At 38.6% G+C, this 125,402-nt stretch overlaps 1 protein-coding gene across 2 annotated transcripts; it reads right to left on the minus strand.

Annotated features, from left to right (window-relative positions):
* Positions 1-2,983: 2,983 nt before the first annotated feature.
* On the minus strand, positions 2,984-117,775 carry THADA (THADA armadillo repeat containing). Of its 2 annotated transcripts, XM_070734532.1 has the most exons (40): positions 117,636-117,733; positions 115,432-115,494; positions 112,914-113,010; positions 111,626-111,720; positions 110,446-110,576; positions 109,343-109,491; positions 109,219-109,251; positions 107,483-107,531; positions 106,871-107,061; positions 105,707-105,801; positions 104,742-104,962; positions 101,975-102,666; positions 101,154-101,305; positions 100,917-101,072; positions 100,302-100,424; positions 98,417-98,540; positions 96,294-96,445; positions 95,362-95,575; positions 94,295-94,424; positions 92,763-92,899; positions 88,703-88,849; positions 86,467-86,624; positions 82,379-82,488; positions 74,152-74,284; positions 71,910-72,023; positions 71,378-71,500; positions 69,849-69,940; positions 53,021-53,110; positions 52,008-52,139; positions 50,444-50,494; positions 42,107-42,275; positions 29,594-29,709; positions 27,961-28,046; positions 19,992-20,407; positions 19,620-19,741; positions 18,401-18,473; positions 16,491-16,635; positions 14,182-14,313; positions 5,957-6,123; positions 2,984-3,705 (listed from the first exon to the last, which is right to left on the minus strand). In XM_070734532.1, the coding sequence occupies exons 3-40, from the start codon at positions 112,987-112,989 to the stop codon at positions 3,379-3,381; spliced, it is 5,823 nt and encodes a 1,940-aa protein (XP_070590633.1). In that variant the 5' UTR covers positions 112,990-113,010; positions 115,432-115,494; positions 117,636-117,733; the 3' UTR covers positions 2,984-3,378. The 2 variants fall into 2 exon arrangements, with proteins under 2 accessions (XP_070590633.1, XP_070590634.1); XM_070734533.1 differs by lacking the exon at positions 50,444-50,494 and having other exon boundaries at positions 117,636-117,775.
* Between the last annotated feature and the right edge of the window lie 7,627 nt (positions 117,776-125,402).

Raw genomic sequence — 125,402 nt, forward strand, 5'->3', positions numbered from 1 at the left:
GGGAAGCCAAGGAGTCACCACAGCAAAGGAAAGGCGACGGCTACAAAGTGAGCAAGAGGAGAGGGGAGCCCTTCAGCATGGGAAGGAAGAGGCAGCAGCTAGCAGCAGTAGCAGCCAGTGTATAGGAGGGCAATGTATGGAAGGCAGCCTCGCGTCGGGTGTACTGGAGGTGCATGCTCCTCACCCCCTTTTTTTTAAGCCTTAAAGTTCTGGATTTTTTTGATTCCCCTCCCCTCACCTTCTTCCTTCGGCAGCGACTGTCCTCCTCTTCCTCCTCCCACCCAAATTCCGAGCTTTTATTTCTTTCCTAATGGGTTTGCACGCATTATTTGCTTTTACATTGATTCCTATGGGAAAAATTGCTTCTACTTAAGAACGTTTCTACTTAAGAACCTGGTCATGGAACAAATTAAATTCTTAAGTAGAGGTACCACTGTATTCATTGAGAATATTTCATTCATTCAGATCTAGGATGTGTTATTTGCGTGTTCCCTTTATTTTTTTGAGCAGTATAATTCTTTTCATTTTCTTGTAATAACACTGCAGCAGTTTTATTTTCTGTACCCACTTAGTGGTTATTCAACCGCAGTCCTTTGTTGTCTACTTTTATTTATTTGTTTGGTCAAGTATATATTGGTGGTATACAAAGATATAACAATATTTATATACATGATACTAGCAAGAGAGAAACATTAGGACAGGGGACGGAAGGCACACCGGTGCACTTATGCACGGCCCTTACTGACCTGTTAAGAATCGGGAGAGGTCAACCGTGGATAGTCTAAGGGTAAAGTTTTGGGGGTTAGGTGATGATACTACAAAGTCAGGTAGTGAGTTCCATGCATCAACTACTCAGTTACTAAAGTCGTATTTCTTGCAGTTGAGTTTAGAGTGGTTTACTTTAAGTTTATCTGTTGTGTGCTCATGTGTTGTTGTGGTTGAAGCTGAAGTTGTCGTTGACAGAAAGGACATAGTAGCAGATGACTTTATGGGCTATGCTTAGGTCTGTTTGACCTAAAAGGTTATGGAACTCAGCTGCATGCAATATACTTTATAAAATTATTCTTAACCCTGCTGTTGTGTTCGCATTTACTATACACTTGTACTGGTTTGGATGTAACAAAATGTAACAATCAGCATGTGGCAAAAAGTAAACAAAAAACCCCACACACTCATAGTAAGAACCCCTCAAATAAGGAAAAGTCAATTAATCACAAGTTTCAGATCCACATGGAAAATAATCTTCAGGGTCTCAAATTTCATTTCAGGTCATATAGACCCAAGCATAAAAACAAGGTTAAAAAGGGTTTTCCTAAAACATTTATTAAATCTATTTATCATATTTTTTGTGGATCTGGGGAGACAAAATAATTACATTCAAAGTTGTTAATTCTTATTAGGGAATGCCCCCTTCCCTTTTCAGTTTTAAGAATTGCAGCGAATAGACCTATAATCAACACTTGAACAACTGATATGGAAGATAAGACATTCTGAATAAATACTTCACACAGAAACCACTGAATAGACTTTTGTTCTTTTACAGCTGTTGTTTAAGGTTTAAAGGTTGAAAAGTTATACAGTAACTCATAGTATGATGAAATGCATATAGAATTGTGTACAATTATTTGCTATTCATAAACTAAAAGGATATTAGATGGTTTAAAACATACTTTAAATCCAGTGATAAGGATGGTTCTTAACATTATTTTTGTTTACTAATTAACCAAGACTTGAAGTTGCTAATGCTACTTAGGTTTGAACCATTGTGCTGTTTCCTGCTTTGTCAATATCTGCAATGCCAAGTGCATGCAGGGATTGCCAATTATATAAAAGTTTAAAGCTTAGAAAATTTACATTCAAGGAATCAAAGTTACATAAGTTAAATGTAATTGAAAAGTGTATGGTATCTGACAATGACTCACTATCTTTTAAATCCTATAAAAAAATCTGTGAATATACTTGGTTTCCCTTTTATTTTGTCTAAGCATATTTAATACAATATCTTTCCTTTTACTCCGATCATTGGAAACCAGCTGGAGATACTTGTTGTTAAACATAGTTAGAAAAGTCTGTAGGTCCATTACTCAAATGAGAACTAACTCTTAGGAAAATAGTACTGATGATTCAGATACGGCTATGAAGACTTGTTTTTGCCAGCAGGCCTGGGAAATCGAGTGGGATGGAGACTATCGAATGTCTTATTTAACTATGTGATGTCACGGGATGTATTGTTGTTGTTTTTTGATTCTGTGTTTTTATTGTTTGTAAGCTGCCTATAGTTGCTGTGAGCGAGTAAGTGGCTATATATTTTTTAAAATAAACAAATCTGTTTTCCACAAACCTGATTTATTAGCCATGATGTTGTGAGTCAGAAGAGTGTATGTGTAAAACAGTTGTTCAGTTTCATATTACTCCACTGAAGATGCATTAACTCGCATAATATTCCAGTTTTCCAGTATTATCTTGAACCTGAGGAAACAACTTCAAGTCTAGTCTATGGCTGTGTGGCAAAACAGTATTATAGCACCACCTAGTGGCCTATTTCAAGTATTTATATAAAACAAAATGCAGAAAGTTGTCATGTAGAAATGTCAATAATTTTTAAACAATCTAAAAAGAGTAAAGAACATTTTCAAAGTGAAGCTTGGGTTATTCTCTAAAGAAACCTTCTAACGCATACAGTTCCCGAAAAAGGGAAACATTAGTCTGCAAAGCAAACTGCTATAATAAATTAGAGCTGAATTATTCTGCAAAGTATGAAATTTACTAATTAATTGATTAAGAAAAACATAAAGTTATATTTTGAGAACTATAGGTGACTAGCATCCCTATGTTATGGTATATCATTCTAATACACCATTGCTTATATTCAGGTGGATGAAAATAAAGCATATTTGTCACTCTGTAATTATACCCACAAACACAAATCAATCTTAAAAATCAATCGTGATTAAAAACAAGTTTTAAAAAACCCTTAGTCTGCTTTGATACTGATAACATTCAGCTTTATTTTAGGATTCTTTTACAGCTCTGATGCAATTGTTAGTGCATAGACTGTGGTATACAATTAAAAGAAGTAATGCAATCTGACATATTTCTACACATAAAAAACAGGAAGAACAACTTAAAGAATAAAATCAGTTTCACAGGTGGCCAGCATCTGTGCAAAGTTAAATCATTTCACTCCTTGCAATAGCTATGAATATTTTCTTGCCCAAAATGAAAATTACATATTTTCACAAAATGTTTCCTTTCTGTTAATTTGAATGAAGACTTCAGAGGATTTATGTACAAGAAATATCTAACATTTCTACATAAAGTTCTTTCTATTTCTTTGACACAAAAATAACGTCGTCCAGTCTGTGTTTCAGATTTTTCCTAACTTTTGCAAATACCATTTCCAACTTCAAGCAAACTTAATATCTTAAGGCAAAGTGATATTCTTTCGTTCTGAATAGCCAACTTTGTAAATTCTACGGACTGAGAAAATTCTGGAGTTGGAGGCATTTCTTTAAGAAGCTGTGTCACAAGTTGGGCCTGATCAGATGCTAATCTTGCCAACAGATAGAGCTTTCTTTGCTCACATGAACTAACATGAGTCACTGGTATCAGCAGAAGGAGATGTTTACTGAGCTGACGTACCTCCGTTAACTTCTCAGCCCAAAAATTTGTTTGTCCTTTGTCAAATAGGTAGTCATTTCCCATCTTCAAGAAAAGAAAAAGAAAGTTTACAATTGCCTAGATCAAATAAACATGCAAGAATGAATGTCCATGATATATAAAGAAACAAAACAATGCTGCATGTACAGTACAATCAGTTTGTACATGTACACACTTTAGTCGAATCAATATAATTCACATCACGTTTGAACAACAGAATAACATCAAGCACCCTATTGTTCATGAAACCCAGAAAAGAATGATACCCATTTCTTGCCCTTATGAGCAACCACAGGGATTTTCTTTGTTTCCTTCCTTCCCTCCCCTACTATTCAGCCTGGCTGTCGCTCATCAAAGTAAGTAATTTACAGATTTTGCCAATCTTTTCCAGGCATGCAGTAAACTTAGCATATGAGGTGATTAAATGAATTAAAAATTGGAGAGCAGAGGTGGAGTTTAGTTTCAGCACCTAATGTGTGTGTATGGAGGGGGGGAGTTGTCAACCAATCCGAGGTTTGGAGAAAAAAAAGGCTTTCTAGATAGGGAGGGGGTGTTAAGGAAGGGAAAGTTTTTGGAAAACTCATCCTGAAACTTCCACCTTTGCATGTAGGTAAGCTACCTTCCCCAAAGCCTAACAAGAGCCAGGAAAGGCTTGCAGTTTTCAGATAGACTCTGATTGGGGCAGAGGCCTCTCCAGCATAGGAACACAGTGCTGGCCCTAATCTAGCTGGGCCCTTCTTCCTGCTAGACTGGTTTGGTTTTGCAAGCCTTTTTGCTGCTTATCTGTCTCCTTTATGGACTGAGTTGGGTGGCAGGCCCCACTTCTCCCCCAATGAGGTATCCTATGCTCATTTAAGGACCTATGCATTTAATTAATAGTGGCATCAGGGAAAGCAGGGGCTGGGGTCATTAAGCAAGGTTCTCTGATTTATAGGTTGTCACCACTTGTGTCCATAATGAGCAAGCTTCATTATGGTCATAGATCAAGGACTACTTTTGCATTCCTATAAACATATCAGAGTCATTGCAAAACCTAAAGCTACCAGCATTTATTTATTTATTTTGCTTAGTGTTATTGATGTAGTGGATTTGTAAAAACCCAGTTAATTAAAAAAAAATCTCTGGATTTTGACCAAACGTATTGAATATGACATACATACCCCTACTGAGTTAGTTTAATCCAATATCATTTGAAAAATCAGAATAGAAGAATCATCAACAGTTTAAGATTATAAACTTTGATTATCCAAATTTGGGTGCTAATTAAATTCATAGGTGAATTTACTATGGTAAATAGGTGAAATTACTAATTAACATTGTACAATGCTAATGATGAAAATGAATAAAGTTGTCATTGTTAATGATTCTAAACTGCTTTCAATGACAACTTAATTCTAAACCGCCTTCGTATTTTAAAATAACATATCTTGAATAATTTAGCCTAAATTTGATAAAACATCTGTGAACTACAGTGATCCCTCGAGTTTCGCGATCTCGATCTTTGCGAAACGCTATATCGCGATTTTTCCACCCGATGACGTCACTCCCTTCCTTTCTCATCTTTCTTTCTCTCTCTCTTTCTCTATCTTGCTTCTTCCTCTCTCACACTCTCTTCCTCCCACTCTCATCTCTTTCTTTCCTTCTCTCTCTTTCTCTATCTCTCCCCCTCTTGCTCTCGAGCGGCGGGCAGCACCCAGGGAAGGTTCCTTCGGCCGCCCAGCAGCTGATCTGCTCGGCAGCGCAGTAGCAGCGAGGAGCCGAAGATGGGGTTTCCCCTTTGCGTGGGCAACGGGGAAACCCCATCTTCGGCTCCTCGCTGCTACTGTGCTGCCGAGCAGATCAGCTGCGGCGGGCGGACAAGCGGACAAGCGGCGGAAAAGCGGCGGCCGGAAAAGCGGCGGCCGGAAAAGCGGTGGACAAGCAGCAGAAAAGCGGCGGGCGGACAAGCGGACAAGCGGCGGGCGGAAAAGCGGCGGGCGGACAAGCGGAAAAGCGGCGGACAAGCGGCGGGCGGAAAAGCGGCGGAAAAGCGGCGGCCGGACAAGCGGACAAGGGGCGGACAAGTGGGCAGGCAGGCGGCTCCTCAGCTGCTGGGTCTTCCCAGGTGCGGAAGTAAAAACACCATCTGCGCATGCGCGGCCATGGAAAAAGGGGCGCGCATGCGCAGATGGTGTTTTTACTTCCGCACCACTACATCCCGAAAAATCGATTATCGCGAGGGGTCTTGGAACGGAACCCTCGCGATAATAGAGGGATCACTGTATACAGTACAGAAATACTTGGTTGCCAGACTTACCACCATTGTAGATTTTAGATCTTTCAAGTCATCATCGTTTAGCAGCCACTCCAATAAGACTAAGACTCCAGCACCCGTCTGTCCCCAGAGCTGTAGCAGTTCACAAAGTAAGGAGAATGCTAAATCCAAAGCTAAGGCTGCATTTACCACATGGAAATCAAGTTCTCCTGAGGGAAATTAAAGATAAATTGTGAACTGTATGTTTTTTAAATAGTACAGTATAATTATTAAAATGCAAATGCAATAGACAATTTCACAAGTCTTAAAAGTTGCCAAGGTCAGATAACCCTGGCTTATATCATTAACATTTCCATAACATGTTTGTATCCAACTGATAAATGTCTGACTACCTACCTTGGCTCTTTTTATTATGTGAAGTCAATCCACGCAAATGTTGGTATTGTTTACAATACACCATCTGAATGCTAACTATATACATTATTATTATTTTTATTATTTTATTATTATTTATTAGATTTGTATGCCGCCCCTCTCCGTAGACTCGGGCCGGCATACATACATACATCTCAGAATTCATAGGTTAAAAATGCATGATCTATTTATCTATTTAACCTGGGGAATCAATTTCCTTCTTTGCATTAAATTTCCTGAACCCTTCAGAAATTGTGTACTCCCTGCATGCAATAGTGCTGTTTGTTTGCATAATCAGTGAAAAACCTAAGTTGTCATCTACACAGAGACATAAATTCAAAACAGGTAAAAAGGGGGGGGGGGAGTACCATTAAAATGTGTAATAGATTATTCAATATAATTATAAAATGTCCTCCTCATGTTTTCAAAATTGTAAAGAGTATGAAATCTCTTTACAATCCCAAGGAGGCAGTAGTGAGATCTACTTACGTTCCTTACCGGTTTGGAAGCGCACATTCTATGCCTACACCACTGTCACATGTGTATTTTCACCCTCTGCGCATGCAGAGAGGGTTAAAAAAGAGAAAATGATGATGTCTGGGCAGGTGGGCAAAGCCTCACGCTGCTGCCACTACTGGTTCTCCAAACTACAGGCGCCCGCTGTTACCAGTATGGCTGTACCGGGCCGAACCAGTAGCATTTCACTAGGACTGAAATTCAACAGGTTCCGATAGGTTCTGGAGAACTGGTAGCAGAAATTTTGAGAAGTTTGGAGAACCGGCAAATACCACCTCTGGCTGGCCCCAGAATGGGGAGGGAATGAACATTTTGCAATATTCTTCCTCTGCCATGCCCACCAGGTCACACCACAACCAACAAGTCATGCCCAGAGAACTGTAGTAAAAAAAAAATGATTTCACCACTGCATTTCACCCCTGCTTGAAGGTACATTTTGCTTCTGTAACCAGGAATTGCTGTAACCAGCATGCAATTGTATCATAGACCAGTGTTTTTCAACCAGTGTGCTGCGTCACACTAGTGTGCCTTGAGACATGCTCAGGTGTGCCATGGGGAAATTAAACATGGGTCCCCAAACTACGGCCTGCATGCTGGATATGGCCCGCAGAGGCCATTTATCCAGCCCGCTGCCAGACACCTCCATCCAAATATAAACATTCCCCTCACAATCCCTCCAGCTATCAGCGACAGGAAGAGTGGAGGCACAGGGAACACTCACTGACCAATCACCTTCTAGGATTTATCCCGACCACTAGTGATGAACCAATAGCAGGCTGCCTCTCATCCACACCCAGGAAGGTCCCCGCTCGGGCTGCCGTGCACTTGTCATTGTGTGGCCGCGGCGAGTAGTTGAAGTTGCTACTCCTCCCCATGGTCCTGATTTCTAATCTTGGTCAGGATTGGAGGTAAATGTTGCCACCACTAGATGAAGCATCAGCTGGTTATGTCTATCCTGATGGTGTATATAGATATTTGACTTTTTTCTTTTTATAAGAGGCCCCCACAGACTATATGTATAATATGTACTGTGTTAGAGTGTCATTTTGTGTCATTTTGGTTGGTGGTGTGCCCCAGGATTTTGTAAATGTAAAAAATGTGCCGTGGCTCAAAAAAGGTTGAAAACCACGGTCATAGACAGTGTAAGAACATACATTTTATGCTTACTAATATTAAAGATTATTACCGTATTCTTTTAAAATATTTTAAGTTTCAGGACAAGTGCTTTTTTTAAAAGATAGGAACTAATGTGTTCTGAGTCATTCTTTTTAATCCATTTACTGTGCATCTAGCCTCCCACACGTACTCATTTACAAGAAGGCCTTTAATGTACCAGATATAAATATTTCTCTTGTACACTATTGTACACAGATTTTTTTTTCTGTGACTGGTTATATATAAACATTAAAATACACAACCTGTAGTGCTATGAATGGGTATTATTAATGAAAAGAAAAACATTCTATATGGCAGATAAACTTTTGTTTGAATACTAAATTGAACTTAATGCAAAGGACAGTGTTCAGTGCTGATATTCTAAATTTAATGCAAGTATAAAATTAAAATTAAATTGTGAGCCGCCCTGAGTCGGCAGAGAAAGGCGGCATACAAATCTAATAAATGAATAAATTGAAATACAGTACTGTAATTTCTCCAAGTCTAGTTAGTTGTTCCATTATTTAAAAACCCTACTGAATTTGATGGTGAGAGGATAAAATATTTCCTCATTGAGATCTGGGGTCAGTAATCTAAGTAGCCTAAGCAGATTCAACATAAAGTTGTGCTGTGATTTAATTATGCAAGTTGGTGTCTGGAACCCAAGTTCAGGAAAGGAAAATTCTTCTTCTACGGCCTTCTCTTTATATAAATGAAAGTAATTGCTATTAACAAGTATTTAAGACTATCCAAGTTATCTAGAGTAGAATCTTACTAGATTCAAAACCTACAACTGATATTTTCAGTACTTGCACCATTATAGACATCTTAGGCATTTCACCATTTTCACTAACTCGCTGTTTTATGCTTTCCCAGAAATCTTGCTTACCAATGCTGTCCTCATTATAATAAAGTTTTCTGAGAAGCAATCAGCAACTTAGTTCTTTTCTTGAATGGCCCTGTTACTCATTACACTAAAGTCAGCAAAAAGTTCCAGACGATATGCTAAGGATATTTATCAGACACTTCTTTTATAACAGTATATAAAGTCTGCCTAGTTAGCAGAAGAAGAAAAATATTTCTTATATGTTTGACTAGCTGTTAAAATATTTATTAAATTTCACTAGAATGGAATTTCTTCAGATCATGTTTGTTCAACTTGATTCCTTCTGAAGTGTTCATTGAAAATTACATCAGAAGGAAGTACTTTACTATGGTTTGCTAATTCAAAGAAATGTTGAGCAACAATAATGTTTAAACGAAAAGAATACTGGAAAATACATAGGTCAAGAATTTAGTTATGCTCTTTAAGTGTGACTAAAAATATCAATGCAGATTTTCCAATCCTTGCTTTCATTTGTCCTCAGACTTTCTTATCTGAAGTACTCAACAGATCTTTTAACACGCCAATGTGACTTGACAACTATTTGTATTTTTATTTATTTATTTTTGTCAAGTACATATTGGTAATATACATAGATATAACATTGTTTATATACGTAAGATGGGTACTGATAAGAGGGAAGATTAGGACAGGGACAGTAGGCATGCTGGTGCGCTTATGCGTGCCCCTTATTGACTTCTTGGGAATCGGGTGAGGTCAACAGTGGTAAAGTTTTGGGGGTTAGGTGACAAAATCAGAGAGTCAGGTAGTGAGTTCCAGGCATTAACCACTCTTTCGCTAAAGTCGTATTTTCTACAGTTAAGTTTGGAGCAGTTCAGTTTGAGTTTGTATCTGTTATGTGCTCGTGTATTGTTGTTGATGAAGCTGAAAAAGTCATTGACAGGAAGGACGTTGTAGCAGATAATTTTATGAGCTATGCTTATGCTGAGGGTGACACAGTTCTAAGCTTTCTAAGCCCAGGATTCGACTCTGCTTGCGCATACTATTACGAGTAGAGGAGTGGAGGGCTCTTCTCATAAAGTTTCTCTGGATGCTTTCTAATGTATTTACAGGTACTGTATGTCTGATATGCGGTGTGGGTTCCAGACAGATGAGCTGTATTCAAAGATTGATCTAGCGCAGTGTTTTTCAACCAGTGTGCCGTGGCACACTAGTGTGCCGCAAGACATGGTCAGGTGTGCCGCGAAGCTCAGAGAGAAAGAAAGCAAGAGAGAAAGAAAGCAAGAGAGAGAGAGAAAGAAAGCAAGAGAGAAAGAGCGAGAGAGCGAGAAAAAGAACTAAAGAGAAAGAAAGCAATAGAGAGAGAAAGAACAAGAGAAAGAAAAAGAGAGGGAGAAAAAGAGAAAGAAAGCAAGAGAGAGAAAGAGAGGGAGGGAAGGAGAGAGAGAAAGACATAGAGGGACATAGGGAGGGAGAAAGAGAGCAAAAAAGAGAGGAAGGAAGAGAAAGAGGAAGGAAGGGAGAGAAAGAGGGAGGAAGGAAGAAATAGAGCGAAGGGGAGGAAGAGAGAGAATTTTTTTCTTCAAACTTTTTTTAGCCACCCCCCCCTCCCGCTCAATGTGCCCCAGGGTTTCGTAAATGTAAAAAATGTGCCGCGGCTCAAAAAAGGTTGAAAATCACTGATCTAGCGAATATTTTGTATGGTCTGGTTAGTAGTGTGATATTACCAGGAAAAATCTACATAAGATTAGGTTAACAACTCTTGAAGCCTGTTTGGTGATGTTGTTGAAGTGGGCTTTGGCACATAGGTCATTTGATATGAATATTCCAAGGTACTCTGACAGTGAGGTAGTCTGCAAGGTCTTGTCTATTCAGCTTAAATTTGGTGTTCTGATTCTTTTTACCAATGTGTAGGACAGAGAATTTGTTGGTTTAGATTTGGAGTTGCCAGATATTTGACCATTCTGACACAAAGTTAAGGTCTTTTTGGAGGGTAGCAATGTTGTCGGTGGTGTTGAAGATTTTTACATCATCAGCAAAGAGAATGCAGTTGCTTGTAATGTGGTCGCAAAGGTCATTTATATAGAGTATGAAGAGCGTTGGTCCTATTATTAACAGCAAAGTAACTCACAAAAATGCTGCTTCTAATTTGGTTGAGCAGAATCTACTATTAATTCCTCAATAGTTCCTCATAGCAAGGAAAGCTTATTTGGACAAGGATACAGGTTTACTGCCCATTGGTTAACCTTTGAAATACTTATTAGGGTATTCATGACATCTTGATTAGCACTGATGATGTTAATTAATTTCTTGATTAGGATACTGTTTTCTGCTTGATTGTTTGTGATTTACACACTAATCAAAAGAGATAATTAAAAAGCTAAGGAAACAAGCCTCGGTGGTGCAGTGGTTAGAGTGCAGTACTGCAAGCTACTTCTGCTGATCACAGGCTGCCAACAGTTTGGCAAATCAAATCTCAGTAGCTCAAGGTTGACTCAGCCTTCCATTGTTCCAATGTCGGGAAAATAAGGACCCAGATTGTTGGGGGTAATATGCTTACTCTCTGTAAAGCACTGTGAAGTGGTACATAAATCTAAATGCTATGCTATTGCTAAAAAGACCATCATTCTAACTGCCCAAACCCAAATAAATAGAAATTAACCCGAAAAATCAATGTGAAAACAGTATCCAATTAAGGAACTCCTAAGAAAAAACTATATTCCCTCTAATATATAAACAGCAAACAAACTTCATAGTTATCAGCACTGATGACATTACCTAGTGGGGTAATAAAATGTCTAAAACCAAATATCCAAGCTCAGAGAACACCAAAGACTCCATAAAAACTTCTTTGGTTAATCTTCTTCTGACATCAGATTCATACCTTGATAGATTTGACCTATTAGTCTAATAATAGTTAAAGAATACAAAAGAAGAGCCCTGACTATCTTTTCCAGTTCTCTAGCTGTTAACTTATAGATCTATTTCAATCCCCCTTTTAAATTCCTATTTAGTCTTAATGTCTATTTGAGCAGAGAGATTTCACACTTACACACCCTTTGAAGTTCTAGTAAATCACTTAAAGAAAGATAGGAAAATCTCTGATGTTAGACATAGGTTCTTGAATTCATCACTGCCAACTACAGAGGATGTTATCAAGTCATGAGTTGCAAGTGTGAGTTCCATACATCTTGCTAATGCTTTTTAAAAAACTATCAAAAAAGCAACTTAATTGCAACAACTTTTTAGGTTATCATAATATTTCATCCCTGTAGCTGATGCCTGCTTATAACATATTCTTACTCTGAATAACATATCAAAAATGAGCATAGAATCTATTGCAACAGCAGGACAAGTTGTTTAGTAAAGTGGAAGAGATTTATGAATTCTCTGTACCACCTTAAATATTTTTTAATACTGTTAAGAACACGCATATTTGCATCAACTGACAAAAATATGAATCAAAAACAACAAGGAGGGGGTGGCAATTTCTACAATATTGTCACCAATAAACTCTTCTCTGGGATTTATTCACAAAAAGAACCAAGCACTGTCCATGTAACCCATGAAGAATGTTCCAAAGGATGGGGGCAACAGCAGAGAAGGCTCTCTCTTTGGATCCTACCACTTTGATTGACAGAGTCTGCAACATAATTTTCAATTTCATATTAGCAGAAAATGTCCTGTACTTCAGTGCTGTTCATGTTATTGTATGATTTCCCACATATAATAAATTAGCTTCCTCATATACATTCCATTCTTCATGACTTGCTGTAAAGTACGAACCTGCACTGGACATTGCTTATTTGAATACACTGATTGCATTGCGCTTCTCAAACTTTACTCATTATCGCCTTCTTTGTACTTTCACTAAGAATTATGCCAAATAGATTCCCAGGCTCTCTTAATGAACTAACTGACAAGGAAGGGTAAATGACATGTGAACAGTAAGCATTTCCTTTTCTTTTTCCTTAATTGGCATTATTGTTGTTAGCTTTCTCTTTCCCCACACCTAAAGTAAAACAAAGAAAAACAATACATATTCTTAAAATGATATTTTTTGTAGCATCATTATCATGGAGAATTAGACCCAGTGGCTACACCCTTTCCTCTCCCTTTGCAACTACAGTACTGCTCTTTGCAAGTGCAAAGGCCTCCACGAAGCTTTTAGTGCAAAGAAAAATTGATTGGAATCAGGCAGAGGAATCTTGTTCCTAAAGGAGTCCCTGTGGCACAAGATATTCTTGCAGTATTTCAGATGGTCTGGATGTGTCCGTGAAATTCTGGATAAGAAAGAGGCTTTGGACGTGCAGGAGGCAGTTAGAGGAGGGTGGGGGGACTAAGAGGAGGGGAAGAGGAGGGGGAGAAGATAAGGAAGCCACCCTCACCCCCAATGACTCTGGACAGTTCACAACAATCAAATAAAGGAATTACAATAAAATCAATTAAGCAAGAAAGGACTTTACATGCATGATTGACTGTCTGTAGAGGTTTTCAGTCATCCAGGTCATGGTTGTCCCAAAGGTGCTTTTAAAAAGGGAACTGGACTTTCTTTTTTGTTGAAGACATTTTACTTCTCATCGAAAAAGCTTCTTCGGTTCTAACTAACTGGTGGAGAATGGAAAGGATTTATATTCTTTGCAGTCAGCCAGTTGTTAACACTCTGAAGGTCCTTGAAACCACCTGGAATGAATCTGTCTCATATATACCTGCAAGGTATGGAATGACAATGTTGCACTGTTTGTTATTCTATTCTTCTCTGTCTGTTGCAGAAGTGTTCCTACGGGATCTTTTTGTGGATTTGATGAAGGGCCAGTTGGGAATTTTTGGCTGCTTCCTTCTGTTTTTACTCCTTCTTATTTTTTTCCTCCTTGCTGGTAAGCAAACTTACAGCCCAATGATGTAAGGTTCTGATAAATCCCAGTTTGTGTTCTAGTGGATGGTGAGAGCCAAAAGGAAAAATACTGATTTGTGTGTGGTGGTTTCCTGCTTACTTCAATATCGAGACTTCTGTCTTCTTTAATGTGTATGCAAAGTCTAGGAAGGTCAGTCTATTTTTCCTAACATCCTCCCATGTTTCCATCCACAGTATTAATGTGTTTAGTGAAGTCTTCCAGTGGTTTGACCAAGCAGCATCTATGTATCTCTACCAGTGGGTTGGTGGAGTTCCTGTGAAGGAGTTTAGTGCTCTGGTTTCTACTTCTTGCATGTAGATTGGCCACAATGGGAGACACCAATGATCAAATATAGGTATGACTGGCTGCAACCCACAAAGAAATCTAGTATTTTAACTGATGTCAGGCACATAATGATTGATTCCTGGAAAATAATTCCTTACCTGTTTTTCTAAATGTATTTTCTTGAGACAGAGCTATTCTTATGACTCCAACAGCTGTATCTCTGACGATCAGCTCTTCGCTCTGCAACAGCTGAACAACACATCTCCAAAGGAACAATGTGTCAGACAGACCTAAGTATTTGCAGAAACACATGTTAGAGCTGGATTTAAATACATGTTTATAAAGTAAATATAATTTTTAAAACCATTACATATTAAAGCTAAACAGATTTTCAGAATATCACATGTCATTTTCCCTTTTGACTTTTATCTTAATGGCCATGCAATACAAGCTATAACTGATTAAAGCCAGGCTTCTATTAAATATATCCCAATATAGGTAATCCTTGGGTTATAATGGCAATTAGGACTGGGTTTTCTATTGCAAAGTGATGGACTTGTAAATCATGATACCACATGACCTCAACATTTACCAATGGCAATCATGGAAGTTCCTGTTCCTGTTGTAATCGTAGGACCATGATGGCGAACCTATAGTACATGTGCCACAGGTGGCATGCAGAGCCATATCTGAGAGCATGCAAAGCTTTGCCCTATGTCAGCTCCAGTGTGCATATGATTTTCGGCATTCCGGAGGGCAGGGGAGGCCATTTTTACCCTACCCAGGCTTCAGGAAATCCTCCAGAGCCAGTGGATGGCGAAAAATGCCTCAAAGGGCCAACCAGAAGTACAGAGGTTTCAGTGTGGCCTGCACACATGCGGCAGGGGGGCAGCACAAGAGGGTTATGCATGCATCGCGCAGTGGGAGGGTATTGTATTATGGGTGTGGTACGTGTGGGCCCTTTTGGCACCCAAGCAAAAAAAGGTTTGCCATCACTGCTCTAGGACCATGAAAGTAATTAAACTGAAGAGGCAAGAGTCTTGGGAAAGATGCACAGAGGAATAGGTTATGCTACAGACGGGGTGGCATGGGCAGCATGTGAGTTCTGGTAAGTGTGGGTGAGTTTGGGGATGATTAGATTACTCGGGCTCCTTAGATAGAAAAAGTGGCATAACTGACTTAACTGGAGCGACTTGTAAGTATCACATATCTGCCATTTGTAACAATGTCATAACTGTAAGCCAAGTGCTCACTGCCCTGATCACAATTACTTGGACATGTTGCTAATCACAACTTCACAGATGCAAATCCCCTTTCTTCATTGCCTTATTTTTGAACCGTGGCTAAATGAATTATGTGAAGGTTTGCCTGTATTCTAAAACATTACTCTAAATCTAGAGTACAGTTTGCGGAGAGGGGCGGCATATAAATCCAATAAATCTAATCTAATCCCTCGATTTTCGCGTTCCGAGGCCACCCGCGTTCCGAGGCCACCCGCGAAAGTCGAATTTCCGCAAAGTAGAGATGTGGAAGTAAATACACTATTTTTGGCTATGAACAGTGTCACAAGCTTTCCCTTAACACTTTAAACCCCTAAATTACCATTTCCCATTCCCTTAGCAACCATTTAGATTATTACTCAAGATGTTTATTTATTAAAGTTTATTAAAAAAAATATTTATTAAAGGCGGACAAAAGTTTGGCGATGATGTATGACATCATCGGGCCGGAAAAACCGTGGTATAGGGTGGGGAAACTGCAAAGTATTTTTTTATTAATATTTTTGAAAAACCGTGGTATACACGTTTTACGAAGTTCGAACCTGCGAAAATCGAGGGAACACTGTATATGTGTAAATTTGGCATGTTTATTTATTTATCTCTGATTTTTATATCAAATCCAAAGAAATCTAAGGAGTGCACCGTAAAACATCAAGAATATCAACAATATATAAATTAATGAATAACATCAAGAATAATATCAACTCAAACACCTCTCCTTCATCCATCAAGAATGATATTAGTAGCACCATCAATCATCTCAGGTGCATAGTTTCAGCTGTCCTTTAAAAGGGTCTTTTTAAAAAAATAATTTCCTAAATATCATGAGTAAAAGCCCAGATCTTCTGTATGGTGATAAGACATTCCTGAAGGATGGAGTTTCTGCAGAAAAATCTCCACCTATGAATTTCCTCTCACTGTACTTCATATGGAATGGGAACCCTTGGCAAACGTATCTTGGGCAAACTACTATAAGTAAGCAATTGCACAAAAATTACCTTGAATCATGAAGAATTCTAACAGTGATTACCACAACCTTAAACAATAAGAAGCATCTTAATTAAGAAGTAAGCACAAACTATAAGACTTGGCTGTACAAATTTCAATGTGTGTTTTATTGTTATGTTATATTTAATGAGCATGAAAATTAAATAACTTTTGCTTATTTGGTCTGCCTAATTACTTACCCAAGGGAAGCTTCTGATTGGTCAGGAAAAATGGTGTAATGCTCACAAGAATCTCCGCAGCAGCCAATCTCCGATCTGTTTGTTGTTCATCTTCACAGTAATAACTAACTAATTCAAGCCATTGTTTTGTTTCTGATTTGAAGTCCTACAAAACAATTGGTACTGCCATTAAAACTATTGCAATAGCCATCAATATTCTGCAAAATCAGAACTTTGTGCACTGGCCAATTTCTAACCCCCAAATTAATGGTCTTGTAAATTAACTGCTAAGACCCAGCCGATGTATTGATTAAAGAACCTGGACTAGAAAAGTGTAAAGTTCTTGGTTCACCTTAACAACCAGCAGAATGATTTAAGGCCAGCCACTATCTCTCAACCCTAAGAAAAAGGCAATGGCAAACCATTTCTGAAATCCTTACCAAGAAAACTGCAGGCGATCTCTTAGAAATCACTACTAATTCAAAAGCAATATTTTTTGTAAATGCTAAGAGTTACAACATTTATACAAACATTTATTTAATATAACATTACATTATATTACAAGGAAAAATGGAAGATTATTTCAATATAGATTATAGTGTGCACAGAGATGGAAATATTCAACACTACCTGCTAAGGAGAAATGAATAGGTAAAGTTGACAGATGGTGCTGATATAAATAAATTGACTTCTTTGATTAGAGAAAAAAACATTATCTAGATTATCTGATGACTGGAAACTACTTGTAGACTTTTTGTGCAAAAATGAAAAAAATGAATTTGTGATGTATGTTTTTGATTAGATATGATACACAAAAAGTGTAATCTGATATGATTTTAGAGATAGTTTAAAATATATTTCTTCTTACAACTGTTCTGAAGAATATTAATATTAAATATTAAAGGCCACTTCTTGTATCTTTTTTCTTCCTTTTCTATTTCTCTTTAACTTTTTTTGTTTCCTTGCAATTTTTGCTTTTTATTGCCTTTTTCCATTTGCTTTACCTTATACTGTATTAATTTGTGTTAGTTTCTATCATACTGATTAAAAGTATCAATAAATATAAATATATTAGGACCTGGTGGGTTTCGGGAAGGGGTGCTACTACTCTGAACACTGACAAAACATGAAGCTGTCTGTAAAGAGTGTGCAGAAGCTCTAATTGGTTCAAAATGTAGCTGTGTGGGTAGTTAGTTATGCATGTTCTGCAGTCTGTGGGTATTGTGCTTTTGCTCTGTGAGCTGCACTGGCTGCTGGTTTGCTTCCAGGTTCAATTTAAGATGCTAATAATAACCTATAAAGTACTATAAAAAGCAGTTTACTTGAGGGATTGCCTTTCCTCCATTACATCTAATCATCCCATCAGGTCTGGCAGGAGGGGCATGTTGCAGGTCCTGCCAATCACAAAATTTAATCTGGCAGGAACCAGAAAGAAAGTCTTTTGTGCCCCGGCAGCCATCCCACAGAAAATCATCCCACCCATACACACACACACACACACACACACACACACACACACACACCCCAAATCACCACAATGGCCAATAATAATATTCAGCCTTTCCAATTGCATAGATTAAAAAAAAGATTCTATGCAAAAAATCCAAAACCACTTTAGGATCCATAAAAAAATAAATCATGTGAGCAATTAAAAATTAAATTGTAAAAGATAAAAGCGAAGACAAACTACTTTCTAACGTTTTGTGAAAATTTACATTAGAATAATCCAGAAACCTTCCTCATTGTATGTTTCTGTGTGTGAGGATTGAATTCCTAATATCAGGCTATTTATACATGAATCAATTAAATTAAATGCTTCAAAAAACAAATATAATGTTTAAAGATTCTACAGAAAGTAATTTTGTATTTATTATGATTGTTTTTAAATCATACTAAAACTGAACAAGAGTTTGGTAAATAATTCTCCTTACCTCTTGCCAGTTTTGTATAAGATGTACGAGCAACTCCGAGGCAAATTTAAGGGATATGCTTTGAATTTCAATGCTGTAAAAATAAATGTTAACATTGATATACCAAATAAAATATTTAATAAGAACAGTGTCACAATCAACAGGCAACCTGGATAAAAATACAGTAGTTCCTGCTAATTTGCTTTAAAAACCTTATCTATTAAATATCTCCAAATATTTAAACCACAACTACCACCAAAAGGCCATAAAATCAGATGCAGTTACATCATCATCATCATCATCATCATCATCATCATCATCATACTTAGATTTGTATGCCGCCCCTCTCTGAAGACTCGGGGCGGCTCACAACAATAACAGCAATGTAACAAATCTAATACATTAAAAGAAATCTAAAACCCATTATTTAAAAACCATACAACACACTCATATCATACATAAATAATATAACCCAGGGGCTAAGCTTCCCCATGCCTGACGACATAGGTGGGTCTTTAATAGCTTACAAAAGGCAAGGAGGGTGGGGGCAGTTCTAATCTCATGGGAGAGTTGGTTCTAGAGGGCCGTGGCCGCCACAGAGAAAGCTCTGCCCCTGGGGCCCGGCAGATGGCATTGTTTTGTCGACAGGACTCGGAGAAGGCCAACTCTGTAGGACTTAATCAGTCGCTGGGATTCGTGCGGCAGAAGGCGGTTCCGAAGGTATTCTGGTCCGACGCCATGAAGGACTTTAAAGGTCATTACCAACACTTTGAATTGTGACCGGAAACTAATCGGCAACCAGTGCAGGCTGCGGAGTGTTGACGAAACGTGAGCAAATCTAGGAAGGCTCATGATAGCTCTCGCAGCCGCATTCTACACGATCTGAAGTTTCAGAACACTTTTAAAAGGTAGCCCCATGTAGAGAGAGTTGAACCTCGGGGTGATGAGGGCATGAGTGACTGTGAGCAGTGACTCCCTGTCCAAATAGGGCCGCAACTGGTGCACCAGGAGAACCTGGGCAAAGACCCTCCTCTAATATGATGTCTTACTTAAAAATTGAGATGGCTTATAATTGTAATTCCAGGCCCAATCATCATTTTAAACGAAAAACTACCTGTATAAGATTACTGTACATTAAATTTTGAAATAATGTTTTCTCTTTCTATAAGTTCATTTTCATTAGGCAGTCTGCAACCAGTAAATATAGATTAACCAAACACAAAAAGACAAGACAGTATACCTGCCAGAAGTATTTGCAATATTCATAATCCAATGCAAGAACTCTCTTGGATTCATCTTTATAGCATCTTCCATCTTTGCAAGCACATTTCTCAGGTCCATTTTATACAGAGCCTCTAATATCTGTTACAGAGGGAAGAAATAGCTACAGGAAATACTGTTCTGAGCCTAAATGGAATATATAACTAGAATTTAATTTGAGGGACAGAAAAGGAGAATGGCTTATTATGTTCATTAAAAAAACCTTCCCCTTTACAACCCTCTAGTCCCTACTCAGGCATAGATCAGCACAAAATTTAATTTAATTTTAAATTCTTATTTTATTATATGTAATTTATTTGCACTAAAGAAAAAGAAAAAAATAGGGTGTCACCTTGCAAAAACATTCAGGATGCTTTTCCTTAACAGCTATCTTAATAAGTGTGTCCTCCAAGCCAGTCAGTAGATTCAACAGAACGTTTCCTTTTTCTTCCATCACATGTTTTGTATTTACTTGATTCAACCATAGAAGGATTGTTTCTAAGACCAATAAACGTATTTCACAAAAGTCTGAATGTAGCAGGTATTCAACTGACAAACCTGGTTTCATTGTATTATTTTTAATAAGTAAATTCCTGTTTGCAAATCTAGGTTCTGCCATCACTGAACACATAGAAATGAAGAGTCTGGTGATGCTCTGGAGAAACTGAGCAAGTCCCGGGGCTGTAGGAGAATGCTTGATACCCGTTGCTAGTTCAGAATCCAAGATAACAGTGCTAATTTCTCCCCAAAATGTGTTCACGTCTGTTTCTGAAATGAAATGAGATAGGATGGTAGAATGAGAAAGGATATGGAGAACTTCAGGTATGGTTACCACAATAAAAGCATGCCCAACCTAGACACATATAAATCATGATCAAAGGAAAGTAACACATCAAATAAATTTAGCCAATGAAATGATTGTGAGCCATAGTTGGTGTATTCATTGTTCCCATCAGAACACATCCACCATTGTAAGAAAAGGAAAAGGTTGCTATATCATTGGCTGTACACAAATAGCAACTGATAATCTTTAGTTCAGTGTCCTGAATGAGCAGGCATCTGAAAAGTCCTACATCTTCTGGCCAGTTGCCAAGAAATTTATGAAAGCCAGGATGTTGTAATGCTCAAGGTACCACATTAATTGTGAGAATACCCAGATTCTCGTCCACCTTTAGTCTCAGAATCTTATTGGATGACTTTAGATAAGTCATCTTAGCCAAGTCTCCTTGCACCTCGATATCAAGAAGACTCAGAATCTGTCCACCTCCACCATCTATGTCAGCAGTGAAGAGCTAGTAAAGACAAGCTTCTTCCGTTACTTAGGATCCCATCTATAAAGTAATGGCAGCAGTAATAAATGTACAAGAGTGACTGCAACATAGCTGATGCAGGAAATCATTGGAATGCTTTGCAATAGGCATACAATATACCAATTCACATAAGATCAAAAGTATATAAACAGTATACCTTTTTTTTTCAAAAGAAAATCCATTGAGGTTGAATAAGAATGCCAGCAATCTTTGTTATCAAAAATTAAGAACTATTATTCTTAATTTATATTCTAGAGTACTTGGAAGAAGATTTGATACTAGACAAAAATATTTGTGCCTCGTTATTTTTACTTGTGTTAACATTTTCTGTGGAAAAAAATACTTCGATCTGAGACCATGTTTTTTATCTATTATCTTTTCTCCTTCAATGAAACAGATACATTTTTGAAATTAAAAACAAGCCATTTAGTATCACTCCAGTCTAGACAGATAAACTATTTTTCACATCCACTGCAACAGATATCTGATCTTTGCACTTCTGATGGGATTCTGATATTTCTAGTAAGCAAATCACAACATGGAAACCAGCAAAGGTGTCCAATAATATATGCTTACTAATATATGCTGGTATGTTCTCAACCTCCCATAACTTGAGCTCCATCAATTAGTTTCTAAGAACCCAGGTCATACCTTGGAAAATGGTTCTTTCCCAAGGTAGGGGAAAAGAGAGAAGATAAATACTCTCTCTCTCACACACACACACACACACACACACACACACACACCAATAAAGGAAAATATTTCTGACACACACACACACTCACAAAATATATTTGTAACTCAGGATTGAATTGATGGGTCCTTGGTGCTCTCTAAGCTTAGTTGTTTCCTTGCAGAAATGTCATTGCTCAAACTAGGTAATCTGCTTACCTGTCTAAATAAATCTGCCCATTTTTATTTTTATTTATTTTTATTTTTATTTATTAGATTTGTATGCCGTCCCTCTCCGAAGACTCGGAGCGGCACACAACAAGAAACAATACAAATCCAATGATTAAAACAAATTTAAAACCCTTAATATAAAAAACAATCATACATAAAGCGGAAACGGCCCAGGGGAATCAATTTCCCCATGCCTGAAGACAGAAGTGAGTTTTGAGGAGTTTGCAAAAGGCAAGGAGGGAGGGGGGCAGTCCTAATCTATGGGGGGGGAGTTGATTCCAGAGGGTCGAGGCTGCCACAGAGAAGGCTCTTCCCCTGGGTCCTGTCAGACGACGTCGAAGGGACCCAGAGAAGGCCAACTCTGTGGGACCTAACCGGTCGTTGGGATTCGTGCGACAGAAGGTGGTCCTGGAGATATTCTGGTCCGATGCCATAACCAACACTTTGAATTGTGACCAAAAACTGATCGGCAACCAATGCAGACTGCGGAGTGTTGGTGTGACATGGGCAGACCTAGGGAAGCCTATGATTGCTCTCGCAGCTGCATTCTGCACGACCTGAAGTTTCTGAACACTCTTCAAAGGTAGTCCCATATAGAGAGCATTACAGTAGTCGAGCCTCGAGGTGATTAGGGCATGAGCAACTGTGAGCAGTGAGTCCCGGTCCAAGTAGGGCCACAACTGTTGCACCAGGCGAACCTGAGCAAATGCCCCCTTCACCACAACTGAAAGATGGTTCTCTAATGTAAGCTGTGGATCAAGGAGGACATCCAAGTTCCGGACCCTCTCTGAGAGGTCAATAATTCCCCCCCCTGAGGGTAATGGATGGACAGATGGAATTGTCCTTGGGAGGCAAGACCCACAGCCACTCCGTCTTATCGGGGTTGAGTTTTAGTCTGTTGACACCCATCCAGACCCCAACAGCCTCCAGGCACCGGCACATCCCTTCCACTGCTTCATTGACTGGACATAGTGTGGAGATGTACAGCTGGGTATCATCAGCGTACTGATGATACCTCAGCCCATGCCCCTGGATGATCTCGCCCAGCGGTTTCATGTAGATATTAAATAGCAAGGGGGCGAGGACCGACCCCTGAGGCACCCCACAAGGGAGAAACCTAGAGGTCGACCTCTGACCCCCCCACTAACATAATACCAGAAAATAGTAGCTAATATTAAATAGTATTTTATGTTGGTTCTTAAGCCAAAATCTCTTAGAGGTTTCTAGACTATACTATGAGACCCTCTGAACAATGTAATAGGAAAAATAAAGAATTGATTAAAGATTTAAGAAGCCCTTTCCAATTACAAATCACTTTTTAAAAAATCTGAATTTTTAAGACTCATGATGTACAACTGGTTCATTTACACCTAAACTTCCAACTGTGCATAAATTAAGAATCAAATGCTGACACCAACTGGAAATTATCACAGCCCTAAAGATGCAAGTTGCCAAAATGAATAGCATATACTCCTAAATAGGCCAATTAAGTCCAAAGTGCTTGCAGTATAAGAACACCCTGGTAGTAGTAGCAGCAAAATGTATCAACATCGCTGACGCACTATTAAAATGGACAGAAAACTTTGAACTTGATAGAACCACTGACTATTCTCAGAGACAAAATACAATAAATCAGAAGAAGTTAAGCAGCCCCACAGGATTTGCTGTATTTTCACATAGAAATGAAGATAGCTATAAATAGATGAAATATATATCACTGTCATTCTTTTTTATAGTGGACAAGAGTATGTGGGCTCTTGAATAAAATATTCCCCATATGTTTTTCCACATCTTTTCTTTGGTGCCAAAAGGCTAGAGGGATTTAAGCATGACATCAGACAACACGAAACTCCCATTAAAGATGGAGCTGCAAGACATTCAATTTCCTTTAAAAAGGATCCAAGCCAAAGAAATTCCAGACACTGAAAGATGGCAAACGAGATAGGTGCTACCTCCTCAGCTAATGGGACAACTATATAATTTTCATACTTCAGAACTGCTGAGATGAGGAATGTATGGGGACATCTGTCTACCACAACTCCTCCTATCTCGTCTTCCTCCTTTCCTAATTTTCAAAACTATCTGGAAGCCATAACTATATAGAATGTATTAAGGTCTATATGTACTATAACTTTTATTGTATTTTTCGTCAGACGTTAAAAGAACACTAGCTCCAAACTAATTTGGGACAATCACTTATCCAGAGTTTCCTGAAAACTATTTTTCCATCTTTGTACTTATTAGTGCTATTTGGGAAAATATGGCTACTCTTTTCTCTTCTGGTGGGTTTAAACTTCTTTGAAAAAGGGGCATTTTGATCTCAGGAAAAAAGGCATAGAGACTTGGTTTAACAACTTCCTGCCACACCGTTATTTCAGCTTAAGTTACATTCCTTTTAAAACTCGAAAGTAAAGAGACCCAAACTTCTGAATTTGGTCCCTGTTCAAGTCCTAAAACAGTATTATACATTTAGATATTTTCTGAGAAATGGAAATGTGTGCAGTTGTGTACAAAGTTTCTTTGTAAATAGGATACAGAAAAGGATTGCATAAGGTGGAGCTTAGAAAATAAAGCTTTACAACAAGCTTTAGATATGACAAACATTTGGATGCGTTAGCTTTGCTCCTCTATTCAAAAAACTTTTTTTAAAAACTAGATATTTAGAATAGACCTGTGTTCCATAATTTTGTTAAATTTAATCACAGATCACATAATGTCAATATTTTTATAATCTTTTTAGGCAACTTTTAAATAGATTTAACTGGGCCAAGCAAAGAAGCGAAGCCCTGTCCGTGGGATGCAGGCAGCACATGAAACCACACACCCTTTTGTCGGTGAAAAAACCTCTCTCCATGGAACCGGTCCCTGATACCTATACAAGGTTGGGTGCCACTGGCCTAAAACATATTAGGGGTTAAGATAAAAATATTTATTATGGTTGACAGAAAATATCATTACAAGCTATGCATTTTAATTAAACTATACACACACACACACATTATGTGTCTGTATACACACACACATACTTTCATTAAAATACATAGCTTAAATATTACAATAAATATTATACATATATTTTTGTGTATGTAAATATGTATGTATATACAGGTACAGGACTTACCCACAGTTCATTTAGTGACTGTTCAAAGTTACAACAGTTCTGAGAAAAGTGAGTTATGACATCTTTTCTACAGCATCTCCATGGTCACATGATCACAATTTAGATGCTTGGTAACTGACTCAAGTGTCTTAAGGTCATGTGATGACCTTTTGTATACTTCTGATAAGCAAAGTCAATGGGGAAGCCAGATTCACTTAACAACTTCCAGCATGCTACTAACTTAACAACTGCAGTTGTTTAACTATGGCAAGACATTATTAACAAATGTCTCACTTAGCAACAGAAATTTTGGGCTCAATTGTGATCATAAGTTGAGGATTACCTGAGTGTGTGTGTGTGTTTATTTCTAAAAGGATTATAAACTGTGACTTTACATAACCACCTCTGAACACTACTTATGGGCATCATGCTTACTACTGGGATACTTGATGAAGACAATGCATCTGGAAACATTTGAAAATTGAGTATTTCAAAAGACATTATAGGGGATTTGGCTGGCTGGCTAATAAATGCAGTTAACACTCACACAAATATAACATAGATATGTTTAATGTATTGAATATTGCTAAATATTAGTTAATATTCATTATTTTAAAATTGTCACGATGAATATTGACAGCCCCAGAGACATTCAGAGACATTCAGAGTTATTCAGTAATTAAATAGTTAACAGTGTGTGTTTTATTAGCTCCTCCTATTATGATGTAAAATCCTGCCACATCATTAATGCATCACACCCGTCCCCTCCAGATTCTCCATTTTATATTGTTAATCCTTTGTTAGCTGCCATGATGTAAAGACGCATTTTATATGCCCCCTACGGCATTCTTTATTTTTCTACTTTTATAATAAAAAGAAACTTTGTTTGAAAGCAGATTCTTTCTTCAATCCATCGACCGCCAGAAATGATTTATTATAGTCCACGCGGGCTGTAATTTATTGCCTATTTCTGACAAAAATGACTATTCTTTATTGGTTAAAAACTGAAAATCACTGGACAATCACATAACTCTTATTCGATTCCACAAGAATCTGTGGGTTATTTCTATTGTTTTGGTTTATTCAATCTTCCTTGATCTAGATATTAAGACTGAGGGGTGAAATTCAGTAATTATAGTCATAATTTTGTTTACAGTGGAAACAGAATTCTACTATCCATTTAAGAGGTATTTGATGTAAAAGACAGACTCAAAGCATGACAGAGGAGGAACAGCACACTGAACATAGCATTTTGATAGCATTTATCTTCTAACACACAAACCCAGAAAATGTTTAATGCTATAAAGCCCTACATGGCACCGGGCCAGATTACTTGCAAGTTGCAGGATCGCCTTCTGCCGTATGAGTCTCAGAGATCAGTCAGGTCCCGCAGAGTTGGCCTTCTCCTGGTCCCATCAACTAGACAATGTCACTTGGCGGGGCCTGGGGAACAGCCTTCTCTGTGGGGGCTCCGGCCCTCTGGAATCAGCTCCCCCCCAGAGATTTGCACCGTCCCCACCCTCCTCGCCTTCCGCAAGAGTCTGAAAACTCATCTATGCCACCAGGCTTGGGGCAATTAGACCTTAGCCCCTGGCCAATGAATGTTATTTATGGTTGTAGTTTGAGTGGGTATGATTTATTTTTAATATAATTGGGGATTTTAGTTTTAAATAAATTGGCTTTAGGCTACTGTATTGTATTGTTTTCTTTTTATATGTTGTAAGCTGCCCTGAGTCCTCGGAGAGAGGCATCATATCCAATAAACAAACAAACAAGGGAAGCGAATACATTTTCAAATCATGCTCTGTTTTCATAACACACATTGAAGTAATCTTTTAAAACATTTTTAAAATATATCAGGCATTACACTAACAGAAAAAAATATATACAAATGATGCTCCTTCTATTGATAAAATTAAAGTAATGTCCAATTAGAGATATCACATTGGCTGGGACCATTTTGATAGAACTACAGTCTACCATTACCCAAACTGTCTCCCTAGCTACCCACAGCTGCATCTTAAGAAAATATGAGCCAGCGAGTTCTCTTCATCACTTTAATTGCGGACACTGCTATTTGTTAATGGATACATTATTAAACTATATAGTCAGTATAATACTGCTTCAGGTTTTGCGCAATAACAATTATTTTTGCATTTCTTGAGTAGCATTTAGTGTTATATACTGTGCCTTTCCGTAACCAGCTCTGCATGCTATTCATGGACAGCATACTTGCCATTGGAAACTGCAATGTAGTTATAATCACAAGATTCCAAACTGGCCTAAATTTAATCATGTCACAAAATTTTAGTACTGAAGTCAAAAATTCAGCAATAGCCAATGATAAGAAAGATACAAATGCAAGGGAGTCTTATCCTGGAAAAAACAATACGTTAGCTTATGGGCTATCTAGGAATATTATAACTACTGCATTTTTGGGAGTATAGCTCTCCCCTGCCCTTTAAAAGAGGCTGAAAATTTGGATGCATCTTATATTTATTTATTTATTCAATTTTTATGCGGCCCTTCTCCTTAGACTCAGGGCGGCTTACAATATGTTAGCAATAGCACTTTTTAACAGAGCTAGGCTATTGCCCCCACAATCCGGGTCCTCATTTTACCCACCTCGGAAGGATGGAAGGCTGAGTCAACCTTGAGCCGGTGATGAGATTTGAACCGCTGACCTTCAGATCTACAAGTCAGCTTCAGTGGCCTGCAGTACAGCACTCTACCTGCTGCGCCACCCCGGCTCGTTATATTCTGAATGTAGCTTTTTTTGAAGCTTTTTTCAGCCATAAGGAGGATCATTCTTCCGTGCTTTGCCTGCTCCAACTCTCAGCTGTGTTTTAGAAGCTTTTTTTCCCAGCCCTAACGAGAGGCACTAGTGAGTGAAGCAATCCTCATGCTTTGCCTGCTTTTCCCATTGCTTCTCTCTCCAAAGATCAGCTGTGCTTTAAAAGCTGTTTTTAATCCCCAAGCAGGAAATTGATGCATTACGTTAACCTTACCTTTAATTTTTGCCTTCCCCACATAATTATTCAACAGAACAAGGACATCAAGATACGCTGCTCTAGTCACCAGACAAGGATTTTGCCTAGAAACAAAGTCAATAGCAAAATTTAAATGACTTACATTTTAACATTTTATTTTTTTTTCTACTTGCTTTATTCTGTCCTGTCTGGCCTAGTGCTGAATGTTTAAACCTGTGAAGTAGGCATTCCTTTTATATGTGGCACAGAACAGAACAGAATAACAGGTTTGGAAGGGACCTTCGAGATCTTCTAGTCCAACCCACAGTTTATATACAAGAATATACATTTTTGTAATGATTTTTCAAAAACTATCAGCTTTTGTTCATTTTTATTGTCTTAAGTATACAAGAAAATGTTGATTTAGTTCTTGGAAATATATAGAGTCTGACTAATGTTTATGTTTAAATTTTAATTTATGAAGCAAATTTTCTCTTGGAAGGATTTAGGCTTCAAATACCTTGGGATTAAATACATATATATTTTGTCTACACAGCTGGTATTACTGCTAGTTTTATTCCTCAGAGAAAGTGGTCTCTGTTATTGATAAAAATAGACTTTTTAAAAAAGAGTTCTTTCCAGAGAAAAATATATTTGGACTAAAAATAGGTGCCAGATTTGAAAAAGATTGAAATGTGCTGCTCTAATTTACTGCGTTGAGCTAAAGCATCAATGATTTATATTCTAAGTGATGGTTTTCCTCTTATTAAAATAAAAGACCAATAATCCCAGTGTAATTCCACATAACTGGCAATAGAGAGTGACTCATTTATCACAAATTTTAATTGTCTCACCAAGAGGCTACAGATTTCTTGGTACAAGATCCAGTACAGGCAACCACTAAGAAGATTTATTTATTTTTTATTTATTCATTATACTTAAAAACCACTCATCTTCCTCATAGAGATACTCTAGGCAGTGTACAAGTACAATATTAAAACATAAAACTTGTATATAAAATTTATATAAGAGATAAAGATCATTACAATTTAACATTCAAAGTTAATTAAAAGCCTGGGTGAGGGCCTTCAGGTTATATTCATCCATGAGTCCCCTAGTAATATGCCAGAACTAGGACATTTCTGAAAGTCAGAATGACAGGGATCCACTACACCTTGGGGGAGTGGAGAATGTTCCAAAAGGTAAGAGCAACAGCAGAGAAGACTCTTTTCCTGGACCTCAGTAGTTGGAATTTAACTAATCATACCCTTCCTGCCTGACTGGATGGTATGGACTGATGTTATGGTATGAAGCTTGTTCTATAGGTAACCATGCCGTGTAGGGCTTTAAAAATCATAACCAGCACCTTGAATTAGACCTTGAAGCAAACAGGCAGCCAATGCAGCTCACGTAGCAGAGGTATTACATGCATCATTCCTTGGATACCTAAGATTGCTCATGTGACCACATTCTATACCAGCTGAAGCTTCCTAGTACTTCTCAAGGGTAGCCCCATTGCAATAATCCAAACAGGAGATGACACATTGCCACGTTATTAGCAATTATGTGGAACCCTCATTTTATTACTATTTGTCTGACTGTGCATTTCATATTTGCTTTTATTTTTATTGAGCTGTGACTATAAATATACTGTATTCCATTTTTTACTTACCTATTTGCCAACCATAACTTGCCACATACATTAGTGATAATGTTGCTCAAACTCTGATGAAAATCTGAATTAGCCCTCTGTTTAGATTCCAAATAAGACTGTAGCAAATGAAGGACCTATATTAAAAAGAAAAAGAAGTTGCAAACTACTGTTGGAATATTTTTCAAACATCTCCCCTGAAATTGGGTTTTGCTAAAAAAAAACAAAAAAAAAAAACCCACACACACTTTAGTGAAAAGAATTTAGCCACTTGGCTGTATTCTATAGTACTGTATTTGTCACTAAATGAATTCTTTTTCATCATCATTGAAGCATTACAACATATCCATAACAAGGTAAAGAAGGAAAACCCTATATTATATTATATTATATTATATTATATTATACTATATTATACCTATATTATATCAGAGAGTCAGCATGCATGTATAGTTTATGTAAGTTAGCGATCTTCGGAAACATTTTATAACATTATTTGTTATCTCAAACGATCCATTTGTTAAACTACTGAAGTTTGCAGATGATGCAACAATGATTGGACTCATTTGAGACAATGATAAATCCGCATACAGATGGGAGGTTGAACAACTAACCTTGTGGTGCGAACAGAACAATCTAGCACTGAACACACTCAAAACCGTAGAAATGGTGGTAGACTTTAGGAGAAACCCTTCCATCCTCCCACCTCTCACAATACTAGACAACACAGTATCAACAGTAGAGACCTATAAATTTCTAGGTTCTATCATATCTCAAGACCTAAAATGGTCACCTAACATCAAAAACATCATCAAAAAAGCACAACAAAGAATGTTCTTTCTGCGCTAACTCAGGAAGCTCAAACTGCCCAAGGAGCTGCTGATACAGTTCTACAGAGGAATCATTGAGTCTGTCATCTGCACCTCTATAAACTGTCTGGTTTGGTTCTACAACCAAACAAGACCGACACAGACTTCAGAGGATAATCAGAACTGAAGAAAAAACAATTGCTGCTAATCTGCCTTCCATTGAGGACCTGTATACTTCACAAGTCAAAAAGAGGGCAGTGAAAATATTTGCTGACCCCTCGCATCCTGGACATAAACTGTTTCAAATTCTACCCTCAAAACGTTGCTACAGAGCATTGCACACCAAGACAACTAGACACAAGAACAGTTTTTTCCCCGAACGCCATCACTCTACTAAACAAATAATTCCCTCAACATTGTCAAACTTTTTACTAAGTCTGCACTTCTATTTCTACTAGTTTTTTCTCATCATTCCTATCATCCATTTCCTCCCACTTAGTACTGTATGATTGTAACTTGCTGTTTGTATCATAAGATTCTTATTAATATTGTTTCTTCACTGCTTATTTGACCCCTATCATTATGTGTATTTTCTTTTATGTACACTGAGATAAATTCCTTGTGTGTCCAATCACACCTGGCCAATAAAGAATTCTATTCTATTCTATTCTACTGTATATGCACTGTAATATTTCTAATTACTATACCTTTTTTTACAATGGAAATAATAGAGAAGTAGTATACAGACATAACTGATCTCTTTTATGATTGTCACTTAAATCTCATGCTTGGTATGCATGTGCGTAACTAAATAAAAAATACAAGTGCATTCAATTAAGCATATGAGACATCTTTTTTTTTACCATCTTCTCTATGTTCAGTATGCGACAAATCTACATATGTGCTTAAAGGAATAAAATATCTTAGTACAAAAGAAAATATTTGTCCTCTCTATATTAAAAGTCAGCAATGTTAATAATTTTCAACGCATGTGAGCATAGAGTAAGAATGAAAGTTATCTGCTTGCGTCCACAGATTTTTTTTAAAAGCCTAAGCATATATTTGATTTTGGTAATCCTGAGTTATAATACTATACACTGGTTAGAGGGAGAATTGCAGAAATCACATCCAAGATAAGAGCTTAAAAGTATAGTTTTTATTGTAAAACTTCTGTCTCTCCGTGGCTGCACTATTTCAAACTGATTTATTCACTTTTATTTTTTAATATTTAGATTATATGGCTATATGTCACAAGTACAAGATTCAAAGTTCATTCCAAAGTTATAAAACATAAGATTCCACACATAATTAAAAATCTCATAAACTTTCTTTATAATGCAACTGAACATTCAACAGAAATGTTTCCTAGACACTTAAAAAAAAAAGAAGAAATGCCAATTTGTTGGATGGGTAAGATTCATGTTTTCTCCGTATACTTGGAAAAAGAGCAAATATATTTTCCTGAATTATAGTAAGCTACGATTTGGTTTTTAAAACAATGATCTTGTCTTACTGTTACACCATCTAGACTGCATCATCATCTTCCAAAAAAACAGAAAAGGCCACTTTTAAAATTTGGATTTTCTCATGAAAGGTTGAAAATTTTAAATGGCTAAATGATGATGATGTTCATCTATCATGTTCAAAGAGGACCTTGACGTCTAATGGTTTGTGGGCTGTACATGATGTGTCTGCAAGTGGCTGGTGAGGCCCATAGTTCCCTCTAAGCTGAGCAGTGAGCAATCGCTCACTTAAAAATCATCATCAACTCAGAGTTTTCCAAACCTGCCCAGAAGCTGAGAGGGAAAGAGTGAGAGGGAAGGAGAGAGAGAAGAAGAGAGGAAGAGAGAGAAACAGATAGAAAAAAGAGAGGAAGGAAAAGAGAAAGAAAAAGAATGGGAGTAAGGAAGAGAGAAAGAAAATCAAAATCTAGTTTGAAACTAGCTCAACTATTTAAGTGGCATTTTGATATTGATAGAGTTGCCCTATTATGAGCTCACTGTTATAGACACACAGTACAGTATTTTATTTTGAAATTCTCTGAGGCAAAACAGGGTGGGTTTTTTATTTGTTTGTTTGTTTGTTTGTTTATTCACTTATTTATTTATTTATTTATTTAATATTTCTGTGCCGCCCAGTCCCGAAGGGACTGCCGCTCAGACACTATACTTTTCCGCCCCCCCCCCCAAAAAAAAAAATTAGAGGGAACACTGGTGAGGCCTACATGGGCCCAAAATGTTCTGCCACATGTTGGGTAGATATGTGTGGACACCATCACCATTGTCACAGCATTTGCAGCTCTGGCCTTGCGGAGTGCTCGCTTCTCTTCTACTTTAAATGTTCTTCTGGCCTCAGATGTCTGGCAGCCTTGGTGGATCAGCATGTGCCATGTTGGTCGATCTTGTGCCACGGTTTCCTAGCAGGTGGTGTTGATATCGAGGGACTTGAAAGAGGCCTTCAACGTGTCTTTGTATCGCTTCCTTCCCCCCCCCCCCCTGTGATCATTTTCCTTTAGACAGCTCACCACAGAGGACCTGTTTAGGGATGCGATGGTCTGGCATCCTACTAACATGGCCTGCCCAGCATGTCAGGGCTTTCATCAGCAGGGTGGGAATTGATGGCAGGCCTGTTCTGGAGAGGATCTCAGTGTCAGACACCTTATCCTGCCACCGGATCCTCAGAATTCTACGGAGGCAGGTCATGTGGAATTGGTTCAATTGCCTAACATGTCTCCTGTATACAGTCCAGGTCTCACTGGCATACAACAGGGTAGTTAGCACATAAAACAGAATCACACATTAATGGAGTTTTCAATAACAACCACCCTTTTCTGGGGCTTCAGGGGAAGAGATGGCAAAATGAAGACAGATCTGCTAAAAGCTGACTTTGATCCTTTAAGGAGGCAGTAGCATCTGAGGAAAGCCAGAAAGTGAATCTTCTCTCTTGCAGCACCTCCCCTCTGAATTATCACTGGCCCCATGTACATCAGCTCCCCAGTTTGGCCGTGTTCAAAAGAGCTCTGAAAACTTGGGTCTTAGGTTCAAGTGGGTGGCTGGATGTTTGTGACTATCTTAATGGTTGTTTTGTTTAGAGATTTGGGGTGCTTTGCTTTAATAGTATTTTTTTTTTTATTGCATGTGCCCAACATTATTGCAGAGTTGGGTGACTGTATTTCTATAATAAATAAATGCACACACATTTGGGTAAAAAAAAAAGCTACACTGATTTTACATTTGCTAAACAAGATTTTCTATATTTATATAAGAAGAAGTATCCATAACAAACTATTTCAAAATGTATATGAGAGATAACTAACAAAACTGTATTGGAATATAAGCACAAAGCCAAGTCTAAGTATATTAAGGAAATGAAATATTTACTTTTAAAAAGGTATTGATATTTTACTGCCCTTATCACCATAAGGAAGGCCTTAATACAGATAGTCTTCCACTTAAAACAGTTCATTTAGTGTCGGTTCAAAGTTACGCCAATGAGAAAAGTAATTTATGACTATTTTTCACACTTATGACTGTTGCAGTGTTCCCATGGTCACAAGATCAAAATTCTTAGTTTGATCAGACATTTGGCAACTAACTCAGATTTATAATGGCACCAACATCCTGGGGTCACAATAATCACCTTGTGTGATTTTTCTGACAAGCAAAGTCAATTGGGAAGCCAGATTCACCTAACAACTGTTCTGCCGGCGTGTCTCAACTGCCCGTAATTACACGGTAATTAGTTCAGGAAGACACACACCACACGATAAAAGGAAAACCCAAAAGTTTTTATAAACAGAAAAACAGAAACAGCTCCCTTTTTAAATGTCAAAGGGATTTTCTGGTACACACAAGGCACAGGTTAAATGAAGTCCAATTGCTCACCCAGTAACTGGGAAATTGAATCCAATTCTAAAGTCCACAGAGTCCACACACACAATCATGAACAGCAAAAACCACAATCTTGATGAAACAATGAATCAGATAAACTGCCATGAGGCTAAAACACCAGGCTACACTTTTATCTGTAGCACTAATTACAGCAGCCCCACCCAACCACAGGTGGCCTCATTTTCTCTTGTAATAATCCTTCAGTTGTTGTCTCCTATGCATCACTCTACACGTGCATGGATGTGTCATTAATTCTTGTTCAGAATCCAGGGATGATACAGATGACTGATCTCCTCCTGGGCTTTCTGCCAAACTCCCCTCTTCCCTGTCACTCACGCTTCCTTGGTCAGAGGAGACTTCGTCGGCAGATTCTACTGGGAGCTAAATAGGCCTGCGGCATGTGGATGTCTCCCCCCACATCTATCTCCACATTCCTTGGGGCAGGAGCTGGACCAGAGCTAACCACAACAACTACTATGTTACTAACTTAACAAGTGGAGTGATATTGTTACAGGGAATCCACAAAGGTTTGAAGAAATGTTATGATTTAAATACTGAGTTAAATCTTGGGGGTCCATAGCCACAAAATGTATTTAAAGGAGGTCTATGGTAAAGAAAAGGTTGAGAACCATTAGTCTCTCCTTTCATTTCCCACAGCTCCTTCACAAATCACAGGGAATGATGGGATCCATCAGAGAAGTTGAATGAGCAGAAATCTGATCCAAATCTTTGTCTATCCTCCTATCCCAAGCAGCAACTAACACTTCAGTTACAATTTACGACATATAAAAACTGACCTTTCCATAAAGCAGACAACAGTACATAATGTTCCACTACACTTGTGAAACTTCTGCTTACATGTCATTAACTTGTGTGCTACCATAGAGTCAAATATAAATATTCAAATTTTTAACTTAAAGATTGAAGCAATTCTCTTCAGCTCAGTGATTGCTGAAAAAATGGTGAATAAACTAAGATCACTCTACTGTCTGTTACACAATTTCAATACAAAAATTTAACACTCTGAAAAATCCCATGCGCTTTAGCAACTGGAATGGATAAAAAATAAGTTGTAAATAAAATTTATTTTGAATCCAGGCAGACTGATAGTACTATGTAATATATTTTTCTAACAAAATCCCAATAGTTGCATTTGGCTCATGTTCAGGATCTCATCAAATGTGGAATTTGATGTAAACATGAAACATTTCTATAAATAAATGGAATACCTCCTTGAACTGGCTAAAGGATTTGACAGACTTTTGCCTAATTTGACGGACTTTTGTTAAGCATTTCATATCTGATGCGTACTGAATTGATCATTCTGTTGTTCCTCACTTCTAGGAACAGCATGAACAATCTCACCAGATTTTTATTGATGGTCCATCTGGAAATAATCCTTGTACCAAAGTTTACAGTCTGAACAAATAATTAGTTAATGCCAGTTCTTCTGCAGTTATTTATTAATGCATTTCTTTTCAAATTATAAACTTAGTAGAGAGAAAGCCTCTCATGAAACTCAAACCCTGGGAAACAAATGAGCCACATAATAACATTTACTATAACTCATCAGATTTTTACCATATGGATATGAACAAGTCTATTTATAAATTTTATTTCCCATCAGGCTAAGCATGTCAGCTTGTAATAACATATTAATGTTAATGTTTTCCAATCATTTTCACAGTGGCCTTTAAACTGCAAATGCCTCGGCCAAGGTAAATCTAAGGGCAAACTGAAGGCTAACTACATAATCAAAACGAGCCTTAATGAGTATTGTGCTAACATGGTGAAATAATATGAGGGTTAACTGTAGTATGTAACAGTTTGTTTTAAAATTTCCACAGCATTTTTATTACATTTTCAAAACTACCTGAAAATCAAGAAATCTCAACATAGGTGACTTACATTCCCCATTTGATAAGTGGCCCATATACAGTGATCTCTCGGTTAGCGCGGGGGTTACGTTCCAAGACCTCCCGCGCTAACCGATTTCCGCGTTATACTGGATGCGGAAGTAAAAACCACCATCTGCGCATGTGCGCCATTTTTTTCATGGCCGCACATGCGCAGATGGTGGAGTTTGCGTGTGGGCGGCGGGGAAGACCAAGGGAAAGTTCCTTCAGTCGCCCAACATCTGATCTGCTCCGCAGCGCGGAAGCAGCGAGGAGCCGAAGATGGGGTAAAGGCAAAGGGGAAACCCCATCTTCGGCTCCTCGCTGCTGCCGCGCTGCGGAGCGGATCAGGTGTTGGGCGGCTGAAGGAACCTTCCCTTGGTCTTCCCGCCGCCCAGGCAAAGGGGAATCCCCAAGATCGCTTGCCGCTTGCCGCTTTGCAGCTTGGAGCCTTGCTTCGCCTCCTTCGCTGCAATAGGCAAGCGGCAAGCGATCTTGAGAAAGAGAGAGAAAGGAGGGCGACTTGCCAGTCCACGCCCCCCTGGATGAACAGCCTCGCATGGCCCCAGCGCCGGGCTCCGCTGTTGCCTCCGCCCCCATTCGGCTCTGCAGCTGAGAGGCCTTCCCGGCAGAGCCCTCCCCAACAGCTCCCGCCGCCAGCGCAAAAAAGAAAAGAAAAAAAAATCCCCAAAAGAGGCAGGCACAAAGCGGGGGCACAAGGGGAGCTGCCCGGCAGAGGTTGCTTTTTTTCTTCTCGTGGGCAAGTGGAGGGGGGGGGGGGGAGAAGGGAGGAAGAGAGTGTGAGAGAGGAAGAAAGAGAGAGAGAAATGATAGAAAAAAGGGGAGAAAAAAGAGAAATGAGAAAATGATTGAAGCATAGTGACAGGAAAGAAAGAGAAAGAGACAGAGAAGTGACTCTTGGTGATGACGTATGACGTCATCGGGTGGGAAAAACCGTGGTATAGCAAAAAAAAACGCGGACTTATTTTTTAATTAATATTTTTTGAAAAACCGCGTTGCAGCGTTTCGCGCTAATCGAGAACGCGCAAATCGAGAGATCACTGTACTGCATGCATCTAATACAAAACAGAAAGGGTGGGGGAGAGCTTCCAAGGTTTTCAGCTTGAAAAAGGACTAAAGCCAAGATTCCTTTTAAAAAATGTTATTATTAATTGTTTCTTGTTCTTCATCATTTTTCTAAAACTAGGTTAAGCATTTCTATTTAGGAAAGAAAAGGAATTTAGCTGCACAGTAGCATTTAATCTCTTCTTATAGGCACAGGTCCATGTAGGATGCCATCCTTGTAGGTTTTGTGATACTGCTGCCACTTGTATATACCCACGTTAGGTTGCTATCTTATAAAGATGGCCAGGTGATGTGTGCATCACTTGGCCATCTTTATAAGATGCACAAATAGCCAAAATATCAATTTATTAGCTTTACAGTAGCGCACCCAAAAAACAAACAGCAGAGACTTATGGGATGAAAAACATCCTAGGACATAACCATGACATTGTTTATTCACCATCAGTTTGATTTATTCATAAAATGGATGATTCATTGATATTTTCTGTGCAGTAGCTGCTTAAATATTAATGACTTAGAGTACCTGAAAACATACAATTTACCTCCCCGATGATACAAGACTGCATGTAAAAATTTAACAGCAGACAATAAAAGGATACATCGCCATAATTTTTATGTTTTCCTTTCCGCTTAACATTAGTACTCTTTTTTTCCCCAGCTTCAAAGGAAAGTTTATCTTGATCAATAAAACTGAACTATAAAAAAAGAGCAGCTGCAAGGAAGGTGCAATGAAAAATATTTAATGATAGTGGTTTTTCTGCTTTGATCTCTAGACATTATAACTTTTATTCACAATATCAGCATTTATAAATCAGCTATGAAGAAGTACAAGTCAAATATTTTGCCAAGTTAAATAACAAAAATACATGATTAGCACTATTGTTATTTCAAAAGGCCAAAGAAGGTAACTGAAAATTGTGTAGTAACACAACTTATTAGTTGAAATACATATAATTATGGGGGAAATGTCTACAGAAGATGCAGCCAGATATTTTAAGATACTGATCAGTCTTCATATATAATTGGCTATTTTTGCATGTCACCTTTAAAAATTGTTTTACTTGAAACATAATTTCCTATCAACAGGATAGTGAAGGAAATAAATTATTGTGGTTTGATTTTTTCATACTTTTAGTTGTTAATTTTTTCAAAAGCAGCTATAATCCTGGTTCTGACCCATTATTTACACTGGGCCCTTTCAGTGTCCAAGTGCAGCTCTTGGTCCTCCAAACTACAGACCCCAAACTAAGTTGTAATAATAACTTTATACATTTAAGTTGACTAAAACCCATCTATTTTATTCCATGTCCTCACATATTAAATTGCTTATGAGAACCATTCCTTACTATCATGGGAAAAATAATCCATATGAACAAACATATACCATAAAATGCTGCTGTTTTCCAAAGCTACTGCCAAAAAATTGAAAGCAAAATTTCAAAAGATAGGAAAATGCAGGAAAAGAGAATGGGAGTCTAAGCATATGGAGCCAAGAAGGAATAATCATATACTGTAATACAAATAAAATCTAGTTTTAACTCCATCATAATTACAAGGAAAAACCCTACCATTAATATGCGTTCCATCCTATCTCCAATTATATAAGCCTCTATACACTTTGCTATCATACTTCATGCAACTCAACAATGTAGAGCAAAGCAATATTTTCAGAGTGTCTGAAATGATTCAGAATATATATCTTCAAGAAACTTATATACCACCTCATAATGCTTTACAACTCTCTCTAAGCATTTTACAGGATCAGCATATTGCCCCCAACAATCTGGCTCCCATTTTACTGACCTCGGAAGGATGGAAGACCGGATAAACCTTGACTCAGGATCAATCAGAATCAAACTTCAAGATGTGGACAGAGTTAGCCTTCTAGGGGTTGCTGAAATACAGATCCCAATCTCCCACCCAATTGGCCATGCTGGTTTGGGGTACTAGGGATTACTCTTCAGAAAAAAATAAAAGCTGAGATTTCCCTTATTCTTGACTTAGCAAAAGATGCAACAAAACCAACTCATGAAATGACTCATAAATCTTTGATGTGTGCTATAGTTAACTTTTCTTAAAAGTAAACACTTTGGTATAAAACACATGCACCTAAAATGAGATATTTGCTTGTTAAGTTATAGTTCATGCATATTTATTTAAAAATTGATATAAATGTAAAAGTAACAATAGTAAAGGAGTAAAACGATGAAAATTAACAGTGCAAGTACAATAATGTGAAATTTAAAAGATGTACGAAGGGGGCGCAGGAAGTGCAGGGGGGAAGTAGAGTCAAGTAGTTAGCCTAACAGTGACCTTCATGATTAAGTGCTTTCCTGCTTTGTTTGAGAATGATCACGAATGATCTCTGGAATTTTTTGCAAATTCAATTATTGAAATAAAGTACAGTGGTACCTCAAGATACGAACACCTCGTCTTACGAACAACCCGAGATACGAACCCGGGGTTCAGAAAATTTTTGCCTCTTCTTACGAACTTTTTTCGTCTTACGAATGCCAAACCCGAACTTCCGGGTTCGGCGTTCGGGAAGCTGCTGGGAAGCCCCGCATCCCGGCTGTCACCTTTTAAAACAGCCGGGGGGCTTCCCAGCAGCCTCCCAAAGCCGAAGCCGGAAGTTCGGGTTTGGCGTTCGGCTTCGGGAGGCTGCTGGGAAGCCCCCCGGCTGTTTTAAAGGTGACAGCCGGGCGGCAGGGCTTCTCGGCGGCGGCAGGTTCGTAAGATGGAAAACGTTCGGGAGGCCGCTTTGTGTTTTTGGCTGGGAGGGAGGGCAGGAGGTCCTGCGCTGGGGGAGGGAGTCAGGAAGGTCCTCCTGCTCCCCCCTCCCAGCGAAAAACACAAAGACAGTCTGCTGCCGCAGACCCCTTTGTATTTTTGGCTGGGGGGGGGAAGCAGGAGGCGCAGGATCAAAAGTGCTGGGGTGGGGGAGCTGTCGGGACACCCCCCACCCCAGCACTTTGAATCCCGCCACTTCTGCTGGATACGGGCGATGGGTGGGATGAGCTGCCACAGCCACCGGCTTCCGTGCCGCTCCTCCCACCCATCGCCCGTATCCAGCAGAAGCTGCTGGATTCAAAGTGCTGGGGTGGGGGGGTGTCCCGACAGCCCCCCCACCCCAGCACTTTTGAATCCCGCCGCTTCTGCTGGATACGGGCTATGGGTGGGACGAGCTGCCACAGCCACCGGCTTCCGCGCCGCTCCTCCCACCCATCGCCCGTATCCAGCAGAACCTGCTGGATTCAAAGTGCTGGGGTGGGGGGGCTGTCGGGACACCCCCCATCCCAGCACTTTGAATCCCGCCGCTTCTGCTGGATACGGGCAATGGGTGGGACGAGCTGCCACAGCCACCGGCTTCCGCGCCGCTCCTCCCACCCATCGCCCGTATCCAGCAGAACCTGCTGGATTCAAAGTGCTGGGGTGGGGGTTGTCCCGACAGCCCCCCCACCCCAGCACTTTTGAATCCCGCCGGCCAAGAGCACTCGGGCAGCAGCTTCTGCTGGATATGGGCGATGGGTGAAACGAGCGGCGCGGAAACCGAGCCCGGCCCCGTGGGCTCGGTTACATCTTCCGCTGCCAGCCAGGCAGCGCAACGAAGAGAGGCATTCGCTTTCCTCCCGCCGGCCCCTCAATCGGGCCGGCAGGGAACAGAATGGAGCCTTCCGCGGCGGCTGCCTGCTGGGCTGGTAAGGGGGGGAGCTGAGCCCAGCCCCGTGGCATTCGCTTTCCTCCCGCCCGCAGCCGACTGATCGTGGGCGGCTTCCCGATCTCGGAGAGCTTCCTGGGCATGAAAGCTCACGAATGCAACAAGGACGAAAGCCAGGAAGCTCTCCGAGATCGGGAAGGAGCCCACGGTCAGACGGCTGCGTGCGGGAGGAAAGCGAATGCCTCTCTTTGTTGCGCTTCCACCAGCATGGCCTGGCTGGCAGCGGAAGATGTAACCGAGCCCACGGGGCTGGGCTCGGCTCCCTCTCTTACCAGCCCAGCAGGCAGCTGCCGTGGAAGGCTCCGTTCTGTTCCCTGCCGGCCCCGGAGCCCGGCCCCGTGGGCTCGGTTACATCTTCCGCTGCCAGCCAGGCAGCGCAACGAAGAGGCATTCGCTTTCCTCCCGCCGGCCCCTCAATCGGGCTGGCAGGGAACAGAATGGAGCCAGCCCAGAAGCAAGAGACGCAGGATCGGCGGCAGGCGAGGCAGCAGGTCTACATCCTGGGCGGGCGGCGGGCGAGGAGGCGCAGCCGAGCGGCGACAGCGGCGGTTCTCCTCACTTCGGAGAGCTTCCTGGGCATGAAAGCTCGCGCATCCAACAAGAACGAAAGCCAGGAAGCTCTCCCTGGCGGAGACCGTCGGCCCCTCAATCGGGCCGGCAGGGAACAGAGCGGAGCCCACATGGCTGTGCTCCGTGATGGGGACCACTGGCTTGCCTAGCGGGCTGGGAAGGAGGCGGAATACTGGAGGAGGAGGAAGAGGAGAAGGAGGGAGGAAGGAGAGAGAGAGAGAGGGAAGCCGCCCGGCTGTTTTAAAAGGTGACAGCCGGGCGGCAGCGGGTTTTTTTTGCGGGGTTTTTTTTTGTTGCACGGATTAATTGACTTTACATTGTTTCCTATGGGAAACAATGTTTCGTCTTACGAACCTTTCGTCTTACGAACCTCCCCATTGGAACCAATTAAGTTCGTATCTTGAGGTTCCACTGTATGTGTCCCATTTTTAATACCTTGATTATGGGAATCATCTTGATTTTTAACAATCATTAAGTTTTCCTATTTTTATCAATTTGGATATTATATTTTTGTGAATGTGATTTACTTCACTGATGTTACAATATGCAAAAAAGGCAAAACTCACTTGTAACAGTGTTCCATGGACTGCATTCTGCCGTATACAAGGATCAGTGCTATCTGGAAGGCCAGCTAACAAAGAAGATACTGTCTGTGGCACCAAATTTAGCATAACAAACGGAACAAGAGCTCTTCCAGCTAGTTCGCGTGAACGGTACACAGGAGAGTTACCGCATCTAGAAGTCACGAGATAAAAAGGCAGAATTTTCAGATCTCATGCATATGCAAGGTATCTCAAGAACAGTATTTATAATGAAATATTCAAGAAAATATTTATGCAATCCCTAGAAATGGATACATTCCATCCTAAAATAATTTGTGAAATGAATAAATTATTTATATACAAAGCACTTATCATCTTTGATAAACCTTATCAGATAAGGGGATTATAATAATAGTTTTATTTTGAACTGACGAGCTTTTTGTTGATTTCAGTTTGTATACTTTTAGTGTGCCACAAGATGGCACTACTTGAATTGTATTTTAATTGTGTATTTCATTTATTTGAATTACACTCACCTGAAACCTACGCTTTTTCACCAGATATATGCTGGTGATTAATATATAAAGATTCCCATTTTAGTTGTTAACTTAAGAAAAATGTTTTTTATCACAAATCCCACCCAGCAATAAATAGACAATACCATGATAAAGACAAAGGCATGGCAGCTGATTTAAATTCAACTAGGCAGATGACACCAGTTAGAACTAAGGAGAGACAAAACTTCCTTTTAAGTGGTATTTTTATTGTAAAAGTAATGTAAAAAGATGTCTTTACAGCCAAAATAATTTTGTTTCCCGTGAAATGAATACAGAACAAGAATCCCTGTAGCCTGTAGTATCTGCTGTTGAGTTGCTACCAATTTCTTGCGTTGGATTACACAGAACAAAAATTAACTCTATTATCACTCTATATAATTTATTTATAATACAGGTAGTCCTCGACTTACAACAGTTCATTACTAACCATTTGAAGTTACAACAGTGCTGAAAAAAAGTGACTTAAGACCATTTTTCATACTTATGACCTTTCAGCATTTCCATGATCACGTGATTTACATTCGGATGCTTGACAAGTGGTTTGTATTTATGATGGTTACAATGTCCCGGGATCATGTGATCACTTTTTAGGACCTTCTGACAAACAAAATCAATGGGGAAGCCAGATTCACTTAACAACTGTGTTACTAATTTAACATCTGAAATGATTCACTTAACAAACTTGACAAGAAATGTCAGAGTAATGATGATTTAATAGCTGATCAGCTGATATAAGGCTGTAAACTGAAATGCTGATGCAATGAGGATTAGCCGGATTACTGCCGCTTTAAGAAGCTATCTATGTAAGAGAGGCCATATCTCTCTTTCTTCATGTATTTCTCTCCTCCTCCTATTCAATCTACATTGTAGTTCTCCATGTAGACTTGAAGTTTGCTTGCTTGCCCGGTATGTGCTCACCATGTATTTGTATATCACCATATATGTAGAAGTCTTGTATATAAAGCAATGTAAGACAAACCTCTGTATTTTGCTCCTGAGTTGTCTCAAGATCACGCTGTGCACACTGACAAGAAAGGCCATAAAATGGGGCAAAACTCACTTAACAGATTTCTCACTTAGCAACATAAATTTTGGGCTCAATTGTGGTTGTAAGTTGAGGACTAATACTGTATGGGCAATCTTCATTTTAATTGTTGGACCATATTTCATTTAGAGCAGTGGTTCTCAACCTTGAGTTCGGGACCCCCTTGGGGGGTCGAACGACCATTTCACAGGGGTCGCCTAAAACCAGGGGAAGAGACAAATTTCCAGTGGTGTTAGCAACTAAAGCTTCTATTCTGGTATCTCGGAACATATTTTTACAATCCAACCAATCAGGCATTTACAGGGGGGTGTCCCTCTGACCTCTTGCCAATCAGCTTAAATATCTGTTGGCAGAATTGGCGCTAAACATATAGTTGGGGGTCACCACAAGATGAGGAACTGTATTAAGGGGTCGAGGCATTAGAAAGGTTGAGAACCACTGATTCAGAGGATCTCATTATTTTGTACATATTTTCAAATAAACAGATTTATAGGTTCAGTACAGTCCATGGAGAGGGGTGGCATACAAATCCAATAAATAAAATAAATAAACTTCTGAATATATGGCCTTAATGGTATGCGATACATGTACTCCTGATATAAGCAGAAAAAAGAAATTCTGGTAGCACCACAAACACGTTAGAAAATAGTCACTAAAGTATAAGGTACATGTTACAATCCTAACACAATATTGCACTTGCTTTAATGTAGGCGTTCTTCCCTTTCATTTATTGGCTTATTTGTAGAAGTACATGCCATGTGGAAAGAAAATGAGCAGCTTAGCAAAAGGATTAATTAAAATAAATAGCATTTACCACAACAGTGCAATACAATTTATCTTAAAATGCTTCCATATTTAAGCTATATTATCCCTATTTATATTTAACAGGTTCTTGTAGATGTTTCTTTTCAAATACAATTAACTCTGACATGATTGCTAATGTTTAGTTTCTAATTAGCAGTAACTGTACACTCAAGAATGCCATTTTTTCTCTTCCCAATCATTTACAAATGATGATTTCCCAAAAGAATCTGGCTTCGGTTCAGGAGAAAGAATGGAAAATGGGAACAGTGCCAGCACTTGTGGCTGCCAGATATTTTGTCAAAAGGTACTTTCCAAAAGCATGATTCAGAGAGTTTTTTTTCATAACCACTCTAGAGCTACATTCCACTGTATTTAATTGCATTAGTCTCATTTCACTAACATAATCAAATACACACCATAGGTCAAGTGACTTGATTTAGTGTGTTTTATTAAAGACGTTTTTAAACAGAAGCATAAGCATTCAGAAACCTAAAGTTATTTATTACATAATGGCAAACTAAATACAGGTGCGAGTATAACAGTAAAATGCATTAAGGAAAGAACTAAAATAGAAACATAGAAACATAGAAGACTGACGGCAGAAAAAGACCTCATGGTCCATCTAGTCTGCCCTTATACTATTTCCTGTATTTTATTTTACAATGGATATATGTTTATCCCAGGCATGTTTAAATTCAGTTACTGTGGATTTACCAACCACGTCTGCTGGAAGTTTGTTCCAAGCATCTACTACTCTTTCAGTAAAATAATATTTTCTCATGTTGCTTTTGATCTTTCCCCCAACTAACTTCAGATTGTGTCCCCTTGTTCTTGTGTTCACTTTCCTATTAAAAACGCTTCCCTCCTGAACCTTATTTAACCCTTTAACATATTTAAATGTTTCGATCATGTCCCCCCTTTTCCTTCTGTCCTCCAGACTATACAGATTGAGTTCATGATACGTTTTATGCTTAAGACCTTCCACCATTCTTGTAGCCCGTCTTTGGACCCGTTCAATTTTGTCAATATCTTTTTGTAGGTGAGGTCTCCAGAACTGAACACAGTATTCCAAATATTGTCTCACCAGCGCTCTATACTGTATAAGGGGATCACAATTTCCCTCTTCCTGCTTGTTATACCTCTAGCTAATTTCAAATTAAGTGTTTAATACTGCAAACACAGAGCTATATAAAACAGTCTTTATTCCATGTCATGAAATGCCTCTCACAAATATCAAATTAAACAATATATGGCACTGCCTGAATATTTTCCCTTTTTTCCCCCCCTATGCCACTTCTTTCTCATTCAGTTCTATTCCCAAGCTCAATTTGCTAAGTTTATTGATTATAAACTCTTTTTCTTCTAGAATTACAAATACCAAGCCAAGAAGGCAGAAAGCTTCTTTTTCCATACATGTATTTTGCATTTCCCCCAAGAGAAGAAGTTATCTTTCTCTTTGGTGTCAAACTCAGGGGTGCATAAATCTGACCTGCGGATATTAGAATATTTGTTTCGATAATTTACAGGGGAAGGAAGGGAGGAAGGGTATAGCTCTCTAAATACAAGCCTCTAATGCAGTGTTTCCCAACCTTGGCAGCTTTAAGATACTGTATTTGGACTTCAACTCCCAAAATTCCCCAGCCAGCATCCGCTGGCTGGGGAATTCTGGGAGTTGAAGTCCAAATATCTTCAAGTTGCCAAGGTTGGAAAACACTACTCTAATGAAATGGACTGAAGAAATACATTTCATTATTTTCCAGCAAGGAATTCCACCTTGATTGCTCCTGTATTCCCTGCAACTATTCTTTGTCAGAAATTACCAGACATAAATGTGTTGAGCAAAAGTAGAAAGAAAAAAAAGGCGTCACTACATAATCGTCCAGCAGATGTAAACAAGTCATAAAACTTCAGGTTGGGTTGCCTATTTTTGCTTCCTTGTTATTAAAGTCACAAAGAAGTCATTCAACAACAGTGTATCTGATTCTGGAGTTCCTGTCTGTAAAACATACTATTTCCTTCTGGCAGTTCAGAGTAAACATAGGAAATTGTTTGAATTGTCAAATAAAGTCTCCCAAGAATAAAAGGTGCTAGTAGCAACCATGGTTCCTTCATGTTAAAAAAATACCAATAATAAATCTAGACTTAACATGACTGGATTACAATGAAATCTCTCTCTGATCTTTCTTCTCAGTGAAACTGACTTGGAAGGTTTTTCTTTTCCCTTTAAAATTACTCTGAAGGGACTTGCCCTTTTAAAGTGAATAGACAAAGCAAATTAGACAGGCTTTATCATGCAACACCTGGAAATTCTTGAGGTAAAAGCATAAATGTTGTAATTGAAGTAAATGCTCTGTTTGTGTTGTCTGCATTTAACCTTTCCTTTTTTTAGAATAAACTTTAAAGCATGTTATGCCTGAGCATGAAAAAAATAATCATATTGTCCACATAAGACCTCCCTGAAATCCTGGTAGCCCTCAAGAATCCTGTTGGCTGAAGAGAGAGAGGGAGAGAGAGAAGGCAGAACTGAATTTCTCACTGCCTTTGAACCTAGAAAACTGCTGGGACACACTACCATTTCAAGATCTCATTTAGAAAAGCCAGAGCCAATACAATCTCCTTGGTAAAGGCTGACAAGCTTTTTCTCTAAAGGGCCAAATCTATCACTCTCCGATTCTGCAAGCATGAATGGCATGAATGGGTTTTAGCTATAGTTTTTAGATTTGTATTGCATTGTTTATTGTTGTTGTGAACCACCCAGAGACTTCAGAGAGGGGCGGCATACAAGTCTAATAAATTATTATTATTATTATTATTATTATTATTATTATTATTATTATTATTATTATTATTATTATGTCAGTACAACACAGCAAACGAGATCACTATGCTGGATTTCGTATTTCATCACCAGTCGGGCGCTTCCCAAGCACCTAGGACTGCGTAATGTAGCAGCGAATTATGTTTGCCGATCCCAGTAAAGCGGCCTTTTGCAATTGACAGATGGAGATTTTGTCAATTCCAATGGTTTTCAAATGTCTGCTGAGATCCTTTGGTACTGCGCCCAGCATGCCAAGTACCACTGGGACCACTTTCACTGCCAGAGTCGTTGCAGCTCGAGTTTTAGATCTTCGTATTTCACTAATTTCTCTAGCTGCTTCTCCTCAAATCTGCTATCTCCTGGGATTGCGATGTCGATGATCCATACTTTCTTTTTCTCCACGATCACAATGTCTGGTGTGTTATGCTTCAGAATTCGGTCAGTCGGAAGTCGGAAGTCCCACAGTAGTTTTGCTTGGTCATTTTCGACCACTTTTTCAGGCTTATGATCCCACCAGTTCTTTGCCACTGGTAAATGATAGTTCCGGCACAAGTTCCAGTGGATCATCTGTGCCATAGCATCATGTCTATGCTTGTAGTCAGTCTGTGCGATCTTTTTGCAGCAGCTGAGTACGTGATTGATTGTTTCATCTGTTTCTTTACAGAGTCTGCACTTTGGATCGTCTGTTGATTTTTCAATTCTGGCTTTGACAGCATTTGTTCTAATGGCCTGTTCTTGTGCCGCCAGTATTAGTCCTTAATAATTAATAATTATTACTAATAATAATAATTATTATTATTATTATTAATTAAGTCTGCAAGTCAAGGAGGATAGTTAGAGTTCACAAGCAAAGATGCCACTAATAGTCTGCCGCCACTGCCATTCCAAACACTCTGTGCCCAACTCCTCAGTCCCATTCCTTACTCCAGGAGCTCAGCTGTGCCTTGGCCATGGCTATCTGTTGCCCACCCACCATTCTATTCTTAGCTTGAAGAGCTACAAAAAAGCATGTTGTGGCTGTGGAATTCTGGCAGTTGCTCTATCCACCTTAAAGTTGATAAAGTTGGGAAACACGGAACTAGATGTTTATTACATTTCACAGAGCTCATTTCTCCATACCAATATGAGTTCAATTAGTTCTGTTTTGCAATTTGTTAAAGCCATATGGAAGTTATTACAGTTTTTTTTTCTTTTTTAACTATTTCATTGGTTTTCTTCACAATAAAGGATAATTCTGCCAACTTGAGGCTATTTCAAAACTAATATAAAACAAACAAAAGCAATTGCTTTCTTGTTATAGTTATTTCACTTATGTCAACAATAAAAATATAAAGTATATGAGAACCTTATTCAGCAATAAGCGACTATATGAAAAAACATTATCTAGGGTGACCAATGTTTTCCACTGAGGAAAATCCCAAATATAGATCCGAAGCAATGAGCAACAGTGAACTTGATTCAACAGAATAATCAAGTTTGAATGTGATTATTCACTTTTCAAAATAGAAACTAAGGTTTAATAAACAGTGGAATGGACTAGATGAGGTTGACTCTTCCTCAGTGGAAGATCACAGTCTACATTTTGTTTCGCATTAGCTCATAAGAATTTTAAGCAATGAACACAAAGAGCATGTTTGAGTCTACGGAGAGGGGCAGCATACAAATCTAATAAATAAATAAATAAATGTTATTTATTCCTGATTAAGAGCCCTGTAATTGCTCTTGCTGACTGAGAATCTTAAACATGTGTAGCACATTTTGATAAGAGAATATGGAGCCTGCAAACAGATCCATATTTTAAGATTAAATTTCAAGGAATTTGATTTGGCACTTTCCAGTGTTATAGCTTTCCCCTTTCCCTTTATCTTGGAGGCGAATAAAAATAGGACTATGCAAAAATTCAAAACAAATATATGAATCATTAAACCACAGACATCCAAAGAGAACTAACCCCATTAGTATTCAAGTCAATCTTAAATGGGATCCCTCATTTCTGACTCCCCATAACGAGTTAAAACAAAATACAACAGATTACAGTCACAAAATTACCATTGGAATATTTTATATACATACACACATGTACACACATATAGTTGCAGGTGACTCAGAAACATATTATATATTCTACCTGGCACAATCTTAATTTACTTTCTATTTAAAACAAAATAAAACAGAAGTCAAGGGCGATGCTATTTGCACATTTCTCAAAGTGAGATATGACTTGCCTCAGCAAACAAATAGCTAATCAAGTTACAACATCCAAATCCACAGTCCATATTTATATTTCTATCAATATTGACCAAGTTGAAAAGATGAAAACCCCGTGTTTGAAGCATAACATCACCTAGTTTCAAGCCCCTTCATTAAATATTGGCTTTGCCACCCCTAAAAACTATGTAGATAAAACATCTTAACTTGCTTTAGAAGCAAAAAGTCATGATTTTAACTTGACAAATTACTAAGCGTTTATTAACATTAATTATTTTCTCTACATATTTTATAACCTCACGAGGCTGAAAATTAACATCTAAATTAACTATAGATTATGATTTACTGATGCACATCATCTGCCACTTGACAAAACCCCCCTACATTTTAGCCCCTTTGCCCAATGCTACCATTACTTTGGGGGGGGGGGGAGCAGGTGTTTCCTATACAATCTACCCCAAACATTTGGGACCATTAGAATTCTCATATACAGGATGAGAAACACGATATCAAAATAATGGGAAGTGTTATGGCCACTCTTTGTTGCACTTCAGCTCTGTGTCTAGTTCCAGACAACACAATAAAAGAACACTGAGGAACTGTAGTTTGTAAAAAACATCATACAAAGATCACTTAAAGGAAGCCGATAAGTCTAGTTTAAAGAAGAGAAAAACTAAGAAGAGACATGATAGCAGTCTTCCAATATATAATGGAATGTATTACAGGGCAGAGGAGATGGAAAAATTATCCATAGCACTCATAGGAAAGACAACGCTCATAAGAGGAAGTCAAAAGGGAGAGAGACAATCTTGAAATAAGGAGAAATTTCCTGACTATAAAAGATATTAAGCCATGAAACAGCTCCATCACCGGAAATTTTCAAGGAATCTTTAGACGCAATTTGTCTGGAATGGTCTGAAGAATCTTACCCTGGGCAGGATATTGAGCTACGTAGAAGCCTTTCTCGGCCCCTTACAACTCTAGGATTCAATGATTCATAATATTCAGTGGCGAACAATATTTTTTAAACATCATTTATTCCTGTTTCTGCCATTTTATATTTCTAATTGCCATTCTTTATTTGACATTTTTCTCTCTTAAGCAATTGCTTGATCTTTTGTGTCTTCATTATTAGTTTGATATATTTTTAATCTCTTTCTACATGCCCCCAAATTACTCTGGGATTGATATTAATCAGAAATTGAAGAAATGAAGGACTGAATGAAATTATTGCTTCATGGAATTCAAAGGGGCCATTTAAATACCCTGCTCTATACAGGATTTCAAGTTAAAATAACCACAATAGATGGCAATGGAGTCCCACTTCAACACCATCCAACAAACAGGAACCAACATCATTCTGGGTCGCTCTTATTGTTGAGAATTTTTTTCTAATATGCAATTAATAAGCACCTTTGAATCTTCCTTCTATTGATTAGAATTAGCAATAACCAATAAATTAATTTAAATGTTTGCTTTTAAAATCAATTGAAGTTGAGCCTTATTTAAGAACTACAGCCCATTGTGCAATGGAATAAAGATCAATATCTTTTGTTGAAAGCATAACGCCTGTAGCAAAACCTACAGCAAACAGTGAATCAATCAGAGGAAATGCATTGTTAATTAGAATTAACCAGCATTTAAAAGAGAAGATAGAAGTCCACATGTAGTAAAAACAGACCAAAACTCCTAAAGAAAAATAAGGGCATGTGCTAGAAACAGAATAGTAGGACGAACCAACCATATGGTATTTACATTATGGTAGACATGCTTACTTGTAGAATCTACTAGATTAAAATGCAATTTTCATATCATAATGAATAAGAGTTGTCTGATTTAATAAGGAAAACCAAGTGATCTTACCATACAAATTACCAAGATTTGTGGCTAAAATTCATGCATAATTCATTTAGAACACAGCAAGTTTTAACTCAATTCCAATGGGGGGAGAGTGAGGGAGGGAGAAAGGGAGGGAGGGGGGGAGAGAGAGATGGGTGATAGAAAATTAAACCCTTGGTGTTTCCTAAAGAACTAAGATAGATCTTGGCCATTTCTTTTCTTGGAAAGCAGTGGGAAGACCACATAACTGAATCTTCATACCCATCATTGTCGTCGATAAAGTAATCAAAAAGACAGAAAAATAACTTCAGCGCCTTAGGTATTTTACTACAAAATCACTTTATATAGCCTCTCAAGAAAATAAATCACTTTTATTTTTTTGGAAAAGCACCTTTGGGACAATCATGACCTGGATATTTGAGAATCTTCATAGACAAGCTATATTATTATTATTATTATTATTATTATTATTATTATTATTATTATTATTATTATTATTTGTATGCCATAAGTTTAGTAAACTTACATTTACTAAAAAAAATAAATGGTGTAAAGGAATGAATGAAAACATTATTTTAGACTATTAATACTTTGCATTAAAAAATGAACTACAAACTTTCTTAAGGAAAACTATGCATTAAAAATGTAACTTACCTCAAAATAAGAGGAACAAAGGAAGCCATGCCAAGGGCAGAATATGTGCCATCCATTGGTGATGGATACAGCTTACTCAAGACCAAAAGCAAGAGAAATAAGCCTGGGTGAAGCTTCAACTCTTTAGTTTTACTACATAAAAATATGCAAAGTTTGTTTGAATTATAAAATTGCTTTCTCAATTGAATGTTTATACAGATAAAGGGCCAAATGTTAAGAATAGAGTTTCATAGTCATGGACCAAATGTATTTACTTTTACATGCTTTAAAATCCCCACAAGCACGTAACCCAAATACATTGCAATAAAAGAACATTAATTATACTATATACTGCAATATTAACGCAATATTGGGTTTTCAATTCAATGGTATAGAATGCGAAGGATGTGCCTTTGTGTTTTATTTTTATAGTTATATGTACACTGAAGATGACATTTAATTTTGTTGTACGAGGTGCAATGGCAAATCAACTAAATAAACTAAACATATTTTAAAAACTACTTTTTTTTTCTATAGGAAAGCTGAGTCCCAAAGCCATCAGTTAAAAAAATATATCAATGTGAATTCTGTCTTAAAATTTGAAAATAAAAATGAATTTAAATTAATCTTTAAAAAATTGTAATGCAGAATGTCATCTTTATATGTTCAAAAATACATAAGAATGAAGAGAATAGTTAATTGATTTTAATAAGTGTTCAAAAGAATTGCAAATAATTTAAAAATTGATAAGGAAAAAGTACTTCAGAACTAATAATTAAGGCAACCTACATTTTTCAGGCTTCCAGACAAAAATACCATAAACTGCAATAAATACTACTTAAAGAAACCACATTTTTATTCAGGCTTACATGGATGCCAAAACCCCCCAAAAAGTTAAGTCTTTTTTATAAACAGCAGAGAAGTAGCATGTTCATGCCAGGTCTGAAGTATTTTTCCAAATAATTTTTGAACAATGTCCTGTGAATTTTATCCTACCAACCCATTTTCTACTTCTCTAACAGTTTGTTTCTTACCTGTCTGCTGTACTGGTTATTTGTTCCAACTGACTGAGCAAAAATGGATAAAGACTTGGAAATCGAGTAAAGAATTCCCTTCCTGTCATTCTGTAGAAGAATGTTAGAAAATTAGTAGTTTATGAAAATATACTATTTTCAAGACTGTCTTCTAGATTTATAGATAATTGGGAATAATCTAAACAATTCAATAATTCATGAAAGACACTGTAAGATATGTGTAAATAATTAAAAATATTCTATGAAATTATTTTATAGAAATAATTTTTAATTATAATTTGTTATATTTCATTTTTAATTATAATTAAAAAGTAATATTGAACAATTTCTTACATTAGACATTTATTTCATTGAGAAACTTATTTAACACAATTGTGGAATATAACTCATAATTCCAAATCATCTCATCTATTGATGAGTTGCGGCAGGGGTGACACACTCAAGGCCCACGGGCCAGATCTGGCCTACGGGGTGCTAAGATGTGACCCACGGGACCAACCTGGAAACAGCAAAGGACCAGCCCAGGGTGCCTCTGCCAGGAGGCCTCCCAAGCTCCATTTTTGCTGGCAGAGGGCTGCAAAAGGCTGTCATGGGCAAAAATGGGTCCCAGGAGTGTGTTCATGACCACTCTGAGCTCCATTTTTGCTGACAGATGGCTTAGTTTGCAAAGCAAATTAAAACAAAAAGAGAAATGTTTATCCTTTTGCATTTGAGTATACAAGAAGGTACAGGAAAGGTGAAGGGAAAGAAGACAAAGAAAAAGATGGGAAGAGAGCAAGGAAGGAAAAATAAGGAAAAGGGGGAAGGGAGAAGAAAGGAGAATGAAGAGGAAAGGGGAAGGGAGGGAGGGAGGGAGGGAGGGAGGGAGGGAGGGAGGGAGGAAGGAAGGAAGGAAGGAAGGAAGGAAGGAAGGAAGGAAGGAAGGAAGGAAGGAAGGAAGGAAGGAAGGAAGGAAGGAAGGCTATAATGAGAGTGAGGGTCTGAGGAAAGTCCTGCCTTAGCACTTGGCCAACACAGGGACCGACACAAGTGATGTTGAGCTGGCCACACTTTCCCTGTCCATGCCTACCCCAGTGCCCTGAAATCAAGCACAACCCTGATGTGGCCCTCAATGAAATTGAGTTTGACACCCAAGTTACAGCAATCTAGTGTCAGGGAATCTGCAGCCAACAATGTAATGGACTTTCATAGGAGTTTTTTATTTTAATGTTTCAGCTTTTAGAGGAAGCTCCCCACCACTAAGTTTAATAAAATAGCAATTGAAGTGGTAGAACAAGTAAAAGAACTATTATTGGATTGAAAATAATTGACTACAAATGGAATATGGCAGAACTGAATACTGTACTTTCTCCCATACAAAATCTTTCTACATACAGAAATTCAATTCCAGGTACAGGAGAAATCTTTCCTTTGGTATAATTTTACATATGCCAAGTACATTTCTTTCTATTACATTTATTCGTTGCTATCTAATACTTTAGAACAACTACACCATATGAGATTTAAAATGTAATAAATCTAAATTGTTTCATAAAAAAGAAAAATGTAGCATGAGAAATTCTAGGAGTTGAAAGCCACACATCTTAAAAGTTGCCAAAATTGCAAAGCACTGAGCTACAGTATAGATGGTGTTATTGGAGAAATGTAATGGTTGTGCAACTTGTTTAATGTGTGAACACTCCGTCTGTGCTTGAGAATGGATGAACACTGAAGAAAGAATGAAAGAAAACTAGAGATTAATTTGTTAAATGTGCCTGGGGAGATACAATTTTTCTGACTGAAAGTGCGTGAGAAATAACAATGAACAAATTTGGGAAACACACTGAAACTTCATGCCCAGCAAGGGATGTACAAGTTGAATTGTGGTTTTTCAGCAGGTCATTGAATAATATATATCAGTGAAAAGGAAAGTTAATTGTTTGTTGATTTAAAGAAAGTGAATAGGCTTGAAAGTGATAAATAGCCTTGAATTACACATACTTTCAAATATGAAGATAAAGGTTGATTGCTGAATGGAGTAGGAGCATAATGGAAGTAAAGCATTCAAGAGAATAAATGGAATTCTTAGACACTCTTTATACACTGGGAAAGCAGAAAGACAACGAATTTCAGGCTCCTCTTATATGCTTAATGTATAAGCAATGCTTATATTTGCATTAGAAATGTGTTGCTTCATTTGAAAGGTGAATGTACATTTGTATGAAAGTGATTCTGTGTTGGTTGTGAACTAAATAGTTTGAAGCAAATAAAAGATTATATGATACAATGAATAGTATAGTTCTGAAAAATGAATATATCCAAAGATGAAGATAGCTGTGTCTTATAGGCAAACAGAGAGAGACTCATGGCAAAAATTGGAACAAGGGAGTGGAATGAATCTGTGTGTTTTGGGAGGAGGATTACAAAAAAAAGGGCAAAATGGATAGCGACATTTGAAAAATGTGCAAACAGCTGAAAGACATTTGAGGAAGTCCCCCCTTGACAACTTTAATTGGGAAAAGCAACTCCTTGGCATAAGCAAATGTGTAATTAAGTGAAACATCATATGACTATTCCAATAAGTGACTGTCATTCTGGCAGTCATTATTGCCAATGTAAAAATAAATCCCAAACAGTCATTAGGCAAGGACCAGCCCAGTCCAAACCATTCCTGGCTTGGTTTCCCCCCTCCCCTCTCCCCGTCCTGAACCTTGGTTTTTCCAACACAACTCTTCTAGCCTTGAAACCACTGTTGAGAAGTGCCATGTTAAATGACAATAAGCCCATCAGTGTTGTGGCAAAGAGACTGTTGTTACAACATGGCAAGCAAACCCTGAGCCCCAGAGCCTTAGCATGGCAAGCAGCACCAATAAGAAGTCTCAAAGCAATGGCACAGCAAGTAGCCTCACAGTCACAATGCACCAAAAGCCCCAGAAAAGTGCCTGCTTGGGAGCCCACCTCCTCCAGTGGTTTGCTGAATGAGAAGTGCCCCATATCACACAAATGGGCTCATTTTGCCCATGATTCCACAGCAACAGAAGCAGTATTTTAACTTACTGCACCTGGGTATGGTTTGCCAATTGCACAGTGGCAGGTAGGATAGTGCTCCAGAGGGTTAACATCATTGCCCAGAGGATCATTGGTTGCCCTCTCACCTCTTTGGAAGAGCAGCTCCCACTGCCTTAAGAAAGTTCAAAACATTCTTAAAGATCCATCTCATTCCGGGCACCCTTTTTTTTTAAGTATTACCATCTGGCAGACAATACAGAATAATAAAAACAAGAACAAATAGGGTTTCTATCCCAGGGCAGTAACTGTATTGATTTCTACTATATATTGTAGTGCAATATTCATGCAATATTGGTTTTCAATTCAATTGTATAGAATGTGAATGATTTGTGTTTGTGTTTTATTTTTATAATTATAATGTTCACTGAAGAAGGCATTTAATTTCATTGTACAAAATGCAATGACAATAAAGTAAAATAAACTTGATTGGCCACTGAACAGGTCCTTGGGTAACAGTGGTAACTGGGGCCAGAATTTCTATTGCTAAGCAATGCAATTATAAAACATGACAACACATGACCATGAGGTTTAGAGATGACAATCATGGCAGTCCCCATTGCTGTCATTAAATAAGGATGATGGATCATGAAGCAAGGACCAAATGTAACCATAACTTGCTACTTCTTGCGGGCTTCCAAAAAGCAGTCAATGGGGAAGCCAGCAGGAAGTCACTAGTTACAGTCACTTTTCCTTTTTAGGAGGCCAGTTGGACAAGAGCTACAAGTGGACAGTTAATTGCTGTGCAATGCAGATAGGTGAAATTGTGGTGTGGGTACTATGAGCAAGCATGCAGGTAGGTATGCATGTAGTTGGGTGCTATAGGCAGGTATAAATGTTGGAAAATGGACAGTGGGTGCTACACATGGGTGTGAATCAGACTGCAAAACACAAGTGTTTAATGCATTAGATATAACAACCTAACATTTGTATTTGCTTAACAATAATTAACCTCATGCTCAGTACATTTGCATATCAAATCTATACTTTCATTAGCTCTCTGTGTTTTAAAGTAAAATTAGAAAGATAATTATGAGTGTCTTTCTACAAAGGAAAAATGAAAAGAACTTTAATACAATATAGTATTTTAAATAGTGCATTTAACATGGAAAAATTAAACCTTCAAGTGAAATTCTTCATAGGTATACCAGCAGCAAGAAATTCTTATTTTCATTCAATTAGGTTCCCCCACTGCCCAAGATAAAGCTTAAAGAATTATTCATTTATTATTCCATTTTGTATTGAATTCATGGAAATTTACCAGTAGTTAAGGAAAGCATGAACAAATACTGTATATTTACTTATATAGATACTTATATAGATCTTTTCAAATTGCTACGCATCTAGCAATTTCATGGCTGATTACATAGGGTGTGTAATGTTCCTGATCATTATACAGTGAACCCTCGATCATCGCGAGGGTTCCGTTCCAGGACCCCACGCGATGATCGATTTTTAGCGAAGTAGCGGTGCGGAAGTAAAAACACCATCTGCGCGTGCGCAGATGGTGTTTTTGCTTCCACTGCCGCCCGCCCTTCGCCCGCCCACCCCGTTGCTCGCGCCTGGGGTGCGCGCGCGTTTGGGGACTCCCTAGATCCGCTCCCCAGCTGGGGAGCGGATCTAGGGAGTCCCCAAACGCACGCGCTTTCCCCAGCAACGCGCGCGCGGTGGGGACTCCCTAGATCCGCTCCCCAGCTGGGGAGCGGATCTAGGGAGTCCCCACCGCGCGCGCGTTGCTGGGGAAAGCGCGCGCGTTTGGGGACTCCCTATATCCGCTCCCCAGCTGGGGAGCGGATCTAGGGAGTCCCCAAACGCGCGCGCTTTCCCCAGCTGGGGAGCGGAGCTGGGATGTCCCCAAGCGCGTGCCGCCCGCCCGCCCACGCCGTTGCTCGCGCCGCCGCTGGGGTCTTACGGGGGCAAGAGGGGGAAGACCCAGGGAAGCCTCTGCCCGGCGGGGAAACTCCACCATCTATGCATGCGTGGAAGGGCACGCATGCGCAGATGGTGGAGTTTACTTCCTGGTTGAAAACTCGCGAAATAGCCCTTTCGCGATACTTGAACACGCGAAACTCGAGGGTTCACTGTATTTAACTACTTCTCAACTGACAATATCTGGTTTAAATTCAAGCAGGCTTCAAGAACAGAAAAAAGGGGAGGAGGGAATCCAGGCAATAGTGATGAACAGCAGCAAGAGCTACAATTAGGAAAGCATTTAACATACGGAAATCTGAAATGGCATCAGTGGTATAGGGCTGAAATAAAAGAAAAAGTCTGAAAATGTTTAATTTACTAAACTAAATCCTACCTGAACTAGGTTCAACTTTATAACCATAGCTCAATGTGAGGGCGCATTACTTTCTCATGAAAAACCTCTCTTTAAGGTCTTTAATTAAAAGAATTAAAATTAAAAGATTTTTTTAATTTATTTTAATTTATTTTTAATTAAAAATTAAAAGAAACTCTTACAAAAACAAACCTGGGCAGGAGAAACCTGCCATATTATATTTATGTTATGATATCATATCATATGATATATGATATACAGTGTAATATACAGTGATCCCCCGATTATCGCGAGGGTTCCGTTCCAAGACCCCTCGCAATAATCGATTTTTCGGGATGTAGTGATGCGGAAGTAAAAACACCATCTGCGCATGCGCGCCCCTTTTTCCATGGCCGCGCATGCGCAGATGGTGTTTTTACTTCCGCACCTGGGAAGACCCAGCAGCTGAGGAGCCGCCTGCCTGCCCGCTTGTCCGCCGCTTTTCAGCTTGTCCACCGCTTGTCCGCTTGTCTGCCGTTTTTCAGCTTGTCCGCCGCTTTTCCGCTTGTCCGCCCGCCGCTTTTCCGCCGCTTGTCCGGCCACCACTTGTCCGCCGCTTTTTTGCTTGTCCGGCCGCCGCTTTTCTTGTCCGCCCGCCGCTTTTCCGCCGCTTGTCCGGCCGCCGCTTGTCCGCCGCTTTTCCGCTCGTCCGGCCGCCACTTTTCTTGTCCGGCCGCCGCTTGTCCACCGCTTGTCCAGCCGCCGCTTGTCCGCCGCTCTGGGAGTTGAAGACCCAGGGAAGGTTCCTTCGGCCACCCAGCAGCTGATCTGCTCGGCAGCGCAGTAGCAGCGAGGAGCCGAAGATGGGGTTTCCCCGTTGCCCACGCAAAGGGGAAACCCCATCTTCGGCTCCTCGCTGCTACTGCGCTGCCGAGCAGATCAGCTGCTGGGCGGCCGAAGGAACCTTCCTTGGGTGCCGCCCGCCGCTCGAGAGCAAGAGGGGGAGAGATAGAGAAAGAGAGAGAAGGAAAGAAAGAGATGAGAGAGGGAGGAAGAGAGTGTGAGAGAGGAAGAAGCAAGATAGAGAAAGAGAGAGAGAAAGAAAGATGAGAAAGGAAGGGAGTGACGTCATCGGGTGAAAAAATCGCGATATAGCATTTCGCAAAGATCGAGATCGCGAAACTCGGGGGATCACTGTATATGTGATATGTGAAGCATGGGTGTCAAACTCAAGGCCCGGCGGCCGGATTCGGCCCGCAAGGAACTTAGATCCCACCCACAGAGCTGCCCTGAAAACAGCAAAGGATTGGCCCACAGTGGCTCTGCAAGCAAAATCGGAGTTTGAGAGAGCCACAGATGGCTTCAGTTATATCTTTGCAAAGATTAGTGATTATAGGCGATATTCCAGTCCATACCAATTTAAACACAATTTTAAAAATAACAAAGATTTGAGAAGGACTGCAATCTGACAGTAATCCAGTATGGCAAGTAGTCCTCAATTTATGATCACAACAGAGTCCAAAATTTCCATTACAGTTAAGTGAGTTGTGTCCCATTTTACAACATCTTTGCCACACTTGTTAAACAAATCACTGCGGTTGCTAAGTGATATCTGTGGTTGTTCAGCAAATCTGCCTTCCCCCATTGCCTTTGCTTGTCAGAAAAGCCAAATACAAATAGCAATAGCACTTAGGACTTATATATCGCTTCACAGTGCTTTACAGCCCTTTCTAAGCAGTTTACAGTGTCGGCATATTGCTCCCAACAGTCTGAGTCCTCATTTTACCAACCTTGGAAGGATGGAAGACTGAGTTAACCTTGAGCCTGATTAGATTTGACCTGCCAAATTGCAGGCAGGCAGCAGGCAGGAGAAGTCAATTGCAGTATTGGACTCTAACCATTGTGCCACCACTAAATGGACATCATGTGACATCAGAGCAGAGTAACTGTCATACAAACCAGTTGCCAAGCACCCAAATTTGAATGCATGACCATTGTAAGGTTGTAAGTGTGTAAACTGGTCATAAATCACTTGTTTTAATGCAGTTGTAACTTTGAACAGCCACTAAATAAATGGTTATAAGTCAAGCACTATCCGTAATAGTTAGAATTCTATTGTAGGACAACAGAGAAAACAATTTAGGCACCATTTCTACATTGTCACTTTACAAATTATTGCTATGAATTATTCACAGATATCATTCAAATTTATTAAGCTAAGAAAAAGAATGTCCAAGAATATAGAATAATTCAATATCAGTAAAATGAAAATAAAATAAAATAAAAGATTGATGAATGTAGTGTTTGTTTTTCAAGGAACAGCAAGGCAACATGCTTAAATACCAGAAAGCAAACAACACTGCTTAAGTTCATTGACTTAAGAAAACACTCTTTTATACTGCATGGTTCTAAAATAAATACTTTGGGGAAACAGAGAACAAGCTATTGTACCTTGGCTTCCATTTTCTTTCAGACAGAAACCGATAGAGCAAACATTCCTAAAGGCTTACCTTGCCTGTGTTTCTATAAAGTTAATAACTGAGCTGTCAGTCAAGGCATATATAAATACAGTAATGCTTTCTGCTTTAGAAGCTCTTCTATTTACAAGAGTAGCCAGCCAAAATTCTGAAATGACTGCATGGTCTGTTGGCTTTGATCTCTTTTATACTCTATTCTCCCAGTATCTGTTAGTTTACTATTTATGATACCTTTGTGTATTTAGGCATAAGTAAAGCCACTGTGAAAAGCCAGCACTTCTTAATGATGGAGGTAAATACATCAGGTAGTGCAAAGGATTAAAAAAATATACTCCAAATAAAGTCATTTGTTAATGCAGGAGACTGATAGCATTATTTTTCTAATGTTATAAAAGTAATGCTTAGTTGTGTCATTGAAGCATGTACTACCTTTGTAGTTGTAGAAACACCCCACATCTTGCATTTACTGCCTAAGACATTCCCAGGATATCAAAACTAATCTCAGCTGATTTACAATTGTGAGTGCAGCCTTAGAAGAATATCACAGCTTTGCTCCCAAACAGCCCCACCTTGGAACAACATTGTGGTTAGAATTCTTAAAAAGCTTTCCTTCTAGGTAAGGAACAATTGCCCCTTGTCCTTGTGACAATGTTACTGAAGATATATAAGGTTCTGTTCTGCACCTTTTTAAGTGGGATTATATGTAACAGTTATACCTAAAGGTCAGAAATTTGCCTCTACAAAAAAAGCTGAGCAGCAAATGAGAAAATACAATTAGAAATAAACTAAATAAAAACAAAGGAGAAAAGCTCCTTGTTGAATGAAACACATGATTAAGGATGCATCAATTACTAGACAATATTCCTGTGATACTATCATTGAGAAAACTAAATGAGAACTGAAAAGGAAGCTGATTATCATTCCAGTAGGTAGATATATATGTATGTACATACGTACATATAACATTTCATATTTCCCATCTCCATCAAAGTTATAGTTATAGATCCTTTTGAAGAAAGGAAGATATAAACACAAATTCTCAGCCTAGAATTTCACAAGATTCCAAAACTAGGTCTATGTAAGAATATATCCCATTCCCTGGTCAGTCTCTCTCTCTCTCAACTCAGCTCACCTCACAGGATTATTGTTGTTGTGTTCATCCAAAGTTGAAAGAACAAAAAAAAAGACCAATAGGAGTGCATGAGTAATGAGTTTGAGGAAAGTAACTACCATATTTTCGGACTATAAGACGCACCTTATTTTTTTGAGAAGGAACATAGGGAAAAGAATCTGCTTACTAAGTATTCATCCAGCTAGCGTCCTTAGTCTGGTCAGCTTCAGCACATTATTTTATCCCCTGGTTAGGGCTTTAAAAAACCTTTATTCAGATAGAGTAACAATGAAAGAGCTTGCAAGCCAGTAAGAGTTGGGAACATCATTAGCGCCTGGAAAGAAACCTTCAGAGCAAGTAGAGCAATGGGAAAAAAACCTGCGAAGACTTAGGGCTTTGAAAACAGAGAGTAACAATGAAAGAGCTTGCAAGCCACTAAGAACTGGGAACCTCGTTATTACCTGGTTAGGGCTGGAAAGAAACATTTGGAGAAAGTTAGGCCAATGAAAAAAACCCTGCAAAGATTTAGGGCTTGGAAAACATTCTTCACAGAGAGAAACAATGAAAGAGCTTGCAAGGTAAGAGCTGGGAAGATCGTTAGCAGCTAGTTAGGGCTGGGAAAAAGGAAGGAAGGGGGTTAAAAAAAAACAACCACCCCACTACATTCAGAGTATAAGAAGCACCCAAATTATCAGTCTCTTTTAGGGAGGAAAAAGGTGCATCTTATACTCCGAAAAATACGGTAATTATAAAAATATGGTAGAGCAAATAGGAGGGAAGGGAGTGGAGGATCTTTGAACACAAATATATTAAATATATTTAAATATACAGTGAACCCTCGATCATCGCGAGGGTTCCGTTCCAGGACCCCACGCGATGATCGATTTTTAGCGAAGTAGCGGTGCGGAAGTAAAAACACCATCTGCGCGTGCGCAGATGGTGTTTTTGCTTCCACTGCCACCCGCCCTTCGCCCGCCCACCCCGTTGCTCGTGCCTGGGGTGCGCGCGCGCTTGGGGACTCCCTAGCTCCGCTTCCCAGCTGGGGAGCGGAGCTGGGATGTCCCCAAGCGCGCGCGCTTTCCCCAGCAACGCGCGCGCGGTGGGGACTCCCTAGATCCGCTTCCCAGCTGGGGAGCGGAGCTGGGATGTCCCCAAGCGCGCGCGCTTTCCCCAGCAACGCGCGCGCGGTGGGGACTCCCTAGATCCGCTTCCCAGCTGGGGAGCGGAGCTGGGATGTCCCCAAGCGCGCGCGCTTTCCCCAGCAACGCGCGCGGGGTGGGGACTCCCTAGATCCGCTTCCCAGCTGGGGAGCGGAGCTGGGATGTCCCCAAGCGCGCGCGCTTTCCCCAGCAACGCGCGCGGGGTGGGGACTCCCTAGATCCGCTTCCCAGCTGGGGAGCGGAGCTGGGATGTCCCCAAGCGCGCGCGCTTTCCCCAGCAACGCGCGCGCGGTGGGGAGTCCCTAGATCTGCTTCCCAGCTGGGGAGCGGAGCTGGGATGTCCCCAAGCGCGCGCGCTTTCCCCAGCAACGCGCGCGCGGTGGGGACTCCCTAGATCTGCTTCCCAGCTGGGGAGCGGAGCTGGGATGTCCCCAAGCACGCGCGCTTTCCCCAGCAACGCGCGCGCGGTGGGGACTCCCTAGATCCGCTTCCCAGCTGGGGAGCGGAGCTAGGATGTCCCCAAGCGAGCGGGCACCCAGGGAAGCCTCTGGGGGAAGGGGGAAGACCCAGGGAAGCCTCTGCCCGGCGGGGAAACTCCACCATCTACGCATGCGTGGAAGGGCACGCATGCGCAGATGGTGGAGTTTACTTCCGGGTTGAAAACTCGCGAAATAGCCCTTTCGCGATACTTGAGGACGCGAAACTCGAGGGTTCACTGTATTAAACTTATCTAGAAAAATGGGTGATTAATCAAGGGAAAGAAAATGGTTTGGAAATTCAGCACCAAACTAAGTAAAGCATAGGTAACTTAGACACGTAGACTAGAAGATGGAAACAAAATTCAAAATAATTATTATATTTTAAGTGCCAAACAGAAAGGTAACAGTAAAAATGCAAAGTTTTCAAATTTAGGGGAGGAAATCAGTGCACCGATGTACTTGATTTTATAATAGAATATATGAAAACGTCTGGAATTATGAATCAGGAGTGTGACATGGCTGCCTAAAATAGAAGTATAGTCAAAATATTAGACATTTCAGGGGGAATGCTAGTTTCCAAGTCTTCCGCATTGCACAAGTTTCAACTAGGTACTGTCTCAGGTTCTGCATTTAAGAATTCAGTTGAACTAGAAAACATGCAGAAGATGATAAGGTGAATAACCGGAAACTGTTTGGAAATGAAGTTTGTTGAACGATTGAAAAAGAATTAGAAATTGGAATTAAAGAAGTCTTAACAAGATAAAATAGGCAAGGGAGATGCTGAGTGCCCGTTGTTAGCCGCCCCGAGTCTACGGAGAGGGGCAGCATACAAATCCAATAAATAAATAAATATACAGTGGGGGGGGGGGGGGGTATTTATTTAGTCAGACACCAATTGTGCAAGTTCTCCCACTTAAAAAGATGAGAGAGGCCTGTAATTGACATCATAGGTAAACCTCAACCATGAGAGACAACATGAGAAAACACATCCAGAAAATCTGATTGTCTGATTTTTAACGAATTTTTTTGCAAATTATGGTGGAAAATAAGTATTTGGTCACCTACAAAGAAGCACGATTTCTGGCTCTCACAGACCTCTAACTTCTTCTTTAAGAGGTTCCTCTGTCCTCCACTCATTGCCTGTAGTAATGGCACCTGTTTGAATTTGTTATCAGTATAAAAGACACCTGTCCACAACCTCAAACAGTCACACTCCAAACTCCACTATGGTGAAGACCAAAGAACTGTCGAAGGACACCAGAAACAAAATTGTAGCCCTGCACCAGGCTGGGAAGACTGAATCTGCAATAGGCAAGCATCTTGGTGTGAAGAAATCAACTCTGGGAGCAATAATTAGAAAATGGAAGACATACAAGATCACTGATAATCTCCCTTGATCTGGGACTACACACAAGATCTCATCCCGTGGGGTCAAAATGATCACAAGAACGGTGAGCAAAAATCCCAGACCCACACGGGGGAACCTAGTGAATGACCTGCAGAGACCTGGGACCAAGGTAGCAAAGGCTACCATCAGTAACACACTATGCCACCAAGGAATCAAGATTATGCAGTGCCAGACGCGTCCCCCTGCCTAAGCCAGTACATGTCCGGGCCTGTCTGAAGTTTACTAGAGAGCATTTGGATGATCCAGAATAATATTGGGAGAATGTCCCAAATACACCGCCAGGGCAACGAAGGAGTGGCTTCATAAGAAGAATTTTAAGGTCCTGGAGTGGCCTAGCCAGTCTCCAGATCTCAACATTATAAAAACCTTTTGGAGGGAGTTGAAAGCCCGTGTTGCCCAGCGACAGCCCCCAAACATCCCTGCTCTTGAGGAGATCTGCATGGAGGACTTACAGAAAATGTTTGACCTCTGTCATTGCCAACAAAGGATATATAACAAAGTATTGAGATGAACTTTTGTTATTGACCAAAGGTTTTATTTATATCTTCTGTTGTTATTGTTATTGTTATATCAATGATAAATTCTTGTATAAGCCCTGCTACTCTGCTTTGTTAAGCAAATTATAACAATATTTTCTAACGGAATCAACCACTTAATGGAATAATAATCAAAGTAATATTCTGAAATAAACCACATTTACTTGAATAAGGCTTCCTCTTTTAGACAGCCTGGATGTTTCCATTCATTTGGCTGATGATTTTCATATACAGTGATCTCTCGATTAGCGCGGGGGTTACGTTCCAAGACCTCCCGCGCTAACCGATTTCCGCGTTATACTGGATGCGGAAGTAAAAACCACCATCTGCGCATGTGCGCCATTTTTTCATGGCCGCACATGCGCAGATGGTGGAGTTTGCGTGTGGGCAGCGGGGAAGACCAAGGGGAGGTTCCTTCAGCCGCCCAACAGCTGATCTGCTCCGCAGCGCAGAAGCAGTGAGGAGCCGAAGATGGGGTTTCCCCGTTGCCGCGCTGTGGAGCGGATCAGGTGTTGGGCGGCTGAAGGAACCTTCCCTTGGTCTTCCCGCCGCCCAGGCAAAGGGGAAACCCCAAGATCACTTGCCGCTTGCCGTATTGCAGCTTGGAGCCTTGCTTCGCCTCCTTCGCTGCAATACGGCAAGCGGCAAGCTGCCTGGGCGGCGCTGGGGCCATGCGGAGCCGCTCATCTAGGGGGGCGTGGACCGGCAAGGTGCCCTCCGCTCTCTCTCTTTCTCTCCCTGTTACCGGTGTGGTATAAGAGAGAGAAAGAAAGAGAAAGGAGGGCGACTTGCCAGTCCACGCCCCCCTGGATGAGCGGCCCCGCATGGCCCCAGCGCCAGACTCCGTTGCCGAACGCCGAAACCGGAAGGGGCGTGGTGTGGGGGGGAGAACGGGAGGCTCAGCATTCCGTCAGTCGCAGCGCTGGCTGTCAACTTTTCTTTTTAGCACTGGGGAGGCAAGTCAGCTCCTGCCCAGTTTTAAAAAGAAAAGTTGACAGCCAGCGCTGCGGCTGACGGAATGCTGAGCTTCCCGTTCTCTCTCCGCCCCCTCGCCCCTTCGCCCCCCTTTGTTCCTAGGAGAAGTGCTGGTGAGGAGCAGAAGGTCTGTCTTGCCTCAATCCCCAGCACTTCTCCTAGGAACACAGGGAGGCGAAGGGGCGAGGGGGGGGGGGAGAGAAAACGGGAGGCTCAGCATTCCGTCAGTCGCAGCGCTGGCTGTCAACTTTTCTTTTTAGCACTGGGGAGGCAAGTCAGCTCCTGCCCAGTTTTAAAAAGAAAAGTTGACAGCCAGCGATTGTTCCGCTGCCGCCAGCATGGCCTGGCTGGCAGCGGAAGATGTAACGGAGCCCACGGGGGATTCGCCTTCCTCCCACCCGCAGCCGAGACTGATCGTGGGCTCCTTCGCAACCTCAGAGAGCTTCCAGGGCATGAAAGCTCACGAAAACCAGGAAGCTCTCCGAGGTTGCGAAGGAGCCCACGATCAGTCTCGGCTGCGGGCGGGAGGAAGGCGAATGCCACGGGGCTGGGCTCGGCTCCCCCCTCGGCTCCCCCCCTTACCAGCCCCGCCGCGGAAGGCTCCATTCTGTTCCCTGCCGGCCCGATTGAGCGGCCGGCGGTCTCCATTCAGGGAACCGGCACCCAGCGTCCCCACGCCGCCTCCACCTCCCGATAATGCACCCGACCTCTGCCTCTCTCTTTCTCTCTCATATACCACGCCGGCAACAGGGAGAGAAAGAGAGAGAGAACTAGCGTGGACTTATTTTTTATTTTTTAATATTTTATTTTAATATTTTATTTTTTTAATTAATATTTTTTGAAAAACCGCGTTGCAGCGTTTCGCGCTAATCGAGACCGTGCTAATCGAGGGATCACTGTAACTATATTTTTAGGAGAAAGCAATTGCTGTAAAAATGTATGGAGATGCATGCACAGTTAATCTACAGAAATAAAATTCATTTTTATGGAATCAGTCCCTAATTGCAAATTTCACAATTCAAAACTACTATGATATTTAAAGTAACCAAACTAGCTATAGAAAATGCAATCTAAATTCAAGATCAAGTTGAAAACAAAGGCTGTCCAAGGAAACTCAACAAAACATACATGCGGTAGTTGCACTGCATTTATTTTATTTAAAAATGTATCAAGGGAGACATCTAGTGGTTTTGAAACACAGAGGTGAAAAACAATAATTTTTTCTTTAGCAGCAATTTTAGGAAAGAACTGGTTGTCAAAGATCAATTTAAAATAGTGTCAATGCATTTTTGTTACATAAAGAACTCATACTTTCCAGTAGAGTCTGGTTATTTTTCAAAAACATTCTGAATTTGTTAAATGTGCAAAGGAAGATGTTTGGCACAATTCTGAATGAGAGATAACAATGAGCCAAATCTGAAATATTTAGTGTGGCTATATGCCAGACAAGAAATAAGCACCTGAGATTTCTGTTCTTCATCAAGATACTGAGAAATGTATAAAAATGAAAGAAAATATATTGTACTTTTCTTCCGTCAGAAAAAGCAAATGATAAAGTGAATAGGCTTGAACTAAACAATGTTGTATTTATTTATTGGATTTATATGCCGCCCCTCTTCCTGTTGTCTCATTTCTTTACTTTCTACATTGGATTTTGTTTTGCAAAAATGTGGAGTGAAGATCAGTTACTAGACATGTAAATGCTATATAAAATGGAAGTAAAACATGTGTGATAATAAATAGAATGCTTAGTGAAAAGTTCAGGACTGATCAAAAAGACATAGATTTCAGATGGTGATTCAGAGGATGTTTTTCAGATAATGATTCAGATAATAATTTTAATGTGTTATATGCAACATAAGCCAAATGCTTGTGATGAGATTAAAAATGTATCTATTGGAGATGTGAATACCTGTTGTATTTGAGGCCAATGCCCTCTACACACAGTCCCCAGCACTGCCAATGCCTTGCCCTCTGCTGCTGTTGTCACAGGCTGGACTGGGACTGCCCCATGATATATAAAATACCCAGATTTGTGTCAGGCCACATAATGAAGGAGCAGTGTAGATCTGATGGTTAACACATCAAAGACCAAAAAGTTGTGTTTGATAAGGGAAAACAGAGGAATGATTGCAAATAATACATAAATGATGAAAAACTAGAATAAGTATATGAACTGATGTTCTTTAATTGAATGTTTGCTAACAATTGGAAAATGAAGAGATAAATTTTAACATGTGCAGATGTCTGCAGAAAAATAATGGATGGTATGTGATCTTTTGTAAGAAAGGTTTGTACAATTGGAATATCTCTGGAGATCTAATAGTAGCAGCTCCGCTGCTTGAAATACACCTCGGATATACCAAGTACTATTGTTACATATGTTAATGAGGCACCATGGAAGACAATCGTATTAGATTAAAAACAAATGGCCACTCTTAAAGAATTTGATTCAGGACAGAAAAATATGGTACATGAACTAGTTATTGATCCAATGAAGGTATTTTTGCCTCCGTTTCATATAAAATTTGGACTGATGAAAAATTTTGTAAAAATGATGAATCAGAAAGATAAAAGTTTGGGGGATTTTTGAGACAAGTGCTTCCAGGAATAACTGATGCCAAGATTAAGGAAGGCTTGTTGGTCCACAGATCAAACATGACAATTGATTTGAAGATCTGTTAGTAGAGCCAGAGAAAATTGCCTGGAAAGCAATTCAAGGCAACTACAGAGCACCAAACTACATTTAACTGATTGACAAACTTTTTACAGCAAACAAGGTCATAAAGTCCAATCTCTTACTAAAATTCATTTTTTGCATTGACACTTGGATTTTTTCCCCCAACAATGTAGATGCAATCAGTGACAAAAATGGCAAAAAGTTGCACCAGGATATTTCCAGAATGGAAAAACAGTTAAGGGGACAACTGAAATCCATCAACATTAACTGATTATTGCTGGACACAACAGTGAGCTGCAGCGAGTACAAATTAATCAGCAACAAAACGCTTTTAGCTCTATTGAAATCATCTAGCATTTAAAAATTTTTATACAATTATATATATTATAGCTATTAAAAGTTAATTTCATATTTCTCAGGATACCTGTGTGACACAGACATTCTGAAATTATATTTGTGTTTAGCTTGAAAGAATCTATCATACTCACCAAACTTTTTTGAGAAAGAAAAACTTTTGAAAAAATTGTTGTCCAATGTAATTAAAGGGTATACTCAATGCATCAGAATGGATGTAATTCTTGGAATCATTTTTGAAAAAAGGTTACATATCGTTTGGTAAAATTATGTTTCACATATCATTTGTTCTCAACTACGATACATTTTACAGAAGTATTTCTTACTGAAATGAACATACCTGTTTTTCTTTGAGCTCTCATCCTTTCCTCTCTTCACTCCAAATATTCTTGTAATGAGGGTGCTAAAGAGAAGTGTAGATGAATTTCTCACCTAATACATTAAGCAACACAGCAAATATTAAGATATTTTTATTCAGTTTCTAATAGGATTGTTTATTTATTAAATTTATATGCTACTCTATCTTATCCTGGAGAGCAGCTCAGAGGAGGAGTCAAACATGTTACTAGTTTGGATACTTTCTGCCGACAAGAGTCCAACCCTCCTTGAATTCGATTGTTATTAACTGTCAATTTGCCTTCACCATTAATAAGTCAGATTCTTATAGTTAGCTAGCATGGATTAAACTTGTACCCTTTTGAACAAGCTTGGTTCCTGATTTCTTGCACCTGACATTCTATTTATTTATTTATTCATTCATTCATTCATTCATTCATTCATTCATTTGATTTCTGTAGACTCAGGGCGACCCACAAGAGAGATAACTACAAAAACATATAAGAAATCTAACCTAAAATATACTCTAAAACCCCAGTTTTTAAAACCAATCATTCACATTTATCCTATCATACATTATACATTCAGTCCTCAGCCGGGGCTAGATGTTAAAACTCAATGGCCCCAAGCCATTGATAAACAAGCAATGCAGTAAGGATTCCCTGATTTCTTCCTACCCCTAATAGCATATTTTGAGAAACAAGGGGAAAGAAACCCCATTCCCTACACATTTTTAAGAATATCATCATCATCATCATCATAATTCAGTTTCTAGACAATGGATAGCTAGAAACTAAGGAAGATAGATTTTTATTAGAATCAGCATGTAGGAGAAGTACCGTAATATGTTGAATATATACTTACATTATAATTCAATTTGTAGTTCCCAAGTAAGGGAAGGGAGATTATTTAATCTCGACCAGCTATCATGGGATATCCTATGATTCTCCTACCTTTAGGTACTACTCTTTAAATACATGCTAGATTTTAGATGTATGGTCTCCTGGCCTTCTGCAAAGGAGTCAAAACTTGGCATTGTGCCCATGCAAGGGGGCTCAAAGATCCACACAACTGTGGTTCTACCTGGTCTCTACCTGTATTAATTAACTCTCTACCTGTATTAATTAATGCTAAATGCCCATTTTGAATTTTTTTATTTTGAAATTTAATTTTAAATTGTTAAATTTTAGATTAATGTTAATATTTTAATATTAATTTAATATATTGATTATACTGTACATTAACCAGAGCCCATTTCAGAAATATGATTGATTGATAAATTGATCAATTCAAGAAGGAGGGAAGGGAAGGGGAGGGGAGGGGTTAGTGGATATAATAACAAATTTTAGTGGTTGTTTCATAGCATGTTTTTTATGCGAGCATGTTAGCTATATACTCAGCATACCCTCCATCTAATTAATAAAAATAATTTATTTTAAAAAATCATACATTATAAAGAAAACCATAATCCACAATATGATTGAAATTAACGTAACACTTTCAAACTTAATACATACAAATATATCAACTTACCGCCCAGACAGAAGAAGTAAAACCTAATATTGCTGCTTGCATTCCGTCTGCTACATAAGGAATGATATTTTCACCTAACCGGGTATCCTTGAATAAAGCTCTTAAGATATTTAATGCATGAACCTGGGGTGGGGGGTAGAAGTGTTAACAAAAGAACATTATTATTATTATTATTATTATTATTATTATTATTATTATTATTAATTAGATTTGTATGCCGCCCCTCTCTGAAGACTCGGGGCAGCTAGTTGAAATATATCACAAAGTTATGTATGCCAACTTTTTAACAAAAGAAAGATACAAATGGAGTATAAATCCTAATCACTACCCTCCTATATCTCACAATCATTCCACAGGGCTTGTAACTTAAGGACCTTCATATTTAGATTTGGCCTCCCCTCAATTTAATTAAAATTGAAGTCAGAAGATGAGACATTTTAAGCACAGAAGGAGGAATCATATCAAATTTAAATTATGTTTACAGACTTCTTCTGCATTGATAGAAAAAGAGATATAAAGATAGATGCTTTACCTGAGAAATTATACTTGAAGGCATATCTGATGGTAAAGCTAATTTTATCAAACTTTTCATGGTCATTTTCAGTAGACTTGCTTTACCTTTCTTTGGTTCTGAAGCTAGTAAGGCCTGGAATAAAAAAGAAATAAAATAAAGTGATATAATATTATTTTATTACATTTAAACAGGACAACTTGAAAATACCAAACATAAGCTTCAAGTAACAAGAAGTAGAAAAAGAACATTTCAACATTTCAACCAAGCAAAATGCAGAATTGTGATTTGCTTTTTGGTGTCATGCTTATGAAGAATAACTCATATAGTATTTTTTAAAGAAATTGAAGCAATTCATTAAACAATTAAAAGGTCCTTTAAATCTATTATATTTAGGACAAAGGAAGTAGAAAAATGTAAGAAAAATGTATCACCAACTCCATAAATGTCATGTTGTTTACAGAGATGAATAAGAAAATGTAGCAAGTAAAGACTGTTCAACCTTTCAGCCATAAAAAAGTTATCAAAATAGTAATTGACTCAAACACTAAGTGGAAAACCAAAATTTTGAAGAAGCAGGTAAATACAATATGAGAAAATATGTAAATTAGTCTTTGTGTATATGTGCACATGCTTTACACATCAACAACTTAGACATTATTTTGTATCCTGTCCCACTTCAGGGGACGAGCTTCCAAAATCCAAGGAACAAATAAAATGATAATAACCTAAGAATAATTCACCAATATAATGCTGAATTTCTTCTATCTTCAGTGTTACAATTATCTGCAAAACAGACATTGAACTTCAATGTCTATAACCCTATAGCAGCAACTTTGGGGAAACACCCCTCTTTTGGACATTGCAGTATATCTGTATGTACATATGTTTTGGATTTAGCTAAAGTGGTAGTTAGCAAAGGTTTTTAATGTGGGCAATTGGAACTTGGCCTTTTAGGCATCCTTAGCGTGAGTAGGAGTTCACTTTTTTGTATTGCAGCAAATATATTACAGTGGTACCTCTACCTAAGAACGCCTCTACTTAAGAGCTTTTCTAGATAAGAACCAAGTGTTCAAGATTTTTTTGCCTCTTCTTAAGAACCATTTTCTACTTAAGAACCTAAGCTCGGAAACATTTCCCTGGAAATTTGAGAGCAGCACGAAGGCCCGGCCAGTTTCCTGCCATTCCCCCTGGGTTTCTCTCTCTGGGGTAGTGTATGGGAGGCAGCCTCCCGCGGGGTGTATGGGAGGCGCATGCTCCTCCTCGCCGTCTCAGAGTCCCTCTTTTTTTTTTAAGCATGAAAGGTTTGGATTTTTTTGATTCCCCTCACCTCACCTTCTTCCTTTGACAGCGACTGTCCTCCTCCTCTTCTTCTTCCTCCTCCTCCCACCCAAATTCCAAGCTTTTATTTCTTTCCTAATGGGTTTGCACACATTATTTGCTTTTACATTGATTCCTATGGGAAAAATTGCTTCTACTTATAAACCTTTCTAATTAAGAATCTGGTCACGGAACGAATTAAGTTCTTAAGTAGAGGTACCACTGTATTTTATATTTCATTTCATTTGCATTTGATTCTTTAGTCTCCATATAGATGACCTAAGCCCATAATTGTTAGAATCAATTATAGTTTGGAACAAACTTCCAGCAGATGTGGTTGGTAACTGAATTTAAACATGCCTGGGATAAACATATATCCATACTAAGATAAAATACAGGAAATAGTATAAGGGCAGACTAGATGGACCATGAGGTCTCTTTCTGCCGTCAATCTTCTATGTTTCTATGTTTTGTGTTATCTAAAGAAATTTTAAATTTTATTTGTTTCAAAGATCTTTAATTGGAAGTAAATGTCTGTAGTTATTAAATGTACATTTGCTATTGTTTTAAAAATCTACCATGGAATTGTGTTAAGAAATAGTCTTGAATTCAAGTCATTCTCCTAATCATATTTGTAAACAATATGTAGGACTTCAAAGCAAGTACAGTTTTTGATAAAAGATGCCCATTTTGTGGGCAGAAAGATATAATTGTATTTCACCTAAAATGTTACTAATAACAACTCAAAAAGCCTTGCTAATCCAGTTAAGCTTTACAGGTTTCTGCAAAGTTCTGCAAAGAACAACACAATTAGAAGAAATTCTAATACCATTAGAATAATCCAACCGAAAAATTCTTAGTATTTCACTAAAATACATTGAGTACTTCTCAAATGATTCAGTCCAGAAACTGTGGTCATATCAAGGTAAAATATATATGATACCTGTATATAGAAAGGAATTCCAGCACTGCGCCTAGTGACACACAGTTTAGATGATGGATCACTACATTTAATTTCTTCCAGGACATTGTATAACCATTGCTGTGGCAATTTGTGTAGATCTTCATTATTACTCCTATTAAGAGTAGGAAAACAAACCTATTAAGAGTAAGGAATGCTAGAATTTAAAACTGAAGAAATGTGCTTCAAAATGCTTAATATTTTGATGTAGATGACCTAATATTTTGGAAGAATTGAATACATAAAGGAAAATCATTAGGTTTCTAAAGTTTAACTTCTTCTATGTTTCCTTCCAATGGAAATCTTTCAATTGAGCATCTCTGGGGCTCTCTTTTATTATTTGTCATTTGTTTATCTATTTACAGAATATATATGGCTTCTTCATCATCAACTAAAGTGAGGTTTTTCAGATTGTATAGAAACAAGTTTCTCATTATATTTGATAGGGACTTGGACTTTTAATCTAGAAGGATACATGAGAAACTTATCTGGATTTATATAAACCAGAACTATGTGGCATCAACTAACTTTCTATTGACATTCCTGCTGAGTTTTCCTCTATCATGAGACTTTATATTTCAAATGTTTCTTTGAAAAAATTGCAGGAGTGGCAACTATAATTCACGAAGAATATAACATGAAATAAAATACATCCAAGCTACCACACAGTTGAAAATAAATTGCTGCAGTTATCTTTGAACAAACGTTTTAACTCCTGGTAAGATTAACAGAAAGTCAAAAATATACTGAAATGAAATCTGACCCCTAACATTAGAACATGGTACTGCTTCGATAATGCCAGAAGTAATTTAATTTTGTTCAGTTATCCACTAACTTGCACATTTTGGGGCAAGCAAAATTTTGGTCGTCCTGAAGTAATAAAAACATTAAGAGCTATTGACTTTAAAAACAAAAAAAAAGACTACTCCCTTTAATTTGGCAACTGTAGAACACTCTAGACTGGCTGAAAAATTATTTCCATGGGAAACAACTTTCCCTAAAAATATGAAAAGGAAAATTGAGCTTTAAAAATAACATGCTAGTCACAGATCCAAGCATGATTTTACCCAAGTTAAGAGTCCAAGCACATATCAGATTTAATAAGCAACTCATTTATATAATCTGCAAACCTCACTTGAAAACATAGTTAGCTGATATATAAATCATGCCCAATGTGGTTTCTCAGACTATTTTAACTGGCAAGAGGAAAATTCAGTCGCCCACATATTCAAAATACTTTCTCTGATCATTTTCAATGAATACAATAAATGTTCCACACAATCTGCATCCTTCCACACCCGGATAGCAGGCTAAAGATAATTTGGTAGACTCATTGCCTCAATTTAAACTTTGCTGTGTAATTATTTGAAATATAATGGCACATACTGAAATTAAATTTTAATTACAAATTCAAATTACATTTGAAATATAATGATTAACCAAAGAAATATCAAAGTCTAATTCTATTCTACACCAGCAATAATCTCCTTCTGCAACAACTCACTGATATATTTAAATTTATATCCTTTAAAACAACTATCAGAGATATCAGGGGACAACCTGTTCCATGAGAGAAAAGCCATCACTATGAAGTTGTCAACTCACAAAAGTATCCCTGGCCTGCTCTCAATTTAATTAATCTCATGATTTAACTAAGGCACTCATCAGAACCCTGACATGAAGGCTTGACTGGCCCTATAGATGGCATTTACCTTAGAGAAACATAGAAACATAGAAGATTGACGGCAGAAAAAGACCGTTGAACTTACCTGAACGGTCTTCTCGATGCACTGCAAGGAGAGTCCAAGATGGGTTATACTCCAGTCTGATTGGCTGGGACTGAGTTTTAATTTAAATAATTATTAGGCAGGCACCGCCTCCCCCCCCTTAGCCCTCCAGTCTAAAGTAAGGCGAAGGAGCAGTAAAGCAAAACCATTTATTAAACAATTAACATTCAAAAACATCAAACCATGAAATTCAAACCTCCACAGAACCCTGGTCCCAACATCGGGAGGGTTTGGACTCTCCTTGCAGTGCATCGAGAAGACCGTTCAGGTAAGTTCAACGGTCTTTCTCCAATGCACTTGCAAGGAGAGTCCAAGATGGGATATGCCCAAGTTATGATCACAGGGAGGGACAGGACTGGACCAGGGGTTTCTCAAACGAACAGACCCCTTGCAGTACCCTTCTCCCAAATGCAGCTTCCTCTGAGGCAAAGGCATCAATCCTATAGTGTTTTATAAAGGTTGACGGCGCAGCCCATGTGGCCGCTCTACATATGTCCTCTAAAGATGCCTGGGTACGCCAGGCTGATGAAACAGCAGCACTTCGCGTCGAATGTCCTGTTATCCCCGGAGGAACTGGGGATCCCTCAGTTCGATATGCCTCTGCAATACATTCCCTCAACCATCTACTTATCGTTGTGGAAGACACCTTGGTACCTCCGCTTCTGGTGGAAAAAGACACAAACAGGGCTTCAGATGTTCTAACAGGCTGAGTCCGTCTAACATAAATTTTCAGGGCCCGCCTCACATCCAGTTTGTGCCATCTCAAAATAGATGGATGAGTTCCTTGAGTACAGAAGTCCGGCAGTATGATATCCTGACTCCTGTGAAAAGCGGTGTTTACCTTTGGAATAAACGCCGGATCTAGTCTGAGCACAACCCTGTTAGGTTCAAACTTACAAAGGTCCGGTCTTGTAGACAAGGCGGCAATCTCAGAGACCCTCCTGGCTGAGGTGATAGCAACCAGGAAGGCAGTTTTAAGGGTTAGTAATCTCATTGAGATCTGACGTATAGGCTCAAATGGAGGACCTGTCAAGGCGTGCAATACTAAAGGAAGATCCCATGAAGGAAATCGATGTATCACTGGTGGTTTGAGATTAGCCGCTCCCCTCAGAAAGTCTCTAATCCAGGGATGTCTGGTAAGTGACCTGAATCCATCTGTTGGAAGGATTGTGGCCAGCGCGGCGACATGACGGCGTAAGGTGTTAGGGGCAAGGCCCTTGTCTAGTCCTGTTTGCAGGAAAGTTAGCACCACCTGTGGTGATGCCACCTGAGGGTCTGACTGTCGCTGTTCACAGAAATCGTGGAAGGCCTTCCAGGTTGCCTGGTAAATGCGTCTTGTGGAAGGCCGCCGGGCCGCTTGAATGGTCTCAATGACCGTGTCAGGTAAAGCTTGTTGTTTTAGATACTCCCGCTCAAGCGCCACACGGTTAGCTGCCACCACTGTGGCTCTGGGTGTGAGAAGGACCCCTGTGTCAGAGAGATCCTCTGATCCGGTATTTTCCAGCTGGGCGCCCTTGATAGTTGTACTAGGTCCGCGAACCATATACGGCGGGGCCAAAACGGGGCTATTAGTATCACTTCCGCTCTCTCCTCCAGAATCTTCCTTATCACTCTGGGGAGGATGGACACGGGTGGAAACGCGTATAGGAGACCCGGAGGCCATTGAAGAGTTAAGGCATCCACTCCCTCCGCGTCCGGATCCGGGTAGCGAGAGAGGAAGCGGGGAAGTTGGGTGTTCAAGTTGGTAGCGAACAAGTCTATCACCGGTTCCCCGAATCTCCTTACCACTTCTTGGAAGATCCCGGGGTCCAGTCGCCATTCGCTCGGGTCGAGTGTCTGACGGCTGAGCCAGTCCGCCCACACATTCTCCACGCCCGAGATGTGTTCCGCCGATAGAGAAGCCAGGTTCATCTCTGCCCATCTGAGAAGTAATGTTGACTCCTTCATAAGTCGACGTGACCGTGTTCCCCCTTGTCGGTTGATGTGGGAACGTGTGGAGACGTTGTCGGTAAGGATGCGTACGTGGCAGCCCCGTACTAAGTGAGCTAGGCTGTGGAGGGCTAATGAAACAGCCTTCAATTCCAGGAAATTTATGTTGATTTCTATTAGGTCCTGAGGGTCCCAAAGTCCCTGCACCATATGTGAGGAGAGGTGAGCACCCCACCCTGTCAAGCTGGCGTCCGTTGTTATAGTAACAAATTCCCTGTCCAAGAATGTGGAGCCCTTGGTCAGTGAATGGGACCTCCACCATCGTAGAGAGTTGCGAACTCTGGGACTGAGGGAAACTCGCCTGTGAGAGTGACTGGTCTTGAGTCTCTGATACGGTAGCAGGAACCATTGGAGCGGACGCAGATGGTGTCTCGCCCATGGTACTATATCTATACACGATACTAGTGTTCCTAGGATCTTTGAAAGCAGGGCAAGAGTGGGATAACATTGAAGTCCCAGTTCCCCTATCAGAGTTCTGATTGTCCTTTGTCTTTCCTGGGACAGGAAAACCATCCCCTTGACAGAGTCTATAGTGGTGCCCAAGTGGGCGAGGCGATGAGTCGGTGTTAGATGGCTCTTGGACCAGTTGACTGTAAAGCCATGGTCTTGTAATGTCTGGATTGTCAAAAGAGAGTCCCTTTCTGCTTGCTCTCTGGTCCTTGACAGAATGACGATATCGTCGAGATACGCCATCACCCGTACCGACTGGCGTCGGAGACTTGCTGTGAGGACGTCCAGTAATTTTGTGAACGTCCTGGGGGCGGAAGAGAGTCCAAAGGGCATCGCCTTGTATTGGAAGTGCGTGCCGTTGAGGTAGAACCGGAGAAACTGTCTGTGCTGTGGAAATATGGGTACATGAAGGTAGGCCTCCTTCAGGTCTATGGATGTCATCAGGTCGTTTTGTCTTATGGAAGCCAGGATGGACCTTAATGAGTGCATCTTGAACCTCCTGTATTTCACATAGAGGTTCAACTGCCGGAGGTTGAGGATCATACGAACGCCTCCTGAGGCTTTTGGCACGAGGAAAATTGCTGAATAGAATCCCCTGCCTTGGTGATTCAAGGGTACCTCCTCTATGGCCCCTATCTCTCGGAGGTGAGACACCTCTTGAAGCAGGAGTCTCCGCTTTTGTGGATCTGACGGAATGCGGCAAGGGAGGAAGCGATGTGGGGGGGGTCGAATGAACTCGATCCGCAGACCCTGGGAAACCGTAGATGTCGCCCATGCGTCTGATGAGGTGGTCTCCCAGATGTCCGGGAAAAGCCGCAACTTGCCGCCTAGGGGGATCTCGCATTGAGAGTCATTTGCTTTTCCTAAAGCCTCTGTTGCCCCCTCTGAAGGAGCGACGGCCTTGGAAGGATCTGCCCCTGTCGGACTGGTAGGACCTGTCCGATCTGAAGGACCCCTGGTTGAAGGAGCCCTGGAAGTATGGCCTCGACGCCTGGGTGTTGGTCGAGGAGGGCTCCGTTCGAAAGGGCTGCCGGCGCTGATAAGGTGTGGAGCGCCTATCTTGCCGTCTGTTAGCCCTGGGCATCACCTTCTTCTTGTCCTTGTCCTCGACCAGTACATCGTCGAGGACCTCCCCGAACAGCTTTTTCCCTTTGAACGAGGATGAGGCGAGGCTCCACTTAGACTTGACGTCCGCTTGCCAATTGCGGAGCCAAATGAGTCTGCGTGATGCCACTGAAGAGGCCATTGCCCGCGATGCAAATTTAGCGGCATTGACCGTGGCATCTGCTGAAAACTCAGTGGCGGCCAACAACTTGTTGAGGTCCTGCCGCAGTCTGCCGTCCTCTGGGTCCGCTCTGTCCTGGATTTCCTTGATCCATAGAATCATGGCCCTGTTGAAAAACGAGGCCGCCGAGGCGGCTCGCACTGCCCAGGCCGCCATCTGGTGGGTCCTGCGAGTCACGTTCTCCGCTCGCTTGTCCTCCGCCTTCAGTCCCTCCTGAGACTCAGAGGGCACTAAGGCATTGGATACCAGGCTCGTTACGGGCTTGTCCACCGGTGGGAATTCCAACAGTTCCTCCATCTGGTGGTCGAAGGTGTAGAATCTGCGGTCCAGATTGGAGGGGCCCTGGGCCGCCGCCGGGTTTTCCCACGGGCGCTGAATGGTCTCCAGGAATAAATTGGAGGATGGGATGTTCACAGTCTCCTGTTTGGGAAACACGAACAGACCCCCTGTTGGCTGAGATGCTTCTGGTGGAGCTGCCTGACCACTCTCGCCGGCCTGATCAATGGTCAGCTTGGCCTTATTTAGGATCACCTTGAAGAGGGACGGCCTGAAGAGACCCGTGTAGGCGGGCTGTTCCGGGGGTTGGTCATCCCCGGACAGGTCTTCCTCAGCCTCACTAAAATCCTCTCGGTAGGCCTCCTCCTCATCCATGGAATCTGTTACCGATTGCATGCCAGGAGCCGTCCAGATGTCCCTAGGTCTCATTGGGGGAGGTCCCCCGGAGGCCTGTTGGTGTTGTTGTGCCCCCGTGACCAGGCCCTGGTTGTAAGTGGAAGTAATCAGTTCCTGCAGGGCCGGGGACATGTTCTGCCACGTATCCTGGGTATGGCGCAGGCCTGCCGCCGTAGGGGTGAAGGTGGCACTCTGTCCGTATTGCAAAGGTTGAGTGGGGGGGTAGATGGAAGGCCACCCCACCGCATGCCTCCCCGGGCCATAATGTTCAGGCTTGGATGGTAGCCAGGTCTGGCTCCCTCTCTCTGGGGACCAATCCCTCTCTGAGGCAGATGTTGCCATCCCCTGGAATAACGTGGGGGAGGCACTGGGGGGATTGGCAGTAAATTGCTGGGTGGGGGGCAAAGCCGGGCCCGCCACCTTCTGTGATGCCTCCAGCTGTTTTTCCAGCGCTCTGATGCGCTTCTCAGCTTCCCTTAATGAGGAGCTCTGAGATGACTTGGTCTTGGAGGACTTTTCCTTGGGGGTGCAAGGCTTGGGCACAGTAGCCTCCTCCCCAACAGGCGCTGCCTGGTCTGCCATGTCCCTGGTATCAACTCACGGTCTCCGCTGATCCTAGAAACTACTCGGGTCAGCCACAGGGAACTTTGCAGCCGCTGGTCGCTACCGGGAAGGCGAAAGTGAAAATAGAACAAGCCTTTTCCTTACTGCGCCTGTGCAAACAGCCTCTTTCCACGAGGCTTGTGTCCCGGTGTTTATCCAAGCCGGCGACCTCACCAACATGGCCGCCGGCTGGTTGTCCTGGCGACGGGGCCTGATTGGCTGAGAGTAGTCAGCCGGGCCTCCCTGGACCATCCCAAGATGGCCGCCGGAGGACGTCACGGCGACCTCCCCAAGATGGCCGCCGGCCGTATCCCTGGCAACCAAGGGATACAATGCCGGCGGGCGGGAAAGGCAGCGATTCCCGCCCTCCTTGCTTTTCGCCGGCGAATTTCTCTCTCCACGAGCCGATCCGCTGCTTCTCCCCCGTGCTCGGATCGGCTCACGCCTGCCTGCTTCCTCGGGGGTGGTTGCGCAGGGAACGTCCTCCCTCGCGGGCCGCCGTGAGCGGAGCTTCCTCCCGGCCCGGTGGTGTGTTCGCCGGGGGGGGGACGGACCCCCCGAGGCGTCAACCACATCCTCGACCTCCGGGTGCCACCTCGGGGGTAGGCAGCCCGGGCGCTCACTCCTGCACCCCCGACGTGGCCCAGCAGAGTCTCCTCTGCCTGGGTGGGTGCCAGCGTGGAGGAGCTGCAGGCACTGGGTAAACCCACTGGAGGTTAAGAACCCAGGCCCGCCCGAGGCGAAAAACCCCCATATACCTAAAGAAAGGAAGAGAAAAGAAAAGTTAGTAACATATATAAACACAAATTTTAAACAAATTACAATTAAAATGTAAGAGCAATAACTCAGTAGTCCCTTTACTGCGACTGAGTTTTTTAGACTGGAGGGCTAAGGGGGGGGAGGCGGTGCCTGCCTAATAATTATTTAAATTAAAACTCAGTCCCAGCCAATCAGACTGGAGTATAACCCATCTTGGACTCTCCTTGCAAGTGCATTGGAGAAAGACCTCATGGTCCATCTAGTATGCCCTTACACTATTTCCTGTATTTTATCTTAGGATGGATATGTTTATTCCAGGCATGTTTAAATTCAGTTACTGTGGATTTACCAACCACGTCTGCTGGAAGTTTGTTCTAAGCATTTACTACTTTTTCAGTAGAATAATATTTTCTCACGTCGCTTCTGATCTTTCCCCCAACTAACTAACCTCAGATTGTGACCCCCTCTTCTTGTGTTCATAGAAGATACATGTATACAGGGAGGGGGAAGGTATTTTGATGAAAAAAGACATTATTTGGTGCAGGTAAAATGCAGTAATATTTTTGCTCAATATTTGTGCAAACAAGGACAATAAATCCAAATAAGCTATGGCTACTTTCAGATAAAGATTAAAAGTAAAGGAATTCATAACAAAACAATTTACCTTGAAAATACTTCTGTAAGTTTTACAAAGCCAGCATAAGCTAGCTCAAATGCTCCTCTATGTCGGGACTTTAGGAGATGATTCTTGAAATATTCCCCAATATCTTTTACCTGACAGAAGCAAAAAAAAGAGAGAAAAATGTATGCCATGTTCACAGAAACATTTTTGGCAAACTGTGAATGATGAAGTGATATAGAGAATCTTATGCTTATAAATAAAAGAATATCGTTCATGGAAAAATGTCTATGGAAATGCTCAATCATCCAGATCATAACTGTTCCAAAAGTGCTTTTCAAAAGGCAACTGGACTTTGTTTTTTTCCTTGAAAACATTTTGCTTCTCATCCAAGAAGTTTCTTCAGTTCAGAACTGATTTTTTTCAAAAGCACATGTAGCACATTTCTCATGGAAAACTATAGAACTGCATTGACCACATGATCTCTATGGCTAAAATGTGCCACTTCAGACAGGCATGAGATCAAATTTGATTGTTTCTATGTTTCTATCAAAACAACAAAAATTAAACGTCCTTCACAAATGAACAGGCAATTTAAAAAGGTTCTTGTCTTAAATCCTCCTTGATCAGGCTTATTTTATAAATGTTCTACAAAAAGTAGCATTACATGTTTACCACCTTTCTTCACTTCATCTAAGAAACACATGATGAATTTGTAATACCTCTATTTTAGTAATGTTTCCACTTATTTTAAATTAATTACATTAACTATTGTTTTTTCCCAACAATATCCACTCTTTAATCCAGGTCATTGTTGCCGCTTGATGGTACAGTTCCCAGTTAGGTAATGCCAATCCTCCTCTAAAGTCTTGCAAGGGTTTCAATTTAATTCTGGATTTTTTTTTCCTTGCTAAATAAAATTTGTCATTAATTTATTTAAATTTTGAAAAATGATTTCGCTAAATTTATTGGGGCAACTTGGAATAAAAATAAAATTTTGGAAAGCATATTCATCTTCATTACTGATATTTGTCCAATTAATGAAATTTGAAGTTTATTTCAATTTTCTAAATCTTTTTTTATTTGTTGAATTAATTTGTTACAATTGTCCTCTTTTATCAAATACTTTTCCGACAATCATATATCTAAATATTTTATTTTTCTAAATATTTCGATTTTTGAAATATTCAAAAATATTTGTTAGAAATTATTATTTTTTATGTCTGTTTGGGAGGAAGTCATTTTGATCTGAATAAATGTATCTATTTAAAATATTTTCAATTTTTTTCTGCCATTATTGCTCTGAATATTTTATCATCTGTGTTCAATAAAGAAATAGGTCTGTAATTTTGTATATTTTGATTATCAGAACCACCTTTCGGGATGAGTGTAATTATTGCTTCTGTCCAACATAATGGGATCACATACTGGATAGAAAATGAAGTATAATGTAGTACAGGTGGAGACAAGAAGCCATCCAGGGGATGAATATTCACTTTGAAAGTTCACAACATACTAAATGTATTTCAAGAATCATTGATACACACATTGCAACCTTATATAGAATTTCAAATATTTGAATATTCAAATTATCAAATGTTCATGTTCTCTCTTTTCTAACCACTCATGCCAAACAACAATGCTATGTTTTTCTATACCAAAAGAATTTGCAGTCTTGTGGAATGAACTCAAGAACAGAGTTAAATAAGATCCATGAAACTAAACATTCAATGCACATAACTGAATGGGCAAAAAAAAAAATCAACTTTATTAGGATTATTTGCTCATATTTATTATCTTCAAACAGTAATCAAGGTTATAGCATGATAAAGTGTGAAGAAATGTAAGATTTTTTTTTTAATGCTATTGATCAAATAGCCAACATTTATAGCTATATTTTCAGGCAAAATGCAGGGCATTGGCTTTAAAAGGTGAACGTAAGTCTTTAAAACTAAATCCTGTTTGACTTGGAACAGAAAAGAAGCTTAATGGTATATTGGTGGTCATTTCTCTGCACTTCCAAAATATTGCAAGACTGTGCACACAGCTGTGAGCCAGCTGAAAACATCTGTTTGAGATGTGTAAATAAACATTTTAGAATTATTTTCAAAACTCTATATTCAGCACGACATCAATACTTCTTCAGTCTAAAATGGTATCATAATTTTGAAAAACTAGTTTTATTTTTGAACTTTCACCATAAACTTCCCCCAGAAAAAAAGGGAAAAGGTCTATTTCACATATATTCTAAGGCTGGAAACTGACTTTGTTAAAACCATATGGGAAAGGGAAAAGGTCATCAATTAAAAACAGAAATCTAATAAATCCAAAATATTTCCAAATGAAATACTTGTGGTAAGCTAATTTCTTGTAAACACTGCAGTCCATTCTCTTGAACAGTCCCAGATGGTGTGCTTGCCTTCTTGGTCTTAAAAAAATGGGAGGGGTGAGATTTAAAAACAGGTCTGAGTGAGCATAATTCTGTCATCTGGCCTACAGAGAATATGATATCCTCAATCAATCCAAAGTTACAGACCATAAAAGCTATACTGAAATGATCATCAAATCTCACCTTGCCGCTTGCCAAATGGAAAAACATAAATGTGGAAGTCAGTGAACTTTAATATATACATATAAGCACTGTCCTAAATAGAAGATTCCTAAGCCCATATGGCTGGAATACAGAGGAAAGCTATTAAAATTCGCATCATGATTTGAGTGAAATGGTATATCATAGGGCAAAAAAATTTGAACCTCCAATGGGCTAACTTTTAGAATGTGTCCAAAACGCAGAACCCATGACATCTAAAGTTGTGGCTGCTTCAGTGCTACTGGTTGCTGCTATGCTGCTGATGCAGAAATATACAGTGGTACCTCTACTTAAGAACGCCTCTACTTAAGAACTTTTCTAGATAAGAACCGGGTGTTCAAGATTTTTTTGCCTTTTCTTAAGAACTATTTTTTAGTTAAGAACCCGAGCCTGGAAAAATTTCCCAGGAATTTTGAGAGTGGCACGAAGGCCCGGCCAGTTTCCCGCCATTCCCCCTTTATCCTGGCCATCTCAGGCATTTATGGGATACAAGAGGAGCCTTTCAATATATGGGAGGGGCGTGCTCCTCCTCGCTGCCTCACAGTCCCTTTTTTTTTTAAGCCTTAAACTTTTGGATTTTTTTTATTGCCCTCACCTCACCTTCTTCCTTCGGCAGCGACTGTCCTCCTCTTCTTCTTCCTCCTCCTCCTCCCACCCAAATTCCAAGCTTTTATTTCTTTCCTAATGGGTTTGCACGCATTATTTGCTTTTACATTGATTCCTATGGGAAAAATGGCTTCTACTTACAAACTTTTCTACTTAAGAACCTGGTCACGGAAGGAATTAAGTTCTTAAGTAGAGGTACCACTGTAATCTTCATTTTCAATGTTACGTGACAGTTTCCCAAAATAGTCTTGCAATCTACCTGTTCCTCTCCAATTCAGCAGCAGCCATTTACCAGTAGGGAGGGGGAGGGAAAGGGGGACACTTGTGCGTCTTTCCCAGTCCATATCACCCCTCCGCACGCTTCAACAAGTTATGCTACAAGCAGGCTGTAGGCAGAATTTTAAAGCCCCTGATTGTTTCCTATAAAGAAATTCAGTGGGGGAGCAGGTTGGAAGGTCTTTTTGCCTATCGTGGTCATTCTCTTCCTTTGGTTAAAAAAAAATTATATCTGAAATGATGACCCCTTAGTTTTAAGGGAAACTCTTCCAAGACAATTCCATATCTGGTAATAAAGTAAAATGTACTGAAATAGAAATGTCAGAATTTGCACTGCTGTAATATTCTTTATTTCAACACTGTTTCTGTTAATGTAAATATTTATGAGCTGGCCTAGAACATCACTTAAATAAGTTATTTAATCTAATTAAGAAAGTTAAATGAAGAAAAAGAAAACAATTAATAAGATCCCCATTTTTAAATAACTACATTGCTCTTCTCCAAAAATTATTCCTATCTATTTTTCATCAAGACATTGTTATTATTTGGAACACAGCAGACAGAACTACAGAACTGTGGCAGAATAAATGATTCCAATAATTCATCCAGTAAATACTGAAATTCTCTGGATGAACAGATCATAACATTTTAGATACTCTACCTGGTCCACTGTTATCAGTGCATCTGAACAACTAGGAAACATCTGTACAGGCAGAAGTTGACATAACTTCCCTAAAAGTAATGAAACCTCCTTCATGCTTCGCCAGCAACATACCAACACCATTTGAGCTGTGACATCACTTGTATGTTGTTCTTTACCTTGAAAAAATAAAACACAAAGCAAAACTTCTTACAACAGCTCTAACAATCTTTTAAAAATCATTTCACCGGGATTATTTAACAATGCAATATTTGAGTAATAATGATAAATGAACACCATATACTATATAAGATATACATTGTCAAGGCAACTAAATAATTTAATTCAATCAAATAATGAAATGTAAGTTGCAGTCAACAAACTGAGTCTTGGCATTTAAATAAATAAAGCTGACAAAACCAGCCAAGTAGGTATTAGAATTAGATGTAACGGGTTTGAATATGTAAGAGATAGCAAGCTAAGAAGCCTGGAAAACAATTAAGAGAGCTGTAGCTTGGACTACAGCTCAGAAGCAATACATATACCAGTCTTGCAAGGATTCCACAACTGTTAGGAAAATGCTGCCATCTAAAATCTTGCAAAATTGTTGGCCTTTAAAACAACTAATTCTGTAGTCTTCAGCCATTTTAAGCTTGGTTTTTCAAAATTCCTAAGCATAGGGCTAAATTAGAAAAGTTTAAGGTACCATATAATTAGGTGGGGGTTGCTTCTTACCATCGCTACCGGTGCACTTCCCATGGAGCTCTGCATTCCCAGTGCACATGCACGTCCAAGTGACATTTTGCTTCTTGCAAGGGGATGCGCGCGAGAGAGATTTCAGCGATTTTTTTGCTTTCGCGCATAAGCAAAAAAAAATCACTAAAATCTTGTGCATACACAGAAGCAAAATCTTGGATGTGCACGCATGCCGGGGACGCAGAGCTGCACACGCAGCTCCATTTTCCCTACCGGAGCCATGGTGTGGCCCATACCAGTAGCAACCTGTTACTGGATATAATGACATACTGGTGTAGATATTTTTGTTAGGTGAACTAAAGACCTGACTTGGTATGAAATAGATTCTGTGCTTTAAAATCCAGGCAAATTTTCAAGGAACAAGACTTACAACCATGTCAAGTGAATGCATATTAACCATCCAGCAACATCCTCTGAACACGCATGATGTCAAGTTACAAAATGTAGTTGTTTTTGGATGGTATATTATTTCACGCTGCAAAAGCTTATTATGTACTGGTTGTTATTCAAATGCTTTGACCAAATGATTTGACCTATGCTTCATCAAGACAGTTTTCTCTGAACAGAAAATCAGAATTTCCTAGATATAAAACTATTTTGATCTATTTGGTATTGCGTGGGCAAAATAAATAAAGAGCTTTCATTTTCTTCAACATCTATGTACTGTACAGAGAAAACCCAAAACAGCAATGAAGTCATAAAAATCTTGTTTTCACTTTGGAAGTGACTCATACGGATCATCAGCATAAGCTAAGTAAATAGCCTCCCCCCACTGCAAATCTGAACTACCCTAATCAAACCTACTCCCTTCCTTTCCTTACCAAAAGTGTGTCACATCTGTTGTACATCAGCACATTGTTTCAAAAATCTGCAATCTATAGAGACAGTCCTAATGTAGGGAGTCTCATGTTTAATTAGGGGGAATATATTGACCCACTGTATACAAATGACAAAAAGGACTAGTTCCGTAGTATAGCCCTTTTCTAACAAATTTTATTTAAAAGTGTAGGTTTTTGTAAGCTGCAGCTTACTTCAACAAATTCATAATATTACCACCTCAGGCCTTTTAATGTAATTTATCAAAAATGTAGTTGATAGTTGTTATGTTTATAATGTGTTAATGCTTTTATGTTATAAATCATGCAGGTGTGAGATAGGCAGCAAATAATTTCATAAACAAATAAGGAACTTCTCACAACTTCCTGTTGGCTTTCAGGCTAGTAGGAAAGTCAGCAGGAAGTTGCAAGTCCCAGAATTCAAACAGTTTACAATTATAGAAGCAGCAGCAAGTAACCAGCAGTCCCCAACGACATATCTCTGGAATAGCAACAAACTAAGAAGATCAGATTTAAGAAAATCAGTTGAATTCAAATACATTAAAAAATGAGAAAGCTGCCCTTGGCCTTTGTGAATAACAGTTATTGGAATAGGTTTCTGATATCCTCTAGTCTAATCTTCATCACAGCCTTCCCTGACAAAAATTTGTTTCGCTCTTAATTACCTTTAATTTCAGTAAAAATATTTGAAGTTCTCCCATCATCACAGCCTGGTCCATAATATTCTTTCAACAATTTCGTTTCTGTGAAGTAATCATTTGTATCACATGGCTGTATCTCAAGTAGAATCGACTGCAACCTCTCTGATGCTTCTGTGAGCAAACAGAAAATTTACTTTAAAACATATAATCAAAATATCAGGATTACTTCACTACTGTGTGAAGTTCTTGTTAGTGTTATGTGATATAACTCTTCCAATTCAATCAATGCAATTCCCTAAAATTTCCTGATCTCTTATTCTTTTGCTCTGAAGTTGACATTGTCACACTCTCTTTTTGGTCCTAATGATCAGTCCATTTTTTTTCACTTTCATCTAGCCATAATTTATTTACACTTCAAATGGAAGCTTTCTACTCCTCCCAACATGTTACACTTCTACTCCTTCAGAAACACTCAGCCTGATTGATGGAAGAAACTATAGGAATGTAATATGAAAGACCTGGAAACGACAGGCCATGTAACCCTGCACTAACTAACTACATACATACATACATACATACATACATACATACATACATACATACATACATACATAACAAATAACAATTATTTGTTTCTTTCTTTCTTTCTTTCTTTCTTTCTTTCTTTCTTTCTTTCTTTCTTTCTTTATTGGACTTTTATGCCTCCCCTCTCCGAGGGTTCGGGACAGCTTACAACATATAAAATAACAATATATAACACCCGGAATCCAATTAACAACTAACAACCTAAAAACGCAAAGAAAATAAAAACATTCATACCCATTGAGTCCACTAATTAGTTATGTAACCTAGCTGTAGCAACGAATCTGGAATAAAATTGAATTGGTTGGTGGTAGTCCCAGGAGACAAAATTAGGATAAGGAGGTAGCACGAGTTAAAATACATGTACTGAAAGTCAAGATTTAAATATATTAGATAGGAGATTTGGAAAAAAGAGGGATGATCATGATGGGTAAGAGCTAGACATTTTAATCTGTTATGTAATGATAATAGAACTATCCACTTAGGGAAGGATTTAGAAGGTGGATGGGAAATAGGAAGGAAGGAGAGAAAGGGGAGAGAGTGGAGAAAGAGTAGAAAGAAGGAGAAAGGAGAAGGGAATGGTAGTAGAAGAGGGGAAGGAGTAAGAAAGTAGAGAGTAGAGGAAGAATAACCTCCTGAGATAGAAAGAGGGAAGTGGAGAGAAGAAAGTTGGATATAGATGAAATAATGTAAAACAAACCTGGAATGTGATCTAGTTTATTGTATTTGAATAATGATTATATTAAGTATATTAAGATTTATTATTTACTTATTAATTGGATTTCTATGCTGCCCCTCTCTGAGGACTCGAGGCAGTTCACAACATATAAAATATACAATACACAATATCTTAATCCAATTAACTAATTAAAAATCTAGAAAATCCCCAGTAACTATAAAAAACAATCATTACATTCACTCCACATTCTCTCAACACATTCATTGGGCAGGGGCAAAGATCTAATGGCCCCAGGCCTGGCGGCATAAGTGAGCCTTCAGACTCTTACGGAAGGCAAGGAGGATGGGGGGCGTACGAATCTCCGGGGGGGGGGGGAGCTGATTCCAGAGGGCCGGGGCCCCCCAGAGAAGGCTCTCCCAATGGGCCCTGCCAAACGACATTGTCTGATTGATGGAACCTGGAGGAGGCCGACTCTGTGGGACCTGACCGGTCGCTGGGATTCATGCGGCAGAATGTGGTCTCAGAGGTGTATTGTATTGTATTGAATACAATAAGATGTATTGAAGATGTATATTGAATGTGGAGAAAAATTTAAAAAAACTTTGAAAAAAAGTTCAATACAAAAGTTTAGGTGAGAATCATTTGTCCCATTCCCAAACTGTTTGGGAAAGGGGGGAGGGGAAAGGGTGTGTTCCTATCCATTACTTACTTCATCAAAGAAAAGCACGGCAACTTTAAGGAATCGCCTCTCAGTCATGTTAGGGGCAGAAATAATTAAAGAAATGAATGCATAAGAGAAAAACTGGAAGGAATTTGCCAATTCTGGTTTCCATTCCTCTTCTTCTGTATACATTTAGAAATCTGAATATCAACCACATGGTGGTTTACCAACCTTCTATTTGGCCATGCTTAAATTTGATCAAGAAACTGACAATACCAAATAAACATTACTGGACTATAATCACTAGCTTGCACGTTCTTGATAAATTATAAGCATTTATACCTCAATTTTACACTGACATTTAAAATACAGCCTTTTCAGCATCAAATGCAACATATCCTTCTTGCTTAAAAGTCTGTGCTGACCAATTGGCCCCCATCTTCACCCAAATCTTCAACAAATCACTAGAGTTGTGCTATGTTCCTTCCTGCTTCAAATGCTTGACTATCATCCCAGTGCTGAAGAAGCCCGCCATCAAGGAACTGAATGAATACAGACCAGCTGCTCTAACATCTGTAGTTATGAAAACCTTTGAAAGGCTAGTGATGTTCCACTTGAAAACCATCACGGATCCACTCTTAGACCCCCTGCAATTTGCATACTGAGCAAATAGATCAACAGATGATGCTGTTAATATGGCTCTACACTACATCCTTCAACGTCTTGAATCTCCAATGACTTACGCTAGGGTCCTCTTTGTAGACTTCAGTTCAGCATTCAATACCATCATACCGGACATTCTCTTAACCAAACTAAATCAGCTGGCGGTACCTGAACACACATGTAAGTGGATCACAAGCTTCCTAACAAACAGGAAGCAGCAGGTGAAGCTAGGAAAAATCAAATCAGATATACAATTAGCACAGTTGCCTCCCAAGGCTGTGTACTCTCACCACTTCTCTTCTCTCTATACACTAATGACTGCATCTCAAACGATCCATCTGTTAAACTACTGAAGTTTGCAGATGATACAACAGTGATCAGATTCATTCGAGACAATGATGAATCCGCATACAGACAGGAAGTTGAACAACTATCCTTGTGGTGTGACCAGAACAATTTAGAACTGAACACACTCAAAACCGTAGAAATGGTGATAGACTTTAGGAGAAACCCTTCCACCTCTCATAATACTAGACAACACAGTATCAACAGTAGAGACCTTCAAATTTCTAGGTTCTATCATATCTCAAAACCTAAAATGGTCACCTAACATCAAAAGCATCATCAAAAAAACACAACAAAGAATGTTCTTTCTGCGCCAGCTCAGGAAACTCAAACTGCCCAAGGAGCTGCTGATACAGTTCTACAGAGGAATCATTGAGTCTGTCATCTGCATCTCTATAACTGTCTGGTTTGGTGCTGCAACCCATCAGGATCGACAGACTTCAGAGGATAATCAGAACTGCAGAAAAAACAATTGCTGCCAACCTGCCTTCCATTGAGGGCCTGTATACTGCACGAGTCAAAAAGAGGGCGGGGAAAATATTTATTGACTCCTGACATCCTGGACACAAACTGTTTCAACTCCTACCCTCAAAACGTTGCTACAGAGCACTGCACACCAAGACAACTAGACACAAGAACAGTTTTTTCCCGAATTCCATCATTCTACTAAACAAATAATTCCCTCAACACTGTCAGACTTTTTACTAAATCTGCACTTCTATTGTACTAGTTTTTCTCATCATTCCGATCATCCTTTTCCTCCCACTTAGGACTGTATGACTGTAACTTGTTGCTTGTATCCTAAGATTTTTATTAATATTGATTGTTTCTTCATTGCTTATTTGACCCCTATGACAATCATTAAGTGTTGTACCACACGATTCTTGGCAAATGTATCTTTTTCTTTTATGTACGTTGAGAGCATATGCACCAAGACAAATTCCTTGTGTGTCCAATCACACTTGGCCAATAAAAAAATCTGTTCTATATAGAGGAATACTGGAATGCGCAGTTCTGGGGGTGGGGGAGCTTAGAGAAGGAAACTACAGTATTTGATTCAGCAAAGAGGCATCTAGTTTGATAAACAAAATACATAAAATTTATTGTGGTTAGCGCATCAAAAAAGTCAGGAATTTTAGGAATTCCTATATTACCCAAGTCAGTATCCATTGGAATAAGGCCTTCTGGAGATGAACTCTGAACTACTGGAGATACTACAGCAGATAGTTTATAGGACATCAGAATAAGTTTTTTCACTACTTCCTTCCATTCACTGGTCAGCGTCATATGACTGTAAGAAATAAATCAAAAAATTCACTGTGATTTCAAGTCACCCCAAAATTAATTAAAAGTATAAAAATAAAATAAAGTATGAGAAATTATATGCTTATTTAATATAAATGGATACATGAAAAAATTGTAACTTAAAACTTACTGCATGCAAAATTATTCTTATAATGTATTATGTGTCGTATTTTCCCTCAATGAAGGGGGATATATAAATAAATGCATCACTGGAATCCCAAAACACCGAATGATATTTATTTATTTATTAGATTTGTATGCCGCCCCTCTCCGTAGACTCAGGGCGGCTCACAGCAACAATAGGATACTTTTCCATATCTATTCAAGGTGTCTTGTTGTCTGAAGTACAATCTAAACTTTTCCTTCTACAGGGTGCCCAGGGGGAAAGCATTTTGAAATTTCCTGATATTTCCCTGACATTTCCCTATAACTTGCAATCTAGTTAAGGTTGTAGATGATGTCATATCAAACTGCTAAACCATCGAGAAATATCGGTAGCTGAGGAAGCAAGTTGTTGCCAGAGTTATGCTCATTTTTGTTTGACTCTGCCAGGCAGTGTAATTTGTTTGTTTGTTTTTTTACATGATTTTTCCCTGACTTTTAAACATTTTAATACAGTTTGGTTTTTTCCCCTGATTTATTCTGGTTTTTCCCCTGATATTTCCCTAACCATCGATTTCCCTGACAATTCCCAGATTTTCCTGTTTTTCAGGTTTACAGAACAGCCTGTTCAAGTAAATCTATATTTCCTTCTGGCACTATTGAAACTAGTGGTTACATCCTACTATATGACGAGATTAATCTCATTAGAAACAATTGTTTTTCACTGAGGAAGCAACACAGAACATTCTTCAAAAGATTCCCATGGTTCAGTCTGTTTATACCTTTGATACAAGAACACCATGGAATCCAGGCTGTAGTCTCAACTAGAAAACTAGAAAGCACTCCAGAAAGCAATAAAAACTACTGTATTTACAGTGTTGCCATGAAAATCCCATACTCAATGGAACTGAGCTCAAATCAAGAGCATATCCGAGTCCAAATTAAGAGCACATTTTATTAGTTTGCCCAAGCAAACTACTACAGGACTCACTGAGAGGCTATGCAGGCCCTACAAATTCTAGATTCGCCCACAGGTTTTACCAACAAAATTTACTTATTTTGGCAGGAACGCAAAATGTATATACGTGTGGAAAAGAACTACACTGAATGAAACTGACTTACATTCTAATTAAAATTTAATTTCATGCAGCATTTCTTTTGATCCCCCCTATTTTTTCAAGGACATTTGCCAGACCAAGTACTCCTTCAGCTTACTCTACAGCAACAAAGAAAGCAATTTAAGCAATTGCAATTCACATCAATATTGATTATTACTCACTTTAATTGACACAAAGCCCCAGTTATACAGTGTACTCGGCCATACATTGGGAATGAAGCAGCTGCATGAAGTAAAGACTTCTCGGCTTGTAATATTTCTCTTTCAAGATTTTCCAACAAGTACTTGATAACTATATGTAAATAAGAAGATAATATAAGTATAAGTCTTTGTAAATATCATTCCTTACCAAATCCTAATTTTATATTAAGTAGACAAGCAAATCACAAAAAAGTAACAAATTGATGACAGAGCCACTTACAGAGATAAAACTATATCACCTTAGGTCCAGTTTTGGGTCAACAATGATAGAATTTCTAATGTACTGCCTTCACTGGAAAAGCTGGGATTCAATCAGATATGTTTCTGCCTTGAGAATAGCCCATGCTGAACAGTATAGCACAATCAAACATCAGCAAAGGAATTTTTAATGACATTTTGTATTAGGTCATCATGTTTTATGATGTTTATGTCTTAAAATGTTTTATAAAATTTGACAAATTTCAATTCCATTGGATTCATGGATCCCAATTTCAGTCGCATTCTGTAAAATAGTCCATTTGAGGTACCTTGGTTTAAAAAGCTTTGCCCCTTGGTTTGCCCTATGGTTTGCCCAATTGAAGGTTACAGGAATCAGTGTTTTAATAGTATATTGATTGACTAGATATTATAGAGACAGAAAACAAAACATGAAAAAAGAGGTGCATGTTGTGTAGGCAAATGTCAGTAAAATCAATGAAATCTGCTGTGGAAGCTTTTCAAAGTCAAAATATGTAAAGTGGCACACAGATCAGACTAATTATGAAGTGCAGAAAATTAGACAGGCAGATTGTTGCAGATATTTTTATGTCTTATAAGTTTCAAAGAAAATTCCCCCCAAGTTAATAAAAATTTCAAAGAAGCAAATACAGAAAACCTTTAAACATCACTACATGAACTAACTGTTACCTAAGACTGTAAACTTTATATTAAAAGAGAAAGCTATTAGATCTTAACATGATGTAATTTCTCTGGATATCATCTTTCAATACAGATTGGATATTTTAAACTACAAAATGTAAAATAATGACCAGATAAAGTGTTCTTCTCTAATAAGCCAGCAGATAGATCTTCATTTGGCTGAAACATGCCCAGAAGTTGATAACCTTCTAAACGAATATTCAACAATCCTTTCTGATGTATTAAGAAGTTCAGCAAATAGGAAGCAGTCACGCAGTCATATGGCTTTGAACTTCGGCTGAGCTGCATAGCTACCTGAAACAATGCTTGCAGTTTTTCAGGATCCTGAAATATGCAAGAAAAATTTTTTAAAAAAAGTTTTAAATGTTAGCTGATGGGTAGAAACTGTAACATGCTCGGTTGGCGGGCCCCAGGGGAAGAGCCTTCTCTGTGGTGGCCCCGACTCTCTGGAACCAGCTCCCCCCAGAGATTAGAACTGCCCCTACCCTCCTTGCCTTTCGTAAACTCCTCAAAACCCACCTTTGTCGCCAGGCATGGGGGAACTGAGATATCTCCCCCGGGCCTATACAATTTATGTATGGTATGTTTGTATGTATGTCTGCTTAATAATGGGGTTTTTTAAATATTTAAAATTGTAAATTATTAGATTTGTCATGAACTGTTTTATTGTGTTGTGAGCCGCCCCGAGTCTACAGAGAGGGGCGGCATACAAATCTAATAACTAACTAACTAACTAACTAACTAACTAACTAACTAACTAACTAAATAAATAAATAAATAAATAAATAAATAAATAAATAAATAAATAAATAAATAAATAAATAAATAAATAAATAAATAAATAAATATGCTCGGTCATCTGAATATCCAAACAGAAATATTGGCTTATGATTAGCATAGGTAATCAATATCTAATCGGTGCTAGAGAAATTTATGTGTGGTAATTACCATCAATATCTAGTCACTATGAGTGAATTGCATGATTATATAAATGTCATAATAAATAATAATAAATAAATAAATCTGTAAGCTGTGTTTCTACCTGAAAATAAGGCAAGAAAGGATGAAGCTTCATTAGAAGATCAAATGCCAATGTCTTTACTTCCTCAAAAGTGCTGGCAAAACAGTGTAACAAACTTTCGGCACGAGAACAGTCAACTTCTTGTGCTATTTGGAATAACTCTTGACTTTGGCCTATAAAAAATGGAAATATTTACAGACAGCTAATTTGGAGCATGGCTAGAAAACAACAACCAACCATGAACAATATTCCTTCTAATGCATATTATTATCTGGAATTACTCATCATATTTTTAAAAATCTAAATTTACTATATTATATGATAGTGTGAAAAAGCTTTCATGAAGTAGGGAAGTGCCACATGGTATCATTATCAATAATAGCAAAAGGAAAACAGTATCTCATTCTGGTTTCAAAAGAGCCTAACATGAGAATTATAACAATCTTCAGTCTTTCCATGTATACTTCACCAGTATTAGTTTTGCTTATTTTACATCTGAAACCACAATAACAATAACATATGCATATGCATGTTCAGATGATATTTTTAATATCAGCTGCTGATATTGAAATCAATATACAGTGGTACCTCTACTTACGAACTTAATTCATTCCGTGACCAGGTTGTTAAGTAGAAAAGTTTGTAAGAAGAAGCAATTCTTCCTATAGAAATTAATGTAAAAGCAAATAATGCGTGCGATTGGGGAAACCACGGGGAGGGTGGAGGCCCTGTTTTCTCCCAGGAGATTCCTAGAGAGGCCCCACGGAGGCTTATCCCTGCCTTTTCCAGTTACAGTTTTGGAGGCTCGGGTAAGTGGAAAATAGTTCTTGAGAAGACACAAAAAAATCTTGAACACCCTGTTGTTATCAAGAAAAGTTCATAAATAGAGGCGTTTGTAAGTAGAGGTACCACTGTATATTTACTGCAGAAGGATCTTGGCCTTTATGAAACCATCTGTTTTCCTCTTCCAGGTAAATGGCTAGGTAATACTTAGGGGAAAGCATAAAACTAGGCTGTTGATGAAGATTCTCAGCCATACACCAGAACTGTCTAGAAGTTGAATCATGGCAACTGGACTTTTTTTTCTTTTCTGATCGGAAACTATTTGCTACTTATCCAAGTGGTTTCTTCAGTCTGAGTAAATTGGTTAGGGGAATCTATATATAGCCTCCAGGGTGGTTTTCATTTCTCAACTAATTTGAATAGGTTCATTAGGTCAGTTATTAAGAGGAGTTGTTCCTAAATCCTTTCTCCTAGGTAGGACATTAAGTGTGGCCTCCCTGGTGAACCTGTGAGGTGGTCTTTATCTTCCTGGGCATGATGCATAAGCAGCATCAAAAAGGAGGGAAAGATTATGTCTGAGGCCTCCACTTAACTGAGAGTGGGGATTTTCCACTATGGCATAAATGGATTCCTTCACTCCTCTCTCAAACCATGGACTGGAAAGGTAGATCTCTCTATCAGGAACGGCTAGAAATGAATGAACGGATGTAAGCCAAGGACGATCCATATACGTTTAGTGGGAAATATATCAACTCCTTGTTCTGAATGGATCTCAGCCTGCACTTTGTTTCTCTAACTGAAGCATGTCAACTCAAAATGAGAAGCTTAAACAAACAATAGCTTCTTTCTCAGATTGGTTTCTGACCAAAGCAGTCATCACTTTTGAGTGGATAAAAGAGCAACTTAAACCATAGCTTATCTAGGGAAGGGACCCTCCAGCATGTTTATAACCTCAGGTGGTGCCGTTATATCATCCAAACACAGTTCTTATCATCTAATATAAAAATGTTCATATTCTTTAACAATTTTACTTTGGGTATGAAAAAATATTTTTAAAAATGTTACATTAATTAACCCACCTCTGTCGTCAGGCATGGGGGAATTGAAATTTCCCTTCCCCCTAGGCTTATAGAATTTATACATGGTATACTTGTATGTATGAGTGGTTCTTTAAATTGGGGTTTTTTAGATTATTTTTAATATTAGATTTGTTTACATTGCCTTTTTATACTGTTGTTAGCCGCCCCGAGTCTTCGGAGAGGGGCGGCATACAAATCTAATAAATAAATAAATTAATTAATTAATGTTAGTATTTCCTGGAAAATCACTTTAATATCAGTCTGTTCTTCAAGGTAACCTACCTTCTGAATTAGGAAATGTGTCCGTTATTGTTCCCAAAAGAGTCAGTGCAGTAAATCTGCTTGGATGGGATGAGCCAGGAAACAAGGATTCAAAAAGTATACTGCAGATGGTAGAGATGAAATCCTAAAGATAAAACAGCAATTACATATTTACTTGTGATAATGATCAAATACAATTTTCCTTTGGAAGGAGGAATATATTTTAAAAAACTATGCATATACATATATTATTGTGGCGAAGGCTGAAGGGGCCAAATGAGCAGAGACTGGAGTTACTGTAGAACAGCAAATGCATAAACATGACTTCCCAAAAAAATTCATTAAGTTTTTTCTGGATGTTGCCAGAAATAACACAACAGCACACAACAGATTCAAACTTAATACGAACCGCGCCAAACTTGACTGCAAAAAATATGATTTCAACGATCAAGTTATCGAAGCGTGGAACTCATTACCGGACTCAATTGTGTCAACCCCTAACACCCAACACTTCTCCCTTAGACTCTCCACGATTGACCTCTCCAGGTTCCTAAGAGGCTAGTAAGGGGTGTACATAAGTGCACTGGTGTGCCTTTCGTCCCCTGTCCAAATGTCTTTCCTTTCTTTCACCTATCTTATATATTCTCTTCCTTTCATATATCCTCTCTAAGTTTACTTTCACCCTCTTTTATATTATCACATGTCTATTTTTCTTCCTATGTATTTATGTTTTGGACAAATGAATAAATGAAATGAAAATGAGATTCTTGTAATATAGGAGACAAACTACAGTTTCAGCCTGAGGCTATTCACTGAGTGGATCTGGTTGCTTACCCCAGATAAAAACCATATATCGTATTTGAAATTTATGTTTGAAAAATTCTTTCTGTCCTGGTTCATATCAACTACACATCAACCAAATCATCCCTCCTTATCCTCTGATCCTATAACACAATAACTAGGTCATAACCTGAATTCTCCAAGCCATTCTGGGAAAAGCACATTTCTGATTGAATTATTTCTCAGATCACTGGCACATGCTTTATATTAGGACAAACACAAATAGAGCGTTCCCTCGATTTTCGTGGGTTCAAACTTCGCGAAAAGTCTATACCACAGTTTTTCAAAAATATTAATTAAAAAATACTTCGGGTTTTTTTCCCCCTATACCACGGTTTTTCTCACCCGATGACGTCATATGTCATCGCCAAACTTTCGTCTGCCTTTCATATTTTTTTAAATAAACTTTAATAAATAAACATGGTGAGTAATAATCTAAGTGGTTGCTAAGGGAATAGGAAATTGTAATTTAGGGTTTAAGGTGTTAAGGGAAGGCTTGTGATACTGTTCATATCCAAGAATAGTGTATTTACTTCCGCATCTCGGAACGCATCCCCCGCGAAAATCGAGGGAACACTGTACTTTGGATGATAGATTACACATTTATTTTTAGGTCTGATGATTTAGCCATTTTTGGAGCTGCTACTAAATAAAGCTTGTTTGAAGCTTTACACTTCATAGAGATTTCTATGATATTACGGCATAACTAACAAGCTGACTTCCTTTTCTGCATTATGTGGGCCATTATAAGGGCCAATCTTTATTTCAGCTGTGGGCACCCAGATTTCATTTCAAGAAAATAGTACAAGAATTAATATCACTTTCCAGCAATAAAAATGAACAATAAAACTTACTAAAAACATTGAATTCATAGACAAGAAATGTCTATACTTTTCAATTTGCACATAATGTAATGTCCAATAGTTCAAATCTACTTCAGTTATATCTCAATTTTACAAATCACAGAAAATCAACTGTTTATTTTATTCTCCTCTTCTGTGGTAATGGAATTATTTGAAATTTACACAAAAATATTCTTTAGGTTAAATCAATTTACAAAACCTACCTTATACTGTTGCAAAGTTGTTAATGGATCCCATATAAGTGACTGATTAATTAGACCTTGTTTAGACTTCAATTGTTGCATTTTATGAATTGTCTGGGAACTTTCATATGTCCGGCAGAACAACTTTTGGGGAAAAAAAGAGCAAAATAAAATTCGATTAAAAAGATTAAAAAATGGCACTACAAATTACTGTATTTTTCACGCCATAAGACACACTCTCCCCCACCTCAAAAAAGTGGCTAAAATATCTGTGCATCTTATGGAGGGAATATTGTATCACAGGCTGGGCCGCCGCAGCAGGGTCCTTTTATAGTGCTGAACCCCACCCTTCTGTCTTTGTCATTGCCCGCCTCTTCTCTTTTCCGCTATGCAGGAGTCAGTAGACAGACCTGGTACATGAGAGGACACCTATCTGTGGTCCTCTCAGGCTCCATCTATTTTTTTTTCTTGTTTTCCTCCTCTAAACCTAGGTTCATCTTATGGTCAGGTGCGTCTTATGAAGCGAAAAATATGGTAATTTATATAGTTAAAAAATCCATAAAGACTGCAAGAAATCTAATTTGTATGGCACTTTGAGAAACAAGGGTATGTTTTACATTCACATTTTGAAATTACCTTTTTCAACAAGGAACAAATCTGTTGCCTTACTGCTGCCGATTGGTTGTTCAAGTTATATCTAATGAAAAACTGTATAAGTTGCATTTCTTCTACGGAAATTACTTCTGTGCTGCGGTGGCTTTCACACAGTAAACCCAAAGCATCTATTCGGACCTTTAAAATTAGAAGCAAGTTTTAATTATCTGGTTTCTCTCTGAAATAATAACTTAATGTTTAAAACACTGAGACATGTACCTCCTCATGTTGGTGAACCAAACCTTGTTTTATACAGTTCACAGGCACAAGGCCATCTTGTATTATGACTGCAAACTGCAAGTGCCCATGAGACCTGGCTGTTCTCAAGCATGCCATCAGGGCTCCAAGAGCTCCTCTGGTTTTGAAAGATCCTTAATAAAATACACACATTCTAATTAACATAGTGGTTAGTCACTCATTTTCTTCTCAGCTCAGCATGCCCATTAAAATCAATGCACCAAACAGATTAGGATAGCTTAATTTTTATGATACACAAAAGATGTGCCTGCTTGTTACAAGCACTATCTTGGCATTTAAATATGAAGGCCATTTAAATATAAAAATGCTTTGGAAAGGAACCTATTATAAAGCAACCATTTGAACTTGTCCAATAACATGGCTACTCTAATCACTGGAATACATTTTATGAAATAATATGAAAGCCCTTCATAATATGAAAGCCAAACTTTCAATAAAAACGTTACCTTTTGTGGTAGGAATTAAAGTGGGGGGATGGTTATCTTTAATAATGTTTACGAAGAAAACTAATACAAGGGGTAAATTACCAACTTTATTTAGTTTCTAATCAAGATAATACAGTTTATATTATTAATTGAAAGAAGGTTTCAGAATAGAAATACTAAAGTATGTTCCCAGTCACCAAGGGCAATCTTTACTTATCCTTTAAGAAACTGATAACTTGGAATTCTATCATTCTCCCAAATTCATTTCAAAAAAAATAAACAACAACACCCACAAACTCTGCCCATTTATGGATACTTTACACATGTTAAATACAGTATAAGGTTAAAAAATCTTACCAACATTAGACTCTGTTGAAATCTGAAGGATTTTAATCATGTAGTTCAAGCTTTCTGGGCTACATTTTAGCAATTTTGGTAAGTAATAATCTGTTACATAGGTGGCTTGTTCTGGATTTCCATCACATAAAATCAAAAGCAGAGGAGAAACCCATGTCTCATGCCAGCTATCAATCCAAGTGCTTCTTTCCAAAGTGGATATCAGATGCCTCTTGTGATTTACAAACATGATTTCCAATAAATCACTTGCATAAGGTGCAAAAGACTGATCATTCATTACATCCAAGATTTGTACAGGAATTGTTCTGTCAATTTCCAAAAGACTGTCAATGCCAATACATTCCACAATATATCCAAGTGATGAGTATTTGCCTTTAACATGCCATTCTAAACCTAACAGATTTTCAGTTAATTCTGAGAAAAAAGGGTCTGGTTTTATTATGGATTCTTTCACAGCAGTCTGATGTATTTGAAGAATATTTTTAAATATTAGCTTGGTCTGGTGCCTAACTGCATCTAGTGGATGTTCCCAATGTGCATACACATAATCCAAAATTTTACTAATGGTTTCCGAGTTTCCATTAAGATGGACTTTCAGATTTCTAGAACTTGATTGAAGACAATCCATTGCTACATTGGTCCAAATAGCTAGAATTCTGGATAGAGATGCTGCCATTACAGACTCTTTTAACCTTGGAGAAAAAGTATAAAGTAGGGGAAATAATATATGAGCATATTTTAAAACAAACTGAGTATCAATGCTCAAATGTTTGTTTTGTCACATATGTAGATTTTTTTTCCTTCTTCCACTTTTTATTTAGATTTATTTGAATGCTTTTGATTTATAATAAAACTTTCTCTTTTCATACGATTTTATTTCTCTTTCTGGGCTATATATTTTAGAATATATGCAAACTGCTCTTTTGATGCAGAAATAATATACTAGTGAGGAAAACTGTAATGGGAGATGTAAATCTAATTTACATTACTAAACACCTAAAAACAATGTTTGGTATCTTGTATAGACCAGATGAAGGAAAACAAACTGATGCTTAACATAAGTTGGTAAAGGTGCTCCTTGTAAATTATAAAAAGGGAATTCAAACAATTGTTGAACCATCTTAAGTGCCACTACAAAATAAGAAACAATAAATAAAGCTAATGAAAATACTTCCTAACTTCATTTTATACAGTATCTCCCATTTAACGTGTATGTTTATTATTATTATTATTATTATTATTATTATTATTATTATTATTATTATTTATTAGATTTGTATGTCGCCCCTCTCCAAAGACTCGGGGCAGCTCACAACAGTAATAAAAACAATATAGTAGTGGAACAAATCTAATATTAAAAAACATATAAAACCCTATCATTATTTAAAAAACCAAACAGCGCATTCATACCAAACATAAAACAAAGTATAAAAAAACCTGGGGGAAAGGTGTCTCAACTCCTTCATGCCTGGCGGTATAAGTGAGTCTTGAGTAGTTTACAAAAGACAAGTGAGTAAAACAAGAGACTTTGAAATATTCACCATGAAGTCCTTTACACAGCTTGAGAAAAAACTAACTTCTGACCAAATACATGATTTTTTTCAAAAATTCAATATCACTGTACTCATGTAACAATAACAAGGACAGTTTTTATGGCACTACAATAGTTGGGTGATTCTACGAAGACATTGTTGGTCAATAGTGCAGAACTCAGCTTCAAATGATAAAAAGAACCCTTCCAAAATCAAAGTTTGTTTTCTTAATATTCTACATACATAAACAATGTATTGCTTTGTTAGCAGTCAGCTTTAGCCCACTCAAATTTCCATTTAAAAATTCATCTTGCAGGAGATTGCATAATACTGCACTGCTGCTTTATTGACATAACCTACCTTCTGCCATCTTCATACCTTATCTAGGACTAGAATTTGGAACTTTTTAAAAATAAGAGCTGAAACCTGGAAGACCAATTGACCTCTCCCCTGCCCCCATTGTAGATGCCCATATTCTGACAGCTTTTCTAATAGAAGATCAGGACAAATATGTTTGACAAAATATATTATTTTCTAAGGTTTCCTCCTAGCATATGATCCCACATATTTCTAAAATCCCCATAGGTTAGCAAACTATCCAGTCTATAAATAACTTCGGATTGGTTTCAGAGCCGTGGTGGTGCAGTGGTTGGAATGTAGTACTACAGGGCTAACTCACTAATCACTCTAGGAGTTTGATCCTAACTGGCTCAAAGTTGACTCAGCCTTCCATTCTTCCAAGGTCAATAAAATGGTTGGGGGCAATATGCTGACTCTGTGAACCGCTTAGAGAGGGCTGTAAAGCATTGTGAAGCAGTATATTTAAATTTTAAAATTTAAAAATGCTTATGCAAGTCTCTTTTCTTCAAGTTCAGTTGTGCACAGTTGCTAATGAAAAATATGAATGCATAGATAAAGCTATCCCTCTCTCCTCTCTTATTCTCTGACTGCCTAAAAATACTTTAGTATTAGGGAACCCTGTAGAAAAGAAGTGGACTGAGAGAGTATGACATTCTCTCCAGCCAGTTTTCATGCCAAAGGCAGTCTAAAACCCGCAGAGTTCTGGTTTATAGGTCAGAACGTCAACTACTAAATTCACACTGGCTCCAAATATTCTATTTCATGTTGTATTTCAATACTCAGAGGATTTACAGTGCAGGTTGAGCTTTATCAATCAAGAATCTGAGTTTCATTTATATTATTGAAATTATAAAAAAAATAAAACCAGATTTTACCGTGTGCTTAAGGTCAACAAAACAGAGGCTATATCCAAGAGTAGTTTCTCTGCATTCTCTCCCATGCTGTGATCTTTCCAATCTAACATCGCAAGTGCTCCATGGCAAAGAAAAAGGAGGACCGAGTCAGAAAGTTCAGCAGTACAGAGAGCACCACAGCTGTCCACAAACCACTTTGGCACATCAGAACAGTTTAATAAGCCACAAATCAAGTCACTGATCTGCAAAAAAGAAATGTAACATAACTATAATATAAGAGGGGGGAAATGAAAAAGTATGGTTTACTAGATCGCTGGAAAGCAAAAAATTACAACAAAACCTGTAAAACACAATGTTTATTTATTTTATAGCTGATACTGAATGGAAATTAGAGAGCTAAACTTCAAATAATAAACACAGTAACTGAATTTAAACATGCCTGGGATAAACATATATCCATCCTAAGATAAAATACAGAAAATAGTATAAGGGCAGACTAGAGGTCTTTTTCTGCCGTCAGTCTTCTATGTTTCTATGTTACTGTATATTTCCAAAGCTATTGAAGATTACTATTTATCTCCATTTTACCACCTAAAACACACGCATTATAGACTATTCCCAAATCCGTATAGGATTGCATTTACTCATAGTCAACAATTCAGATCTATAGGTTGAATAAATCTGTGAGACCAACATTATAGTTGCAATCTTTTAAAAATCATCTGATAATTTATCCCTGTGAATTAAATGGGATTAACGTCCAAGTAAATGTTATCTTGTCCCAAAGTTGCTTAAAGTTAAATGTTATCTTATTGCATTGTAAAGTCGCAATATTTCCTGTAATAGAACATGAACCTTGTGATTAATATTGAAATGACTACTCTTTCAGTTACTTCTCTTTTTTAAATTAGCTTAATGTTTCAAATACACATTCAAAATTAATTGTATACATATTTTTACTTTTTTCAGAAGAAACACACACTAACCAAGCAAGATAACTTCTCAACAGGTTGAAACATCGTCTTAATAAAAAGAACAATAGCCAATCCCGCTGAAGTTTGGACAGTTTGTAGAAGGTCTTCTAAATAAAAGAAAAAGATACGAGAATTATAAATGCCATTTAAAGTACATTCTGCTTTTCTGAAATAATAAGGTAATTCCTACTATATCTTTTCTATTGCATTTAACATACTAAATTTCATGATCATAACAAAGAAAAATCATCAACATTATTATATACAGTGGCCTCAATTGTTCATAAAATTATGCCAGATTATTTGTTTGTTTCTAATGTTGTAGAAATCATGGTCAAAATTGTAATAAATACATATAATTGTGTTTTCTTCAATAAACCAGTATTGTAAAATACATGACATTATATGATGCATGAACCCAACCACTAATATTACCCTTGACTGAATATCAACTAGGACCAAAAGTAGCTTTCCCAAAAATGGAATAGCTGTTCCATTTTCACAAGTCTACAAATCAGAATATGCTGCTATGTACAAAAAGAGAGAGTTTTTAACAATTACTCACTCTCCTGCAACTTCCCAAACCATCTTTTGTAATGCTCTAAATCATTTATTCATTCAACTTGATGCCTATGGCAAACAACCATACACACAGAGCAGATTTTCATAGGGTTTTATATAAGCTGGAGAAACTAATTACAGGTATTCTTTTTTACTGATCACAATTCAGACTGGTAATTCTGTCACTAAGCACTGTAGTCACTAAGCAAAAAAGTGCATGACTGTGTCAGCCATTTGTCACCACTTTGACTTCCATTGTTAAGCAATCACAGTAGTTGTTAAACAAGACATGCATGACAGAGATGTGCAATTTTACATCTGTATTCTCTATTAATTCTGCTTGTAATGAAGACTGGTTTCAAAACTTTTTTTGTTATAACCATTATAACTTTGAACAGTCACTAAAAAGATAATTGGTAAGCAAGGTATACTTGTATTCCTTTTGTAAGCAGAATTGGATTCGTAGAAATATTTAAATCCAATCCAAGTTTTTTAAAAATAAGCAAGAATGACATTATTTTAGTATAAAGATTGTTATTCCCAAGTTTAGCTTTCTCTCTCTTTTGAAATAGACTGGAGAAAAATTAAAAAATTTAAATTATTAGCACGATTTACCATTATTTAAGCAGCATATAAAGCAGTTCAGAAGTCCACACATACATTGCCAAATGGGAGAATCCAATTTCTTCCAAAAACATCCCTGTATATTTTCCAAAATCTTTTGAATCAATGTCATGGAAACTTTAATTCCCATAAGCAAATCATGCATCATCCGGGTTTGAGCAATGTGATTTCCACTGAATTTCCTTTAAAAAGATATAAATAAAACAAATTACTGTTTCAAACCTTTTTGGGAGGACTTTTATATATCATAATAATATCTACATATATATGTCCATATAGTAGACCAATGGATAGAGATTCATATGTACATTACAAATAAATTTAAATTACTTAATCAATAAGAACACATTACAAATACTGTGAAGCTCTTCTTGTATATTTAATGAATATTATATTTTACAATTTCCTAAAATTCTTAAAATTAAAAACTATTATATATTGACATGGTATTATGTTCTGATTCAAAGTATTGATTTGGCAAATGCTGTTTACCGATATCTCTATTCTATACAATAAAAGAAAACTTTTGGGTGTATAAAAACAATTATTTGCTTTTAAAAGAGTAATCAGCCTCCACGTTGTATCTTGAGTACTGGCACTTACCGGTTTTCTTCTTCTATTTTAAGCATAGATTTCAACAGAAATTGAAGAGCTATGGAAATAAAGTTAAAAAAAAATAAATTATTGAGATCTGAGACCTTCAATATCCTAATTCTTAACCATCAACTGTTATATCCATATTGAACTCATTGCCCATTGAATTTCATTTTGTTAGATAGTGCCTAATGTTCAAGTCTGTCAAGATCTTTCTATATCTTGAGCCTATCTTCTGGAGTGTTGGTTATACCTGTAAGTTTGGTGTCATCTGCAACTCTGATGAGTTCCCCATCTATCCCCTCTTCCAAGTCATTGATGAAGATGTTGAAGAGTACTGGACCTAAAACAGAGCCTTGAGGTACTCTACTGTGTACTTCCATCCATCTAGATGCAGTTCTATTGAGTGTGGTTGGTCAACCTGTTTCAAATCTATCTGGTATTGTTGCTGTCTAACCCACATCATCTAGTAGTAAGTTATGGTTTACTTTATCAAATGCCTTCCTGAAATCCAAGTAAATTATAGCGACAGCACTCCTCTGGTCCACTAATTTTGTCACTTTATCATCAAAGAATGCAATATGATTAGTCTGGCATGATCATGACTTGCAACATCTGCCACCTTCTCTATTAACTTTGTTGTCAGAAGCCAGCTATTAAGCCTATAAAAGGTGATCACACAAGTATGGGATGTTGCAACCCCTGTAAATGTGTCCTGGTTGTCACGTGCCCAAATCACTGCAGAAATGCTGTAACAACCACAATTTTAGGGAGCAGCCATAAGTCTCTTTTCTTAGTGCTATCTTAACTTTGAACAGTTATTGAACAAACAGTTGTTAAGCGAAGACTACCTATAGTAGAGCAGTTATACAACAGCTGAATATCTGAAAAACTGCCTACTACTATAAATCTACCCATTATGAAGAGATAAAATCCAGTGCTATATAAGCAGACATAGGTCATGCAATAGCATTTTCCCTTACATGTCTTTTCCTCCCCCCCACAATTCTCACTCAATCTTCCCACCGGACCAGAATATCTTCGGGACCGCCTCCTGCCGCACGAATCCCAGCGACCGGTTAGGTCCCACAGAGTTGGCCTTCTTCGGGTCCCGTCGACTAAACAATGTTGTCTGGCGGGACCCAGGAGAAGAGCCTTCTCTGTGGGGGCTCCGACCCTCTGGAACCAGCTCCCCCCTGAGATTAGGATTGCCCCCACCCTCCCTGCCTTTCGTAAACTCCTTAAAACCCACCTCTGTCGTCAAGCATGGGGGAACTAAAACATCTCCCCCTTGCCCATGTTGTTTTGCCGTTTGATTGATTGACTGTGTGCCTGATTTTTATATATATTGGGATTGTTTTATGAATTTTTTTTAATTTAAAATTGTAATTAGATTGGTGGGAATTGGATTTGTTACTATGTACTGTTTTTATTATCGTTGTGAGCCGCCCCGAGTTTGCGGAGAGGGGCGGCATATAAATCCAATAAATCTAATCTAATCTAATCTAATATGAGAACTCTAGAACTGGCTGAAGAAACACAGACAGCCGATTTTCAGAAAGGAAATCCTTCTACTCAAGAACCTCTCTCTACTTAAAAATTGTAATATCTCAAAATATAGAAAATGCTTTTAATTATAGGCCTATTTAGCAACAGAAAAATGATTCCTGTAAAGACTGGTATGAAACATTTTCATCTCATATTCTTCTCTCATTCCAACCTAAGAAGAGGTACAAAGCACTTACCTTCTTCGAATAGTATAGTCACGCTTGATTTACCTGAAAATTTCAAGTATACATTTTAGCCATTTAATACTGAACAATCCAAAAATACTTTTAAATGGTAACGTGTTTTTAAAACGAATCATACCTATATGTATAAGTTCCACACAAGAAGCAAGATTATCTACAGTTTTTCTAATGTGGGAGAAGTTTGTATTTGCTAATTCTTCTTTAAGGCAGACAACAAAACTGTCTGTAGCTTCTGCCATAAGCAGTTCTGGAAGGTCATTCAGGCAACTGTAGACAAAAAAAACCCAGTGCCAAATTAAAATGTGAATACTAAAAGGTTTAAGGAAAACAAAACATCTGCAGAACAAACAGATCTTCAGTTAAGCATTTCATTAAATCTGCACTTCTATTCTACTAGTTTTTCTCATCATTCCTATCACCCTTTTCCTCCCATGTTGACTGTATGACTGTAACTTGTTGCTTATATCCGAAGATTTTTATTAATATTGCTTCTTCATTGCTTATTTGACCCCTATGACAATCATTAAGTGTTGTATCACATGATTCTTGACAAATGTATATTTTATTTTATGTACGTTGAGAGCATATGCACCAAGACAAATTCCTTGTGTGTCCAATCACACTTGGCCAATAAAAATTCTATTCTATTCTATTCTATTCTATTCTATTCTATTATTTCCAGGAGAAGAGAGAATGGATTGTAAAAAGAAAGAGATAGCCAATTGCTCATAGCAAAATGTTTACTATCTTGCATCTCTGAAATAACATGGTCCATTACACTTTCCCCCAAAATATAAATATTAGAGGATTTGTAAATACAATCAGCAATATTTCTGATGGCAAGCAATTGACAGCTAGAGAAGAGTTCCCTGAAGACGGGTTCCAGCCCAAATTGGAACCCCCTGGTCCAAGTGACTGACCCAGATTGGACCCGGCAACATTATCCTGGGACACATATATTTGCCTTCACTCATAATTTTCTGGATATCACAATTTTTTTAATTATGCGTAATATCTCTACCTTTTAAGATGAGTACAATGCATATCAATACTGAAAGTAAAAAATAGGATTATACAGTCAAGAATACTTAGAAAAGAATCATTTTAAAATTTATATCTCATACGAAATATTTTATGTCATACAAAGTTCACTATCCATGTTACCCTAAAGACCATCAAAGAAACAGTAAGCATATTCTTAGTGTAACATTTGACTAGTACCTTGCTAGGACTTTTTTCAAAGGGTTCTTTATATCCAGAGATAAGAACACTATCTCCAAAATCTCTAAACAACATTTAACCATGTTATTACATGAAGACTTGGAGTCCATCTTCTCTAGTAAAGGCACAATCTGCAGAGGACAAAAAATAAAAAATAAATGTAACTTGCATTTTTTTTCAAACAGACTTAAATATTACATAGGTGTTTTGTGTGTTGTACATAATGTATATATTAGGTTTATATAAAAGTCAGTAAGAAGCACAGTATGTATAACAGAATGCATGACACCAATATATAATAGAAACATAACTTGCAATAAAACATTAGAATATGGAAACTCCAGGTCACTAGTCTAACCAATAATCTTATTTTCAGAATATTTATTTCTAATACCTTTAATGGCCTTCCAGAAAGCTAAAAAGGAAGCCCCTCCTCCCCTAAATGGGAGACTATTCCAAACAGCTGGGAAAAGCACATTTCAAAGTTTCCACTAGATGACCACATTTGTTAGATAATATAGCTTGCAATAAGAACAGTATACAAGTATAAATTTATAAACCTTATTCATTGTGTTTTAAAGGTAACATTTGTATCCACCATTCAATTTTAAATTGTAACATAATAATTGCTTCCAACATTGCTGTTCAACAAAGAATAAAAAGCATATTCCTCTCACTTCCTAGCAGCACCAATGTCCATTCCAGATTGGGGGAGGGTGGGTGGCTAGGGAGGCGTGGAAGTGTCCGTGTCGAGAGTTCCCGTGGCCCAAGTGCTCTGCCACGAGCTCCAGTTTTAACTAGGACAGCCTCCTGCAACCCTCTGCCAGCAAAAATGGAACTTGGGATTACTGCAGGCCAGCCCTTCGCCATTTACAGGGTGGCCCCGCGGGCCAGATCTAAGCACCCAAAACGCCTTGAATTTGACACCCCTGCTCTATGTCTTCATTAAAGTCCACTCATGCAATGCTGGATGTAGTCCTCAAAGTAAACAAATGCATGATGCATCATCAAATAAATGTTAAGGAATAACAATCTGATTTTGTCATTTGTAGGAAAGAACATGGCCAAAGTGACATTTCCATGTACAACTGTGCTCACTTATTATTTGTATGTAAATAAGACTATATCACATACCATACATTCTATATTATCCTATTTACTAGTATAATTAAAATCAAACCTGTTTGATCAAATTAATTTGCTGAATGCCATCCGTCAACTGTGCACACTGCAATAATAGAGAAGCCAAGTTTTGTCCTTCAACATCTGCAAAAGCTGCACATTTAGAAAGCAAAAATATGTTAATGGACCAATGTTTAATATTCCAATAGTCCACATGACAAAAATTATTTCCTACCTCCTCCGTTATACAGGGCTGCATTCACCCAGTACACCTTTTCATCACTTTATTTTCCTGATCATTTTATTGAGAATAAACCCACTTTAACAGTGTAGAATTCAACATAAATCAAGTAAGTAAGCTAATCACATCTGTTAATGTTGAGATGTACAGTGTTCTCTCGATTTCCGCGGGGGATGCGTTCTGAGACCGCCCGCGAAACTCGAATTTCCGCGAAGTAGAGATGCGGAAATACACCATTTTTGGCTATGGATAGTATCACAAGCCATCCCTTAACACTTTAAACCCCTAAATTACTATTTCCCATTCCCTTAGCAACCATTTACAGTACTCACCATTATTACTGGTACTCACCATTGAATAAGACACTTAGTGATCCTGATATTTATAAACATAATTATTTATTAACAATAATTTTTTTTGGTTATTTTTTTGCAAAAATTATTAGTTTGGCGATGACATATGACGTCATTGGGTGGGAAAAACCATGGTATAGGAAAAAAACCACGAAGTATTTTTTAATTAATATTTTTTGAAAAACCGTGGTATAGGCTATTCGTGAAGTTCGAACCCGTGAAAATCGAGGGAGCAGTGTACTTGAAAACCACTATAAAGGCAGAAGTGATCCAGAAAACAACAATACCAGCATAGGTATTGTTGGGCATGTATGCCGCTGTGACATCACTGTTCTACAAACCACGCTTCAATTTAGACAAACCAGAATTAGTTGCCCAAATGTTACCCTTAAGAAATAGACCTGAAGTACAACACAATATTGAGTAACATTTGATCATTATGAATATAAATAGCTCATTCAAAGCTGAATGCCCAACCTGCTTCAGAAAACCAGAAAGTCTGAAGGACATTTCAAGCACGAAGAACATTTTTTTAACATCAAATATTTTGTAATTTCTCTAATTTGCTTTTCAACAAGGAAAACATTTTTTTCAAATTCAGGTAGAAAAAACATAGACATGTAGACATGAAAGGGCTGATATTCTTGCTTTAATTCAAAATGTACCCTCAAGGGAAATTAGTTTTAAAAATTCATTACGGCACCATTTAAATATATCTACAGAGACAAATTAAGCAACTTAATTATACTTACAGCGAAGTCTTTCAAGCTGTTGGTATTCAAGAACAAATCTATCAACCTGAATTTCTTTCTTCTTCTTTAAAACCATTTTGGTAGATTAAAGAATTACCTATCAAAGAATAATATATTTGATATATTAGAACATTGTTTAAATACAAAATTTTAAAATGAGGTCTGTTTAATTCAGACTTGGACTTTGTCTAACTTATTTCTATATACCCTGGAGAAAAAGGTTTAGGCAAGATTTTCATTCAGACTTCATTAACAACTACTGTATTTCACCTAAAATACACAACCCAATCAAGAAAAATCCACAGAGGTTCGGTTGTCAGAAGTTTAAAGTCAAGACTCCAGATGAGGATATCTTACTTCTGAAACATTTTCCTGAGAGTAAATCCACCTGAGCAATATAGTAACAAAACTAATCAATACAGATTACCTATTTTTTAGTTTTAATAAACATTAACAAATTTCCACTAGACAAGTGGTTCTCAACCTTTCTAATGCTGCAACCCCTTAATACAGTTTCTCATGTTGTGGTGAAACCCAACCATAAATCTAGCACCAATTCTCCCAACTGTTTTAAGCTGATTGGAAGGAAGGTCAGAGGGACACCCCACTGTAAACGTCTGATTGGTCAGATTGTAAAAATATGTTCCAAGTGCCAGAATAGAAGCTTTTGTCCCTAACGTCATGGGAAATTTGTCTTTTCCCATGGTCTTAGGCGACTCCTATGAAATGGTCATTCAACCCTCTTCAAAGGGGTCCCGACCCCCAGGTTTAGAACCACTGCATAATGAAAGCCTACAGGTTATCTTGTTTTATTTCTCTATATACACTGTTTGGAAGTATCATGTTTTCTGATTTATGTCATAGCATTTCATTTCTACCTTTGATCTATCATTTGATATAAAGATAATCCTCATTTAATGGGAATAATTGGGACCAGAGTTTCCATCACTTATACAGCATGGCATCACATGACTGCATAGCTCAGCAAAGGCAACCCCAGCCCTCTCCCTTGGCTATAAACAAAGATTAACATTGAACAAAAATTGACTCATTAACTGAGTCCCACATGCATGCTTTACAAGCAGGCTGTCAGGCAAGTAGATGGATGGTGCCAGCCAGAGGAGGGTATGGTAGTCTACAAGGCACAGCAGCACTGGGAGTGGCAGCTGTTGGGCAGGGGAAAATCCCTGTGAATGGCTTACTGGAATGTGACTTTTCCCTGCTGGCTTCCGCGCTGTCTTTGCTTGTGGGAAGCCAGCAGGGAAGGTCACAAATAGTGGTCACATGACTGCAGAATACTGCCATCATTATTATAAGTGAGCTGATTGTCAGTAATAAATACCATTCATTCAAAGCCATCACAACTGCAGTCGCTAAACAAGTGGTTGTTATACAAAGACTACCTTACTAGTTGAGAAACTCTCAACATGGATGCACAAAATACATAGGTTAGTTCTTACAAATATACTGGGGAAAATAATAATATAATTATGATCATTGTAAAACTAAGGGATAAAAAATTAGTTTTATATCAAGCAACCTTGATACATAAAGCAGGCACCAGAAAGAGGTGCAAAAAATAGATATTAGTTCTGTTGTAGTTATTGTGCTTGAAATACAGCAAACTTTAGAGTTCACTTGTTACAGTCTCCCAAGGTTACTTATCAAACATTTTTGAATTCATGTGAACTATAAAGAGACACAAACTCTACTTGAAATAAAATGGAGCAAGGCTGCTGACCTTAACTAGAAGGTAGCAAGTCACCATGATGACTAGTACATGACAATTTCTCTCCAGGGATACGGTATATATGAAATGAAGCTAATGTTAGAAGTAGGACATGACAAGTCAAGACACAAAAAAGCCTTGAAAATATCTCATGCCATCATTTGAGAAAGGTAGCTGTAACTACTGTATTCAGAAAATGATTTTGTAAAGTTGGCAAGTTTACAGAAAGACAATAAAAAGAAAATTAGGAGATTCCAGCCTAATATATTTTGGGTTTACTGGATGTAGACATACATTCTTGTAATTCCATTCCTTCTTTCATAATAACATTTGCTATTGTGAGAATTTTGTTTAGAAAAAATAAATATGTTAAGTTTCAGACAGATGATAAAGACACTGAAAGCATTCAATACTCGGGTTGTATATTAATGCTAAGGCCTCTAACCCAGAAGATGGAATTAGAATTTTTGTTGGAAATAACACAAATACAGGTAGTCCTAAACTTATAATCCATTTAGTGACTATTCAAAATTTCAACAGCACAGGAAAAAATAGACTTCTTATCATTTTTCACACTAACAACCACTGCAGCATTCTCGCGGTCACATGATCAGAATTTAGATGCTTGTCAACTGGCTCATATTTATGATGGATGCAGTGTCCTGGGATGACATGATGTGACCTTGTGATAAGTCAACTTAAAAACTACCAATATGTTACGAATTCAACAACTGTAGTGATTCACTTCACAACTGTGGCAAGAAAGGTCAAAAATGGGGCAAAACTCACCTCACAAATGTGTCTTAGCAAACCAAATTCTGGACTCAACTGTGGTGATAAATTGAGGATTATCTGTATAATAGGTATAGCAGAAAAATGAGGAAAGAGAGAATATTAGTGAAATACTGTATGATTGTTGTAGGACACTTTTTAAAACAATAAGGAAAACCTCTGTCACCATCTCTAGTTCTATTTGTGTGATAATTCAACATTTTTCTCCAGTAACCAGAAAAGCTGCTTCTGACCTGGGAGTCCCATCATCTGACATCCAAATATATCTAAATGCTTCAGTCATGTTCACTAATTTTTAAATTTATTTTACAAGAAGCATGTACTTCTTCTGGATTTGATTTTAGGGTCCTACTGTATCTCCCAGGTAAATTTTTGCTTACCTCATATTTACATAACAAGAACTTGCCCTCCAATTCATTCTGGATTAATTTAGCTTCACTCTGGCCCTTTCATTCTTAACCTTGCCAAAAATTTCTCCTCCCGTTGTCATTTTACTTGGGTCATTGAATCTACTTTGACCTCTCTATATATCTTTTTTTAATTTCAAGTTACTTTTAAAAACAATTTTATTAAAGATTTTCAGCAGGAAAAACAATATAATTTTTAGAAAAGAATAAAGAAAATAACAAAGCAAAGAGAATAAAAGTTTATAGCGAAGTGGCTATTGATCTTTTCAGCAATGGTTCTAAATTGATTTATATTTTGCCCTTTCTAAGATTATGTCATAACTTCCTTCTTTCTAATAGTCAAACCCATAAACCCACAAGTTCCTTTTCTTCTTTCTTCAGCAAAAAGTCCATGAGGGGTTTCCAGCCACTAATAAATGAGGTTACTATCCTTTCCTTAATGAAAAAAGTCATTTTGTCGTTTCTGCTAATTCTATCATCTTCTCCAACCATTCCTCAGGGTATTTTGACCTCCCACAATATCAAAGTGAGAGTCAAGGCATTCAAAAAGGAATCCCCGTGTTTTGTTTTGGGGGGTTTTGCAAACAAACAGGAAGGACTGATGTATTAGAAAACTCAAAAGGCTGTCATTACATATAATAGATAAGTTCTATTCACAGGTATCCCAATTGTGCTATTTGTTTTCCCTAGCTTTCCCCCATGTATTAGTGTACAGCTGATCAGTTCTGATTTTACTTTTTTTGCTCTGCTTTTGAGCAAACAGAACAAAGTTAGCTCTTCAATGTTCTGATGCTTTCACTGTAATTCAGGAGTTTTGAAAGATTGCAATAGTGGTTTTTCAGATCATATCCATCAATTGGTCTAGTCTAACACCTCAGGATGTAATCCAGCCAGCCAGGGCAGTTTGAATTTATTCAAAGCAGCTTGGAGGTCTCTCACAACTTCTTTGCTTCTTTTGAACTACATTTCTTTTCTGCTCCTCCACCTCTCTCCCCAAGTGGCAGACTTTCTGACAAGTTGGGCCACTTTTTCCTTTTGCAAAAAAATAAACCAGGTGCAAAGTAGGAATTAAGCAGTTCTATCCAACTATTTTCCAATTGTTTCATGTGTATCCTAAAAGTGTTAGATATTTCTGGCAACTCAGTACAAGACAAAAACTTGTTCTAAACCCTAAGTATTGCTAGTTCCATTCTTAAAAGATTTAAGATATGGGGTGAGCAGGTTGTGTTAGGAGCCCCTTTTTCAATTTTTTTAAAAAAACACTTTTTTGTTTCTTACAACTAGTTTATCGGAAACCTCATCATTTATTTTGAAAGTAAATGCTTTTGCTTTGGGGTTGGTGTTGCAACATTATGCTATATACAGAGTCCTTCGGGAGTTGGGCGACCAAGAAATACAACAAATTTATTAAATTAAATTAAATTCTCCCGAAAAGGAGTGTTGATTTACGCCTCGTGGCTCCAAATCTGCCTTGCATTTTCTTTTTTGTTGTTGTTGTTGAAGGGTGTATTGACTCCAGTCTATACCAAAGGTCCCATGGTGAAAGAGCTCCGCAGCCCGTCGTACACTTGACTCTGCCAAAGGCAAAGGTTGCGTTCAGACGACCTGTTTGTTTCAAGCCAGGCAATATGCACGCTTCGCCGATCCAGAATCTCACATGCTTCACTGCGAGGAGCCTCTTCACGGCACAGTTGCATCATGCAGACACTTGCGGAGAGCACACAACCGATATAAAGGAAATACGTGTTTTTGCTGTCGCCGCGTTTTTTACACTCAGCAAGCGGCCACACTTACCCTCCAGGCAGGCCTTGCCAGGACCTTCCTTCCTCTTTCTCTCTGTCTCTGTCTGTCTTTCTCGCTCTCCAGCCCGTGGCTAACTCCGCCTCTCCGCCGAAAAGGGCGGAGCGTGGGCGCGGTTGATGGACGGACAGCCCACCTGCCTACGTCTTTTTCTGGAGACAAGAGAAAGGGCGGAGTCGAACGCCGGCACGGGCCACGCGCCTCTTCTGTTTAGGCTCGTCCAGCCTCCACCGGCTCTCTGTGACGGCTTCACCCACCAATCAGAAAAGAGAGCGGCTCTCGCGGTAGGGATTCGAAGAAGGAGGGGGATGTTGCCGGCCGCTCTGCCGTCGGAGGGTTCTTTGCTGGGATCCAGCGCTTGCCTATCTATCTCTAACATCTCTATCATCTCTATATCTCTCCCCCCCTCACACAAACATATCTCAGTGGGATTTAGGATGCAGTGCTAGAAATTATTTGTTTGTTTGTTCCTTCCTTCCTTCCTTCCTTCCTTCCTTCCTTCCTTTTGTATGCCGCCCAACTCCTTAAGGAGTTAGTTGCGGTTCATAACTAACAAAAACCATGCATACAATATTAATATTAAAAATATTCAAAAAGAGAACGATAATATTGAGGGGTCCTTGATGTTTGCTTGAGCTTGGTTGTTTTCTTGCAGACGTTTCATGAGCCATACTAGGTGACATCATTAGTACTGGTCATTGATAGTGTTTACCTCGTTTGGGTATTGAAACATCTGCAAGAAAATGTGAATGGAAGTCATCCAGGTCATTTTTATTTATTATTATTTATTTAATTAATTCGACTTCTATGCCACCCAATCCCAAAGGACTCAGAGCAGTTCACAACAATATAAAATTACAAATACACTGCTCAAAAAAATAAAGGGAACACTCAAATAACACATCGTAGATCTGAATGAATGAAATATTCTCATTTAATACTTTGTTCTGTACAAAGTTGAATATGATGGCAACAAAATGAAATTGTTAATCAGTGTTGCTTCCTACGTGGACAGTTTGATTTCACAGAAGTTTGATTTACTTGGAGTTATATTGTGTTAAGTTTTTCCTTTATTTTTTGAGCAGTATGTAATAAAAAGAAGTCAAATATAGAGTCTAAAACTATAAAACTCTAATTTAAAGCCCATAGTTAAACTATCCCATCAGCATACATGTGTACCATTCATATAATTTGGCCATGATAGATGTCAATTCATGATTCCCAGGCCTGCTGGCAAAGCCAGGTCTTCGTGGCCTTACAGAAAGCCAGTAGGATGGGAGCAGTATAGACTTGGGGAGGGGGGAGTTGATTCCATAGAGCTGAGGCGGCAACAGAGAAGGCCCTCCCCCATGGCCCTGCCAGCCTACATTGCTTAGTCAATGGCACCTGGAGGAGGCCAACTCTGTGTGTTCTTATTGGTTTCTGGGAGGTATGCAGCAGGAGACGGTCCCGTAGATAGTCTGGTCCTAAACTGTGTAGGGTTTTATAGGTAATAACCAACACCTTGAATTGTGCCTGGAGACTAATAGGAAGCCAGGGCAGCTTGCAGAGCGTAGGTGTTATATGGGTGTACCAAGGTTGTCCCAAAGGTAATTTTTTTCAAGAGGCAACTGGGCTTTCTGATTTTTCTTTGGAGACGTTTCACTTCTCATCTAAGAAGCTTCTTCGGCTCTGCCTTTGCAGACAGGTGGTCATTTGCATTATTTTAATGACTTAAAAAATCGGATGCACTTAACAACTCGCTAAAACAAGGCAAATGGCCAGTTGTCTGCAAGGTGTACTTAATCCTTCCATTGCCCACCACCCAGGCAGAGCTGAAGAAGCTTCTTGAAGACTTGGAAACTTCTTCAAAGAAAAACCAGAAAGTCCAAGCATGGCACAAGCTGCAAGAAAACAAGTAAGCTCAGATAGCACCAACAAACCCTCATTTTAACTCTGAGCTACAAATATTCTCCTTTATTTTTGGCATAATATTAATGCTATGATCAACAATATTAATTGCTGTAACGGCGTAAAGTTTTTAACAAAGATCTGATCCTGGACTTAATATAGATCAGTCTGGATGCAAGGTAAATCCTACAAACAGGATTTTTAAAAAAAAAGAATTCAAAGAGGGTGCTGGTTTAGAGCACCATCCTGATTCACTGATTAGAACAGTCTTCTGCTGGTTGTATTGCACATCAGCCCAAGTCCAATAAATAAATAAATAAAGTCACTTTTTATTGATTGAAATACCATCATTGAAGCTTATAGAGAAGAATGAACCACTTTTTATGATGACTGGTTTCACAAAATATTTGACCATGAATGAGCAAACTGGCTTAGCCCAGTTTATGAATCAGAACACATATCAATCATGGCTTATTGCTTAATATTGTTAAGACCTACTGTTAGTACAGTGATACCTCTACTTACGAACTTAATTCGTTCTGTGACCAAGTTCTTAAGTAGAAACGTTTGTAAGAAGAAGCAATTTTTCTCTTAGGAATCAATGTAAAAGCAAATAATGCGTGGGGGAAACCACAGGAAGGGTGGAGGCCTGTTTCCTCCCAGGAGATTCCTAGAGAGGCTCCTAGAGGCTTCTCCCCACCTTTTCCAGTTACAGTTTCGGAGGCTCAGGTTTGTAAGTGGAAAATGGTTCTTGAGAAGAAAACACCTTATCTTGAACACCTTATTCTAATCTAGAAAAGTTCATTAGTAGAGGCTTTCTTAGGTAGAGGTATCACTGTATTATAAATCCAGAAAGATTTGTTTTCAATTAGTTTTGGTGTTTGGATAAAGTCTTGTAACCCCTCTTGGTGCCTTGTAATTAATAGGTATTAGAACTCCTTTTTAATGAGATGTATTTTGTTTATCATTTTAGCTATTCATTAAGATACAGATTTTAAACCAATTTATTTACAACTTAATTAAGAGAGTGATGCTTAATGAAAATGCAAGAAGTATTGCTAAAATGGAACAGAACCAAACCGCACAACTCTTCAAATGTCTATGTCAATTGTTCCTTATTTGCCATTATTCAAATGTCACAATAATAGTTTGTATTATTGTATTATTCTGGTCCTGCCTTAAACATAAAAGACTTTGAACTAGTCACTCTTTCAGCCCAACTCATTGTGTTGATGGGGAAATTAGAAGTATTAGTTATGTTTGCTGCCTTGAGTTATTTAGAAAAACAATAAAGGTTGAATTTAAGAAACCTTTAGACATGATGTGGGAGAAAAACAATCTTTTCAACATTTTCATTCAAAATATGCACTTCTTTTTTTATTACAGCCCATATACAAGTTAATAAATGTTTATAACTTTTTCCAGGATAGTTTTACAATTCAACTCCTAAAATAGCATTCTGATTTCTTATTTAAAATAGAGCATTATAAGACCATTTAATCAACTACAGTAAATAGGTGCATTTTAGAGTGGAATTATTTATAGAAAGATTCTTCCATAATCATTTTAGATTAGATTTAGATTTAATTTAGATTTAATTGGATTTGTATGCCGCACCTCTCCGAGGACTCGGGGCGGCTCACAGCATGTACAGAAAAACAGGAAACAATAATAGCAATCCAATTATACCTTAAAAAACAATCTTAATTTTGTAAGATTATTCATTTTATTATGTGTTTCATAGGCTGTTTATTTCATTATTAATATGCATTGAAATCCATTGAGATAATCAATTTTTCAAAATAGGAAAAACATTTTTTTGGGGGGGGGACTTGAAATAAGTGAGTAGTATTTTTATTGATTAATTTTATGATTTCAGGATTTCTCCACTGTGTGGCGCCAAAGTACTATATTCAGCAATTAAATTGCCAAATTGATCGTTTCTTTTGATTTTTTGTCTAGATATCATTTATTTACTTGACTTTTTGTCAAATATCCAAAATTCCACTTTATTAAAAGTGAAGTTGAGAACAATTGTTCCACTCTCTTCTATTAGTTTATGTAATAAATTTCAATATATCATTATACATAACAAGCATTCTATTAATACATTCTTAGTATAAATAAATGGCAGATTAGAAGCAACGTTCAGGAACTGAATACATTTTGTGGAGACTCAGCTATTTTGATATCCAGTTGCAATTCTTGAATGATCGTTTTCATTAGTGTTTGATCTGTATGTTTTAATTAGTGTTTTAATGTTTTAGTTATACATTATAATAGCTCTTTTATACTCATGTTTTATTGTGTACCACTCAAAATCTTTGGATAGGGTGATACAAAAATAATTCTAAAAATAATAATAATAATTTATTAGATTTCTATGCCGACTCTCTCCGTGGACTCGGAGCGGCTCATAACAAAGTAACACAGTATAACAACTCTAATATTTAAAAATATTTTTAAACCCAACATTAAAACCATGCAAAACAATCATTCCATGCATAAACCATATATACCTGGGGTATCTTAGTTCCCCCATGCCTGGCGAAATAGATGGGTCTTTAGCAATTTACGAAAGGCAAGGAAGGTGAGGGCGGTTCTAATCTCTGGAGGGAGTTGATTCCAAAGGACCGGGCCCGCCACAGAGAAAGCTCTCTCCCTGGGGCCTGCCAACTGATATTGTTTAGTCTATGGGACCCGGAGAAGACCAACTCTGTGGGACCTAATTGGTCGCTGGGATTCGTGCAGCAGAAGACGGTTCCGGAGATATTCTGGTCCGATGCCATGTAAGGCTTTATAGGTCATTACCAACACTTTGAATTGTGACCTGAAACTGATCTTCTATGGTAGCCCCATGTAGAAAGTGTTGCAGTAGTCGAACCTCGAGGTGATGAGGGCATGAGTGACTGTGAGGAGTGACTCCCGGTCCAAATAGGGCTGCAACTGGTGCATCAGGCAAACGCCCTCCTCGCCACAGCTGAAAGATGGTGCTCTAATGTTAGCTGTGGATCGAGGAGGATGCCCAGGTTGTGAACACTCTCCGAGGGGGTCAATAATTCCCCCCCCCAGGGTAATGGACGGACAGATGAAATTGTTAATTCTAAATAATTAAATGACACAATAAAATGTCATCCTTTGTGATTTTGTAGAATTTTTATTTTCCACTTTAAGGTAGTTTTCTATAGTTTTTTCTTTAATAAAGGAAAACAAACAGCAATTATACTGCAAAAATATCCTCCTTTACCTCCATTATGGTCATATAATATATCAGTCCATGTTACTTTACTGCATGATAAATAAATGTTCATGATAATCAACTTTGATCTCATAAATGGCTGCCACTTTGACTTTTTAATTGCTTTCCCTGGACACCTATTGAAAAGCAAGATAAAATATTTTACATTTATTATTTATTTATTTATTTTTATTACTTAGATTTGTATGCCACCCCTCTCCGAAGACTCGGGGCGGCTCACAACATGTAAAAACAAATCATAATATATAATATATATAATAATTATTATATAATTATTTGCTTAAATTTCAATTTATTAAATTTATAAGCCAGCCAACTCCTTTCAGACTCTGGGCAGCATACAAACAATGTAAATAGTACAAAACAATATAAAACCCCTCAAACATTCAATTCAACAAAAACATTCATTACTTCTGGCCGGAGCTGAATGGTGTAGCTCAACAACCCCAGGCCATCTGACATTTTTCAAGGCCTTTCGGAAGGCCAGGAGGGTGGGGGCAGTAAGAATCTCTGGTGTCAGTTGGTTCCAGAGAGTTAGAGCCACCACAGAGAAGACCCTCTACAAGGTGCCGCCAGGTGTCATTGTCTGGCCAACAGGACCCAGAGGAGGCCAACCCTGTGGGCCCTAATCAGTCACTGGGAGATATGAGGCAGAAAATGGTCCCGTTTGTTTTGCAGCAGCAGTTTAAAGGCATAATTGGGAATCGTGTATTCAGGGTTTTTCCCCCTGCATTCTGTCCTTAGTGAACAATTGTCCAATGTGATACAAATAGGAAAAGCTACAAGATACAATTAAATGTTATTTGTGAAAAAATGCCCTAAAAGCTCTTTTGAATTCCCTAAGCCTATAGTATTTATTTAATCACAATAGCAACAAATGTATATTCAATTTTAAAACTGTTATCTTCAGGCATCACAATCCATTTGAGCCTTTCACACTATTTATTGCACATATAAATCCTTGCAACGTGGAAGTTAAAGTGGAAGATAATTTGTTCATTGTATATAGATTTTACAATTGGATTACAGAAGGTGGCAGTACAAAACATTCTTTGGTCTATTATGTATAAACACTGTATGCTTTCTATCTCATAACAACATTCACAAGGGACTTACTTACAGAATTGTCTATTATCGATTGTCTTCACAGAACATGCTAACTTTGCTTAACAGATCAAGCTAGGTAACTTTCTCACAAGTTAAAAGGAGAAAAATGCGAATAAATGAAATGAATGCTGTGGTATCACATCCTAGGCTTACAAGCTCAAAATGTATTATTAGCAGAATCAGCCCGTCCCCCTTCCTATATGGAGAATCAGACCAGTCTTCCAACACTTTTTAAAAAAGAACAGATTGTAAAAGGCTTTTGCTACATACTAAGTAAACAACTCTGACAAAGATTTGAGGAAGTCTGCCTGAGAAGATGTACAGTGACCCCTTGTTTTTCGCAGGGGATGCGTTCCAAGACCATTTCCGTGAACTAAAGATATTTTTAATGTATTTAACGAGTATTTGGACTTTTAAAACCCACACTTTGCATTAAACATTCTATAATGTTTCTCAGCTGGAACTACAGTACATGTGATATCTTACCAGTTTCTTTAATAGAGTACAGTAGTACTGTAGAAGAATTTTATGAATTTTCAATGGCTTTAAATTTTTTAATGAATTTAAGCCCCCTTTGAAAACCCGTGAAATAGCGAATCCATGAAAGATGAACCATGAAGTAGCGAGGGATTACTGTATAACGGAGAATGTCTTGAGACCTGCAATCTGAACACTGTGATTGATGGTTTAGTGCAATATGTAAATTAACTAGCATCTTATTCAGCAAGCCATGATTAAATTAGACAATGAAATCACAGCCAGTATTAGAACCAGTACAAAAATGCAACATTTTAAAAGGGGCAAGTACGTGAAGGAATTATCAGACCTTGGACGAGGGAGGGAGTGAATTGTATCCTAGTGGGTGGTGAGGACAACTTATGACATTTTACCGAAAGAGGTGAAACAACAAATAATTATTCCTCAAAAAGTTGTGTCTCAAGATCAAAGGAAAATGCGAGTGTGTATACTTTTCCTTTGATCTTTGATATGGGCAGAATTATGCACATATTTTGCCAAAAAGATCAGCTTTTTACAGATATCTCTGCTTAGGACTTCTCAGAGTAAACACTTCCACACAGATATCACACTCAGCTCTAAAATCCTTGGTACATACTATCAAGTTAGGGTTCTCATTAAGGTACTTCATTGGGTAGATTTAGGTAATGCTCTCTCTCCACAGAAAGCCAATTAAAGGATGGAAAAGCTTGGGAATGGGGAGATTGGCCACTTGGCTGCTCCTGAGAAAAATTGGGAAGGAGTGGGCCTGGTACCTAGAATGTCCCAAGAGGCAAGATGACAGGAGGGCAATCTCTGTACTCCTCCTAAGCAGCAAGAATTGTAGGGAATCCCCTTTTTGCAGATGAAGTAAAACCAGTCGCTGGACAGTTATCGTATCTTTCTCACCTTCCCAATCTGCCCAACCATGCCACCTTAATAATAATAACAACAGAGTTGATGGGGATCTTGGAGGTCTTTTAGTCCAGTGTTTCCCAACTTTGGCAACT

Source organism: Erythrolamprus reginae, chromosome 1, assembly GCF_031021105.1.
Source record: "Erythrolamprus reginae isolate rEryReg1 chromosome 1, rEryReg1.hap1, whole genome shotgun sequence".
Classification (NCBI taxonomy): domain Eukaryota; kingdom Metazoa; phylum Chordata; class Lepidosauria; order Squamata; family Dipsadidae; genus Erythrolamprus; species Erythrolamprus reginae.

What these genes read in the sequence shown, in the direction of transcription:
- THADA (XM_070734532.1), bottom strand. Translation starts at nt 112,989, where the DNA reads ATGGTTTTAAAGAAGAAGAAAGAAATTCAGGTTGATAGATTTGTTCTT. An exon ending in AAAATAGAAGAAGAAAACCG is followed by an intron (nt 107,062 to 107,482) that starts GTAAGTGCCAGT and finishes ATCTTTTTAAAG; the next exon opens with GAAATTCAGTGGAAATCACA. An exon ending in TTACTTCTTCTGTCTGGGCG is followed by an intron (nt 69,941 to 71,377) that starts GTAAGTTGATAT and finishes TTAATGTATTAG; the next exon opens with GTGAGAAATTCATCTACACT.